At 28.5% G+C, this 144,179-nt stretch overlaps 5 protein-coding genes and 1 long non-coding RNA gene across 6 annotated transcripts; 1 reads left to right on the top strand and 5 right to left on the bottom strand.

Annotated features, from left to right (window-relative positions):
• Positions 1–21,455: 21,455 nt before the first annotated feature.
• Positions 21,456–24,737, bottom strand: LOC107454219 (PR domain zinc finger protein 14-like). The gene is made up of 4 exons (XM_021147694.4): positions 24,651–24,737; positions 24,003–24,197; positions 23,593–23,845; positions 21,456–22,142 (listed from the first exon to the last, which is right to left on the bottom strand). The coding sequence occupies exons 1-4, from the start codon at positions 24,735–24,737 to the stop codon at positions 21,529–21,531; spliced, it is 1,149 nt and encodes a 382-aa protein (XP_021003353.3). The 3' UTR covers positions 21,456–21,528.
• Positions 24,738–27,961: 3,224 nt separating this feature from the next.
• Positions 27,962–41,644, bottom strand: LOC139425782 (uncharacterized). Its single transcript, XM_087160394.1, has 7 exons — positions 41,463–41,644; positions 39,640–39,747; positions 38,008–38,088; positions 37,858–37,901; positions 31,741–31,885; positions 29,442–29,531; positions 27,962–28,138 (listed from the first exon to the last, which is right to left on the bottom strand). The coding sequence occupies exons 1-7, from the start codon at positions 41,581–41,583 to the stop codon at positions 28,002–28,004; spliced, it is 726 nt and encodes a 241-aa protein (XP_087016520.1). The 5' UTR covers positions 41,584–41,644; the 3' UTR covers positions 27,962–28,001.
• Positions 41,645–52,775: 11,131 nt separating this feature from the next.
• LOC107440373 (histone-lysine N-methyltransferase PRDM9-like) lies at positions 52,776–82,468 on the bottom strand. Its single transcript, XM_087162295.1, has 6 exons — positions 82,336–82,468; positions 80,499–80,588; positions 79,195–79,271; positions 56,127–56,321; positions 55,648–55,900; positions 52,776–53,823 (listed from the first exon to the last, which is right to left on the bottom strand). The coding sequence occupies exons 1-6, from the start codon at positions 82,466–82,468 to the stop codon at positions 53,210–53,212; spliced, it is 1,362 nt and encodes a 453-aa protein (XP_087018421.1). The 3' UTR covers positions 52,776–53,209.
• Positions 57,120–62,049, bottom strand: LOC147812020 (uncharacterized). The gene is made up of 3 exons (XR_015432885.1): positions 61,968–62,049; positions 58,439–58,528; positions 57,120–57,198 (listed from the first exon to the last, which is right to left on the bottom strand). It is a non-coding gene; the product is annotated as an uncharacterized LOC147812020 (long non-coding RNA).
• On the bottom strand, positions 75,744–77,838 carry LOC122273179 (uncharacterized). The gene is made up of 3 exons (XM_087160424.1): positions 77,806–77,838; positions 77,298–77,550; positions 75,744–76,563 (listed from the first exon to the last, which is right to left on the bottom strand). Exons 1-3 carry the CDS (start codon positions 77,836–77,838, stop codon positions 75,950–75,952), a joined length of 900 nt encoding a protein of 299 aa, XP_087016550.1. The 3' UTR covers positions 75,744–75,949.
• Positions 82,469–127,151: 44,683 nt separating the features above from the next.
• Positions 127,152–128,009, top strand: LOC147812019 (uncharacterized). The gene has a single exon (XM_087162294.1). It carries the CDS (start codon positions 127,152–127,154, stop codon positions 128,007–128,009), a length of 858 nt encoding a protein of 285 aa, XP_087018420.1.
• Positions 128,010–144,179: the final 16,170 nt, after the last annotated feature.

Below are 144,179 nucleotides of genomic sequence, written 5' to 3'. Positions count from 1 at the left end.
CAGAATAAAGTACCGGCACTCAGGGTGCTGGTACGTTTTACCATAAAATCCATTTTACCGTATAATTTAAAACAAAATAATCTGATATATCATAATTTTTACAGCAATTTCAACTGTAAAATCGCTGAATCACGGTATTTAAGTGAATTTTACTGTGAAAATTACGGTACGATTTCTGCGTATATTTTTTACAGTGCGGTTTCTGTGTCTGTTTTCGTTGCAGAAACGTCTCGTTGAAATTTCAGCCCTGTTTTAAAAGTTTCATGAAAAAGATGTTTCTCATCTCCGTTATTCGTAAAGTCAGTTTTGACCTGAAATTCAGGCTTCCGTGAATAGGATTATAGTATTAACGTACAATAAAATGGTAAAAAACTGAAACCTAATTTTCTTTTCTCAAAAAGGAAATATTTTGTAGATTAGCACCCTTTATATCATTGAAGTGGTCTTTTGAAGGAGTTAAAATATCGATTGTTCTGCTTAATGTTGCAAAAGAAGGAGATAATGCTGATTTCCTCTCTTTTTTTTCCCCTGACTTTTCCCGAGAAGAATAAAACGAGATACATTAATCATTTTTACAAAAAAAAAAGATTAAGATTTATAAATCGATTTGCAAAAAAAATAGATCCATCGTAGTCATTCTCTGCATTAAGAACAACGTCAAAAGAAAAGAATATCGCTTGGTGTCATTTGAGCTACTATGTAATTCATTTGTTTCAAAAAAAGCTCATTTTTAGATGCTTCTAATGCAATGTTGGGATGTTGAGAATTTTAAGGGGGAAGCATTTCAATATGTAACGAAAAGTTGATAAACAAGTATTTTCTTCTTTTTTTAAATATCTGACAATGACAATTATGCCTATGCTTTTTTACATACAATAGGCTTGTGTATCTTTATTGAAGTTTTATATTTAAGAAAACCAAAAATAGGCACAAGCAATTTAAAAAGTAAACTAATATCTAAATATTTACTTATACTTATTTTTCGTTTACTTGACGTTGGGTTAACAGTCGGAGGTTTTCCTCTCATTAAAATGCAAATGAGAGTTAGCTATATTACTTAACGCTTAACTTAACATATTTTGTTAACTTATTTTTTCGCAATCTTAAAAATGAAATTACTACAATCAAATAATCAATGCATTAATCGATAGAATAAATCAACTACACTTTAACAATTTAATACACTTAATACATTCAAGTTGCTAAATGTTGCACTGAACGCATGGATATAAAATGCGAATTTGAAGAAATGTAGTTGATGAAATTTAGAAATGAATCATGTGATCTTGAAACCATTGATTCATCCAAAAAAAATAATTTCATTGTTTTTTTAACATTATGGATGTCTAATTGCACTAGTTCCATAGCAAACTAGATATATTTTCGCAATTTAAAAATTATAAATATAACTATTCAATTTGGTTAAAAGAAATTAAATAATCGATAGATGTTCAATAATATTTCTCTTAATTACTATTATTAATAACTAGTGGGCTACGCCCCCTGCTCGCTGACGCTCGCCAACCCCCGAAAATTGCTACGCAATCTTATATGGTTTGCTTCGCAAACCAAGCTCGCTTCGCTCGCTACTAACTTAGATACATTGAAAATTCACAAAATTCTTAGAATTCAAAACAATCATTCAAATCCATATAACGATTTTTTTTTTTAATTTACATCTTTTAAGTAAATACTAAGTCAGTAAAATAAATTTGAATTCAAATAAAGGACATGTAATTCGTTAAACCTATTAGTAATGTGCTATAGTATAAAATCTTAAGATAAAATTTCTAAAACTGATATCTCTTTAAAAAGGTTAAAATTTTGGTAATTAAGTCTATTAAAAGTTGAAATAAGTGAATTGCAATGGGAAAACCTGTAAAAACAAAACATTGAATTTCGAAAGAAATCACATTTGGTGAGAATGCTCTCTCTTGTCAAAAAATACAAAATAAACTGACCTCAAATAAAACTCAAAGGACTTCGAATCAAATAATTTAGGAAACTACTATCACGTTTAATACAAAAGGAAGATTTATTAACTAAACAATAAAATTACAGCATCGCAGTTCCAAAAAAAGAAATATCACACTCACTCAAAAAAAAAAAATAACAATTTACATTCTAAATAGTCACCATAGCAACCACAAAACTCTTCTCGTTACCATCTATAAACTGATATATAATAAATAAATTATTTAACAAAAAATACGATGCGCATAAGCACATAATATTTTACACTCTGGTTATTTCAGTTTCCGTTTTTAAAAGCGCTATATGTTGAGCCACCTCACCATGTGACATTCTTAGCCGCAATGATTGGTCGATTTTCTAGCGTTGCCATTCGGGGAGTTGTAATGAGGCCTTTTTTTATCGCCGTGTAAGAGAAATATATATATAGATAATAATAAGCTGCATTCTTTATCACTGAATTCATTAAAATCTATAATCCTCTTAATTTTTCTGCTCATAGATCTAGAGTTTTACGTAGAACAAAGCATTTTGAATCGTATGACACTCCTTTAAAGAAAGAGTTTACATCCATTGTAAATCTTTTAATTTTGTCGTCAAAGTTAAAACGATATTCCGCTGCGTAAGTGTTTTTAAAAGGATTTTTGCAGAATCTCTTATTTTCACTTACGTAAGTTTGATATTTTTTCACGGGCGCATGCGCATTTCTCCAAGACTGGCACAGGCGCATTTTAACAGAACTGACGCATCACTAGAAGTGCGCATGCGCAATTACTTGATATCTTACGTACTGGAGCGAACGGAAGCTAACTTAAATGTGCAAAATATTCCTAATCTCAACACCAAACGTGGTCGTAACTATACACCAAAATGTTTTACAGTGCAGGCAGTGTAAACTCAAATATACCGCTTCTTATCTGTCTATTTAGAACATATTATTTATTTTGAAGAATCTGTTTATTTCAATAAGAATAAGGCGTATGTGTCTCACAGTTATTCACTTGAATTTGTTAGGTTGTTTCGACATTGTGCCAACATAAGGATTACTTTTCCTTATTTATATAGATTATGGTTACACTAAAATTTATTTTAATTTACATTGTACTCTCTTTTATTTATATAACGCGATTGTAAATTACTTTTTCTATACATTACCTGTTTATTTTAATAATTGAAATAATTTTGCAAGTATTATTTGTTTGAATATATTTTATTAATACCACGATAATTTTAGTTGAAAAATAATCGCTTTCATAAATTGTAGTTTCTTTTATTACTTTTCTTATTATATTCTAGATTCAGCTTTTAAATTTAGTTTTTCGAGACAATAATGATAAAGTAAACAATTAACTGAAAATATTGACTGAACAAAATAGTTTTTCAAAACACTTCATGCATGTAAGGATAAGAACATGTTTTATTCCAGAAAGAATTGAGTGACAAAGTGAAATAAAATAAAAAAAGTAAATCAATATTTATTCCCGAAAGAAGACCTTATCAAATATATCAAAAGGGAATCGATTATTTATTTTAGCTTTATAAAATCCCTTTGGAAAACATGAAAGAAGAGATGAATTCATACTTTGTGGATTTGGGAAAAAAAAGTAAATATTTGCGTTTGCTTGAATTAAGGAATAAAAATGTTGCATATATTTAAAAAATATTAATATTCCAGAGTTTAACAAAGAATTTAATGGTATAGAATAGCGTGAATACTATTTTATAGCCGATTGTTTGAAAATGCAGTTATTTGGTATATTAAATGTATACGTTTTTTTCCTTACGAAAGAAGCATTTTCATTTATTTATTTCTAAATCCTTCAAATTTTCGTTAAAATAATTATCTAGTTGGAATGTACAGTATGTAAAAAAGTGAAAGTACTGAACAACTTTTGATCGAATGAACAGATGTTCACATACTAATTTTCAATTCTACTGGCTGGATGGCCTACTCTTAAATAAGCTATTTAGCCTGAAGAAGTGATATTCAACGCTTCGAAATCAAACACAAAGTTGGAAAGGTGAAGTCGTTTAGGGGAAAATTCGATTATTTTTTTTACATTTTTATTTTATTCATTTTTTTTTCATTATTGAGGAATCAAGCGGAGACTAATATTCCAAGAATTATAGTTGCAATAGTTGATTAAGTTAAGTAGTTAATTAAGTTTGCTAATAGTTGATAAAAATTAAGTACGAAATGTAAGTTTTTCAGTAGTAAAACAGTAGAAAAGATTTTTTTTGAGAAATAATGAAATTTAATTTCAAACCATTTGCTAACAATTAATATCAGGATGATGATAATCCTAAATCAGCAGTTATTAGAGATATATGTAATACACTGGTGCTGGAAATTGTCACTGATATATTCACCCGGTACCCTAAAAAAAATAGTGCGTGGAGTCCCTCCGCGCGTAAGAAATGAAACTTCGTAATGCGGAAATGAAAATAGAAAGGGGTAGAAATAGATTTTTAGTGAAATCATATTGTCGAGTGGAGAAATATCCAAATCTATAACATTTACAATGGGATTATGATAACTAAAGTAAGATACGAAATGTTTGAGTTCTATTTTTTCAATATTTCTTGGAAAAATTGCATCAATGGTAGTTACCCCTTTGTTTGTTGGATCATTCCTACCATTGATCATCTCCAATCCAAATTTGTCTTTAAGGAAGGTTAATAATGTTTCAGCTTCAGGTAACGAGAAATTCACATTAAAATCTCCTGCAAGGATCACAGGCCGCTCACAATAATCAATTTCTTCACCAGTAACGTCTGCCAGAGCTTGTGAACCTGCAGTGGATAGTGGCAATAAAGATTTTGCAATAAATAATTTAATATCCCTCATGGCTGCATTTGGTGAAATATAAATGGCAATTAGAAAAAAGAAAACCTAACAATCAATTGATATTCACAAGAGACGTACCTTGACATAACCTTAAATTCTTCGCATTGTCTAGAGCCCATTGTGCAGCTCTAGTGCGACGTAAATTAACAACAACAACAACCGTCGCAGTGTCCGTGGGATTGTTTTCACTCATTTTTTACAATTGTTATCCACTAAATTTGAAAATAAAAAATACTATCCTATTAAATTATATGTGTATCAAATCAAACTTAAAAAAATATTTATAGAAAAATAATACTTTTATTATTTTTATGCTAGTGAGATCCAAAACAATATGGAAATGAATGAGGGAAAACTGGATCCTACCACGTGATTTCCCGGCCAATAAAAATGTATCGTTAAATGTATTGCCAGTAAAAATTTATCGATCACTTCAAAAATCAAACCGGAAGTCTTACAGCCCTGCTATGAAGTAATAGCAGATCAGATTAGGATAAAATACTTTCGTTTTATACAGCGGAAGTTATAAACGCCTCTTATTATTCTGTGATATAATGATATTTGAGAAAACCACTGTCAGGAATAAAGTGAATACTGAGTAGTAATAATTCAATTGTGAGTTTAATTTTCATTGAAAAAATTGTTTGAAACTAATTAGGCAGAGCTTGTAAAATCTTAGTCACATATTTTAAATATTTCAAATAAATATTTACGATTACGGACTTGTTGTTGCAGTTGTAGTTCATTTACGTCGCACTAGAGCTGCACAATGGGCTATTGGCGACGGTTTGGGAAGCATCCCTGAGGATGATCCGAAGACATGCCATCACAATTTTGATCCTCTGCAGAGGGGATGGAACTCCCGCTTCGGTAGCCCAACGATCTGCACGCGAAGTCGAGCACTTTACGGTAGCCCAGTTTAACGAGGACCAATACCGCACACCCTCGGTCCCTACGCAGACTGATCCAAGTGGTCACCCACCCACACACTTACCGCAGCCAGTGATGCTTGACTTCGGTGATCTGCTGGGAGCCGTGTCTTAACGATCAATCCACTGCGGGACAAGTACGGACTTAAAAATCACTTTATTATATTAGATATGAAAGGAATAATTAATTTACTTAAAAAGTTAAAAATTAAAATATATAAATATATATATAAAAATCATTAAATTTTAGATGTAATCTAAAATTATGGGAAAAGCTTAAAAAGCATATTAACGCAATTGTATTTGCATGGGCATTTTAAACATACTTGGCCGATAATTTTACAAAGTTAGTTTTTTTCAAAACCGGTAAATTCATTAGCAGATAAAAATTTTAGAAAAAGCCTCATTTACCATATTAGCAAATTGGGATAGAATCCCTTTGCCGTCAGGCTAACCGTGGAAGATTTTCGTGGTATATCTCTTCATGTAACGCAAATGCTGGTTCTTGCATCATAAGGTCCTCACCGAAAGGAAATTTGCTCCAAGTATTGATCCAGGAGTTCCCTTGTCTTTAAGATTGGGTTCAAAATTATATGGCTACGAAGTTGAACATTTGGTCGTCGTAAACCCAAAATCGGGTTGGCTGTACGACGAAAGTTATAAATTAAAGTAAGAGCAAGTGGCAATCATCAGTATTTAATAGTTAAATAATATTTTTTTATGAACATAAAGTTTTTCTTTCTTACCTATTGAGTAAAATTTCATTTTTAACCAGGAGAACAACATGTTTGAGGCAATATCAGAATGCAATTGAGATAATTTCAATATAATATGTAAATAATATATTTGCAATTTTAATATAATATTTAAATAATATATTTTTTAAATAATATGTTTGCAATTGAGATAAGTTTTATTCATCGTAATTCATATTCATAAGAAAACAAACTGTCAAACTATGAATTTCAATGAACAAGGTTCGAGTAAAAGTCAGAGATCACGAGTTCGAAAAACCTCTGAAAGAGGGAGTTCGAACATTTAAAAATAGTTTAAGGACAGAATTTGCATAGTATTAATTTTGAGTTTGTAAGTACCCTCATTATGTAACTGTTATTTTGTATATATGTAACAAATCAAGATTGGATTTGGAGTTTGTTTCTTTTGATTTTCATGACTGTATGTATTGAATTCGTTACCTCATGTTATGGAGAGGATTGTTTTTATTTTATGATGTTTAAGTTTAGTTATGATTTTTCTTGCTTAATAAAAGTTCTGATTAGTTCAAAGATGACTTTTTCATTATGCTTGCTAAGCATTTTCAACAACGCACTGCACAAACAGTACTGCATATACTGTTACTAGGCGAATCCAGTGTATTGTTATACTGAAGAGAAATATCAATATTTTCACACTATAAAAAATATATGATAAATTTACAGGAAAAAAAAGCTGTCAGTTAATGTTCCAATATAAAACGATTTTATTTCATAGGAAAATACTGTTACTTAAGACAAACACATGTTTTTTTTAAGAAGATAAGTGCCGTTATTAAAACAAAATAACTCAGTTACTTAAAAAAAAAAATTTCGGTGATTTTAACGAAAAATTCTATAAAATAATGACGTCAGCATTACGCTTGGTGTGAGAGTAGAAATCGCAAGACCATTCGACGCTGGGATTCTAAACTGGCTCAACTCACAGTGAAGCAAGGGCTCTGTCAACTGACTTAGAGAATTTTCTGTGTCTCGCTATAAAAAGAAATCTTAAAATGCTTTTATCTCTAAAATCTTAACTAATTTAAGTAAGATTTTAAAGTACTTCCTCCGTTTAAACGAGTCTGGCAACTTAACTTACCAAAATATTATATCTAAAGAAATACAACAATGAGGTAGAGTACTAATTTGACAATAAATTCGAATAATAGTTTCAAACCATAAAATGCTTGCTGAAAAAAAAAGAAGTTCAGAAAATAAAAGTAAAATGATTTAAAGAAAAGGAAAAGAAACGTAGATTTATAGTACGGTAACAAAACTGCATGGCAAAAACAGGAATTGGTTTTTATCCGTCCATGATTAGGATGAGATACAGAAGAAAACCTATTTGCCAAAAAACAAAAAAGGAATGAAAAAAAGCATCTCTGAATCATCAAATGTACAGAAAAAGTATGCAAAAAGAACAGAAAAGTTTGACAGTGCGTGGATATGGAATAGAAAAAATCGGTATATATATATTTTTAAGCAGTTTTTTTTTATTTTGTTGCTGTAATTTTTTTTTCTGTAGAATTTACAGTTAATTTTTTACAGTGCATTAACTATTGTGTATATTGCTGCTTTCACGAACTCAGGACCTTCAAGTATGCTATCCGAGTAAAGTGGAAATTCCAAGTAAGATTTATCCATGCGCAGGCATCTATCCTAACTATACTTAACTGGAACAATTAACGACGATATTCTCTGGTGTTATAATAAAACAGAAACTTCGAATGGATCGCTCCAGGGTTTGACAAACAATAACGAGAAAGGGACAGCAAACCCTTAATAAAATATATGTTTAGATATATAAGAAAGTGAACGCATTCTAATTTAAATAATATTTTGTATGAGATATTTGCAGACTAAAGCGGACAATATAATGTTCTCCAGCTAAAATTTACTTCTTGTTCAGTTGCGTGACAGCCTTGCGGAGGCCTTGACCTTCCTCAGAAATCTTTTACAACCGTTTGGTGACTGTCCTCCAGTTTTTGATTTTCAGAACATCCATGCCTTTTTCAAGACATTCGATCCCTCTAAAACAAGGACTGTCTCTTCTCTTATTCTAACTCCTTTAGGCTTGTCCAGAAATAATTTTTGGCAGTTTCAATCTTCTTGCATTTTAATCAGATTTGCATCCCAATTTATCCTTTGGATTTTCCAGCATTTTAGGTCATCAGTCTCTTTAAATATTTTATACAATTCCACACTTATTCGAAATCGCAGTTAAATTTTTAGTGTAAGATAAATGTTTAAAATTTTATTTCGTTCCAGATATTGTCGAGTAAAGAAACTTAAGTCTCCTGTATTTATATTTCCTTTATTTGTTTTGTTTCTTTTTTCAAAATTTAATCTGGCTTTGCACCAAAACAGTTCTAAAAAGTATGAAAAAAAAAACACACACGTCACTGCAATACGAGTACAATAAATTTAACTTTTTTCATTGAGAAATTCTTTGAGAAAAACGGAACTTTCTTAGCAGCAATTGTCGAACCAAAACTAAACTAATATTTTAAAGATAGTGTGAAATTCGCCGACAGCAATCCTAAATAAAAGGAATGGTTCTAATCTCGGCCCCCAAAAGGCTTATATTTTTGAACTGCCTGCTGAATTCACAATAAGAAAAATTGTTGTTCAGGAAAACAGTCGTATATCTCTAAAACGAATAGATTTCAACAATATATTTTGAAAACTTTTTTTTTGCGAATGAAAAACAATCTTTTGAAAGGAAACAACTGCAATGAACTGTAGAAGTTAAACTATATAGGTATAGTACTTTTGGTTTAAAAAGAAAAAGACTTCCTTTGTACTTTTTTTTACTATTGTAATAATTTTCGAATTCAGAAAACTTTTATCTATCACAATTAATTTCGAAACAAAATGGAAAGTCTTTTATATTATTATTTGCTACATAAATAATCAAGTAATAGTTTATTAAATGCTTGCTATTTCAAGGAATCTAACTAGTTTTTAAGAACAGAAAAAAATTGCGTCTTCTTACCTGTTACAGAATTTTTAATGTAGCTCTATAAATTTTTTTATATCGATTCTGCTGATATTAATATAACGGTTTCCTCTCTAAATCTTTTAAAAAATAAAACGAAGCAATTTACTTAATGATTAATGAACAATATATTAAGTAATGATTAAAAATGAAAAAACATTTCTGAAAATTTTGAAACGATATATACAAACTTGACTAAGCTATAATTATAGAGAAAAATTTAAAATAATACTAGCTTTATAAAAAATAAGGGTTATAGACCAGATTGCAAAATTTCAAAACTCATTTAATTAAGTTAAACTGAGCATAAGAGTTCTGAAAAATGTAATTAAATGGTTATATGCATTACAAAATGTACCTAAAATTAAATGCTTGTAATGAAATTTAATTATTTTTTCAATTGCCCAGCAGTATACACAAACCTCACAAAAGAGGGGAAAAAATAAGGTTTTCAATTTATTATCAAGCATTATATAACAACTTATCCGTCATTGTTTAATAAATTATCAATTATTACCGTACAAAGTATTTGTCATTTTGTTACTAAGTATCTATCAATATTCAGCAAGCTATCCTTTATCAATGCCTAATAATTAAAGTTTAAGGATGTATTAAATAACAATGCATAAAATTTATTTGTAACGAAGTATCAAATAATCAAAATATAGGAGGTATTGTACAACGAAGTATTACAAAGTGATAATCATGCAATGCATGAAATTTGTTTTCTAACATTTATTAATGAGTTTTCAATGTTTATACCCATAACTATTCCAAAATCTGAGTAACTAATGAAGGTATTGCATTCTGGCTCGTTTAAAAAAAAAAAAAAAAAAAAAAAAAAAAAAAAAAAAAAAAACTTTTAACTGAAGCTTACTTTTATCTCAGCTTTTAATCTTAGATAATTTCGATAACAATTTCTATATATACATAATTATATGAAGACATCTTCAATGTAATAAAATAAAAATGACAAATATACTTCTATTTATCAATACTTTAGAGACTTTTCAATTAATCAAATTGGACGAGGAACGTTTACGTTTCTTAAATTTTTCATATATTTAATAATTTGAGAAAAACAATTTCAAACATTAGAAGGATCAGAACAAGATTTGAAGTATTTTTTTATTTTTCCAAAACTCTTATTTCAGAACTGTTATTTTAATTCTTCTAAAGTAATTTATTTTTGACACATATTCATTGTCTTTAATGTCTTTTTTGAAATAATTATGATCACTTGATTCTTTCATATTTTATTTCATTAATTTATTGTTTATGTCTAATCATTAAAAAAATTAATCTTATTTCATATTTTCTGCCAATGAATTCCTTAAACTTTTTTCAAATGCCCTTGTTGAAGAGACATGAAAAAACGTTAATGTATTTGATGAAATATTAGCATCTTTTTATAGCAATAATAGTACTTTTATATCACATTAGAGACATAACTATAAAATAAACATCAAAAATGACACAGATGAGTTAGGTTGCAATTATTGAGATACGCTTGTACTATGAAAATGATTAAAATTTTTATCTCATAAAATAAATTGTTTACTGATGTTAAAAAATATTATCATCTTACCAGCACGCAATTAAAAGAAATAAATAATACGATTTGATTATTTCGGTGTGTTAAAATGCATTAAGGAAGATATAATGACAGTAATAAATACTTACGGCTTTTAATGCCGAAAGCATGAAATGCATAATAAAATTGCTAAAGAAAAAAAAATCAGCAAATAAATTCCGAAAAAAAAACATTTGTGGTGAAATTACCATACTTGTATGAAAATGGTTGTTCTGTTAAAAAAACTAATTTTGGAAATAAAACCAAAATCGTAAACCTTTCCCTTGGAATTTTTTCAGTTTAATGTAATTTAAGTCATGTAACTTTATTTTTGCCGGAAAGTAGAATTGATAGAAAACTATGACTGCAAGAAAGCGGCATTAAAAGTGAACATTGCTCTTAAGAATCTAAATATTTCTAACTTGTATTGCCATCAAGTGACATTGCTTTATCTAATTGGAAATATTAGGAAAATATGGCACTAAATTAGAGAATGCTGTTCTCTTATTGCTCAGAAGTCAGTTCTGAAAAAAATTAATATAAAATTTGTTTTCTGTTTGCTTAAATATTACTAAGAATAATTATAATTTTTTAAAATACAAGCAGAAAATATTTCACCTTCGTACTGAGCAGAAAAGTATGATCAAATATTGCAGAATATGTTAAAATTAATGTGCTTCTGTTTTCATTAGAACACCAAAAAGTAATTCTTATCAAAGTGCTTTGTTATTGATTTTGATGATGATAAAAATAAAATATGGCTTTATATTAAGTGATAAAATTTCTATAACAGTTGAATAGTTTTATCTTGATAACATAGAGCATGGTGTGAATTTCATTTACTTACATTGAATTTGCTGTGAAGTTCTGTATTTTTTTTAAAATATGTCGTAGCAAGAACTATAATTTTGAAAACCAGAATTTCCGGTAAGCCAATACCATTTGAATGGAAAAATTCGCAAATTTTTGGTTCAAAACAGTATATTTTTATGCGTTACCGGAATCATGTTTTTTTTAATCAAAAATGTTATTACTATACAGTACAAAATCTGAACAATAAACTGGTAATGAAGCCAAAATATTCGGTATTCAAACTATTAATTTGATGATTTCTCTATTCATCTGAATTGCTTTACCAGAAATCCTGATTTTCAAAGTTATAGTTCTTAGTACCATACATTTTGTAAAATGTACAAAACAGTAAGTTTATTCAATCGAATGAATAGTTTTTATGCTATAGTCTAAAATATCATGACAGAATTACCAAATTTGACCATATTTTATTGCACACTACGAGGGTTGCTATTCATATTTCTGGCCTAATGATGAAAAAACAAATATGTAGGATCAAAATTGGTTTTATTGTTTTTCAAAATATTTTCCATGATGATCAATACACTTTTGCATGCGTTTGAACCAATTTTCAAAGCACTTTTTCCAGTCCGATTGAGGTAACTCCAAAACATGCGTTTTGAATGCATCAACCGCTTCTTCGGGGGTCGAAAATCGTTGTCCACGTAATTTATTTTTGATGTGTGGGAATAAGAAGAAGTTATTGAGTGCCAAATCAGTGCTGTACGGCGGATGACCCATCAGTTCGATCTTTCGCTCCGTCAGAAATGCTTTTGTTTGAGTCGATGTGTGAGAGCTCGCATTGTCATGATGAAGAATGATTCGCCTTCGCCTGTTCTTCTGCTTTTTTCGAATTTCTCCGATGACTTCTGGCAAACAAATGGTCGTGTACCATTCAGAATTGACCGTCTTGCGTTGCTCTAACGCCACTGTTGCCACATGACCGTTAATGCCGAAGAAACAGGCAATCATTTGTTTCGATGTGCTTCTTCCTCGAACAACTTTTGTTGGTTTTGCCTCTTCTTGGAAGACCCATACAGTTGATTGCTGTTTTGTTTCCGGCTCATATGCATAGATCCATGATTCGTCACCTGTGTAGATGTTATACACAGCCTTTATGTACCTTAAACGTATTTTTCCAACATTTCTTTGCAGCAATCGACACGAGCCTTTTTTTGAGCGTTTGTCAGATTATGCGGAATCCAAAGCGAACAATTTTTTTTACGCTCAAATGTTCATGCAATATTTTATTGATGCTAGTCATACTAATGTCCAAAGACGCCTCTATCTCACGGTATGTCACATGACGATCTTGCTTTATCAGTTCACGCACAGCATCGATCTTTTCTGGCACAACAACGGATTTTGCACGGGATTCCCGACCTGCACGGGATTCGTCCTGGATCGAACATCGACCTCGATTAAATTCATTATACCAATTTTTTACAGTGCTGTAGGATTTCGCTTTATCGCTGAATAAAGAATTAAGTTCATCGAAGCACTCTTGTCTTGACAATCCAAGTCAAAGCTATGAAAAATAATGACACGAAAATGTTCACGATTCAATTCCATTTTTAGAAAGAGAAGAACTTTTCAATTTACTGTCAACAACACAAATGAAGCTATAATGGTAAATCGCCTGCTGAATTTATGTTTAAAAATATCAAACTTTCAATTAAAATCGTCTGCGGTCGCCTAGCAACACTTACTGTTGTCAAGGCCAGAAATATAAATAGATTAATAATTATATCGATACACTTACCTTCGATACTATACCTCGAATAATTATATTTTATAGTTTTTTTGTAACAATTTTTTTAACAAAATCAATATTAAAGAGCTTCGGTAAAAATTATTGTGCTTTTTAAGTTACAGAAACAATACATTTTACCATATCCTAGAAGCTTTGACCATACTTATTTCTCAGTGCAAAATATCCCGTTATCTATCCCATAATATTATTTCTCACACTCTTTCCCAAAAAGGAAATTCCAAGGGTATAAAAATGCATTAGAAAACACTAAAGAATTTCAAAACATGAGAAACTTCTCAAAGTATCATCAGGAATTCAGATTGTTCATTTTTTTTCTACACCATTTTTCTCTCAGTTGATTCGGTGGATTTCAGTACAGATTATGTTTTTTTCTCCTCTTGCATAATAATTTGCAAGCCCTACTTCACTTTATTTTTGAATTCAATGATATTTTTAAAATGAATTTTAATAAATATCATGGGGTTTTTTGGAAAACAATGTTTATTTTTTGTTCTCTGGGTTACATTAAGTTTTCCGCTTTTTTTATCTTTTTGTTCCACAAAAAATACTTTTACTATACAAATAATCACTAAGCATTCGAAATAAGAGATATTTCGCTATTTTCTTAAAGACGCAGTTTTAAAGCTTGGCTTGGCTTCACTGAACTTTACAACACATTTTCAAAGCTAAATCTTACGGTAAAGGATTACATGTGACTAAAGCATCAGTTCCGAATAAGTGTTCTGAGAAACCCTAGGAATTCGTGGAAAAGTCACGTGAGTAAGGACAATTTGTTTAGGTATTTTAGATCAGTTTTCAGTTTTTTTAAGTTTCCTTTTTATTACGCCTGTTATAGGTTTGTATCCAACCGATAACTCATTATTTAATTGATAATGTTTTTTTTATGAAATTTTGCACGTAAAATTGCAACAAAATTAAAATAAAAAAATTGAAACGTAAATTTATTTTTCAATAACATTACGTTGAACAAATTGTTAAACGATAGGCATTTACGGATAATTGTATCCGTATTTCGCGTCGAACATTAAAATTCAAAATAAATTAACCAAATTCAAGAATAGCCAATTATTGTTTTCTGATACACTTTCGCCCAATTTATAACAGCTCTGGTATAACAGTGATACACTTTCTCCCAATTTATGCACTTTCTCAGAATTTATATTTCATATACATCTGATAAAATGGAATGGCTATCTCATTTTAGTTTCTTTACAAAAATAATTTTGGTGCTCTAAGCTATAATTTTTAGTCTTGCTGTGTACGTAGAACCATTAATTAACAGTTTTATTCAACTCTGAATCTAATTCGCTTAAACATCGCTCATCTCATTTAAACTTTTTTTTCTGCTTTTTATCCCATTTCGAAAGAAAGAAATTTATTTTTAGCCCAATTAATACCGAAACTGTAGTCCTAAAACACCTTGCAAACTAATGAGGTTATAAAAAAAACAAATTACGTCAAATATTTATAATGAAATACTACTATATTTTACGAACAAAATTCTAAAAGAACAATTTTAGCTTTTTATTTATTTAAAAATTTATTTATTTGAACAAGCGTATTCTATTTTATGCTGTTCACATTTCAAAACCAAAGAAAATACTCAATTACGATTATTACTGATTTAATAAAATTATCGAGTCATTATTCGTGTTTCTGCATATGTATTTTTGCATGAAAAAATAGTTTACTACACTCACGAAAAATGTCAATTTCAACGTTTAAGTAATAAGAATTTTTAACAAAATTTACGTACAAAAATTTTATCTCTTACATTATTGTGAATTAAAGCTGTATTTTTGTGATGATTTTTTATAATAAAATCTGCAATTTGATACACAATAAAATAAATTTATATTTATGCAAATATTTTCATTCTTACAATGCAGTAATTAATTAGTTAGTAATGGTTGATTAATTTCTTGAATGAGTGATTACATTACTAAAAATTAGGTAATAAGTTCTGATGAAAACTAGTACGTCAAATATATATTATGTTATAAAACTAAAAAGATAAATTTTTAACATAAAAACATACTACTTAGTTTAGTGTTATGGTGAGCAAGATTAATAGCCTTAATGGCTAATCAATACAAACCGTCAATCAAAACAATTACGGAAATTTTAATTAAAACTATTTATAAAAATTGGTATTTGGTATACTATAAAATTAATAAATACTTCTAAAAAAATTTTTTCAATAATATATATATCCACATTTTCGGCGAATTTCAATATCAGAATATAACCCTTTTTTATCCTCCATTTAAGTTTCACACAGACATTTTTAACCTTAAAAGCCATTCAAAAGCTTATTTCTTAAGCTTATTTAAATTATTCATAAAATATTCAAAGAAGAATGCTCACTGTCAGGGCGAGAAAAATAAAAGCACTACCACCGCACTTCCAAGCCTGTTTGGCGTCAATTTGAGCTTTACCGAATGGATATGAATATTCATACAGGGATCTTTGCCAGCCATCTTTAATTAGGTGTTTCCACTATTTCAATTTCTAAACACACTCTTTGGTTAGAGTACACACTCTCTCTTCCATTCTAAATTAACTGTCAAATTAACCCAAGCCCTAAGAGTTCCGATGCTTAAATTTAGCTCTTCAATTAGATATTCATGACCGGTGTAATAAGGTTCATTTTTGTGTACTTCTTGCAGTGTTCTTTAAAAAGGGAAGTAATTTTCGAAATTTAAATGCATTTATGTTATTTAGTTTTTCTAAATGAAAAATTTAGTTAAAAAATAAAAATAAATATTTAATATTCAGATATATATTTTTAATAGCCTAACAAAATATAATTGTGACAAGTATGGTGAAGAATGTGAAAATTTTTTTTTAAATAAATGAAATAAAACTTTTATTGGACAATCAAACTATTTTTGACTGTTTTTCATCCTACTTTCCTTAAGAGTGATGAGACAAATTCCAGAACCTTTATTTTTATCTGCTATAAATAACTTTTTGACAACTATGGTGACTTTTTGACAACTACTTTCTAACAAAGTTTCGAAAAATACATTAAGGGCGGTTATTATTGATAATCTTACACATTCTTACTCTTTTGTTTTTAACAATGGATCTTACCCCTTTTTTTCTCTATATTGTACAGGTAACATATATATGAGAACTGTTTTACGTGCTTACTAGTTCTTTATTCAGCAAGGCAATATTTGCGCAGATGTAACACTTGTAAGGTTATCCGTTGCTTGCAAATTCATCCTGGAAGTTAAATATATAGTTTGAAAAATCTTCTTTAAAGTTATTGTGGATTTTTAAATACGCAGTGAGCAAAATAAAAACAGGTGTACATCATGAATTACTTCAGATCAAATGAGTCCCGCAGTGGACTGATCGTTTAGACACGGTTCCCAGCAGATCACCGAAGTCAAGCATCACTGGCTGCAGTCAGTGTGCGGGCGGGTGACCACTTGGATCAGTCTGCGTAGGGACCGAGGGTGTGCAGTATTGGTCCTCGTTAAACTGTGCTACCGTAAAGTGCTCGACTTCACGCGCAGGTCGTCGGGCTGCCGAAGTGGGGGTGCCATCCCCTCTGCAGAGGATTAAAATTGTGATGGCATGCCTTCGGATCATCCTCAGGGATGTTTCCCAGACCGTCGTCAATAGCTCGTTGTGCAGCTCTAGTGCGACGTAAATGAACTACAACAACAACAATCAGATCAAATGAATGTATTTTTACACACTAGGTCGTTAGTGATTGAAAAGTGTAACCTTTAATATGTAAATTATTTAATGCTGATTCTATTTTAAGTGACGTAATTCGACACAAAAACGTAGGTTTTTTTTAATAACATTCCTTCTTTTCAAACTATTCGGGTTCTTTATTTAAAATATGGGAGTAGCCACAGTCCGGAAAATAAGCTCCCAATAGTTTTGTCAGTAGAACGAGTGCAAATGCTTACACCTTAACGCTAATATTTTACAAATGAACACTTTTACGTATTGCATCTTATTTTGAGAAGATTTAAAGTGAATCGGAAAAAATTTTCCATCAATTATGAAATTCTTTTATCTAATGATAAATTCAGACATGAAATAATGTATAATTTAGACTTCGTTTTATTATTTTATTTTATAATAGACGAAAAAATGTAACTGTAAAGTATGCAAGTTTGTACATCACTTTAAAACTTGTAAGTTTATGTGGCAAAATACAGAATTTGGAAGAAATCGGTGGAATAGTTCTTGAGAAATCAAATTTTAAACATAGGAATTAATAAATTTTAATAAATCAGAAACTGATGTACAGATGCACTCGAATTTTGCAAGTTGCAACCATTAAAATAAATAATTAATATTTTTTTCGTTGGAATTATCTTTGGTTAACCGAAGAAAATGTTCGAAATATAAATATCTTCAGTATTAAAGATGTGGCGAAATGCGAAAAAAATATATAATTATGGGATTTTAAAGATTATTTACGCTACAATTAAATATTTTGGGGAAAATAAACCATGCTACATTTTTTAAAAGTCGTACTTGGGACCAAAAATTAATTTCGCTTTAACTTCAACTGCAAGGTCATCACAATTGTATGATCAAATCACATCATATTTATTTGAAATTTTGAGAGCAATACGTTGAATGCTATTAGTGACAGTTGTATTACCCTTATACACTACCCTGATGTAAACACTGTCTCTTCCTTATACTTCTTACGCTTACTTATTCCATGTTAACGTAACCTGTAATCAATTAAAAGATTTCAGAAAGAAGAATTTTAAAAAATACAAAACAAATGAAAGTATTTTTTATTTCATTTACTAGAGCGACATTACTTAAGCAAAATTGTTCATTTTCTAAAACATGTTTTAACCCATGTAAATTTCAAATGCAGTTCTTAAAATATTAATGGAACTTATAATAACTAGAATTATTTTGGGTACTAGTATTTCCGTCTTCTTTTTAAAAAAAGTAAATATTCTATTTAAAATTCAAAAACTGTTTAAAATAATTAAACAATACCTACGTCAATAAATAAGTTTTTTGACTCAAATAACTATATGAAATGTAGAGAACTTTAAATCTATAATTGGCTTTTTCATCTTATAAATTTCCTTGAAGTATAACTGTGAAGTGGACAACTGCTGTAAAATTTTTTGAAACAGAAACTCGGTTCTATTAATCAAACTTATACTTATAACTAATCATATTTGGTGCTAAAAGTTCAGCTCAAAGTCTCAAAAGGCAGAGGCGTAAGCAATTTTATAAAAAAGAAATTACAAAGACCATGCGAGCTACACATACAGTCCCTGGTCAAATTAATAGACGCTTTATAAGATTCTATGTAGAATATTAATTATCAGGCAATACTATAAAGCTTTATTGTTTTAACGAGGCAGAAACCGGTTTGCACTTGTTTACGTTCGTGTATCAATTGGTTAAATTAGACAATCTATACATAATAATAAACGCGGCTGTGTGTGTGTGTGTCTGTAATCACAATATATCGCCCCTGAAGCCTCGCCCAGGCACGAAACTCGGCACATAATTGTGTTTTGACATAATGAAGAAGTATTTTTTTTCTTTTTCAAAAATTTGGATTAGTTTTTTAGTTATCAGTCATTTTGTAAGAAAATCTATGCTTTTTCGTCTTCAAAGAGCCATATTCAAGAAACTATTAAAAAATGCATATACTTTTCTCCACTCTTATAAATGTATGCTAATGCGAACCTTACAATTGAAATATTAATTTTCGACAACTTTAACCAATAATATACGAAGGAATTAATAATTAATTTTAAGGTTCGCATTAGTTTACATTTATCAAAGTGGATAAAACTTTAACTTTTGTACTAAAAATGTGGCAACATATTAGATACGTAAATAGAACGCTACGCTTTGATATATTTATCGCTGTTCATAATTGTTATAATAAGTTTTTCTTCTTCTTTCCACGCTCTTTTTTTTTTCTTAAGCGAAGACGATAAGGGAAAATTATACTTGAGGATGCCCCTTGGCGAAATTGGTGACTTATGTTTGGCGCTGTTCCTGTTTGCGCGGAACACCGTGGTAACAGAAATAACGGCCAAAATATAATGATATTTCAAAAAACATTGGAAAATTTCAACAAAACATCGGATAAAGCTTGCAATGAACCCAGTATAAGCAAAATTAATAAATCCAATAAAAAGGATTTTGAATCGAAGCAAAAATTAATGGAGTAGGTGCAGAAAGAAAAGGAAAAAAAACAACTCACTTCTTCATTAAACTTGAATATACTCAGATTTAGGCGCACAGAATTATCTAATAACAGTTAGTTACTGTCTAAATTTATCGTGAATAGAATCTGTGTACCTCCATCGTCACATAAATTCGGCGAAATATGAATCGAAAATGGCGTTTGTGGTACCGAACTGGTGATGACATTTTTTTATAAAGTCCCTTTTTATGACTGCCCACATACCTTCGATCTTATTGACCAGAAGTAAAAGTAACCTTACCAGCCGGTATCTACCGAAGAACTAATGGACCTCTGAAATTACGTATACCGTTGAACATTAATAACGCTAAAATCTAAACCGTTGAGAATCACGATTGGGTTTCAACATCGCCCAGCTTGGCGATCAACCGCGATCACAACTTGGCGAGAATCAAGGGGCACCCTCAAATATAGTCTACCCGACGTTAATTTTTGTAGCGATATAGAAATAGAAATTGATACCATAAAAAAATTATAGAGAAATAGATACCATAAAAAATTAATTCGTTTTCGTGTTCTTTTCATGTATTTAAAGCAACTTTTGTATGCTTTTACAATTTCTGAGGCCTTTTTTTAAGAAAAAAAAACAAGTCTCCACCTGATAGTTATATTATAGGTTAGGTTACCATAGCAAAGTTACATCTTCAAACATCCTCAAGAGCTATAACACATCTGCAGCAGAACTGGATATGAAGACAAAATTGTAGGACAGAAACACTTTAATTGTCCACTAATCCTCAGGTTTCCTGCTATGTTTTAAAAAACTTTATTTGTGGAAACCTTTAGCGTGGCGGACAGCTGGCCGCCTTAGGCGGCTAGTATATAATATAAATTCCACTTTTGGATAAATTAGACAATATATAGTATAAATAAAGAGTATTTATGATACCAGGTATTATATTAGTATATTATAATAATTAGACTAAATTATTAGACGCACTGTTGTTTTTCAATAATTACATGTTTTGCAAGAGTTTATATGCAATACTTTTATATTTAAACATGCATGTAATGGGTTTTTATTCTTCTTATTGGATTAGATTTTTTATTTACTGGGATAGGAGATCGTTTATATCCGTCATATTTTTATTTATTTTTAACAAATTGCATTACTCTGTTTACCAATTGATACACAAACGTCAACAAGTGCAAACCGGTTTCAGCCGCGTAAAAACAATAAAGCTGTAGAGTATGACCTGAGAATTAAGATTTTACGAAGAATCTTATAATGAGTCTAATCATTTGGCCAGGAACTGTACATCAATATAGATTTAAAAATTAAAATTAAGAATTATAATAAAAATGGATGAGTGGAAAGTGATGGTGAAAAAAAAACATTTATTTTTGTATGAGAAGTAAATAATATGAAGGAAAACAAAGTATCTGTCTCCAAATTTATTGTTGTTTTTTTAAGCTGACTCCCATAGATTTTGCCATCAGTGTATTTCAAATATTAAGAAAAATAGGCTCTAATTATAAATGTCCCTCTGCTATACTTTCTTCATACAATTTTTTATTCTAACTGCAAAAGGAGATTATCTAAATCTCTCATTCCTTATAAAGGTAATTTGACATTATGTGCAGTTCTTCATTTATTTACTTGTATTGAGGATGTATGCGGTCTATGTGTCGTTTAAGATGACTCGGTAGAAGAAAACCTCTTTCACACAGGTGACACTTATGGGGGAACTGTTTCGTGTGCCTTTGAATAATGTGTCTATTAAGATCTGAAGATGTGGTGGTCCTGTATTGGCAGACGGAGCACTTGTAGGGTTTCTGCAGTGTGTGAATTCTTATGTGAGCGTGAAGATCTGAAGATCGGGTGAAATCTCTTCCGCAGGTGGAACATCTGTAAGGTCTGATGCCGCTGTGACTTCTCACGTGACTCTCCAAGTGTCCTTTTTGATTAAAATCTCTTCCGCACACTCCACAAGAGAAGGGTCTCTCTCCACTGTGGACCTTCAGGTGTCTCCTGAGATTTTCTTCCAGAGTGAATGTCTTGTGGCAGTGGGGACATCCGTGTCTCCTCTCACCCGTGTGAGTAGTGAGGTGTTTCCGGAGATCACCTGATATGTTGGTGGAGTAGACACAGTGGGGACATCGGTGTTTTTTATCATGACCCTGATGGGGATGTTTCCTTCTGTGTCGCTCCATGGCATTCACGGATGTGAACAATGAACTGCAGACATCGCATGCCACACCTTTTACACCTATAAAATAAACTATTTTTAACTCGGATCTACCTGCTTGTTGTGGAAAAAACAAAATTAGCATTGTATGTAGCAACATGAATCACACATGCAGTATACTATTGGCAGCAATTTTTGATGAATATTTGTTGAAAAAAATATAACTATATATTACTTTTAATAAGAAAAGAAACATCTTTCTCATTTTTTATTCATAGGAAATTTTTAACTCTTTTAATGAGAAAAAAATTATATGATTCTGATAAATTGTGTAATTTTTATTAAATCCATTTTTATAGAAAATATTACTGATTAACATTCTTTATAAAAATAGTTTTAACAAAATGAAAAATTATGAATAATTTGACATTAATACGATTCAAAAGTTTTTTTGTAATGGAATCAAAAAAAAAGAGGAGAGTCGGAATAAGTCGAAATCGAAAGTAACTAGAGAGACATTAGCGATGACGCGCAATAAGCAAAAATCTAAATAATTTCTATTCTATGAAAAAAGTTAAACATATAATAGTTATAACTCTACGCATTAAAAACAGCCGCGACAGAATAATTACATACAGAATAAAAATACAGGACAACTTGATAATTATTGATTGAATGAAAAAATATTAATCTGTTAGGATGTAATCCTACAAGAGTTAACTGAAATACTCTCATCAATTTGTCCAAGCACGATGATTTTAAGCTATAAAGTCAATTACAAAAATTGTTTTCCATCTATAAACATACCCTATTAAATTAATTCAGATATTTTACCTTAATATGGGCTTAGATGCAATATGGAAAATATGATGCTAGTGCAATTTTGATGCAATACGGATGATATGATACTACTGATTCAGCAAGAAAAGACGTTAAAATTTGTTTCATCATAGTTAATGTTACTTTTCGCATATTTCTTTATTTTACTAAAACGATGCGGACATAATAGTTTATTTGCACATAAAAAATTCTAAAACTACTTGTTTTTCTTAAAAAAACCCACACAAAACATTTTTTTAGGATAATTGATAGACTTAATAAATCAATTATCCTAAATAAATATATTCATAAAAAAGAAATTATGTATATTTAATATGAAAAATATCTATTTATCGATTTACTTTATTTATCTTTTAACTAGCTGAACATACGTTGCTCGTGTCTGGTGAAAAAAAAAGAATAATATGGTAACATCAAAATCTTGTTAAATATAAAAAATATTAACGAAGCGTAAATCATAAATTAATCAGCACAATGGTATATGAATAAAACTTAAAACCAAAAATTCGTTAAGAAACAATGATAGTTTGACTTAAGATCGAAAACTTTATGGTATTATCAAAACACGGAAACACTTTAATTTTATCTCATCAAATACTTCGCCCAAACAAATTCTAAAATATAAAAATTTCTGCAAAACTACTATTTTTAATCATCTTAACTTATAAGACATAGATTTCATCAGTCATACTTAATTGATTGATTTCAATGTCCCTTTTCAAGCTGATTCCAAGATCAGCTGCATATTTTCCCCCATACCACACCAGAAGCTCTTGAAATGGTAACACTTCTCTGTAAGTCTTGTAATAGATCTGTTTCTTGTACTGGATTGCCACCAAATTTTGTTTCTCTTCCTTATCAGCACAATTCACGAATCTCAACCAGTTGGAAATATCCTTTTTGAACCCTTCAATATAATGATCCACTCTACCTCCCTTCCATACCTAAACAAAAATTAAATTAACATTATCAATTGAATATTATAACTTTCACTCATTAAATTTTAACTAGAAAAAATACGCTAAAATATATATTTAAAAAATTACAATCACAATTGCAAAAAGCATCTAATTTGAAAAATTAAAAAAAAAAAGTAACTACCATCCAAGAATAGCCAGATTTTTCTGCCTCTTTTCTCGTTCTAATAATTTTTCCCTTGTAAGGACCAAACACTGTTCCTATAGGCAATGGGATTTCTGTCCATATTCCGAGTCCTGCTTTACGAATGCTCGATATTCCAATCGACAGAAAACTTGGAATTGTCAGTTCAGCTCGGTCTGATGAACTTTTGGGAACCTACATAGCCATAAATTTTCCAAAGTCACAAAAACTATCTTAGGCAAAGAAAAAAATCTTGAATGACCTTCAATTTATTTTCTTTATAAAAGATGATACTTTTCTTAGATTTTACTTAAATTCATATGAAAGTACAAATTTCGAGAAACTGGAACTAGCAACGCCCCCTAGCGAGAAACTAGATAATAACTTAGAGACAGAGAGACAGTGAGAGAGTGTGAACGAACGGCAGAAAGCATGCAGAGCTCCTTATTTTTTGCTTCTTCATATGTGTTTTATATGTTATGTTTGTGAATGTGCTGAGTGCTAACTATAGTCACATTGTTTAAAATAAAATAAAAGTTAGCTAGCCGTTATGTTTTAATTCCCCCCTATGCACCACACATCACACGAAATGTTTTACTGAAACTTATCTTTTGTACTTCAAAACTTTTCCATATCCTATAGTTTCACCGCCTTTTCAAAATCAAACCGAACGCTGATACTACCCCTACAAAACTCAGGATATTTTTGGCCTAAGGAAATCGCATCTGTCGCCATTTTTATCTAACTCGAGATTCTTATATTTAAACATAAAAAAACATCAAGAATTATGCTTAAAAAACTATACGTTGTACTTTGAGAAAATATCTTTTGTCCTCAATTTTTAAAATTATTCTCTCTAAAGCTAGAAATGACCAAATATTGTCAGGTACTTAAGTTTTCGAAGATTTTTTTTTGCAAAAAGTTTCTTTTATCAAATAAGAATTAATATCATTTTAGAGAAAATTTACCACGTTACACGAGAAAATATAAATAAAAATATACAAATAAGAATATCAAACAGAATTCTGTGAAAATCCAATAAATTATTAAAGAAATGTTTGACAGAAAGGAAAAGATTTTGTACCAGTTATGACGAATCCCAAAAGTCTTTTAAGCTTGTATTATTTAACATTTATTAAAATTTGTACTACTATTAATACTACAATATTATTTAAATTAGTTATTTAAATGATGTACTTCCATTTTCTAAAAAAATTTTTGAAACGGAATTATTATGTTATTAAATATTTGAAATTAATCTTATTCAGCCTATAAATGAAAGCTAAAAAAGAAATATGAAAGTTTAAAAAAGAAATAAAATTCTTTCTAATGAACTTGTCCTTAGAATATAGTTTCTATGTGTCCACATTTAAATAGTTTTTCAGAAAAACTTACACAGCAATTTTAAAGCAGTATAAGAAATTTAAAATGAAAAGACATTCATTTATAATAGTTGTTGTCTGCTATAATTTTCAATTGACTATTTCTTTTAAAACCTTAAGTTAAAGAATATGCCCGGAAATGCTTAAATTTCTGGAGAATTTAAATAATGATTATGGCTTAGGGTATGTCACATTGTGATATAATTATGGTTTATGATACATAAACAAAACAAAATTCTCCGATTTGTCAATCGCTGATAAATAATAGTTTAAAGAAAACTGCAAATAGTTGATAGATTCACACTTTCTAGTCAACTTATTTATGACTTTTAATTAAACTAAGAGTCTTCGCATCCTGCTCGCTGGCGCTCGCCAACCCCCGGAACTGCTTTCGCAGTTTATTTCTGATTGCTTCGCAATCCAATGTTCGCTTTACTCGCTCATTGGATACGTTCTTAACGTCTAGCTTTTATATACTTTTTTGAATACTGAAGTTCCGAAAACTTTTCACTGTAGAAAATTCTAAACCCGTAGATTTCAATATTAATTTAAAATTGCAAACAGTTCACATATTTTGTTTAATCACACTATTCTAAATTTCAGTTGTTGAGTTTTTTTAGTTTTAAAGTCTAAGTTTAAGTTTTGTTTTAAAGTCTTTCCCACCAGAGGGCTAAAGCCATGTGTTGTAAAACAATATGAAATAGTAGTCTGCCACTGAACGCCGGATGTAAAGCTTCGGCTTCGATGAAGATAATTTTGTATTTTTAATTCTGTGAAGGGCGCCACCCTAATAATATGGAATTTGTAAATAAATGTATATATTTTTGATTGTAGTTCCATCGTCATGATCACTGCTCTGTCTTTCGCAGCGAGCTGATCGCTATAGATGCTGGATTGGGCGCTGTGCTTACTTTTCCTGGATCAAATGACATCTGGATTTTGAGCGATAGTAGGAGTGCAATCCAGCACCTTTCGGATTGGCATGGGGTGGGTGACAGTGATGGAGTTTCAATTTTAAACAAGCTGAAGACCCTTTCTTTCTCCCATAATATACACCTGCAATGGATCCCATCTCATGTCGATGTTGAGGGTAATGAGATTGCAGACTCCTTGGCTAAGAGCGGAATTGATCTGCCCCTGCATTCTTCGGCATCTCTAACTTTGTCGGAGCTCCACTCCCGTTTTAACAGGCTTCGTGATCCAGTGGCCCCTCCTGTTCATCATTGGTATCAGTGCAACCGCCCAGGTGGCAGCCTGACCCTTCAGTGCAGCAGGCGGGATCAGACGGTTATATCAAGATTTCGAAGCGGTCACCTAAGAACTATGTTGTACAGTAATGGTTCAAGAGTTTTCTCTGTTTGCACTAAGTGTAACGACCAACAAGCTACTCCTGAACATATACTTCAATGCCTAAATATCTCTAAAGTGGACCTCTTTTCAGATCCACTTTTTGTTACAGACTTGCTCAGAGTCTCTGGAGTCATGGACTTGGTTTAGCTCCGCTAACCGTGTGGGCCAGCAACAACAACAACATTTTTGATTGTTGATGAAGCCCATCATTTTGTGTTTTCATCAGTGTTCAGAAGCAGAACAATTATAAGTTTATTTTATCACAAAAATGAAAATGTATAAAAAACAAAGAAAAGAGTAAGAAAATTAATATAGTCATAGAAAAAGTTAAAATTATAATATAGTATTTGTCACTTAAAATAAAACTTTTTGTTTAAGTCATTGCTAACAATTCAAATTTCTCCGAGGCAATTCTAAACCTTAATTTTGTTCAAAATGTCAATAAAATTAAGGTAGTATTGTTAAGTTGAAACACAATATTTTTAGTTTTGATGTCAGCAATACAATTCAATTTTTCACAAAAACGATTGTTTTCGTTCTTCAATTCAGTGTCAGTAATTCAAATTTTTCTGAGGCAACTCCTCTAACCTCTAAATATTATTTTTTTTATGTACACATTTCTAAATGTCAGTATTCAACCACATAACAATTTAAAGTCCTCAAATTTAGCATGAAGTTGTAAAATGTAATGAAAGAGGGCCATAGCAATAATGTTAGTAGAAGTAAAGTCAGTACTGTAAAATTAAAACAATATTTTTAATCAATGAGCAAAATTCTTCAAGAAGCTGGATAGAAGTTTTTTTTATTTAAAACTTTTTATGGAATTTCTTTAAAAACACAATTGTTAATCTGGGCATTTGGCGATACAACACTTGTAGAATTGAAGGATTTGTTACGTCAAGCGCTCAGGTCTCATAATTTTGATCTAGTTGCGCTTCTATGTCATTTTGATTTATGTTGCTAAATTAAGTTTCAAAAAATTCTATGGCAGGCAGCAGCATTTATATTTTTTAAGTTGTTTGTCTTTATGTCTTTTAGAATTCGTTCTTTTTTTAGCAAAATGTTTTTTAACCTAACAGAATTCTTTGCCGACTGTTCTCTGTATATATGAAGAAAATAAAGTAAATATTTAAGTATTGTGAAAAGAATCTTATTTAGTTGTACAAAGTACTTCTTTAAAAATGAAAACTGTTGCCACCAGCGGAAAAGAAATACAGCCAAAATTTGGGAGCCACGTAAGAGAATTATATATATTAGATTATTACTTTTAACCTATAACTATCAAATCAGCATTTATTAATTCACTATTAAGGAATTTAATACTTACTCTTCTATCACATACCCAAAGCATAGGGCCATGTTTTGGACACGCACCTTTGTAGTCACAGTCGCAAAAATCACAATCTGCTCATAGAAGAAACATATCCACCAACATTTAAAATGTACATAAACATGATACTGATATAATTATATATACTCTGAATTTATAAGAATTAAAAATAAACTAATATTTTTGAAATTATTATGTTATATAGTTTTGTCCATTAAATGAGTCAATAGAGTTTTTTTATGTAAATTAAGCATTTAAAATTTTGTGTTTTAAATTTGATAATTTGGTAATTTTGGTAATATTGTAACGGTTTAACTAAAATTCCGGTCTTCAAGATTATAGATCTTTTTTTACACTTTTAGTAAAAACTTAAAAACTGAAAAATAGATTTAATCGAATAAATATTTTTTATGCTATACTCTGTCAAGATAAATGGATTTAATCGAAATTTTATCACATACGTATTATGAAACCATATTTTATTGTTAGTCATTGCTAAATTCATTGCAAAATCTCTTCGCTAAAAGTTACCAAGCTTTGAGATGTTCCTAATAGAGGTAAAAACATAGTAAATTATATCATATTCTGAGCATTCTATTTTATCATATTTTTTCTCAGTTGTATTATTATTGTTATTATTATTGCTATTTTATTTTAATTTTTGAACTGTATCTTTGTTTTTAATTCGAGAAATAATTTATTAAATAAATAAAATAAAATACTATAACGTTCAAATAAAAAAGGAATAATAACGTGACAAAGAGAAAAGCAAGCATTTATATTTTGACTCTTGTTTGACATTTTGCATGTTATCAATATTTTCTTAAACATTGAAACCACAACATGCATAGTACGACGAGATTAACTTGATTAATTTTGAAAATATAAATTTTTCATTAGAGTAAATAAATTTTAAAATATAAATTCAATTTTGAAAATATAAATTTTTCATTAGAGTAAATAAATTTTAATTACAAAGCATGATTTCGCAGTATGAATCCGTTTAAATGCTCGAAGTATTGAATGCGTTTGTCAAAATAATTATATTATTTTCTTCAAAATTTTTTAATCTCAGTTTAAAAAATTTAACGTTCTTGAAATACGGCAGGTAGTAGCAGAATAAAAAGTATTTTAACTTTCTTTTAAAGTAAGGCTTCATCTCTTAATATTTCATGTTTTAGATTGATTAAGCCTTTAAAGATAAAAGAGGGTTAAACAAACAATTAAGATCTAAATATTTTTATTACAGTCTTCAATAATTTTAAGAAAGCAAGCAGCTTAATAAAATAAAACAAATTTAACTCCCAAAATAATATTCATGTATAATATATCATAATTTATCATGTTTTAAAAATAATAGATAAGTATTTTATTTACACAAGAACTCGTCCTCGCTAGAGACATCTTCTTCTTTATAAGATTTTTGCTTGATTTTCCTTTTAGGATATCGACTTGGAATTTCAAGCTCTAAGAAAAAGTAAACTCAACTCTTAATCATATGTTTATTAGTATTTTGTTGTTGTTTATAAATGGCTAGCATTGAAAATATTATCAAATAAAAGTTTATATAAGAGGTAAAAAAAGTCATTAAATTAAATTAAATACTTTTATTTTTTCTAACTCAATCAAAAATGTCCATGATATATTTCAAAATTAAAATCAGTTGTAACTTTCTCTACTTATAATATTGTTCAGAATTTTTTGGATAGCGCTCTGTACACCCTCCTTCGTGTTAATTTCAGTTTTTTAGAATATTTGCTTAAAAACTTACGTTGAGCAAACAATTTTGCGCTCAATTATAAAATACCCTTTCCAAAGAGAATTTTATGTAAAGAATTACTTTTTATGACTAATTTATATTTTAGAATCATTCTCCATGTCACATTTAAAAATTATCGAAAAAATCAGGAATTCAATGCTACATAAACTTTTATATCAGGTTTTGTGGACTATGTTATTAGTTCTTATTAGTGTTATGAGTCCCATTTAACCGAAAATTGCTGAAATCGAATAAAAAATACTGATTTGTTCATTTTTACGTAACTTTAAGTTCTTTAAATAATTCGTTATTTAATTAATAATTTAATAATTTAATAATTTTTAATAATTTAATAATTTTTAATAATTTTTAATAATTTAATAATTTTGATTAATTTAATTAATTAATAAATAATTCGCTAATACTTTCAGTAACACACAATTTTATTCGCTAAATTTATGATATTAACGCAATTGGCAAGTTGGTGAATGCTTAAGGTGAGCCCTGAATGTAGCAAAATAAAAATGAATTCACAGATGTTTGTATCTTACGGCACGTCGCTCAAAATCCAGTTCCTCGGTCACTAAATATGAAAGTAGGTAAAAGTTGTAAATGATTCTAAATGTAGTGGTTAAATGCTTCAAAATGTGGAACAAAATGTGGGATACATCAATGTGGAATTCAATGGGATTCAAATGTGGAATACATCAAAATTTAACAAGTTATTTCGAAGCTGTGACTTGATTTTATGTATACAATATTTTAAGCTTCTTTTATAACTAACCTAGTTTTGACGCAAACTGTTTATGAGCTTAAACTTATGTTTCACAACGTCAAAATATATTTTCGTTGAAATTTGAATAACATTTGGCCATTTACCCAAAACTCTCCCATATGTATATATATATATATCTATAAGTAGTGTGGAATTAGAACAATGATTGTCAATGAATTTTTGTCAAATAATTGTCAATGATGCTTATCAATGAAGTAGTCGGCATAATAATGTATCTATTATTTATTAAGTGATGTTTTTTCGACCTAATGGCCTTAAGTTTTCAATTCTTTCAAGAGAAAACTTTGAAAAAATTATTTTTAAAAATAAAAAAGACACAGCTCTATAGATGAAACATCGTTGAAATTTTCGTAATAACAATCAACTATCCAAGCCTACCTTCTTAAATAAACGAGCTCTTAAAGAAATTTAAAACGAATGAAGAATTGCTGTTATCACTGTAACCTCATGCACTTTTTAAAAAAAATTCTGAATCAAATAACAGTCAAAGTACTTACACTCGGGATGCCTGTACATTTTACTGTAAAATTCATTTTTACTGGAGCATGATACAAAACAAAACATCTGGTATACAGTAATTTTCACATCAATAATTACTGCTAATTCACTGAATCACTCAAATTTAATAATTATTACTGCAAAAATTACTGTAAAAATGGTTCTTAAGATAAAATGGATGATGCAGCATTTTTGTACTTTAATTATATCCGAAAATGTTTACTGTTGGCTTCTTTAGAGATTTATTCCATGGCCATATTTTGTATGAAATATTTGCTGTTATATACTCTTATTTCAAATCAGAAACTATAAAGTATCTTTCATTACCACTTAGATTGGAAGGAGGGGAAGCGGATAAAATAACAGAATTTTATCAACATTTAGTTCACACTGTTACTAGTCCTTACATAAATCATTCATTTCATTATTTTATTGTAATATAACTTAATGATATTATGCGAAGATTTTATGTAAAGTCGAATAATTAGAAAAGAATCTTCTCCATAATGTAAAATACTATTAAAGGAATAATGGTGCAAAATTATGATGGGTATTTAATATGTTCTAGCATTTCTTATAAAATAAGCACGTTCGCATTTTAAAATTAAGTTGAATCATTTTACCTTTTTCTATTTCGTCATCAATGACCTGGTCATCTTCAGGTAAAAAGGGCTCCAAATCTTTAAAATGACGCTGAGCTCTCTCCAACAAACTCTTTGCAAACTTCTTTAATCCAATTTCTCTTGGATGAATCTTTATCTCTTGTTCCTTGTGAAATACAATGAATTTATTCATAAATAGGAAATTTTCTTTAACATAAATTAACTTTTAAATGATTCATTATTACTAAATAGATTAAAAAGAGCAATTGTATGTAAAATAAATTGTTCTGCTTCGGAACACAAAATACGGCTTTGAAATAGAAGTGAAATATGACATCGAGTACGTCTTTCAGATGGCCTCGATTTAAATTCAATAAATATGCAAACATAGCAAACAGACGCCATCTAAGAAACCAATATTTTAAAATGATTCGGAATTAAAACACCATTTAAAATTTCTAACAAGTAATAATTGAATAGCTTAACAAAACTATTATGGAACAAAAAATAAAAAGTAACAAATGTTTGGATAACTGTAGTTTTATTTTGTTTCGTGGCTTTTCAACACATAGTCAGTAATAGTTGAGTCATTAATGTAAAGAAGATTTTATTCCATAATCAAACGGATATAAGGACAATTCTCCAATTTAAAACTTAAGAATAAATAGAATAATAAAACGAAATGTTTTAATTTCTGCTTAGAAAATTTTATTTCTATAAATGTACTTAAAAACAGTCAGTGCTCGGCATTCACATAATTGAACATGTATAGCCATGTACAGTCCGCAAAAAAAAAAAAACGAATCACCCTGAATAACTTTCGTTCTAATGATCGGATTTTCACGAACTAAGTGTTAATCTTAATGGTTCCGGGGGGTGACCTCAAATATGCTAATTAATTAGTGCTAACTATTAATTAAGTTACGAAATCAGACACAAAAACGTACTTTCTCTGAATAAACATATATTTTTTTTTACATATTTGGATTACTAACCTTCAAAATATAGGGGGTAGCCGCAATCTGGGAAATATGGTTCCCATAGTTTGGTCAGGAGAGCGATCCAAAGTTCGTACCCCTTAATGTTAATTTCACTTTTTACGATTTTAGTCATATTTTTAAAACTATTAAAGCAATTCAAAGAAAATTGCACCCACTCATAAAACTCGATTACCCAAAGATAATTTCATGAAAAAAATAATTTTTAATAATTATTAATTATTTTTTATTATTTAATTAAATTGAGGATGAAAAAATTTTGAATTATAAGGTATGAATTTTTTTATACCATATTAATCTACATGTTTTTCAATTGAAAAATCTAAAGTTTCAACCGTTTTTATTTATTAGAAGCTGAAAAAAATTAAAACTAATTATTTTTAAAAAAATAATTTGGCGACAGTAAGGAAATAATTAAATGGGGCGATTAATATTAAAATGTGATAAACTTGCGAGGAACTTGACTTCGCGCGCGTAGCGTAAAATTTCATTCATATTTTTCTCGCTAATAATCGTTTGCTAATCTTTTTATTTTTATTTCTTTCAAACTATAAAATAGGATATTTCTTTTTTAGTCGTTTAATATTTTATTTTTCTATTTAGTCAAGAAATTTGAATAAAAAACACTTTATTCAACGAATGTCTAGTTTTATAAAAGCGTGCTTCTGATAGAATATGATTATACACCAGATTGTGCTAATTTAATGTGATTATTTTTTATTTTTTAATTTTGTTTTTCAATAACTGATACAATTTCAATAATATACATACGTATGCCAAGATTTGGAGTAATAGATTTATCAATTTTTTGAATATATATTTCATAAATATTAATAAAAATACGTAGTCAACATTTTTTAGCATCTCTCACAACACAACATCGCAAATTTCTCAACATCTTATAGGGTAAACTAACCAATGAAGAAACACTTAAGCTTAGCTTGCCTTTAAAAAAAATCATAAAAATTTCTAAATTTGTTATTAAATGCAATTGTTTTAAGCTTTTGGTGGTTTAAATAATAAGTAGTAAGAAAACCAAGTGAAGGAACAGTTCTTACCAGTGAATAAACACTAAATTTTCAAGTGAATGAATACTTAATTTTGAGAATGTTTGATGCTCGTTAGGAATCCATAGGCCACACAAATGTCTAAAAACAAGATTTTTCTTGGAATTGCAACATTTAACCACAGTTAACTTGGAAAATGTTACTTTTTTTCAGTCATGGAATGGAAAGTAAAATATGTTTGAATACATAATTAAAAAAAAATTTTTTTCTTATTTTTTTCCTCACAGTTTAATAGTCAATTCTAAATTATGAATGTTTATTATTGTGTAACCCGATAAAGCTTTTATTATTATTATAATTAGATCACTTTTTTGTTTACTCCTTTCCCCATATTTTTTGAACTTCTTTTTTATCTTAAGAATTTTTTTTCTCTTCCTCATACTTTCTGCTTTAACTTTTTTTCAGCTCTTTCAATCTCTTTAAATTTTCGTTCTTTTTCTGAAGTTAATGCAAAAAAGTAATTTATTTATTTTTCTTTTGATTTACCCTTCCTCTTTTTTCCAAATTTTTGGCCACTGTAAATGTGTCTTCCAAATTTCTTTTGATTTTCCAGTACCATTTCTAGAATTTCTCACTGGATAATAAATTAGAAAAAGGAGTTTCGAAGTTTGTGTAAAATACATCTCTCATTGACTTATATCTAGTGGGTCATCAGCAGTACTTACCATTTACTTGTGGAACCGATTGTTTTTGCAAACTAACAATGCCTCAAGAGGACTTATCTCAAAATCAATTTTCAAGATACTTTCATTATCAATGTTAGTTGTCTCAGCTTCAGTGCCAAAATTTGATTAACCAAATGTTCTTTTAGAAATAAATTCTTCAATATTGAGAAAAGCACAAGCTATTGGATATTTGGGAGATCAAACTTTTCTGTCAGTGTTCCTTTAAAAATTTGCCACATAACTTGTGAGATTTCCATCTCAAGCTTCTGAAGAAATAGTGCATCGTTACTCTCGAAGCATGTGTTTTGTTGATAAGCTGTCTCGCTCATTAACTCTTGGTGTCTGTTTTGCATGCATTCGTTAAACTCAACGTTTTCTACATCAAATGGAAAAATATCACATTTCATAAAAGCATTTTAACTTCATCAGTTGATGCCTCAAAATCTTATTTAAAAATGGATGTAAAAATTTTCTCAACATATTGTTTTACAATTCTTTTGTTTTCAAGATCTAACGGGAGATTTCAATGAATTAGGTAGAAAATTGAACCAGAAAATTTGTTTTGATAAACAAAACTTGCTCAGTTTCAAATTGATGTGAGATTTATACCTATCCAGAACAAGCGAAATAGGGAATTTGATAGCATTTTTAATTAGCCATGAGTAGAAGCATTTACAATATATTTGTAAAATGTTGCTGCCGTCATCGTTTCATTTCATGAATCGCTTTTTCCAATGAAATATATAGCAGGGACTGATTCTGTAATATCTCAAAGAATTCTTCAGTAAGGAAGAACTACCAAGGGAGGTACTTTTTCTTTTCTGGGTACTTTAGAATATAAATCCTTATAATTTTTAGGGCCAAAAATTTTTCCCGTTTAAGGGCAGAATTCAACTCTTACTTCGTCCGCATTGTAAATGCAATCACTTTCTAAAAGAATGCCAGGGCTACTTCCCTCCTAAAGATTCTTCTAAAGTTCTTAAAATCAGTATTTCGAATATTATTCTCTAAGGGAAGTTTTGCTTTTTGAAATTATCTTCGCATTGCACTGAGTCATCGGTGGATGTCGCCTTAAAAGCCCTTTACCTGGATGATTGTCTTTAAATGGATTTTTCCTACCAGTTCCCGTTTGGACATTAAAGACCGCAATAAGATAAAAATTTGGCTAATTATTGGCACAAAAACATGCAAAGAAATTTTCCATTCAAGCTTTTATTATTATTTTTAGTCAGTAAACATAGTTTATTAAGGTGTCTAAGGTATGATGTAATAATTATGCACTACATTTACAAAGATAATAAATAATATAAAGATAAATTTCAATTTTAAACGGAATTTTTTGATGTCCTTAAATTAAAATGTTAAGGCTTGTAGCAATAAAAAAAAAATACTGCATTGATTTTTTTTACAAAGTAGTGAATTGTTATTTTTTCCATCTAAGAACCTGTGTCTCTAACTTATTTTAAACTTATTTTAATATAGAGTGAAATAATTTAATATGTTGTGTAACTAAATGGATAATCCCAAGAAACGGAATCGAAAATATAATAACGTCATTGCTTTAAAAAAATAATGGATGATAATAAAAATAGGCATGTTTTGAGCGTCCAATAATAAAAGTCACAAGTTATTCAAGTCTGACAAGTCTTGAGTATGGGCGATTATATTTGAACGCTCGAAACATGTTGACTTTTGCTTCCCTCTTCATATGTTTTGAAGCCAGTTGAGTTTTTATCGACAATTATACTGTTTTACATTTGGGTCTTGATCATTATTTTGATAAGGATTTTACACTCGTTAAAGTAAGCATATGCATTTTAATATTTTAACAGGATTTATGTGGTCTTAAAAATGTAAGAGCATCAATATTGTAAAAGTTATATTTAACTTTAAAAGTTAAAATTTTGAGACCAGATATTTTGAGTTAATGAAATTAAATATTTTATCTTTTAAGTTTTTGTGCCCCCATTTCAGTATCTTGTACGAGCTCTGTTTAAAAAGAAAGTATCAGATATATGTAAGAAAACAAATTAATCATAGTAGCAGTATTTGGTGGTAAATGTAGCGTATCGTAATTGAAGAATATGCTGTGCGACATTTTATGGTGAATTTGCGAACGTAAGTTTCAGAATGTATCGAAACGTAAGGATGCTATTTGCTAATCATTTTTATCCAAAGAAAACCATGTAAACTAAATATCTAGCAGAATGAAGCGATTTTTTAAAAAATGAATCATACAATGTGCAACATATTATTTCAATATCTTATTCTTAAACATAATGTATTTCAATGTTTTTAAAATGGCACTAAACATTCAGCAATTCCTTGAGTTATAGAAAAAGGAAACATCGTAAATTATAGAAAACCTTGTAAATATGCATTAGAATTACTATACAATCTTTAATTTTATTTTTCAAGTACTTTTTTTTCTTCAAACTTTCTTGCTTAGAAGACTCGATTAAAGCTGTAAAAATGATTATCCCTAAAATTTTGTATTCAGCTATAATAAGTTATGTTAATTTAATTTTAGTATGAAATCCTCGAATAAATATAGCAAAAACAGCATAATCTAATATCAGATAAAAAGTTCATGTATTTAAATTCTAAAAACTTAGAAAATCATAAATAATTTATAAATCGATAAAAATTTTCTTTTCAAAGGGGATTAAAATATATTTTTTTTTTTTGCTTTTTGGACAGAAATCAGCTTAAAAATTGTCTATTGCCTAGAAATAATTAAACCTCTCCCATCAGTCACAAACATTATTTCAATTTTTTTTACAGTCAGAGCGTGGTTGCCTAGCAACCTAGTAAAATTACGCATTCCTCTTTTGAATTAGTCAATGGGTTATCTTAATATATTCATTTGCTCAGGCGACTTTTTTTGGCGCTTTTCTGGACTATCGCCAAATATATAAACCTTTATTGCAACCCAATTTACCACCCAATTTTTTTAAAATTTTGTCTACCCCCCCTAATTCAAGTGTCTAGATTCCAAATATGTAAAAAAAAATATATGTTTATTCAGAGAAAGTACGTTTTTGTGTCTGATTTCGTAACTTAATTAATAGTTAGCACTAATTAATTAGCATATTTGAGGTCACCCCCAAGAAGCATTAAGATTGACACTTAGTTCGTGAAAATCCGATCATTAGAACGAAAGTTATTCAGGGTGATTCGTTTTTTTTTTTTTTGCGGACTGTACAATGCTCTAAAACTATGAACACCCTGAATAGCCTTTGGGAGATTCACTTTGAATATACTAAATAATTGGTGCTAAATAATATTCCCAAAAACAAAAATTATTTTGCAAAATTTAAAAATATTTTTGTAATAAAGTATCTGATATTTGTGCTAATTGTTACAGAAATGTTTGCTAAAAATTCCTATTAGAATTTCAAAACTTACATTTTCATCTTGTCTTAACTTTTTACGACGTTTCTTTATAATTTCTGAAAGGAAAAATATATTTTCAAGTAACTTTTGCACAATAGTTCTATTATACTTAATATTGAAATTTTTTCTAAAGCAAAATAGTGAAACAATTATTATTCTTACTCTTTTGACAAATCTTTTCCTTTCTCTTTTGAGATTCAGGCACAGCAAATAACTTGAAATTCGTTTTCTCGAAGTCTTTGACTATCAGAAAAAGTAAAGAATTTGACCCATTAAAATATTCAACTTTGCTATAAAGTAATAATATTAAACAAAAGAACAAATCTAATTTGAATTGCAGAAATGTACTAAAAAAATAATGAAAATGCAGTTAATGTAGATAAATCCCTAAATTCTTGAAAACATATGAAATTCCGAAAGATTTTGTATCTAGTGCTAATAATACTACTAATGATGAATGTGGCTTTTAAAATTCTAAGTCACTTTACCAATTATAGAAAAAATAGATAATTTGGCGGATCACTCCTCTTTTTATGTAACATCACTAGATAAAATTTAAATTCTCAATACTTTATAAATTAAGTATTGAAAGAATATAATAAAAAAATAATAATTGAAACAAAATTTTATTATCATTTAAAATAAGTTGATGAAGGTTTTTTTTTGCTGACAAATTTATTGTTTCTTGTATTTGAAACTTAAAACTATTGCTTTTAAACAGTCAACCGTAGTTTTGAAAAAGTTTTTACTGATTATTTATTAACAATTTCTTCGATTGTTAATCTTTTCGCGGATATTGAAATTTTTTATTGCTAATAAAAGTTTTAATGAATGTCATACGACGAAAATTAAAAGCAGAAATTAAAAAATTTAATTTCATGATAAAAACTACACAGGGCATTAAAAATGTATAAGTCAGTCCGGGTGCAAAGTCATTTAATGGTTGCGCACTATTCGTAAAGAAAATGAATTTCTCTTTTGAAAATTCACAATGATAGCTTCATATGTTAAATTTTCTATCATGCAATAAATGAATGAATCATTCTTAGAATAAGTAAAATAATTATACTTTACTCTAAAATCTGTATTTTACTAATTTCGCTGAGCAAAAATTTAAGAACATTCAAAATTCGCCTGTAGTTTTTCGTGAGCATAGAAAAAGGTATCAAGTATTACTAATATTTTTTTTATCTTCAAACCCCTTATCTCCTCCAAAAAAAGGGAAATACTCATCATTCTGTACCTCTTCATTACTGAAGTATAAAGGAATATTGCAAAAATTATATTACAATATCGAATTTCCATTTTACTGTCTCAAGTCATAATATGATTAAAAAAAAAGATGAATTGTCGTTGAATGAATATGAAACATGAATTGTAAAATAATATAAATATTATAAATGTTAAGTTTCACCTTAAGAAAGAATAAACATGTAGGTTGTTATATTATGCCCAATTTAATTACGATAATGAATAAATTTTAAAATTATTTCGAAAGAAAATTAAAAATACGCTTTATCTAAATACAATGCAATGCTACATTAACTCTCAGTTTCAAAATTATTCTAGTTATTCGAGAGGAGCAAAATAAATAATTATTTAAACCAATAATCAAAATAAATGATAATATCTAACATTAATTATAAAAATATTGAATTCTCGAAGATAAGATTTCAAAGTTATGTAGAATAAAAAGCACAATTTTTTTTAATAAACATAGCTTAAAGGTAACAAAACTAGCATTTAAAATTATAAAATTATGGCAGCTTAATGGTGATTAGTTCAACAACTTACCATTTTGTTGTTTTTTAGGAATAAATTGCTGATTTCTTGGAAATTTTTTCACTTTTGAAGGATCTTTTACCTTTGACTCCAGAAATTTAGGAAGTTTCGAAGCAACCCCTAAATTAAGTTTATTCAGAATAACAAAATTAATAAAACAAGAGTTGCATTCTCTTCATGCCGCATTACGTTAGCAGAATTGTAATGAAAGAATAAGAGTGTAAAGAATAAGAGTGTAAAGAATAAGAGTTGTAATGAAAGAATAAGAATGTAAATAATTATTTTCGTTTCAATCCCACCACAAAATTTTAGTTTACTATAATTATATGTTTTTAGATATTTGGAACATAGAGACAATAAAATCACATATGCCCCTTTCATAATCTTATGACTGTAAAAATTTAGAAAGAATGTAATACCTTAATGTAATATTTGATAAAATTGTTTTGTTTTTTTTTTAATTTCAATGCCCAGCAAATTTCTTCTATAACTTTTAGGAGTAAATGTGCAAGGTAGTTCGTTTTAAAATTTTTCTCTGCCAGTGAGGTTCAGAAAATTATTCTAAATTAAGTTCCAATTTAACTAAAAGTTTTTAAAAAATCCTTATTTCTCATACATATTTTACTATTTGACGTAAAGAAAACTATTTAGGGCTGTATTTATGATAAAATCAGAAATAATGTATGTTTGTGAATAAGGTAAATTAATAATTTACATACTTTTTATGAAATATTTTCGTTTTTTCTAGGTATTTACTTATTCTTCATATCAGACTAATGCAGGTTAAAATTTTGAAAAAAAAAGAATATTTGAAATAATTTCCTGCTGAAATAAATACAAATAAATATTATTATTATTTAGAGTATAAAAATGTCTAACTCAATAAAAAAAAAACTAAATTCCTATAATAATATTTCTCTGAATTATTTTAATGATTGACCTGTCACGTTTTAAATGGACTTAAGAACCGTTCATGTTCTGGATTCCACAAAAGATCACATATTTTTTTCTCCTTAAAATATAAATATAAATAGCTGCTAGCATTATTAAGTTCCATTTTTTTGTATCAGGTATTATATTAATATATTATAATAATTAGACCAAATACTAGACTCACTATGCTTTTTTAATAATTGCATGTTTTGTACGAGTACATATGAAATACTTTTATATTTAAACATACATGTAATGGGTTTTTATATACTTCTGATTTTTATTTATTTTTAACGCATTGCATTACAATGTTAGCCAATTGATACACGAAAGTATACAAGTGGAAACTATTTTCAGTCTCGCAAAAACACTGAAGCTGTATAGTATCAAATAATTATTAAGATTTTACATAGGATCTTATGGAACCTTATAGTGCGTTGAATAATTTGGACAGGTACTGTACTATATTTAACCTCTATAAAGTAAGCATAATCATTTATAGCAAAGCATAATCATCCATGAACTTTTTTATTTAAAAAAGCATTTGATTTTATTTTGATTAATTTCAGGCTTAATTTTTCTACTCAGAAAACAAATAAAATTAAATTTTAAAAAACTAATAAATTTATATTACATATGAAATAACAAAACGTTAATATAAATTCTTATTACATTTGCAGATGAATAAAACAATTTAAGCATTCTTTTTTTAGTCTTAAATTAATAATCATTTGAAAGTAAATTTATGATTAACATTAAATAATGCTTAAAAAATTACTGAAATTATTCATTGTTACTGTGTAAAATTTATTTAAATCTGAAAGACAATTATGCCTACATTAACATCTTTATGGAACATCTTATCTGAAATCAAAAAGAAATTTCTAGAAAATAAAACATACCTAAAGATTTTAGAACTTCCCAGTTTCTAATTACATTTGTATACCTCTTTCGTTCGTACTCACTTAAAGATTCCCAATTACTGGTACAAGGCAATTTATTTATTTCACAAGTTCCATTCATTTTTCACGTGAATACAACACACCAAACATCGACATTTAGAACAACTTTATACTATGAAATATCACTTGCTTTCGGACGAGATTAATTTCTCCATGGCAGACGATTAAACAATATTTAGAAAGATACAAATTTAGCATTATTATTATATTTTAAAAATACTGTTTGCAGTTGAATTAGAAATTTTAATAAAATTTTATTTTGTAAGTTTTAGAGATAATTTAATTTTTATAAATTATAATAAACAAATAAAAATTGAAGCAGCATTTTTGGATAAGAAATAATGTTTTCAAATGTCTTTTTCTTTTGAATTAACTTTGGAAAATGAAAATAATCGTTTGAGCTTATTTTTATTCAGAAATATAACTTAAAAGTAAAGCAGACGATAATCTTTCATCAAAATAGTTTTATGGTGTGGTATTTTTTTAAACTTATATTTGGAATACAAATAAATAAAAAGTAGAAGAAAAAATTTAAAAATAAAGGAAAAAAGCATATAAATAAATGTTACAATGCTGAATTTTATAAAATTTACTTAGTTTTCAGTCACGTATAATAAGCAGAATTAGTGATGAAACTTAATATTAGAAATTAAACGCCAACAGATATTCTTCTAAAATACTTGTTTAGGGAATGATAAAAACTTTGTATTCTAATCAATGAAAGAGTTTAGAGTGCCACATTGTAACAAGAACAATATTTTCGTTGTCTGAATGATTCAAAATTGAATAACAATTTTGTTTAAAAAAAACTGTAATGTTTAAAAGCAGTATGATTAGAACACGTACAATTCTCGTTCATATCTTCTTCAAACATTTTAATGAAGAATTTTTACACACAAAAAATAGTGTTTCGATGTGCAGGATAATATCAAAATTTTAAATTATAAGATGCTCATGTTGAAAATAAAATTTGAATAAACTTATAAATAAACTTTTAACTTTAAAATTTAAATAGAACGAATTGCTGTTTTAATTTCCAAAAAAGTTATTTTTTTGAAAAGTCATTTATATGAAAAGTGTATAATGATGTTATATACTCCATGGAGATAAATTAATGAAGGTATAGATAATTAATGAAGGTATAAGGCTGATAATATAAGACATAAACATAAATTGAAGAAAACTTGGAATCATAGAAATAATAAATATTCACACTAAATAAAATTGTTAAAAACATTTCAACGTGATGTTCTTTAATAATCCCTTAATTCATTGCTTTAGAACCATTATCAAAACTTAAGAACGACAAATGTATGTGTTAAAGGTATAATTTGTTTTGAGAAAAACAAACCATCATCCAAATTTGACTATTGTTAAGAAAAATTATTTCATGTGAAATATCAAAGTAATAAAAAATTACTTTATATTTTGGATTAAAGTGAGAAAATTTTATTTTCCTTAAGACCATTTCCTCTCCGTTATATAAACTGGTTTTTTGATTACGATATTTCACCCTTAAACTAATTAATGTCTGAAAATGTTTAGTCAGTGTTTCATTATCATTGAACCAATTTCCGTTTGCACTATTCTTATTGGGCAATTCATATTCTTATCCTAATAAAAACATATTCCTATTGGTTGGATGTATAATTGATTGATTTCTATTGGAAAGGTAAGTGACATCAGCTTAGGCATTTGTACACCACAAACAAAACGTAGTGAGACCCATAAAAAATCAGGTTAACTAAATATTTACATAAAAGCAGCACTAGATCAAATTTAAAAAAAAAAAAAAAAAAAAAAAGCAGGTGCTTATTTTGGAATTTTATGGAGTAGATTGTTTTCCAGACTGAGTTTTTTTTTTCATTCTCATCAGCATGCATTTAAAATATTTTTTGTTCTTTTTATCATTTACTTATTCATAATTATACTATCTTGACATGATTTTAATATTAGTACAAATACAAACAAGGAAGTGAGCTTTGGGCCATTTTAAGAAACGTATATTGGCAGGAATCGAAAATCAATCCAACTCATGGACGACAACAGGACTAACATCAATTGAGTATTTGCCCACCAAGAAGAAGAAGACAGCCAATACCCACACATGGAGCCGCGATGGCTCAGGAGATAGAGCATCCGCCTTTCAATGCGGATGAACCGGGTTCGAATCTCAGTCGATACAAACCCCGCATCCGGCTTGCACCGACCACTATGCGGACGTGAAATATCGTCAGTGTTAGACGGATCATAGGTTAGAGTCCCCTTGCCTTCATTATAACCTTGGGACGTTCTCGTGTTCTTCCTCCCCACGTAACGCATACGCGGGTTAGTTCCATCATAAAGTCATCCGCGAAGGCAAATTTCTCCCAATACTCGATCCAGGAGTTTCCTTGTCTTCTGGATTGTGCTTTGTGTAAATATATAGTGGTTGAATTGAAATATTTGTGAAAAAATCTTTGTAAGAAAATCTTCGTAAAAGAATATGGGCTGTGATTGTGTGAGAATTGATGTTTGCCAGGATAGGTTTACTCGAAATGGAATGGAAATAATAGTAGAAAAATTTTTGTTCAGGAAAACAGTCATATGTCCTAAAACGAGAGAATTTCAACAATATATTTTGGTAAAGTTTTTTTTTTTCTTTACGTACAAAAAAATTTTTTTTAAAGGAAACAACTGCAATGAACTATAGAAGTTAAACTATATAGATAAAGTACTCTTCCCTTAAAAGGAAAAATCACTCCTTTGTACTTTTTTTGGCATTGCAATAATTTTCGGGATTCGAAAACTTTTATCGGTCACTATTAATTTTAAAACATAATAGGTAATAATGAAGATTAATATTCACTGAGCGAATAATCAATAATAATAGTTTATTCAATGCTTTACTACTTTAAGGATGCTAACTAGATTTGAAAAATGGAAAAAATTACGTGTCCATTTTTTTTACAGAATTAATGTAGCTCTAGAAATTTTTCGATAATTATTCTGCTATTATATTATTAAAACACTTTTATTTCAAAACCTTTTAGAAAATAAAACGAACAGGTTACTTCATGATAAATGAACAATATATTAAGCAATGATGAAACAAAGAAAATATTTCTGCAGGTTTTGGAAAAATGTTAAACAAACTTGACTAAAATATATAAAGAAACAAATCTAATTAATACTGGTTTAATAAAATAATAAAGTTTATAGACCAGCATGCAAAATTTGAAAACTGATTTAGTTAAGTAGAATTGATCATAAGCGTGTGGAAAGATGTAATTAAATGCTCATATACATTGCATTTTAGAATATACCTAAAATTATTTGATAGAAGTGAAATTTATATATTTTCTTTGTTAAACTTGCGTGCTTTTTAAATATGTAATTTCAAAATCATTGAAATTAATTTATAATTAAAAAATTTCACTACGGTGAAAAAATATTTAACTCTCTTAAAAACGTCTTACTTCTTTCGGCTTTCAATATTATTTATGGTAAATTATACGTATCAAAGGTAATTTAATACAATAAAAACAATTTTGATATTTTTTCTGTAAATTAGCTCATTAATATTTTGTACATATTGTGCTAACTACTAACAGACTATATCATCCAATATGAGTATTTAACACAAAGTATGAGTCATTCCGTAAATGCTGATCAATTACTGTATAACAACTTTTCTATCTTTATAAAACAGCTGATTAATCATTGTATAACACATTAACGATCGCTGTATAATAAAATATTAATTATCGTGTATATTCAATTATTACATTAAAATATAGACCATAATGTAATTTTTATTTTTTTTTATTTTAGCAGCTTATAAAAAAAATCTGTAATGATGTTTATTCAAACTTAGCATTTAATCTGTTGTCTAATGAAGTTATTACAAGCAAAATGATGAAAATAAGTAAATATAAATTAATTTTAGAATCCCTTAGAGGCTTAATGCAGGTGTCATAAAACCGGTGTTTTTACTTTTTTCTCAACAACTTTGGAAAAGAAAAATTGTTTTTTCAAAATGATTGTAGGGATAAATTATAAATGCTACACCACACGAAAAAAATATTAACATTTAAATTATTAGGTTAAATGAAAGTTGTGGAAGGTGTTTAAATACCTTAAAATTTGTATTGTAATCAGCCACGGAGATCCAGTAGAGATATCAGCGATTTAGCTAATCAGGTGGTGATCGTACTTTTATTTGACAGATTTGATCATCACAAACACGAAAACGTGGTATCAAAAACAAACTAATATGAGTTCTAAAGAAATAATATCATCCTTCAATAAATAAAAGCAATTAACTACTTCAAATTACTTATTGCCATAATCTTCTTGTTCAGAAGTCAGTTCTGATTTAAAATTTGTTTTTGGTTTGATTAAACATTATTAAAATTAATTACAATTATTTGAACTACAAACAGTAAATATATCACCTTCGATCTAACAAAAAAAATTTAACCTTTAATTAGATAAGAATTTAGTTTATCTTTAAACTATTTAACTAAATTCTTGTGTAGATTGATGAACTGGTACGTCATAAACGTATAACAAATGATTTTGGAGCATTGTTAGAAGTTAAAGGTGAATAATTATAGAAAAAAAATGCGAATATAACGAAGTAGGTGTCAAACATCTTTAATGATATATAAAAAATATTGATTGTACAACAAGTAATTTCAATCTTTCTGAAGGATTGATTTGACAAACTACACATAAAAACTGCTATAACATGCAGGTACAGTTTTAGTTTTAAATTGACGATGTTTATGTTCTCATAAGATTTTACTTAATCTTTCAATTGTATGAAAAATTTTCATAACATTTAACTACTACTCACTTTGGATTTGTTCGAATTTATTTTAATATTCCGTCTGTGATGTGTGTATGTTTGATTGAAAACTAATTTACTTTACTTTAAAAAATATATATATGAATCCTAAATTTATGATTCTTGCCCTCAGTTGCATCGGGAAAAGTAACCTTATTTATTCCTATGAGTATCATATCTTACTGAAAATAGAAAATAATAAATATGGTGGTGGCTCTTTAAACCAAATAGCGTAAAATGATATTCTATCACTACATCATATATGCGGAACAGTTTCACTACATCAGGAACAGTCCTTGGTTTTGGTGTAGGGGAACACTTAGTGAAACGCCAATTTCGTGCGAAGCATTTGCCATCATTTTAGATGTTCACCATTTTAGAAAATATATTACAGCATATTTTTTACATTATGCAAAATTAAATCAAAATAATCCAGGAACCAAAAAGTATTAAAAAAAATCAGGAAATGCATGATGACATTAATAAATTCGACAAGCTTAAGCAATCGATTTTAGAAATTTCATAACTCAAATCTAAAATGAAACAGTCGCATAGCCTATTCAGCCCTCTAAATTACATATTTTCATGTACAGAGATTGCATATTTGCTCTTATTTCTATTCTTTTGGGAAAAAATTATTTCATTTATTAATTATGTTAATACAGTTGTATAGCTGCATATATTCAGTTTAATATGAATACTGAGTTAAAAAAATATACATAAACAAGATTTACACTGTTTTACTGTGTACTGTTAAATATAATCACATAAAAACAGGAGAGCGATAGAAAATTTCGTGTCATAAAGCGCAAATAATTTATCTCAAAACGTAAACTTTTCTTTAAAATGTTTAAAGGTAAAAAAATATGGGTTAATTAAAAAACTTTCTTAAAGATTCCTCAAATTTGTATGTTAACGAGATTTAAAATATTTTAACATTGGTAAGCTCATTTAATAAGCTATTAAAAGCTCATTTAATAAGCTATTAAAAGTTCATTTTATAATTTATATTCTCTGTTTCCTGATTCATTAACATTTTATTAAATATTTTTATAATTCTAATTTAATAATTTTATAGTAAAATAGTAATATAATTAATAATTAATATAATTAATAACTTTATAAATAAATTTCGACGAATGTTAAGCCAATTTATATTTTTCTTGCTCTACTTAACTAGGAATAAAATAACTAAAATAAAAATTAAAAGTGTGCATATCCTCTATTAATAAAATCGCCTTTTAAGTGCTTAAAATTTTCTTGACTGAAACACCTTTAAAAATTTGACAAAAATCTTATTTAAATATTCAAAACAAATCTGAGCTTTAAATTTAGATTCGAAAATTTAATGCATGAAACCATGAAATTTAAAAGTTATTAGGAACCCTTACTTCTTATAAGGAATTCTATTCTCTTCCAATCAACATTTATATGTCAACTAAAATCTAAGAATTACCATTCAACATTAATCTGAATTAATAAACATAAAAACTATGCCTCTTTTTTCAGTAAAAAAAACAATCATGCAGCGAATTCAAAACTTCGCATAATTGATTCTATATTTATAAAATTAATCCCATCCAAATATGTTAAAATCCAGCAAGGAAGTTTTACGGGGAAGCTAAGCAATTGCCGAAACCTAATACTCTTCAATTAAATCTTCTCTAGTAAATAACTATACACTTCCCCTCTAGTTATAGAATTCTATGTCAGTGGATTCTAGACTTTGTCGAATGAAATGAATTATCAGACTTCAAACATCGTTTCACTCATTCTGTGAATTTTCTGAAAATCACTATAATAATGAAAGGTTACTACTGCTACGGATTGACAGAGTTTAATTTAGGAAGAGCTAATATAGGAAATGGCAATCGAATATCTTTTCTGAGATTCCAAATTATAACGAATCTGTATTTAACTACCAAAGAACTCAAATTTCACACAAATCTCTATTTTAAATGTATTTGAAATGGTAAATATTTGTATATGTATACAAGACGTGTTTAGTTCCAGTAACCGTAATGCTTTGAAATTACGTTTCAATTCTGCATTGAATTATAGTAAGTATGCCTCATTGCAAAAAATAAATATCAAAGCCACCTGATCGTTAATTAACTGTTATTTACGATAAAGGGTACAGACAGTATCCTAAGCCATTAGAAAAAGGTTCAATTTTGGAACTTTCCTTCTAGTTGTTTTCCGAATTCTCGCATCTTTCAGAGGTTTCTACTAAAAGTCTAATTTTAAGAATACTAAATTAGCGCTTCTGGATCATTAGTTTAACGGTCATTTTAACGTTGAAAAATTTTTGAATTTTCTTTTCTTTGAATTTGGATTCTTACAACTTTTAAATGATGTTGTGTTTCTACTAAAAGTCTAGTTTTAATGTTATTTAACAGCCAATTTTGAAAAAATTTACGTTTTTAAAACGTGACGTTAGATTGACGTGTTTTTAACGCAGAAAAATTTTTTGCATTTTTTTTCCTCAATGATAGAACGATGGGTTATGACAGAATTCAATGAAAAAATCTAGTGTAACTTCCATAAACAATTTCGAACATAAGTTTTTAAATTTCTTGAAATAAATATTTCAATGTCAACCTTGATTTTTTTTTCAGAAACTTAAATATGAATCAGGGTGCAAAAAATTCTAAATAATAAAATTATATACAAACAATTTTTTTAAATTATATTTTTTGTTTCATAAATTGTTTACGAGATGATATCAGAGAATTATACAATATAGAAATCTAAGCTAACGTCACTTCCCTTTACTTTAAAATTATGGTGAAACAGCAGGTGATAGTTTGTCCATCAAATTAACTATACAATTTACGGTAAAGAACATGTTTTACCTTTACGGATTAACCGTTTACTACTAGTATGGTTAAGAAACCATGAATACTAAACTATGCAAATTTTCAACCATTTACAACTCTCATGGTTTCAAATCTGTCAAAAATAAATTTAACTGGATATTGGAGATAGTTTAGCAGACTTAGGAGTCTGACTAAGTAATAAGAATTATTAACAAAATTTATCTAGAAATATTTTGTGTTTTATACTCTTGTGCATAGCATCATTATTTTTGTAATGATTGTCTATAATAAAAAGTACAATTTGATACACAATAAAATGAATTTATATTTATGCAAATATATTTATTCTTACAATGCAGTAATTAATTAGTTGGTAATGGTTGATTAATTTCTTGAAGGGGTAGTTATATTGCAAAAATTCTTTCAAAAAAATAGGTTATAAGTTCTGATAAAAACTGACTACATAAAATATACTATGATTATAAAACTAGAAGGATAAAATATTAAGGAACTCAATATGCATAGGAACATCCTATTTAGTTAAGTGTTATATTAAGCAAGATTAATAGAGTGAATTGTTGAGCAATACAAACAGTCAATCAAAACAATTACGCAAATTGTGATTAAAAATATTTTTAAAACTGGTTTTTGCTGTATTATAAAGTTGATAAATATTCATAGAAATTATTTTCAATAACCTATCTAACCATATTTTCGGTCAATTTCAACATCAGTATATAATCCTTTTTTTATCCTCCATTTAAATTTCGCACTGACATTTACATCATAAAAAGCAATTCTACAGCTTATTTCGTAAATTTACTTAAATTATTCATAGAATATTAAAAAAATAATGCTCAATGTCAGAAAAAGAAAGACAAAAGCACTACCCACGCACTTCAAAGCCTCTCTGGTGGAGCTTTATCGCTTGGATATATGAATATTCATAAAAGGAACTTTGCCAGCCATCCTAATTAGGTGTTTCCACTATTTCAATTTCTGAACACAGTCTTTGGTTAGAGTACACACTCTCTCTTCTATTCCAAATTAACTGTCAAATTAACCAAGCCTTAAGAGCTCCGATGCTAAAATTTAGCTCTTCACTTAGATATTCATGACCGGCGTAATAAGGATTCATTTCAGTGAAATTCCTGCAGTGTTCTTTTAAAAGGGAAGTAATTTTCGAAATTTAAATGCATTTATGTTATTTAATTTTTCTAAATGAATATCTTAGCCAGAAAAAAAATTTAATACTTAATAATCAGACATATGTTTTAATAGCAACACAAAATATAATAGTTTTATGTCCTTATTTGTGAAGTAAAATTTTCAATCATATGCTAAGGGGGGAAAACAAAAAACAATTATTTGACAATCAAACTGTTTTTGATTTTTTTTCATCCTACCTTTCTCAAGAATGATGAGATAGATTCCTGTTCCGTTATTTTTATCTGTTTGAAATAATTTTTGACAACCATGGTGCCTACCATCTGACAAAGTTTCGAAAAATATATTAAGGGTGATTATTATTGTAAATCTTGTACACTCTTATTTCCTTATTGTTTTTTTTTCAATGCCCACCTGTGTTAACATCCGTCAATGCAGGCATATAGAGGGCGATTTTGCTGGCCTCTTTTTCAGGGGCACCATATTAGGCGGGCCAACGTCGTTCCCACAGTGAGGACAGATAGTACAGAGAAGGAAAGAACATCCATGACTTGCCCGGGATTTGAACTCAGAACCTTTCTGATGCAAGGACAGTTCCCTGTGCACTACACAGACTGCTCGGCTTATTCCCTTATTGTTTAGGATGGATCTTACATTACAGTCGCTCTATATTGCACAGGTGACAAATATACCAGTATTCTTTTACATACCAACTAATTCTTTAATCATCAAAGCAAACTTTGCGCAGATATAACGCTTGCAAGGCTATCCATTGCGTGCCACCCTGAAAGTTAAACATATTGTTTGAAATATCTTCAGTAAAGTTATTGTGGGTAAATACGCAAGTCACAAAATTAAAAAAAATGTGAACAACATAAATAACTTTAGATCAAATGATTGAATTTTTTCGTCCTAGGACTCAATCTTAGGTTCAATGGTTTAACCTTAAATTTACAACATATTTCGTTTAGACGATATTTTAAGTGACGAAGCTCAGCACAACGTATTATCACTGAATTAAATGCTTTCTTTTCGACATATTCGGGATCTTGATCATCAAAATATGATCCCGCAATTTGTAAATTGTGCTCCCAGAAATAATATTTAATTATTATTTATATTTTTTCATTATTTAATTTTGTAGCAGTCGAAAAAGTTAAACTGTAAAGTATGCAAGTTTGTGCATCATTTGAAGAAAGGTAATTTTAAATTGCAATTAAAAATTTAGAAGAAATCGATAGAGAAATCACATTTTAAACATAGGAATTATTAAATTTTAATAAAATCAGAAACTAATGTTTAGATGCACTCAAATTATTGTATGTTGCTATAACTAAAGTAAATAATTAATATTTCTTTTCGATGGACTTATCTTTGGTTAACTGAAAAAAATCACAAATTTATATATAATAATAGTTAAAGAAATCTTGATGATTAATTTTGATCAAGAAACGAAGAGGAAATTGCAAAGGATTGTTGATCATAACATAAAATCTAGAGAAATGCTGAATTGGAAGGGAAAAAAACTAATTCTGAGTGCAGCCCATTGAAACTGCTATCAGTTCAAAATTTCTAAATATTGTGTTTTTCAGTTGCATTTAAACCTACGTAGCAAAAAAAAATTCTTTAAAAATATATTCTAATCTAAATAAATGAAGATACAGATTTGTACTTTGAATGACACTTTTCATAAAACAGAATTTATTTAAATATAAATTAGTATTTTGTTTGTATTTTAAGATTTAATTAGCAACGTTTTAATCTTTTTATAAAGATTCTTTTTGTTGCAATTGTATATTTTTTGGAGAAAAAAAATCATGCAACATTTTTTTACAAATCATATTTGGGACGAAAATTAAATTTAGCTTCAACTTTAATTGTAATTTCATCACAAATATAAGATCAAACCCAATCGTGATTATTTGGGGACATACATTTGCCTGATCCTTATACACTATCACAATGCACACTCTATTTCCTTCTAAGCAGCTAACGTTTATTGCTTCCATCTAAACTTAATCCGAGAGCTATTAAGAGATTTGAGAAAAAAAGAGTTTTAAAAAATATAAAACAAAATAATGTATTTTTTTATTTCCTTCACTATTACTTCAGCAAAATTGCTCATTTTTTAAACCACGCAAATTTCAAATGTAGTTTTTATAATATTACTACAACTTTTAATAACTAAAACGTTTACTTATCTTCCTATGGAAGGAAAAATATTCTGCTTAAAATTAAAAACTGTTTAAAATAATTTAGCAATATCTATGTCAATAAATAAGACCTTTGACTCAAATAACCATATGAAATATGGAGGACTTTAAATCGCTTATTGACTTTTTTCATCGTATGAATTTACTTGAAGTATAACTGTAAAATGGACAACTGCTATAAAATTTTTTGAAACAAAAACTCATTTATATTAACCAAACATATACTTTAGTAAATACTAAGTTTATTTGTAGCTAAAAGTTAATTTTAAAACAACGCAGAGTCATACATAATTTTATAAAAAAGAAAACACGAAAACCATGCCAACTACACATATAACAATATCGATTTAAAAATTAAAATCAAGAATTATAATAAAAGTGAATGAGGAAAAAAAACCAAACATTTATTTTTGTATTAGAAATAAATAATATAAAGGAAAATAAAATCCCCGTCTCCTAATTTATTGTACTTTTTTAAGCTAATCCCATAGTTTTCGCCATCAATGTATTTCAAACATAAGTAAAAATAGGCGTTTATTGTAAAAGTCCTTACTATACTTTCTTCGTGCAAATTTTTATTCAAAGTGTACGTTGTAATCAATTTTATCTCTCATTTTTATGACGGTAAGTTTACATTATGTGCAGTTCCTTATTTATTTACTTGTATTGAGGATGTATGCGGTCTTTGTGTTGTTTAAGATGACTCGGTACAAGAAAACCTCTTTCACACAGGTCACACTTATGGGGGAACTTTCTTGTGTGTTTATGAATAACGTGACTATTGAGACTGGAAGATGTGGTGGCCCTGTATTGGCAGGTGGAGCACTTGTAGGGTCTCTGCAGTGAGTGGATTCTTATGTGTTTGAGAAGGATTGGTAATTCAGTGAAATCTCTTCCGCAGGTGGAACATCGGTAAGGTCTGATGCCGCTGTGTCTTCGCTTATGACGCTCAAAGTGTTCTTTTCTATTAAAATCTCTTCCGCACTCTCCACAAGAGAAGGGTCTCTCTCCACTGTGGACCTTCAGGTGTCTCCTGAGATTTTCTTCTAGAGTGAATGTCTTGTGGCAGTGGGGACATCCGTGTCTCCTCTCACCCGTGTGAGTAGCGAGGTGACCCCGGAGATGATGTGAGTAGTTGGTGGAGTAGACACAGTGGGGACATCTGTGTCTTCGATCGTGCCCCTGATTGGGATGTTTCTTTCTGTGTCGCTCCATGGCATCTACGGATGTGAACAATGCCTGACACATATCACATGCAACACCTTTTACATCTATAAAATGAACTATTTTTAGAGTAAATCTAGATACAAAACATGGCAAAAATGAAAAAAAAACACGATTATATAGTGGTTAAAACAAAATAAGTGAACGCGGTTTCTTTTTCGCTTATTGATTGCTTCATGTAATATATATATATATATATATATATATATATATATATATATATATATATATATATATATATATATATATATATATATATATATATATATATATATATATATATATATATATATATATATATATATATATATATATATATATATATATATATATATATATATATATATATATATATATATATATATATATATAAATAACAAACAACAGCTTAAAAAAAGCGGATATAATCGTGTGGGCTGATGAAAAGATTATATCTTTTTTTCCGGTTTTTTAAATAAAATTTCATCCCATTTTTTTAAGCTCTTATTTGTTATTTTTTTACTTATTATTTCCCCCTTTTTCATATTTCTTTAATTTTTCTTTCGTTTATTCTTCATTTTGAACGTATCTAATGGGTTCTGTTTATTTGCAGCTTAAGCGCAATAAATGAAACTTATTGTTTTTCTTAACTTTCTTCGTGTTTTCTTGTATTTATTTATTTATTATGTATATATATATATATATATATATATATATATATATATATATATATATATATATATATATATATATATATATATATATATATATATATATATATATATATATATATATATATATATATATATATATATATATATATATATATAATTTTTGATAAAACCATAAGTATAACAAAATATGACTGTTTGTTTTTGAGAAAGAAAAAGACTGCGATTGATACAAAACTTTTCTTTAATCGAATGAAAAAGTATTTAAGATAAGTAGAGTTTCATTTGCTATGATGAGCAATGTGCAAACTTCTGATTAATTTCAATTCTATGAAAAAAGGGAAATGTATCATAATTATAAAACTACACAATATCGAACCCCGGGAATGAAAATACATAAAAATTTACAGCTTTAGTTCAAATGATAAGATTAAAATCAACCAAGATGTAATCCTAATAGGTCAAGAGTTATAAGGAACCCTATAATTATTTTGTGCTAGTGAGATTTTGAGTTATGAAGTGAATCACAGAAAATAGTCTTGTTTGTATAAACACACCCTATTAAATTAGTTCAAATAACGTAACTTAATATGAGAGTAGATGCAATACGGAAAATATGGTCCTAATAATTTGGCAAGAAATTACGTCGAAATTTTTTTCATCTCACTTAATTTTACTTTTCGCATATGCCTTTATTTTACCGGATTGATGCTTGAATCATATTTTTTTACCCGGAAAAAAAACACAATTTTTTAATATAGCTTCTTTTTCAAAAGAAAATTCCACGCAGAAGAAAAATTTAGGGGAATTTATCTATATTTAATATAAAAATATATAAGTATAATTTAATATGAAAAATATCCATTTATCGATTTTTTAATTCATCATTAACTAGTTGAAAATCCGTTCTTTTGTAAATGTGGAAAAATAATAATTCGACAACTTAAAAACTTTGTTAAGCACGAAACATATTAACGAAATATAAATCATTAAACCGCACAACGGTATATGAATAAAACTTGAAATGAAAAATTAATTTAAAAATTTTGATGATTTAAGTTAAGGTAGAAAACTTTATTGCATAATGGAAAAAGGAAATACTTTTAAAATTTTATCTTGTCAAATACTTTGCCCAAGCGAATTTTGAGACTTAAAAATTTTCAGCAAAACTACTATTTTTAATCATCTTAACTTATAAGACATAGATTTCATCATTCATACTTAATTGGTTGGTTTCAATGTCCCTTTTCAAGCTGATACCAAGATCAGAAGCATATTTTCCCCCATACCACACCAGAAGCTCTTGAAATGGCAACACTTCTCTGTAAGTCTTGTAATAGATTTGTTTCTTGTACTGGATTGCCACCAAATTTTGTTTCTCTTCCTTGTCAGCACAATTCACGAATCTCAACCAGTTGGAAATATCCTTTTTGAATCCTTCAATATAATGATCCACTCTTCCTCCCTTCCATATCTAAAGAGAAATTAAATTAACATTATCAATTGAATTTAATGATATTATTTACCATTTAAGCATTAAATTTTAAATGAAATTGATAATTAGTAGTTTAATTAGCATAAATATACCAAAATATATACTTCAAAATATTATAATCATAATTAAAAGAAGCATTTAATTTGAAAAATTTAAAAAAGACATAAGTAAAAAACACATAACAATAAGTAATCAAAGTACACACCGTCCAAGCATAACCACTATTTTCTGCCTCTTTTCTTGTTCTAATAATCTTTCCCTTGTAAGGACCAAACACTGTTCCTATAGGCAATGGGATTTCTGTCCATATTCCGAGTCCTGCTTTAGGAATGCTCGATATTCCAATTGAGAGAAAACTTGGAATCGTCAGCTCAGCTCGGTCTGATGAGTTTTTTGGAACCTATAAAGCCATGAATTTTCCAAAGTCACAAAAACTATCTTAAGAAACAAATCTTGAATCACTCTCATTTTTTTTCCTTTAAAAAGATTATTCATTTTTTCGATTTTTATTTAATTTTAGAACAAAATATAAAACATTTAACTAAAACTAATTTTAAAGCTTTTCCAATGGTATCACAATCTTTTCTGTGTCGATCCAAATACTGATACTAGATTTACAACACTCAGGATATTTTCGGCTTAAAAAAACCACAACTACCGCTATCTTTGTCTAAGGCGAATTTATTATATTTAGTTCCTTTACAAAGATGAAAAATTGCGCTTAAAATTATACGTTTTAACTTGAGAAATTATTCTCTTTCTTAAATTTTAAAAATTATACACTCTAAATCTAGAAATAAAAAAATATTGCCAGGCACTTCAAGTTTTGAATATCAAGATTTGAAAGTACGGAATCTTCTTTAAAAAATAAAGAATGAATATCATTCTAGAGAAAACTTACAACTTACGACTAACACAAAAAAATACAACTAAAAATATGCACATAAGAATATTAAAGAGAATTCAGTGAATATCTGATAAAATATTAAAAAAATGATTAACAGAAAGGAAAAGATTATGACTTTAATTATTACTTTTAATTAAAATATTACTTTTAATTAAAATATTACTTTTAATTAAAATATTACTTTTAATTAAAATATTACTTTTAATTAAAATATTACTTTTAATTTAACCTATAACTGTCAAATCAACATAAATCAACTTTCATTAATTCACTATTAAGAATTTAATACTTACCTTTCGATCACATACCCAAATCATAGGGCCATGTTTTGGACAAGCACCTTTGTAGTCGCCGTCACAAAAATCGCAATCTTCTCATAGAAGAAACAAATCCTCAATATATAAAATATACATAAACATGATGCAGATACAAATAAATATGCATTGAACTTCGTAGAATTAAAAAATAACTTATATTTATTAAATTATTATGTTTTATAGTTTTGTCGATGGAGATTTTTTTTTATTTAATTTGTGCATATTAAATTATGTACTCTTAATTTGGCAATATTAGTAATATGATAACAGAGCATAACGGAAATTCTGGTTTTTAAAATTATAGTTCTTTAACACTTTTAGTAAAAATTAAATTTGAAGAATAAATTTAATCAAATAAATTGTTTTTATACCATGCTCCATCATGAGAAAATTACCAAATTTTATCAGATATTATAAAACCATATTTTATTGTTAATTTTACCAAAATCCTTGCCAAATCGCTTCGGTAAAAATTACCGAGCTTTTTGATGTTCCCCAAAGCCAAAAACATAGTAAATTTTATCATATTCCAAGCATTCCATTTGATCATATTTTTCTCGGTGTGTTATTATTATTATTACTGTTATTTTATTTTCCCTTTGAAAATTATCTTTCTTTTTGATTTGAGAAATAGTTCAATAAGTAAACAAAATAAAATGCTAAAACATTCAAATAAAAAATAAATAATAACGTAAGAAAGAGAAAAACAAGCATTTATAATTCGATTTTGTGTTCAACATTTTGTCTAATAGAATATAGAAATATAAATTATTTTTAATTAAGTTTCTTTTTGCTTTATAAGTATTTTTCTAAAATAATGATGCCAAATATTTAGTAAGAAGCTGTTAACGAAATAAATTTTTAAAAAAAATAAAGTTTTCATTAGTTTAAATAATTACGAAACGGGATTTCGCAGTATATATCCGTTTTAACGTAGACGAAGTGTTGAATACTTTTTTCAAACTAATTATCTTTCCTTCGTCACAATTTTTCAGTCTCAGTTTGGATAATTTCATGGTTTTAAAAAATGCCGAAAAATAAGAAGTATTTTAACTTTCCTTCAAGGTAAAACTTCATCTTTAATATTTCAAGCTTTAGATTGGTTAAGCCTTTAATGATAAAAAAAGTGTTAAGCGAATGATTAAAATTGATACAATTTAATATAGTTTCGAATAATTTTAGAAAGCAAGCAGCTTAAGAAAGTAAAACAAATAAAACCTCTAAAATAATGCTCATATATAACATGTAATAGTTTATCATAGTTTAAAAATAATAGATAAGTATCATATTTACAAAGGAACTCGTCATCGCTAGAGACATCTTCTTCTTTATAAGATTTTTGCTTGATTTTCCTTTTAGGATATCGACTTGGAGTTCTAAGCTCTAAGAAAGAATAAACTCAACTCTTAATTACATGTTTATTGGAATTTGTGTTGTTGTTTATAAATGACTAACATTGACAATATTTATAAATAAAAGCTCATATTAGATTTAAAAAAGAGTCATTAAATTCAATAAAATCCTCCTTTTTTCTAACTTCGCCATAAAACTTAATTTTTCTAACTTCATCAAAAATGTTTATGATATGTTTCGAAATTTGCTATTATATGATGCTATTTATAAATAAAAGCTCATATTAGATTTAAAAAAGAGTCATTAAATTCAATAAAATCCTCCTTTTTTTCTAACTTCGCCATAAAACTTAATTTTTCTAACTTCATCAAAAATGTTTATGATATGTTTCGAAATTTGAATCATTTGTAACATTCTCTACTGAATTTTTGGAATAGCGTTCTGTTCACCAACCTTAATGCTAATTTCGGTTTTCGAGTTTTTAGCTCTAGAACTTACGTTGGTCAAAAAATTTTACGCCCAATTATGAAATACACTTACCAAAGAAACTTTTACATATAAAAAAATTATTCATTATTAATTTATATGTAGAATAAATTTTCTTACTATTTCATTTAAAAATTATCGAAAAAATTTGGAATTTCAAGTTTTACTAACTTTTATATCAGTTTGTGAAAGCTATCTAATTAATTTTTTATGACAAAATAAAACATTTTGAAGTAATCAGATAAATATGTCTTGTATAATAAGATTTAAAAAATAAAAAATTTTAATTTTTTTTTCTTTTTAACACTAGATTGCCTAAGGAAGTCATTTTGACTGCTTTAAATTTCAATTAGAAAAACAATGATGCATATATAATGACACAATTTCTTAGAATTTTGTACAACATATAATTTTTTTAGTGTTAATATTTACTAATAACTTACTATGTAACTGTAAATAATGCAAAAAATGCTAAAAATTAATTTTAAACAAATTTCTTTACACATTATTTATTCTTTTGCAATCCAGTCTTTTTGACTGCTATTAGACAATATAGGTATACAGAAAGTTTCCGTCTTTCTAGTGTTAAGCAATATTTTAATGCCTCTGCTCACATTTTGGACTTCATTTACAAGTATATATCAGCCATATTAAAATAATATAAAATAATGATTAATTAGAAATATTTTCATTATTCTTATATAAACTGATTTTATAATTGTGAACCAGATTTATTGATTCGTTTAAAAAGTTCGTATGATATGGCGAAAAACGCACATAGGAAGATTAAGATAGAGGAGCGCAATCAATTGCCCGCTCTCTTGCTGAACTATTTGAACCCTATTTGGTATGAACAAATAAGTACTGCACTGTTTTCGTATAAAATATTTTTGATATAAAGAGCATTTTTTTGTATCTGATTTTTAATGGGTTATACAGGGCTCGTGCTATGCATTTAAAATTATTAGCCAGAAAATTAGCCAAATAACAAAATTATTCGCCAATTATAAACTGTTTTAGCCAAATGCAAATTTAACAGTTCCTTGTGATTAATTTTTTTCCCATGGAAAACTATTTTAGAGTATTTTGTTTCAGGGTTATATTATTTGGACTCAATTCTAACTGGTTATGCAGTGCATCAACAGAAAATTGCGGTAATCGAATTAAATATACTTATTTGTTCAGAAAAATTCATTTTCACGTAACTTAAATTCCCTTCTAGTGGAAAAAATCATCCGCCACTACTTTTGAAATACACAATTTTATTCGCCAAATTTACGATTTCATCGCATTTGGCGGGGTGGGGAATGCTTAGCGCGGCCCTAGAGTGGAGAATGATTTCACAGGGTATATAGTGATTTATTCAGCTTATGTATATTACGGCTCTTCACTCATAAATCAGTTCCAGGGTCGTTAAATATTGAAGTAAGAGAAAGGTGTAAATGATTCTTAATATAGTGGTTAATTACCTCAAAACGTGGAACCGCAATACATCAAAATTTAACAAGTTACTTTAAAGCTGTGACTTGATTTTATTTATGCTATATATAAAGCATTTTTTCTAAATGACCTAGTCTTGGTGCAAACTGTTTTATGACCTTGAAACTCATGTAAAATTTCATCTTCAAAAAGTCATGTTCGTTAAACAAATTCGACAGAGATCCACATATTCTACAAAACGGAACAATTAAAGACAACATTTGACTTTCCAACCCCACTCTCTTCATAGAAATATATTTATAAAAGAATAATGATGTAAAATAATGATTGGTTTTCTATATATTCTAGCATTTCCTATAAAAAAAAACACGTATGCATTTTTAAAGTAAATTGAATCGTCCTAGCTTTGTCTATTTCATCTTCAATAACATGGTCATCTTCATGTGACAACGGGTTCCAAATCATTAAAATGACGCTGAGCTCTCTCCATCAAACTTTTTGCAAGCTTCGTTAAGCCTATCTCTCTTGGCTGAATCTTTACCTCTGTTTCCTTGGGAAATGCAATGAATTTATTAATGAATAAGAAATTTTCATCGATATAAATTATCGTTTAAAAGATTCATTATTACTAAATAAATTAAAAGACAGAAAAAGTATTGGAAATAAATTGTTCTCTTTGGGAATGAAGAATATGTCTTTGAAATAGATGCGCGATATAAGATCGAATTTAATTCTCAGAATACCTAAGGTTAAATTCTATAAATATACAAATATAGTTATAATATACATGATCTAAGAAACCAAAATTTTAAAATTATGTTCTAAAATATAACACCAATTAAAAGTTTTAAGTAATAACTCTTAAATCGCTTAACAAAACTATTATCAAACAAACCAAAGAAAAAAACAAAGAAAAAAGAAAGTAACGAATGTTTATACAACTGTAGTTTTATTTTGTTTTGCGGCTTTTCAACCCATATTCAGTAATACAAGTGTTATTATTATAAAAATGATTTTGTCTGTGTCAATACGGATGGAAAAAAAATTTCTTAACTTAAAACGTATGAAATAATCGAAGAACAAAAAGAAATATTTCAAAAAAATTTTCGAAAATTTTATCGTAATAAATGTACTTAACAAACTGTCAGTGCTTCTTATTGACATAAGTTAATATGTCGGGCTATGTAAAATGCATAAGAAAAATGAACACCCTGTATAACTTTTTAGGGACTCAATTTCAATATGCTAAATAATTAATACTAAATAATAATCTGAAAATCAAAAATTGTTTTATTTAATTTAAGGACATTTTTATAATAAAGGCAACGTATCCGGTATTTTTATCACTTTTTGATGATAATTTTGCTAAAAATTCCTTTCAGAAATTCCCATCTTACATTTTCATCTTGCCTTAACTTTTTACGAAGATTCTTTATAATTTTTAAAAGAAAAACATACAATTTCAAGTAACTTTTGAACAATAGTTCTATGATACTTAAAATTGTATGTTTTACAAAAAAAACGAAACAATTATAATTCTTACTCTTTCGACGAAGCTTTCCTTTTCTCTTTTGTGATTCAGATACAGCAAATAACTTGAAATTCGTTTTCTCAAAGTCTTTGACTATCAAAAAGAAGTAAAGAATTTGAACCATTAAAGTACTTAAATTTGATAAAAAGTAATAAGATTAACCAAACGAACGCTTCTAATTTGAATTACAGAATAATGCAAAAAATTGATGAATATACAGTTTGTGCAGATAAATAAAGTTCTGAAAATATATGAAATTCCGATAGATTTCGTACCTAGTACTACTCCTATTACTATTTACAACTACTTTTGAATACTACTTTTTTAAATTCTGAGTCACTTACCCAATTACAAAAAGAATAGGTAATTCGTCGGATCACTTACGCCAGAGCTTCCCGCGATAAAATTTAAATTCTCAGTACTGAAAGATGATCAGTACGATCAAGTACTGAAAGAAATCAATAAAAATTAATTATTGAAATTAAATTTTATCATCATTTAAAAGAAGTTCATGATTTTTTTACAAGTTTACTGTTCTTCGTATATGAAGCTTAAAACTATTATTTTCAAACAGTCAATCACAGGTTTAAAATAGTTTTTACTGATTATTTATAAGCAATTTCATCAATTGTCAATATTTTTCTGAGATATAAAGGTTTTTTATTGCTAATAAGAGTTTTAATGAATGTCAGCGTTGCATACGACGAAAATTAAAGACAGAAATAAAAAATTTCTAATTTTGTGATTAAAACTACACAGGACATTCAAAATGTATTAATTGGCTAATGGCTATGCACTATTTGTAAGGAGAGTGAATAATATTCTCTCTTTTGCAAATTCATAATGTTTACTCCAGACATTAAATTTTCTACTATGCAATAAATAAATGAATCATGCTCAGAATAAATAAAATAACATCACCTTGCTCTAAAATCTGTTTGCTACTAATTTTGCCAAGCAAAAAATTAAGAACATTGCTTACAATTTTTCGTAAATTCAGTAAAATATATTACTAATAATATATTACTTATATATTTTTTTCTTAATCTTCTAAACATTTATTTCCACCTAAAAATAATATCACCAATAGAAATATTCACCATTCTGTACCTCCTCATTACTGAAGTATAAAGGAATATTGCAAGAAATATTTTAAAATTTTAAATTTCTATTTTACTATCTCAAGTTATAATAAGATTCAAAAAATATGAATTTACAGCCAGAGGCTAGAAATTTTATGTACATAAATGTATTTCAACTAAGTGAAAGAATATAATTATTTTAAAGCAAGAACAAACAGACGCATTGTTATATTATGCCCAGTTTAATTACGATAAGGAATAAATTTAATGAGTTTTTAGAAAGCAAGTTAAATTTTAAAAATACGAAGTTTTATATAAGTACTGTGCAATACTGCATTAATTTGCACAAAATTGGTGTAGTTATGAAAAACATCCAACATAAGTTATTATTGTAAAGAATCTAACATTAATTATAAAAAATGACTAATTGTTGGTGTAAAATTTAAAAAAAAAAGCTACCAGTTAGAGTGATTAAATATATGTATGTACTGTAACGGAAAACAATTATATAAAATAAACATGATAATATTAGTAAACAGACATAAAATTTATGTCCATAAATGCTTAGGTAGCGAAGAAGTTAACTAATGTGTAAATTTAAAGTTGCAATTCGCAATTAATGCTAAAAACTCAAATTTAAATTTAGATTCAATTATGAAAAACAATAATACAACACAGAAAATGAAAAATTTATATAAATGGCAAACATATCCAAGTGAGTCGCATTTATAGTATTTTTTATCAATTTATAAGTTTAAACAGTAAGAAAAACGGTAAGAAAAACGGTTTAATTTGTGATTTTTAATTTTAAAAACAAATGCCCGCTAATGGTAAAAATTATGTATTTGGCATGTTATTACAATTATGCACTTCTTTTATCAATAAGAAACATTTTTAGATATTCAGAATATACGTATCATTTTTTAGGCACTTGTGTTTCTGGTATGAAAGTAACATGTCAACAAATGAAGTCTTATAAATTATGAACTAGATTAAGATGCTTTAAAATTTATGCATATTTAAATTCATGTTTAGATTTAATTTTAATCTTCTTGATTTTTAAAGACATCTAATATTACATTTTTTTAATAAACATAGTAACCATTATTTTATAATTTTAAATGATACTTTTGTTACTTGTAAGCTATGTTTATGAAAAAACAAGTGCTTAGTGGTAATCAGTTCTTACCAATTTGTTGACTTTCAGGAATACTTTGCTGATTTATTGGAAATTTGTTTACTCTTGAAGAAGCTTTTTCCTCGGACTCCAGAGATTTAGAACGCTTCGAAACAACCCCTAAAATTAAACAAAAATTAAACAAAACTAATAAGCAAGAATTACGTCATATTTATGTTCTATTACATTAACAACATTTTCTGCATGTAAACAATTATTTTCATTACAATTCCGTCGCAAAATTTTAGTTCTATGTCTAAATTTATGTCCATATCGACTAAATATTCGGAACATAAAGACAATAAAAAGTACATAGACCTCTTTTCGACATCTTATGACTGCAAAAATTTTGTTTTATTCATATTATCTTAAAAATGCAATATTTTATGAAATTGTTTTCTTTTTTCTTAATTCAAAAGCGCAGCAAATGTCCTGTATACCTTTTAAGAGTAAAGTTTCAAGATTGTTCATTTAAAAATTTTCTCTGCCTAGTGATTATTTGAAATTTATTTTACATTTGCTCCAGTTTGACAAAATGTTTTAGAAAAAGTATTATTTCTGACATATTTAACTATTTAATGAGAAGAAAATTATTAAGTATGATTTTCATGAATAAAGCTAATGTAATGAATATTTGCAAATAAGATGAATTAGCAATGTAAATACTTTTATAAAATATTTATTCTTTTTTTCCAGAATTTTTTTTATTTTCCATTTCAGACTGATGTAAGTTGGATATCTTGAAAAAAAGGAAAGTTTAAAATGGTTTTCTATTTCTAACTAATTAAAGTTAATTTAATTATTATTTAAAGTATACAAATGTGTAACTCTATAAAATTACCAAATTCTTCGAATAAATTTTTTCTGAATTATTTTAATGATTAAAATACCTCGCTATCAATAAATTAATGCAAAATTCATGTTCTGCATTCCACAAAAGATCACAATATTTTGTTTTCCATCATATAACCATAAATAGCTACTAGTTTTATTAGATTAAAAATACAGCCTTGTAAAATAATTACAAATTATTGCTATGTTCTTATAAGAAAATACTTTAGAAGGTAAAGCAGTAGAATTCAAAAATTTTCTTGGTAATAAAATCATTTTGAAATAAAAATGACGTTAATTATTTGGAATCAAAAAATAAATTTTGAAATTCAAATGTCACCTACGAGCTGTGATAAGTGATTCTTTCATAGGATTAGAAATACTGGTGCAAAATGTTAACAGAAATTACAAGCAAAACTATTCAATCGTAACCCAAGTTTAAACCAACCCCATCTCCCTTTACCGAAAGAATAATTTGAAAATATTTCAATTAAATTCTTATTCTATTATTCTATTTTTTGTTAAAACTATTAATGTAGCTCTTAATTTTTAATACATTACCTATAAAAACAGAATTTTCAAAGACCTAAATATTTAACATATGCTGCATTTAATCCCTATTGCGTAAACATAATCATCTATAACACAGTATAATCATTTGTAACTGCTTTGACTTAATAAAGTATGTGATTTTATTTCTGTTAATCACAGGATTAATTTGTCTACAGAGACAACAAAAAAATTAAAACAATTAATAAATTTAATTTACAAATGGAATAACAATATATTAATATAAAATCATATTAAAATTATAGATGAATAAAAAGTTTCAAGCATTGTCTTTTAGAATTGGATTGAAACCCATTTGAAAGTAACTAATGATCTATATTAACAATGCTGAAAAATATTACTGTAATTACTCATTGTTGCTGTGTAAAAATTAGTGAAATCTGAAAGACAATTATGGAACACATAAACATCTTTATGGAACATCTTATTTAAAATCCAAATGTAGTCTCAAGGAAATAAAACATACCTAAAGATTTTAGAACTTCCCACCTTCTAATTACATTTGAATATCGCTTTCGTTCGTACTCAGTTAGAGATTCCCAGCTACTGTTACAAGGCAATTTATTTATTTCACAAGTTCCATTCATTTTTCACGTGAATACAACAAACCCACTATCGACATTTAGAACAACTTTATATTATGAAATATCGCTTGCTTTCTGACGAGATAAATTTCTGTATGGCAGACGATTAAAAAACATTTGGAATGATACATTTAAGTATTATTATTATATTTTAAAAATATTAATTACAATTGAATTAGAAATTTTGGCAAAGTTTTGTTTCATAAGTCTTATAAGTAATTTAATTTTTATATATTGAAATAAATAAAAAAAATTATGCAACACTTTTCGAATAAAATAATATTGTTAAATGCCGTTTTCTTTTTTAATCAACTTTGAATAAAAAATCGTTTGAGTTTAATTTTATTTTGAAAATTTTTAAGATGTAAAGCAGACGATAATCTTTCAGCAAATCATATCAACTCAAAAACACGATAAAACAAATATATTATTTAAATTTCAAGTATAATTCGTGAACGCAACGACCTTTAGGTGTCGCTGTTATTTTAGACGAATTCCTGCTAGCAGCTATTTGAAAAAAATATTGTAATTCGAGGTAAAGCCCAGTGCCTGAGAAATCGTTCTACTAAATTTAATAATCTAGTGTGAAATGCCTATTTAAATTTCCCATTACATACTTTTCTGCATCATATTACTTCAAACATTAAAATCATGCAAAAAGTGTATAGAAACACATAGTGTTATACCATTTAATTTTGCAAAAAAAGATTTTTTCAACAATTTTTATCGAAAATGTTAAGATTTCAATAGAAAATCATTATTTATAAACTTAAAATGGTAAAATAAAAAATGCTTACTGTAAAGAAAAACAATCAAAAAATTCCTCATATTGAGATAAAAAAGCTTCCATATTGTTTCTTTTTTCTTGTCTAAAAGTTTTTAGTCAGGCGTAGAAAACCATTCTGTAGAGAATTATCATCAAATTCGAAAAAAAAAAATTTTACAAGTAAATTTTTTTTTATTAAAATCATAACACTTACTTGCTTTATAAATCCGAAGAATTCCACAACAAAATTTTATAGTTGTTATAATTGTAAGATCTCGATATCAATTTTAATATGTAACTTCAGAATAGCTAAATTCTAGGTGAAATTATTCATTCAAAGTTAAGAAACACTTACCGAGTAAACGATAAAAAATTATTAATTATCAATACAAATGATACCATTTTCAAGTGATTCGGATGATTCTTTATTGGTGTTTTCGGAAAAATATAGATTCAGAAATATATACTATTCTATAAAGAAAAAGAATATTCCATAACTATTACAGTTCTGCACATTCTAAAATCACATTTATTCAAGTAAACAATGTTGACTTCACTTTAATTTGTAATGAATTGAAGCAACAAAAAAAATATTTTATTGAAATACACACATCTATAACAGTATGCGATCATGAAATCGGAAGTTATCGATGGCAAGTTCGCTAATAATAAAAAGATAAAAATTATTGAGAAATAGTTCTTCAAATGTTGGGCGCGTTCTGTTTCAGAAAGATTTGCAAATGTTCTGGGCCGTTTTTTCAAGAGCTTCTGCCTCTTCTTTAGGGAAATTTTGCTTCTTATTTGCTGCAAAAAAGGCGTTCTACTCTACCAATATTTCTGATAGAACTAAATGAAAATTTAATAAATAAAAGCCCGAAAATTTACTACCAGCTAGAGGGCGTGATCAAATGTTGAGATCGTGAATTGCCAAAAGTATGCCATAAAGAATAATTTTATAATTAAGTTTTTTTTCATACTTATATTTGAAAGATAAATAGATAAGAAATAAAAGTAAAGTTTGAAAAATAAAAATTAAGAAGCATATAAATAAACGTTGCATTGTTGAATTTTTTAAAAATTACTTTGTCTTCATCCAGATATAATAAACAGAAATAGGGACCTAACTTAATGTTAGGTATTAAACGCCGACAGATATACTTCCAAAGTACGTGTTTAGGTAATGATAAAAAATTTGTATTGGACATTTCCTCTTCATAAAATAGGCTGGTTTTTGTTTATGCTATTTCACTCTTGATCTAGTTAATGTCTGAAAATGTTTAGTAACATTTTTTTTCCTTTTTCTTTCTAGTTCAATAATGGCTGTAGTTTTATGGTTTTCATGTCCATTATCGCTTTGCCATTAGATCAACTTCATCGACTAGATCAACTCCAACAGAGATATCCAATTCAGAGGCTGAACTAGATCAGTGTTTCATTGAATGAACTTCCTTTTTCTCTATTCTTATTGGACAATTCGTATTCTTATCCGAGTAGACACATATTCTCATGGGTTGGATCTAGAATTGATTGATTTGTATTAGAAAGGTACAGATAGAGGTGACATCAGCTTAAACTTCTGTGCACCACAAACAAAGCGTAGTGAGACTCATAAGAAATCAGGCTAAATAAACATTTACATAAAAGCAGCACACGATCAAATTTTAAAGAAAAAACAGGTGATCATTTTGGAATTTCTTGGAGTCGATTGTTTTCCAAACTGAGTTTTTCTTCTCATATTCATCAGCATGCATTTAAAGTATTTTTTGTTTGTTCTTTTTATCATTTAGGATTATTCTTTTTATCAACTAGGAATAAAATGAGTAAAATAAAAATTATTATTGTACATTTCTAGTTGTATTAAAATCATATTTTAATGGTTGAAGAATTTTGTTGACTGCAATACATTTTAATATTTGACGGAAATCATATTTAATTCTTCAAAACTAATCTGAGCTTTAAATTTAGAATAGAAAAATAAATGCTCGATTCCACTAAATTTCAAAGTTATTAAGATCCATTAAATCTTTTATAGAATTTTGATTCTATTTGATTTAACGACATGTGTTAACTAATATCTAAGAGTTAATATTCAACATACAAACGTGATATTCAACATACAGAAAAAGACAACGCGAAAACTATGCATCTTTTTCCAGTAAAAAATAATATTTTAGTCGATTCAGAACTTTGCATAATAGATTCTGTATGTAGACTTATAAAACAAAATATTATAAGTCAAGCACGGAAGTTTTGCCGGGAAGCTAAGCAATTGCCGAAACCTAACGCTCTTCAATTAAATCTTCTCTAATAAATAACTATACACTTGCCCACTAGGTATAGAATTCTATGTCAGTGAGTACTAAACTTTGTCTAATGAAGCGAATTATCAGACTTCAAAGATTGTTTCACTCATATGGTAAATTTTCTGAAAATCACTATAATAATGAAGGATTGCGCTGTTACGAATTGACAGATTTTAATATAGGAAAAGCTAATATAGGAAACGGCAATCGAATATCTTTTCTGAGGTACAAAATTAATTTCGTAAATTACAGCGAATCTGTTTTCGACTACAAAAGAACTCAAGTTTCAGACAAATCTCTATTTTGAATCTCTATTTGAAATGGTAAATATTTGTATATGTATACAAGACGCGTTTTGTTCCAGTAACCGTAATACGTTGAAATTACGTTTCGATTCTGCATTGAATTGTCGCAAGTATGCCTCATTGCAAAAACTAAATATCAAAGCCATCTAATCATTATTTAACTGTTATTTACAATAAGGGGTACAGGCAGTATCATAAGCCTTTAAATAAATTCAATTTTGAGATTTTCATTCTAGTTATTTTACGAATTCTAACAACTTCCAGAGGTTTCTACGAAAATTCTAATTTTGAGGATACTAAATCAACGCTTCTGGATCATTAGATTAACGGGATTTATACAATAGAGAAATCTAAGCTGACGTCACTTCACTTTACTCTAAAATGATGGTAAAACAGCCGATAACAATCAGTCCATCCAATTAACAATAAAATTTACGGTAAAGAGCATTTTTTACCTTTACGGCCTTGAAACCGTTTACAACTAGCATGGTTAAGAAACCATGAATACTAAACTATGCTGGTTTTTAACTCCCATGGTTTCAAATATGTCAAATAGAAATTTAACTGGACATTAGAGATATTTTAGCAGATTTAAGGGGCTGCCATCTATGGGTGAATGAGAGTATCGTATTCTAATAAACCGGGGTCTCAAACGGAGTAGCGCAGGAGAATGGAAACTCTTCTTGTATCGAAGGGAAAAGTGGAAATATTGTGGTGACATCACAGTGACTCGAACCCTATTCTATCAGTCATGAGATTGACAGATTAACCCTCTCGGCTACAATATGTACTGATCTACAAGGAACTAAGTGGTTTCATTAGGTGGGCCTAGATGGTGCTATAAAATTCTTGTTGTTTAATAATATTAGTTGAAGCCAGTTAATAAACGTTTTTTCTTGCAATCAACAGTGTTAATTACATCTTATTTATGGTTATTTGACTGTTTTGTTTGAATATTGTAAAATTACAAAGAAAACAATTGATATTTAATCATTTTTGAAGAGAAATTTCTAACAGTGTGGTAATAATCGTTACACGCCAACTTGACAAATAGGTTTATGTAATGTCATCAACTTTCAAGGGAAAGTGGATTTTACTTGATTATAAATGGATTGGATATTTATTGTTTATTAACGCAAATGCAAAGATAAATAAAATCACATTATTATAATTAATTGAAAAAAATGAGTTATTTTGCAATTAACTGCAATTTTAAAATATAATGAAATATAAATTTTTAATGAATCAGAATTTAAATTGCTTACTAGTGTTTTTTCATTCATGGATAAAATTGAAAATTTGCTTTATTTCTATCTATTCACAGGCGAAATTTTGTTGTACTTATTGTTCTTTTAAACTTCTCGGCTGATTACTGTAAATAAGTGATTATTACTGTGAAGCTTAAATTAAGATTTGCTGCTTTTTTTTATCTGATAAAGCAAAATAGCTATCTCATTTTAATTTGCTTAAAAAATTAATTTTAGTGCTCTAAGCTAAACTTTTCGTAATACTTTTTAATCATGTTGTGTGAGTAGAACCATAAATTAACAGTTTTATTCACCTCTGGATTTAATTCGCTTAAACATAGTTCATCACATTTGAAGTTTTTTTTACCTATTTTTAACGCAATTGAATTATTTTTAGTCAAATTATTACTAACGCTGTAGTACTGAAATACCCTGCTAACTAATGAGATTATAAAAAAACCAAATTGCATGAAATATTTATAATTAAATACTGATATGTTTTACGAATACAATTCTAAACAACAATTTGAGCGTTTTACTTATTTATTTGAATAACAAGTGTATTCTGTTTCATGCTGTTAACATTTCAAAACTGAAGAAAGCTTTCGATTGCGTTTATTACTAATTAATAAAATAATCGTGTCATAATTCGTGTTTCTGCATAATATGCAACTTTGTATGAAAAAAATAGTTTACTACACTCACTAAAAATGCCAATTTTGACGTTTAAGTAATTAAAATTTGTAACGAAACTTACCTATAAATATGTCGTCTCTTTTATTCTAGTGAATTTAAGCTGTATTTTTGTAATGATTGTTGAATGCCCAATAAAATAAATTTATATTTATGCAATTACAATGCAGTAATGGTGTTGGTAATAGCTGATTAATTTCTTGACGAAGTAATTATATTAATGAAAATATTGCTAAAAATTAAGTTTTAAGTTCCGAAAACAACTGAATTTTTATACTAAAAATATATACTATGATTATAAAATTTGAAAGATAAAATTTTAAGTAACTTAATTTGCATAGATTTAGTTAAGTGTTATCGTAGGCAATATTAATAGCCTTGTTAATCTAAACATTTATTTAAAACTACGTAAATTTTGAAGAAAAAAATTAATAAAATTGGTATTTGGTATATTACGAAACTGATAAATATTTATAAAAATTATTTGCTATAGCTTTTACATAAAAAATTTTTTGATGGAGTTCAATATCAGAATATAATTCTTTTTTAATCCTCCATTTAAGTTTAGCATCGACATTTTAATCATAAAAAAAAATTCTATAGCTTATATCTGAAATTTACTTAAATTATTCATGGAATATTCGAAGAAGAATGCTCAATGTCCGGGTAAGAAAAATAAAAGCACTACCAACGCACTTCCAAGCCTTTCTGGAGCCAATTTGAGCTTTTCAGAATGTATATGAATATTCATAAAAGGAACTTCGCCAGCCATCTTAATTAGGTGTTTCCACTATTTCAATTTCTAAACACAGTCTTCGGTTATAGTACACACTCTCTTCCATTCTAAATTAACTGTCAAATTAACCCAAGCCATAAGAGCTTCGATGCTAAAATTTAACGCTTTACTTAGATATTCATGACCGGCGTAATAAGGATTCATATCAGTGAACTTCTTGCAGTGTTCTTTTAAACGGGAAGTAATTTTTGAAATTTAAATGCATTTATGTTATTTAATTCTTCAAAACTAAAAACTTAGTTAAAAAATAAAAAAGAATTATTTAATATACAGATATAGATTTTTAATAGTCACTCAAAATATAATATTTTTACGTCCTTATGAAAAGTATGGTGAATAAAGCTAAGTAAAGTTAGCAATGAATAATATGCTGAGAGGGGCAAGGCGAAAAAAAAAGTTTTATTGGACAATCTAACTGGTTTTGAATGTTTTTAATACTACCTCCCTCAAGAGTTACAGCACAGATTCAAATACCTATATTATCATCTATAATTAATTTTTGACAACAATGGTGCAACTTTCTGGAAAATTTGGAAAAATACATTAAGGCTGGTAATTTTTGAAAATCTTGTACATTCTTATTACCTTATTGTTAATGCTGGATCTTACCTTACTGTCACTCTATATTGCACAGGTAACATGTACAATAACTGTTTTACATGCCTAGTAATTCTTTATTCAGCAAAGCAAACGATACACAGATATAGCACACTTAAAAGGATATCCGTTGCGTGCCAATTCTTCCCGGAAGTTATGAGTATTCTTTGAAATTATCTTCTTTAGAGTTACTCAGGAGTTTTAAACATTCAGTACTCAAAATGAGAAAAAGTGAACACCGTGAATAATTTTAGATCAAAAGATTGGAATTTTACGTCCTAGGACTCAATTTTAGTGATTCGAAGGTTTAACCTTAAATATGCAAATTATTTAGAGCAGACGTTATTTTAAGTGACGAAATTAGACACAATAATGTATTTTCTCTTAATAACATACCTTCTTTTCGACCTATTCGGGTTCTTGATCCTCAAAATATGGGAGTAGTCGCAATCCAGAAAATATGCTCTCTATAGTTTTGTCCGGAGAACGATTGTAAATTTTAACCCCTTAGCACTAATTATTACGTATTGCATCATGTTTTGAAAAAAATTTAGTAAATCAAGGCATTTTTACCAACAATTACAAAATTTACTTATCTAATGATAAATTCACGCAAGAAATAATGTTTAATTATTATTCATACTTTTTTTACTATTTTACATTATAATAGTCAAAACAAATTGAACTGCAAAGTAGACAAATTTGAATGTCATTTTAAATTATGTAATTTTAAATGGCAAAATACAAAATTTGAAAGAAATCGGTTGAATGTTTCTCGAGAAATCAGATTTTAAACATAGTATTTATTAGATTTTGATAAATCGAATTTTTTCATGTTGCTCATATTGAAATCAACAATTGTTATATTTTTTCATTGAAATGGAATTATTTTTGGTTTTACAGATGAGTCGAAATGCCCAAAGAATATTAAATTATAGGAATCTAAAACTAAAAGGAATCTTGAAACGAAACTCAAATTGCAGAGGATTGTTGATTAAAGCTTAAAATCTTGAAAAATGCTGAATTGGAAGGAAAAAAAATTATTTCATGTGTTGTTCATTAAAACTTCGACCAGTTCTAAATTTTCAAATATTGTGTTTTTCAGCGGCATTTAAACCTTCGCAAAAAAATTATCTTTATAACAATATAGATTTGTATATAGCTTGTGAAATACAGATTAGTACTTTTAATGATAATATTTGGAAAACAGAATTTTTTTTAAATTTAAATTACCATTTTTTCTGTATTTTAAGATTTAACTAGCAATGTTAATAATTAATATTAATAATAATTAATAACACTGTTAATATAAAGATTCTTTACGCTGTATATGCATATTTTTCGGGAAAATAAATCATGCAACATTTTTTTAAATTCGTTTTTGCGGCAGAAATGAAATTTAGTTTAAACTTCAACTGTGAGTGTAAGTTCATCGCAACTGTAAAATCAAGCCGTATCGTGATTATTTGACATCTTGCATGAAATTGATTGCATGCTATCAGTGTCCATTTGCCATTTATTTATACATTACCCTGATACACACACTATTTCTTTCTATTCTGCTTACGTTTATTTCTTCCATATAAACTTAACCTGAAAGCAATTAAAGGATTTAAGAAAAAACTTATCAATTGATATAAAAGAAGATAACGTATTTTATTTTTATTTCAATTACTAGTGCGACATTACCTAAGAAAAACTGTTCATTTTTTAAATCATAGTGTTTTAACCCATGTGAATTTCAAATTTAAGCTTTATAATATTAATAGAACTTTTAATAACGAAAACGTTTATTGTGCACTAGTATTTCCATCTTCTTTTAGAAGGGTAAATATTCTGCTAAAAATTAAAAACTACTTAAAATAATTAAGCAATACCTATGTCATTAAATAAGTTTTTTGTCTCAAATTGCCAATTGGCTTTTTCATCTTATGAAGTTACTTAAAGTATAACTGTAAAATGGTTGATTGCTGTAAAATGTTTTGAAACAAAAATTCGTTTCTATTAACCAAACTTATACTTTAGGAAATACTAAACATATTTGTAGCTAAGAGTTTATTTCAAAGTCTCAAAAGACAGAGGTATAAGTGATTTTATTAAAAAGAAAATACAAACACCATGTCGGCTACACATTCAGTCCCTGGCCAAATGATTAGACGCATTATAAGATTCTATGTAGAATCTTAATTATCAGGCGATACTATACAGATTTATTGTTTTTACGAGACTGAAACCGGTTTGCACTTGTTTAAGTTCGTGTATTAATAGGAAAAATTGGACGATAAATAATGTAAATTAGACTATTGGATAAATTAGATTATATATTATATAAATATAGAATATTTATTATATCAGGTATTATATTAGTATATTATAATAATTGAACCAAATTACAATACTCACGGTAGTTTTTAATAATTACTTATATTGCACGAGTTTATATGCAATACTTTTATATATAAACATACATATAATGGGTTTTAAATGTTATTGGATTAGATTTCTTATTTAGTGGGATAGGAGATTTTTAATATTTTCCTATTTGTATTTATTTTTAACATATTGCATTACAATGTTAACCAATTGAAACACGAGCGTCAACAAGTGCAAACTGGTTTCAACAGCGTAAAAACAATAAAGCTGTATAGTATCACCTGAAAATTAGGATTTTACATAGAATCTTATAATGCGTCTAATCAATTGGCCAGGGACTGTACAACTATATCGATTTAAAAATTAAAACTAAGATTTATAATAAAAGTGAATGGGGAAAAAACTCCCAAACAATTATTTTTGTATGAGAAATAAATAATATAAAGGAAAATAAAGTCCCCGCCTCGAAATTTACTGCTCTTCTATTAAGCTGACTTCAATAGTTTTCGTCATCAATGTATTTCAAATGTAAGGAAAAATAGACGTTTATTGTAAATGTTCCTACTATACTTTCTTCATACAAATTTTTATTCAAACTGTAAGTAGAGATCAATTTTATCTCTCATTCTTTATGACAGTATATTGACATTATGTGCATTTCTTTATTTATTTACTTGTATTGAGGATGCATGCGGTCTTTGTGTCGTTTAAGATCACTCGGTTGAGCAAAACCTCTTTCACACAGGTGACACTTGTGGGGGAACTGTTTTGTGTGTTTCAGAATAACGTGTCTATTAAGAGTGGAAGAGTCTGTGGCCCTGTATTGGCAGGTGGAGCACTTGTAGGGTCTCTGCAGTGTGTGGATTCTTATGTGTCTGTGAAGAGCTGATGAATGGGTGAAATCTCTTCCGTAGGTGGAACATCGGTAAGGTCTGATGCCGCTGTGACTTCTCACGTGTATCTCCATGTCTCCTTTTTGAGTGAAGTCTCTTCCGCACTCTCCACAAGAGAAGGGTCTCTCTCCACTGTGGATCCTCAGGTGTGCCTTGAGACTTCCTTCTAGAGTGAATGTATTGTGGCAGTGTGGACATCCGTGTCTCCTCTCATCCGTGTGAGTAGTGAGGTGATTGCGGAGATGATCTGACCTGTTGGTGGAGTAGATGCAGTGGGGACATCGGTGCCTTCGATCGTGTCCCTGATGAGGATGTGTCCTCCTGTGTCGCTCCATGGCATCCACGGATGTGAACAATGAACCGCAGACATCGCATGCAACACCTTTTACGCCTATAAAATAAACATAAAATAAACTATGTTTAACTCGAATCTAACTGCAAGTTGTTGCAAGAATAAAAATAGCATTGAATGTAGACACATGAACCACACATGCAATATACTCTCGGAAGCAATTTTTGATACATATTTTTATGCTTTTCTCTAAAAAAATCATAAGAAAATATCAAATTTAATAAAAAATAACAATTTTTCGTACTTTCTATTTCTTTTTTCCTTCTTTTTCATTTATTGATTGCTTTTTGAAATATATATATATTCTGAAGAAAAACACTTTTAATGAGAAAAAAATCTAATCTTATGATATTGTTAAATTGTATAATTTTTGCAAAAACTGTAATTATAAAAAATATAACTGTTTTATTTTTTTAAAAAAGACGATAATATGATAGACACAAATGCTTTTTTCTTTTCTAATCGAACGAAAAAATATTTAAATTAAATACAATGTCATTAGTTATGACGCGTATGAATTATATAATAAGAATAACAATTTAGCATGAAAACCTTGCTAAGTTCGAAAAATATTAACGACATGTAAGTCACAGATTAAACTTCCTCAATGGTACATAAATAAAACTTAAAATGAAAATTTTTTTTAAAATAATTATAGTTTAATTTAGGATACAAAACTTTACTGTATAATCAAAAAACAGAAGCACTTTTAAAATTTTATCTGCTAATTTTAATTATCTTAACTTATTAGACATAGATTTCATCATTCGTACTTAATTGATTAGCTTCGATGTCCCTTTTCAAGCTGATTCCAAGATCAGCAGCATATTTTCCTCCATACCACACCAGAAGCTCTTGAAATGGTAACACTTCTCTGTAAGTCTTGTAATAGATTTGTTTCTTGTACTGTATTGCCACTAAATTTTGTTTCTCTTCTTTATCAGCACAATTGACGAATCTCAACCAGTTGGAAATATCCTTTTTGAACCCTTCAATATAATGATCCACTCTACCTCCCTTCCATACCTAAACAAAAATTAAATTAACATTATCAATTGAACTTAAAAGCTTTTAAGCATTAAATTTTAAATGAAACAATTAATTAATAGTCAAACTAGAAAAAATATGCTAAAATATATATTTCTAAAATTATAATCATAATTTAAAAAAGCATCTAATTTGAAAAATTGAAAAAAAAAATAAGTAACTACCATCCAAGAATAGCCAGATTTTTCTGCCTCTTTTCTTGTTCTAATAATCTTTCCCTTGTAAGGACCGAACACTGTTCCTATAGGCAATGGGATTTCTGTCCATATTCAAGTCCTGCTTTTGGAATGCTCGATATTCCAATAGAGAGAAAACTTGGAATTGTAAGCTCAGCTCGTTCTGATGAGTTTTTGGGAACCTATAAAGCCAAAAATTCTCAAAAACGATCTCATGCAAAGAAACAAATCTTGAATCACTTTTTTCTTTTCAAAAGATGATACTTTTAAAAGATTTTTATTTAAATTTAGATGATGATATAAAACGTTCAACTAAAACTAATCTTTTGTATTTTAAAAATTTTCCATATCCAATAGTTTCACCGCCTTTTCAGAATCAAACCGAAAAATGATACTACCCCTACCAAACCCTGGAAACATTTTTGGCCCAAGAAAATTGCAACTACTGTTTTTTTTTATCCAACACGAGTTTCTCATATTTAAACCTATAAAAATATCAAAAAATTTACTTAAAGATTATGCTTTGTACAGTGAGTTTGTACTTTAAACTATAACTTTAAACTTTTAAGCAATATTATGTAGCATTTATTAAAATGTATACTACTGTTGGTAAATGCAATATTATTTATATCAGTTAAATAAGAAGCCTGCGGATCGCACACATTCAATCGTTTACTTTAGATAATTCAAAAACAATTAATTAGTGTTTTTTTATTATATAATTTTTTTATACATCATTTTTTAATAAAGTAATTTAATGTTGAAAATTTCAATTTAAAATTACTATTTGTCTTGTAAAATATGATAAAAACATGTATCTATCTTGTTTGTCTTTCATTGGTGAACTTATAATTATCTGTTTTTATTTTATTTGTTTGTATGGTTATGTAAGAAAAATAAGAATAATTAATTCTGGGGAAAGTAATAATTCAAATAAGCTTTAAAAAAGAAATTTTATGGTCTTAAGAAAGAAGGAATTCTTTCTAAAGTTGTCTTTAGAATATAGTTTCCGTGTGCCCGAAATTTAAATTTATTTTAGAAAATATCGTGTAACAAATTTAAATCAGTTATAGGAATTTAAAAAAAAAACATTCATTTATAATATTTGTAGTCTGGTATACTTTTCAAAAGGCTGATGCAAACCTTGATCTTAAATCCAAGAACTATTTTTAAATTCAAATCCACTTGGAAACGCTTGAATATCTGTAGATATCGAATAAAGACTATGACTTAGGGCATGTCATTTTGTGATATAATGATATATCACTTAAACAAAATTCTCAATTTGTCATTCTCTGATAAAAAATAATTCAAAGAAAACTGCAAATAGTTGATAGATTCATACTTTCTGATCAACCTAATTTTTACTTTTATTTAAATTATTACTTTTAACCTATAACTATCAAATCAACATTTATTAATTCACTATTAAGAATTTACTACTTACTTTTCGATCACATACCCAAAGCATAGGGCCATGTTTTGGACAAGCACCTTTGTAGTCGCAGTCACAAAAATCACAATCTGCTCGTAGAAGAAACAAACCCCCAATATTCAAAATATACATTAAAAAAAATGACAATATAAATAAATATAAACTGAATTTTGCTGAATTAAAAAACTAATATTTTTGAAATTATTATGTTATATAGTTTTGACGATTAACAGAGCCAATAGAGATTTTGTTTTGTGAAAATTATGCATCTTAAATTACGAATTTGAAATTTGGTATTTTTTTAAAAAATATGGTAATTGTTTAACAGAAATTCTGGCTTTTAAAATCTTAGTTCTTTTAAACATTTTAGTAAGTACTTTGAATAAATTGCCGTTTTCTTTCTCTGCCACTATAATTGCCAAATTTTATCACATATTATAGAATCATATTTTAATGTTAGTTTTACCAAAATCATTGCCGAATCGTTTCGATTAAAATTACCGAGCTTTTAATGTACCCATAGAAACACGGTAAATTAAATCATATTCAAAGCATTCCATTTAATCATATTTTTTCTCAGAGTATTAATGTTATTATTGTTGTTATTTTATTTTATATTTTGAAATTTAACTTTGTTTTTAATTTGAGAAATAATTCATTAAATAAATGAAATTGAACACTATAAGATTCAAATAATAAAGTAAGATAGATAAAAGGAAACATTTATATTTCCATATTTGTATTACAATATGCTTGTTGGAATACGAAAATTTAAATTATTTTAACTTAAGTTTGTGTGATAGTTCTTTATCAATATTTTCTGAATGTATTGAAACATTAGCATGTATAGTAAGACGTGGTAAACTAAATAAATGTTAAAAAAAATAAGTTTTGCATTAGTGTAAATAAATTTTTATTTCAAGCATGATTTCGCAGTTTCAATCCGTTTAAATGCAAGAAAGTACGCTTTCGTCGAAATATTTATAGTATTATCATCACAATTTTTTAGTCACTGTTTTGATAACTTCACATTTTTTAAGAAACACCCTACAGTTTCAGAATAAAAAGCATTTTGACTTTCTTTTAAACTAGGACTTCATCTCTAAATACTTCAAGTTTCAAATTGATTAAACCTTTGATGGTAAAACAGGGTTAAACAAACGATTGAAATCAAAACAGTTTGTTATAATTTTAATTAACTTAAAGAAAGCAAGAAACTTAAAAAAGCCAACAAATAAAACTAAAAAATTAATATTCACATGTAATATGTCATCATCTATCATGTTTTAAAAATAATAGATAAGTTTTATATTTACACAAGAACTCGTCCTCGCTAGAGACATCTTCTTCTTCGTAAGATTTTTGCTTGATGTTCCTTTTAGGATAGCGACTTGGAATTTCAAGTTCTAAGAAAGAATAAACTGAACTCTTAGTCTTATATTTATTAATATTTTTGTTGTTGTTGTTTATAAATGATTAACATTGGCAATATTTTGAAATAGAAGCTCATGTCAGAATTAAAAAAGAGTCATTAAATAAGATAAAAACTTTTATCTTTCCTGAAATCGATAAAAAAAATGTTATTGCCTCAGTCAATTAAAAATGTCCATGATATATAATAGAAATTGAAATCACTTGTAACATTCTCTTGTTATAATATTAACATGAACTTTCGGAATAGTGTTCTATTCGCTCTCCTTTAAGTTTATTTCAGTTTATGCAATTTTAGCTTGAGAACTTCCGTTGGTCAAATAATTTTAGCACTATTATAAAATACACTTAATAAAGAGAATTCAATTTATAAAATAATTATTTATTATTATTCTGGATGTAGAATCTAGTTTCTTACTATTTCATCTAAAAATAATCTAAATATTTTGAATTCCAAGTTGTACAAACTTTCATTTCAGTTTTTGATACAGAATTTTCCAAAAGTACATGAACGCTAAACGTATATGTTACACCGATCTATAGAATATTTTTTGGTTATTTATCACTAGTACGCATTCACTGAGATCTATATATTTCGGGTTAATTTTTGTTACAAGAATATTTTGACTAAGTAAAAATGTATTTTTAGTGTAATTTTGAATACCCATTGACCATTGTACCAAAACTCTAATATTAGTATTTACATATAAGTATATATACCTATAAGTAGTGTGGAATTAGTAGAACACAACATAATTTTTAATGCTCAAGTTGACGCTTGGCATATTAATGTATCTATTATATATTAAGTGATGCGTTTGTGACCTAATGGCCTTAAATGTTTAATTCTTTCAAAACAAACTAGAAAAAAAAACCTATTTTTAAAAATAAAAAGACACAGTTCTAATAATTTGACATAGAGGACATATCATTAAAATTTTAGTAACAACGCTCAACTATCCAAGTCTGCCTTCTCAAACGAATGAACTCTTAGGGAAATTCGAAACGAATGAAGAATTGCCGTTATCTCAGTAGCTTCATGCACTTTAAGAAAATTCTAGATTAAATTACCTTAAAAAGTACCATCACTCATGCTGTCAGTACTTTTTACCTTAAATACATTTTTACTGGAATATATTACGAAACAAAACATCTGATATACCGTAGAATCACTCAAATTCAATAATTATAACTGCTAACATTACGGTATCATATTTTGCGGTGAAAATGAATTTTAAGATAAAATTAATTTTGCGGATGATGCAGCAACTTTGTACCTTAATTTAAACCAGACATTTTTAGAGTTAACTTGTTTATATGCTTGTTGTATGTCAAGATTTTGTACAATATGAATGAAAAAATGTTTGTTGCAATATACACGTATTTTCAAATTGAAAATATAATGTGTCATTGATTACCACTTGAATTCGAAGGAGGAGAGGTGGATATAATAACAGAATTTTATCAAGATTTAGTTCACATTGTTATTTATTCTTACATATATTAGTTATTTCATTATTTTACTGTAATATACTTTATTACGCGACGATTTTATACAAAGTCGAAAAATTAAAAAGAACATCCGATTTCCCAACTCCGTTCTCTATAATGTAAAATACTTATAAAGGAGTAATGATGTAAAATTATGATGGGTTTCTATATATTCTAGCATTTCCTATAAAAAAACACGTTTGCATTTTTAAATTAAATGAATCATTTTACCTTTGTCTATTTCGTATTCAGTGACCTGGTCATCTTCAGGTAAAAAGGGTTCCAAGTCTTTAAAATGACGCTGAGCTCTCTTCAGCAAACTCTTTGCAAGCTTCTTTAAGCCAAATTCTTTTGGATGAATCATTATCTCTGGTTCCTTGTGAAATGCAATGAATTTATTGATAAATAAGAAATATTATTCGATGTAAGTTATCTTTTACATAATTCATTATAACTAAATAAAGCAAATACAGCAAATGTATTTAAAATAAATTTTTCTCCTTGGAAACACAAAATACATCTTTGAACTAGAAGTGCAAAATGACATCGAGTATACTTTTCATTATGCCTTGAGTTTAATTCGATAAATATGCAAATATAGTGAACAGACGCCATCTAAAAAACCAATATTTTAAAATGGTAGTTCAAAAATAGAACACCATTTAAAATTTTTAAATAGCAATACTTGAATAGATTAACAAAACTCTTATCGAACATAAAATAAAAAAGGTAACAAATGTTTAAAGAACTGTAGTTTTATTTTTTTTATGACTTTTCAGCACATACTCAAGTAATAGATGCGTCATTAATATAAAAATAAATTTTTTCCGTGCCTATACGGATTAAAAGAAAATTCCTCAATTTTAATCGTAGGAAATTATAGAATAAGAAAAGGAAATATTTTAAACTCTGTTTAGAAAATTTTATCATAATAAATGTATTTAACAAACTGCCAGTGCTTGGTATTGACATAAATTAAAATGCATCGTCATGTACAATACGCAAGAAAAATGAACACCTTGAATAACCTTTGAGAGACTCCCTTTAAATATACAAAATAATTGTCTCCAAATAATAATCCTAAATCGCAATTTATTTTAAAAAATTTAGCAGTATTTCAATAATAAAGTGTCTGGAATTTGTGTAAATTTTTACAGGAAATTTTGCTAAAAATTCATTTTAGAATTTCACAACTTACATTTTCATCTTGTCTTAACTTTTTACGACGTTTCTTTATAATTTCTGAAAGAAAAAATATACTTTCATGTACCTTTTGTACAACAGCTCTATCATAAGTAAAATTGCATTTTTTTTAAAAAACAAGATAAACAATTATAACTCTTACTCTTTTGGCAAAGCTTTTCTTTTCTCTTTTGAGATTCAGATACAGCAAATAACTTGAAATTCGTTTTCTCGAAGTCTTTGACTATAAAAAAAAGTTAAGAATTTGGTTCATTAAAATATTTAATTGTACTATAAAGTAATAAGATTAAAAAAGTGAACGAAATCAATTTGAATTGCAGAATAATGCTAAAAACTTATGAAAGAGCAGTTTGTGCAGATAAATAAAGTCTTGGAAGCATATAAAATTCCAAAATATTTTATACTATTACTACTGTTACTAGAAGAAAATAGGTAATTTGTATAGAAGAAATCCTACTAGAATAAAATAGTAATTAGATATAGAGAAAATAGGCAATTCGTCGGATCACTTATTTTTTTATGTAACACGTCAGAGATCCACTGGATAAAATTTAAACTCTCAATACTTTATAAATTAAGTATTGAAAGAAAATAATAATTAAACAAAATTTTGTTATCATTTGAAAGAAATTCATGAATCTTTTTTTTTTACAAATGTACTGTTTCTCGTGCGCAAAACTTAAAACTATTGTTTTCAAGCAGTCAACCATAGGTTTAAAACAGTTTTTACTGATTATTTATTAAAAATTTTAACAATTGTTAATCCCTTCTCATATATTAAGGTTTTCTATAGCTAATAAAAATTTTAAGGAATGTCAACTTTGCATACGACTAAAATTAAAGACAGAAATTAAAAATTTGTACTTTCATGATAAAAACTACACTGGACATTCAAAATGCATGACTCTTTTTAAGGAAAGTTAAGAAAGTTACTAACATTTTCTCTTTTGAAAATTCAATTACTTCAGGTATTAAATCTTCTATTATGCAATAAATAACTGAATCATTCTAAAATTAAATAAAGTAATATCACTTTGCTTTAAAATCTGTTAGTTACTAATTTGGCTGAGCAAAAAATTAAGACTATTGAAAATTCGGTTGTAATTTTTTGTGAGCTCAAAAACGCTTATAATATATTGCTGATATTTTTTCTATCTTCTAACCACTTATCTCCTCCAAAAAGTCGGAAATACGCATCATTCTGTACCTCTTTATTACTGAAGTATTAAATAATATTGCAAGAAATGTTTTACAATTTCGAATTTCTGTTTTACTGTATAATAAGATTTAAAAAAAAGTAAGAATTGCTTATGAGTAAATATGAAATATGAATTGTAAAAGAATTTTTATATTTTAAATGTTAATTTGCTCCTGAAACAAGAACAAACATGCACAATGTTATTTTATAGTCCAATTTGGTTACGATAATGAATAAAACTAATATTTTTTTAAAAAACAAATTGAATTTTAAAATATGACGTTTCATCTAAATACAGTGCAATACTGCATTAAATTGCAGTTTCAAAATTGCTTTTATGCAAAATTTCGTTATGCATAATAAAACACACATACGCTTACGTGCATGTTCTTGACTATATTAATTTTGAATATCAAGTAAATATAAATTTAAAATCTTCATAAAGATCACATAACTAATAAGTCTAAAGTAAAAAAAAGTAAAAAATTGCTTCTGTTTATCCGGAAATTTACCCAAATAAATTACATGTTCTGGCATCTATTGTAATCACCAAAAATTTTAAGGGTCCGCGAATGTTTCAGTGAGGGTAGAACTATACATTTTCCTTAGGGCGGTTTTAGAAGCTGAGAACCAAGATCCGCGCATGTGGACCGAAGTAATGAAGAACTTAACTACTGTGTAAATTTAAAGTTGGAATTCAAAATTAATGATAAAAATTCAAATTAGACTTTAATTTTAATTCTAAATAAACAACAATACGTCATTGAAAATAAAAAAAAAATATATAAACGGCAAACAAATCCAAGTGAATTGCACATAAAGTATTTTTTTTTCAATTTATAAGTTTGAAAGGTAAGAAAAAAATGCATTCTTAAAATTTAAAAGTCAATAACAGTTAAAAGCAAAAACTAACTATTTGGAATATTATTTCAATTACATACTTCTTTTATTTAAAAAAAAATATTTTACATTTTCAGCATATATTATTTTCGCATGTTTCAAGTATGACAGTAACATGACAATAAATGAAATTTTATGACTTATAAATTACATTAGGATGATATTTTAATTCATCTTTTCTTCTATTTTTATCAAGATACCTAATGTTACATTTCTTTTAATCAAACATAGTTTATAATAGCGAAACTAGCATTTAAAATTGTAAAATAATGAATGATGAATAATATTTTGTTCAACGCCTTACCCTTTTGTTGTCTTTTAGGAATACTCAGTTTATTTCTTGGAAATTTGTTTATTTTTGAAGGAGCTTTTTCCGCAGGTTCCAGAAATTTAGGAAGTTTCGAAGCAACCCCTAAAATTAAGTTTATTCAGAACAACAAAATTAATAAAACAAGAGTTGCATCATTTTTATGCCTTATTACGTTAGCAACATTTTCTGCACGTAATCAATTATTTTTATCACAATACCATCACAAAATTTTAGTTGATTATGTCTTTATGTACTAAAAATTTGGAACATAATGACAATAAAAAACACTTAGATACTTTTCAATGTTTCATGCCAGTAAAAATTTTGTTTTATTCCTATTACCTTAAAAAAATGCAATAATTGGTTAAATTGTGTTTTTTCAGTTTAAATGCTCAGAGTATTTCTTGTATAACTTTCAAGAGTAAAGGTACATGATAGTTTTGTTTAAAAAAATTTCTCTTATCAGTGATTTTTTGAAATATATAAGACATTTTGCTTTAATTTAACAAAAAGTAAAAAAAAGCATTATTTCTTACAAATTTTACCATTTAATGTAAAGAAAACAATTTATTTGATGTGAATTTAATGACTAAAGTACATGTATTTTATATTTGCAAAAAAAATGAATTAGTAATTTATGTACTTTGTATGAAATATATTTGATCATTTAACGGAAATTTTCTTGCTCTTCTTTTTAGACTAATTAAGTTGAATATCTAGAAGAAAAAAAATATTTAAAATAATTTTCTACTTCTAACAAATGCAAATAAACTTAATTATTATATAGAGTATCAAAATATATAATTCTATAGGATAGCTAAATTCCAATAATAAGATTTCTCTGAATTATTTTAATGATTAACCTATCACTTTTTAAATAGACTAAAGTACCGTTCATGTCCTGGATTCCACAAGAGAACGCAATATTATTCCTATTATCATGTAAATATAAGTAGCTGCTATCATTATTACATTAACGATATAACATTGTAAACTAATTACATATTACTACTATATTCTTATAGAAAAATACCTTAGAAGGTAAAGTAAAATAATGGAATTCCAAAATATACTTAGTAATAAAATCATTTTTAGACAAAATTATTTTGAATCAAGATGAATTTTTTAAAAAAAATGGCACCCATCAGCTGAGACATGTGATTTCTATGAAAGGTTTTTGAGGTACTGGCGCAACATCTTCAAGAAAAAACAAATAAATTGTTTAACCGTGTGACCATGGTCCAACCTACCCCACAGCCTTTTTCCAAAAGAATAATTTAAAAATATATCAATAAAATTCATATTCCAATTTTTTTTTGCTAAAACTATTAATGTAGCCCCTAATTTTTAATGCATTACAGGTGAAAATAAAATTTCAAAAGACATAAATGTTTAGCATATACTGTATTCAATAATCATATAGTTAAGCATAATCCTCTATAACTGGTTTGATTAATAAAGTATGAGAAGTTTTTCTGTTAATCGCAAGCTTAATTTGTCTACACAGACCGCACAAAAAAATTCAAAGAAAATAACTAATAAATTTATTTTACATGTGGAATAATAATATATTGAAATAAATTCCTATTAGACTTGTAGGTGAATAAATTTAAAACATTCTATTTTGGAATTGGATTACAAATCATTTGAAAATAACTAAAGATCTACATTAACTAATGCTTAAAAAATTGCTGTAATTATTCAATGTTACTGTATAAAGATTATTTACATCTGAAAGACAAATATGTCCACATTAATATCATTATGGAACATCCTATCAAAAATCCAAAAGAATTCTCAAGAAAATAAAACATACCTAAGGATTTTAGAACTTCCCAGTTTCTAATTACATTTGAATACCGCTTTCTTTCGTACTCACTTAGAGATTCCCAGTTACTTCTACAAGGCAATTTATTTATTTCACAAGTTTCACTCATTTTTCACGTGAATACAACACACCAAACATCGACATTTAGAACAACTTTATACTATGAAATATCACTTGCTTCCTGACGAGATTAATTTCTTTACGCAGACGATAAAAAAGCATTTAGAAAGAAAAGTTTGAGTATTATTATTATATTTTAAAAATATGGATTGCAATTCGAGGGGAAATTTTAACAAATTTTATTTTATAAGTTTAGAATTAATTTAATTCTTATAAATTGTAATAAATAAATAAAAACAATTATAGTGACATTTTTTGGATAAAAAATAATATTATAAACTGTTCTTCTCTTCTCAACTAACTCTGGAAAAAGAAAAAAAATCGTTTGAGCTTATTTTTATTTAGAAATGCAATTTTTTAAGAAGTGGGCAGACGATAATCCTTCATCAAATCATGTGAAATAATTTCAAGTAGAATCACGTAAAGTATGCTAGAAATCCATAGGAATATTTTTATAAAGAAGTTTTTCATTTTTTTCATACTTATATTGAAAGATAATAAAATAAAAAGTGAGAGCAATGTTTTAAAAATAAAGGTAAGAAGCATATAAGTAAATGAAACAATGCTGAATTTTATAAAAATAACTTAGTCTTCATCCCGATTTAATGAACAGAATTAGTGATAAATCTCAATGTTAGGTATCAAACGTATCATTTCAAGTGTAGTTACTAATGAAATCAAAAATTTTTAAACTTTGGACTGAAGTGAGAAAAATTTATTTTCTTAAGAACATTTCCTCTTCATAAAATATGCTGGATTTTGATTACGGTTCCGAAATTTTTTTTTCTTTTTTTTAAATTTTGTTTCTTCATGTACGCTTGCTTTAGCAGTAGATCAACTTCATCGATTAGATTAACTCCAACAGAGATGTCCGAGTCAGAGGCTGAACTGGATCAGTGTTTCACTATCATTGAATGACTGTCTTCACAGATTTCAGTTTGCACTATTTTCATTGGACAATTCGCATTCTTATCCTAATAGAAACATTATTGCATCTCTAATAAATTGATTTCAAGTGGAAAAGTAAGTGAAGTGACGTCAACACCACAAACAAAAAGTAGTAAGAACATTTACAGAAAAGCTGCACAAATAAAAATAAAACCTGATGATAATTTTGGAACTTCTGGGCTTTGAAGTTAGAGTTTTTTCTTCTCATTTTCGTCAGCGTGCATTCAAAGTATTTTTTAGTTTTTTTATAACTTGATCATAGTTTGGCGAGGATTTTAATATAAATATAAATACTAACAATGAAAAAGAATTTTGGGCCATTTTAAAAAACATATATTGGCTGGAAGTAAAAATCAATCCAGCCAACTGAACGGTAAAAGGACAAACATCAATTGAAGCAGTTTTTACAGCTAATTTTTTAAAATGATGTAGCGTTTATCAAAGTCTATGCAGAAAAAAAGACTATCAAGTCTATCCATACCTCTAGGTAATAAGTGTCACAGTTAAGCAATCACAATTTTCTCACTATTGTAACTAATTCTCATCATATTTTAATTAATTTTTTTCTTAGCGAATAATTTTCAGTTTTGTTGCTAATAATGTAGTAAATTACAAATGTACAGAAATTTGCAACTTAGTTTTTGACAAGGTTTTATTAAAATATGTAGTAAGAGTAATAAAAGCAGTGTGCGGGTTAAAGCTTTCAATTTATCTTAATGGATTGCGAGGACCTTAGAGTGTGACCAAAGAGTCAGAGAAACAAAAAGCTGCTACAGACTTTTTAATTAATAATTAATTTTATGTTTACGCATTATTCGCTAATTTTGGGCCCCTTATTTCTTTTTACACCTTGAATATCAACAACGGATATAATGATACCGCTGAAAATTTGCAAGCAGATGTTGATTCACTACTGCAAATCAGCAGTTAGCCAGAAAGTTTTCTTGAAATATTTTTCTTATTCTCACAATTAAACTAAACTCTTTCCAGGTCTCCATGCTTACTTTGCTAATCAGTACTGAATTGTGTTATAAGAATATGCCGCTAAAGCTTAGTTGTTCGATTCTATTTTACTCTTAAGCAAATTATGTATCTATCCTTATAATATCATCATTCCACTGTCCTAGACATATTTAGTCTATCCGTTCAAAAAAGGCAAGAAAAGAGAGCAACGTCTAAACCAGAATTTATTTAAAACACGTTAGCCATGGTCATAACTCGGTAGTTACAAGTAACATTCCTTAATAATTCCCGCCTGGCTATTATCAAAAGACATTAAGGTTATATTTTATTCATGTATTGTTTTGTTTTTTCAGTTTTACATTTTTAGTAACCAGTTACGCTTGTATAAATAATTTAGAAAACTACATATCTCTACACTGAGAAAAAAAATATGGTCAAACTGCAAAAATATGGTACATTTTGTTGTGTTTCTGTCTCTGGCAACATCAGAAAGCACAGTAATTTTTAACGAAGCGCTTTGGTAATTATTGGGGCAAAATTAACAATAAAATATTGTTTTATAATATGTCATCAAATTTGGTAAATTCTATAAAGTTTGGCGATTCTATCATAATACCTTAAAGCAGGGCATGAAAGCCATTTTTAGGTTAAATTTATTTTTCAATTCTGCATTTTTACTAAATGTGTGGCTATAAGATCTTTAATTTTGGAAGCTATAATTTCGTGTAAATTATTACAAAATGAATAAAAAGTGACTAAATAAGCGGTTTAAATACCGTATTTTTTTTTTACTAACCATGATTATTTTTCGTTTTTTTTTTTTTTTTTTGCCAAAAATATCAATACCATAAAGCACGATAATTTTAACAGATTTAATACTTACGATTGCACGATATTTTTAACAGATAATTATTTTTATTCTATAATACCTAATAATCTGATGTTTGAGTAACTTTTATAAGGTGTGGAGAAGTTAAAGTTGAAATTGATTCGCATTACTTAACATCTGGACTAAATGTTTAAGAAAGAAAAAAGAAAGAAAAGTTAAGAAAGAAAAATAGATAATAGAATCTAAAAAAGAACATATGATGTACGCCATTCAATGACATTTTACACACCAGTAAAATTTTTGTAACTAGCACCCACTATAGTTGCATGACCTTAGAGTTTAGATTAAAATGGCAGCTTTTACATTTAGTTTTGGATGAATTTAAGAAGTTTAAATCATTTCAATCCACTTAATATATATAGACCATATGTTCAAGATGGAGGAAAGAGAGTTAGAGCTGACGCCAAGGGTCTATTTAAAACATTTCGTGATGTGAATAATAGCTATGTAAATCGATTCACCTCATCAGAATTTGAAAGTCAGTATCTAGTAAAGATGAGAGGACAGATGGTCCCAACAAGATCGGTTGAAAAATCGTTTTACTTTGAGAACGAATGTTAAGTAGTCAAACTTAGGTTCAAAGTTGTTGAGTATATATTATTTGACCAGAATTATTGAAATCAAGTTTTTAAAAAATATTAAGAATATTTAAATTTTTCAGAATAATCATTAAAAAAGCTTTGCTAAATTTATTTTTTTAAAAAGTATTATTTATTACTCTGTTAATCAGAAACCATTTTTTTAAATGTAAGCTAAAACATATCTGTTTGGATTTTTTTCCCTAAACTATTTTTATACTTAAAGTTTTTCAACTAAAAATGATTTATTCACTTTTTTTTTATTCAATTCGCTTGATTGAAGGAACTATAAAGGTTTTCCAAATAAAAGAAAAACACTTAAAACTGTTAGATATACAGATGTGACAGAACTTAAGAATTATGAATAAAGATATGAAGAGTGTACCACAGCTTGCAAATAACAGTTCGCATGAGAGCATTTAAAGTGAACCAAAAGTTACGCTAAAACTGATGCTCTTAGAGGGAAGTTTATGATAAAACGGATGCATTTTCGATGCTAGGTTATGTTAAAATGGATGCTCAATTACGCGATATTCAATGAAGGAAAATGTGGGCATTTATCATAAAATATTTGCTAGCTAAAACAAACACTCACTATCTAGGGCTAAAAAGGGGATAAAATATTCTCTACGAACATGATTCTATATCAAGTCCTTCAACTAATCAACTTGATCGTCTTTTTATTCTATTGCTGTTGTTGATAAAATGATTAGACAAAATCGAAGATTAGGGACTTTCAACATTTGTACAGTACTTTGCCAGACATAAGTAAAGGAATGGTGCAATTGTTTTATATTAAAAATCGCCTAGTAAAATCTCCAAATCATCTTCTAAATATAATCTGTTCTACACGCATACTTCTTACATAAACTTTACATATCCTATAAATGTTTTCATATAAACTGGTTAATCAGTTATTGCCAGAATATAGTGTACTACGCTTACCTTTCTTTCTAACCTTGAAGGGTGGTACTGCTATAATTATTGTATTTCGGACTTTCTCTCATTTTCATTTATTTATACACATATAACTAATAGGTTAAGCCATTAATATCACTACATTTCCAAATAAATTCTATATCAACGTAAACACAACTCTGCAATAAAGGGAGAGCCGCCTTCACGTTTTGACATTTTTGTAAATGTCTCAAGAAATACTCAGTGGATTGTTTTATAACTTTAGAGTTCTTTAGTTCACGCGATTTTTCAATATGGTTTAAAGCTTCCAGCCGTTTGAGGGGACGACAGTAAATTACGAAAGAAATCAAATATTTTTAAACAACGTATGTCAGAAGATCAAGCAATGAGCTTGTAACATGTATCCATTATTTTAATTGTTATTTGCGATAACTGCATAATTTTAGCATAAATATTTGGAAAGTTTCCAAAGCATGAAACGGATAGTTCCAGTTATTTCATCTAGGCAATTCCTATCCTGAGTTTTGAATAAATTGATTTGACTATCTGCAAATAGTATGATGTTATTAAGTGAAAAATCACCAAATACAATTCAATAGCAAAAGCTTCTGCCTGGTTGTTGGAACAGTTCGAATGTAGTTTGAATGACTTTTCGGCGATCAAGCTATATTTATAAAAAGCTAAGAAAGCAGAGATGCCATTTGCTCCAGACAGGGGCTAAATATTTTCGAGTGGTAGTCCTTTAATGCATGGTTCTTGGTTAAATAAATATGATTTATAGGGCTTTTACTCGCCACTACAACTAAGTAATTAGGAGCTTTACGAGATACGTAAAAAAGTTGGCAAAATTAACCGATAATCTGCAAATTTTAGTTTGTAGTTCTCTACCGTTTCTTTGAGAAAAAAACTTCAAATACAAAGCAGTAGGCATCTCTGCTATTTAATCATACAATCTCATATAATTTTACCAATTTGAAAGTTCCTATAAATTTGATTAAATTTAATTTTGAAGTTGTTTTAAAAACCATCATCCTTAACAAATTCTACTCTATCAGATTTTGCTAAAAATTTATGTCAAAGTACAATTTTTCCATATACATAACTTTTTTGTGCTACTTGGAGAATTTGTTCTAAGGTAGTTTTTACCCACAATACAGAGGATACCAATTTTTTCAAATGTTTAAACGTTTTAAAATTAAATATCAGTTACAAAACACATTACTAATCAGATTTTGAGCTTTGCTCAAAATTACATTTCCACAAAAAAAAAATTCCCCTCAAAATTCTCCATAAAGATTTTAATAATTTACAACATGACCAGCTCATATAATTAATACATTCTTGGAAGCTTCCTGAGCAGAGATCAGATTTAATCACCCTTTAATACATTTTAGGAATCAGAGAATTTAACATTCTCAGAAATTAATTATGATTCTGTATTTCAGATTAGACAATGTTATCATTTATCAAGAAGGGCTTTTGAATCCATGTTTGACAATTATCTCACCCCCCCCCCCTCAAACGTAGCTTAGGATCGCATTTGTGTTGCGTAAGCTGTAATCCAGATAAAAATAAATTAAAATCAAGACATGATTGTCATAATTTCCTTATTAATTAATTATATATGGTCAATGTGATTAAATAGTTCGTATAGCATTGGGACTTGGGTGTGCCTCTTTGTATATGTGTTACGGTTAAAGTGATAAATCCGGTTATTATTATAATACTAACCGGTCAAAAATAATAATAACCACTTCTTTTGGTCAAAGTGAGAAATAAAAAAAAAGGATTCACTTATCGTGATCTGTGGCAAAATTATCGCCAAGTATTGGCTACTTTGAGGCAGTGAAACTATAAAAAAACATCACTGAAGGGGACCAACTCGAAGGGTATAACTCGTAGTCACCCTCAGGCAAACATCTAAATGTTTTCTTTTTTTTTTAAATTTTCCAATTTAAAATCAATTTGGCGTCTTGGCGATTGTAGTTAGCTTTAAACATACATAAATTTGCCCGGGGCTGGATACGAGTTATACCCTTCTAGTTGGTTCCTTTCAATGATGTTTTTTTTCTTTCTTTAGTTTCTCTCGGGCCGCTGCCCGGAAGTTGCCAATGCTTCCACAGATCACGATACAAAAATCTTCCCTTTTTATCTCTCACTTGAACCGAAACAAGCAGTTATTATTAATTTTGACCAGTTAGTATTAAAAATAACCGACTATTCACATTGACACTGTAACATATATATATATATATATATATATATATATATATATATATATATATATATATATATATATATATATATATATATATATATATATATATATATATATATATATATATATATATATATATATATATATATATATATACAGTGAAACCTCCTGTTATGGACACTCCTGCAAAACGGACGCCTCTCAATACGGACATATTTTTAATTCCCCGGGAATCCTCTATGAATAAACCATAACGCAAAGCGGACACTCCCGTAACCGGACGCGGACAGTCATTTTGGTCCTGAAACGTTGTTTTTCATCTCTACAAACTGGACACTACTTTTTCTAAATAAATTGCAAGCTAAAAAAATTCAACTTTTCACATTTTTAAAGCATGTAAATAAAACTTTTTGCCTTATCCATAACTAAAAATATTGTTAAGCTATTTCACCAGCGAAAAATCAATCTTTCTCCTGTCATCTTGCCTTATCTTTGTAAAGAAAGGAGAGAAAATTGTACTGCACTCCTGAAATAATTCTGACATCGGCATCTTTTGATCTTTTCATCTGGACCACACAGGTTATGAGACCCCTCAAGTTGAAATTACTTTTCTCAATGCTTCTTCCCCATTGAAAATTTCTTTAATTTTCTTATCAATTTGAAGACTGTATTTAACACAACTGGGGTAAAAAAAAGAAAACAGAAGTATAATCTTTGAGATGTTTATATAAATGAAACATTTATTCAGACACTTGATAGCTGATCAATTGTGAATAATCATCTCCATAGGTCCTCATGACTTACAGGTATGCATTACTTTTTTTTCTGTGAGGTTTATTTTCCAAGAAGGTATTAACCATGTTCCCTATCAAATGATAAGTAGGTGTAAGGGGATGTGAGCCTAATAATTGAAACGGACTGAGGACAGTACGCTCCTATTTGGTATCATATGTCTAACTTGAGTATCTATGCTAATAGGAAAATTATATTTATTTATCTGTAGCTACATCCAGAATTATGTATTTATATCAAACTTCTTTATATATTCTTTTTTATCTTTCTTATTGTTTAAATAAATATTCTTGTAGATATTTACAGTATCCTTGTAGATATTATTTAATAATTTCTACATCTTTGAGAATATTCAAAAAACAATTTACTGTGTTAAATTTCGCTATTAGGGTACCCTTCCCGTAAACGGACAACTCTCATAAACGGACAAATTTTTTGGTCCCATGAATGTCCGCTTAACGGAGGTTTCACTGTATATATATATATATTTCGAAACAAAAAGTAAACAAAGAAAGAAAAATACCAAGTATAAGAAGAAAAAAAGGCATGAAATCAATGCAACATAAGTTAGAGATAGCTGCAGTAATAAAAGTTGCTGATACGTATAAAAGCAACGCAGAATTTATGGAACACTTTCATAACACGCATCATGAATTATGTATGTGATGCATGTAAAAGCTGGAAGCTGCCTTAGAAGTACACAATCACAGAAATGTCACACGTAAATGCCACAAGCGATGGCATAAAAAAAGAAGATCTACAATACTTAAGAAACAGCGCTCTTGTCGTAAGTACTCTCGCCGAAAGAATGAGATCTTGAGGTTTTATGTTACACGGAGAAATATTTGACACACATGGTTTTAACCCATATATGAAATAGATCGAAAAAAAAGTAAGACGGAATACGAACATTTTTGATCTTTATATGGAAATTTTTTCATTAATACATGGTTTTATTTACGTATTGTATCGGTGAAAGATTAGTATAACTAATTATGTATTATGACAATTTTTATGGGACTATTTAATAATGCAATAGATTCAGCATTTTATTATATAGGTATGAAAAATATGTCCAAATAAATATTGTGAAAAGTATTTTAAACGAAAATTTAATTAATGCATGGATGTAGTAACGCGTAATATCGATCGGAAATTAAATATTATGGAACTTATTTTATCAGGATATTTAAGTACTAAATGTTTATTGCAACGTATTAGATATAAATAAAGATATTTTTAATGATAATAATGATATTATTAATGATATTATGATTAATATAATATTATATTTTATTATATTATATTATATTATATTATATTATATTATATTATATTATATTATATTATATTATATTATATTATATTATATTATATTATATTATATTATATTATATTATATTATATTATATTATATTATATTATATTATATTATATTATGATTGATATTAATAATATTATTAAATAATAGTATAGATATAATTAATGCAATTTTAGAGCAACGCTACATTGATCGAAAATGGAAAGATCAATTAAATAGGTTTAGTAGAATATGATTGTGGCGGTTTGTGTTAAATTAGGATTGATGGGATTTAGATCGAATCAAAATCTCATGAAACAAATATTATAAAAATAAATTATCCAACTATAATTTGAAAAGAAATACCTTCTCTAACATCAAAAAAATATTTATTTTAAAAAATTTCACAACTGCTTTCTGTTTAAAAACTTTTCTATAAAAAAAATTTTGTATTCATTTAAAAGAAATTAGAGAACGTCTTACACTGTGTTATTTTTGAATCATTGGAATTTTGTTCAAAAAAAAAGTCTCAACATTCTTACATTAATTATCTTAATTAGTATCGACTGATGCCAAATCTTTAGGGAAAAGATATTCTGATGTCGCTTCAAATAGATATATTGGAATTTATATTTATAATTTTCTTTTGGCAGTTTTTTTTTTCAGGATGATTAATTATTACATTTCTACTCAAAAGAGCTCTCTTATAAGATATGAACTACGACAAGTTCATTAATCAAACTGTCATACTTTCAAAACAAAGAACATGACAAATAGCATGTTTTAACTTGTTTTTGTATTTAATAAAAATAAAGCTTTTCGGAATAACCATTTCAATAAGTTATTTCAAGTATATTAGCAATTCAACATCACTTATAGTTAACAGCTAGTTAGGGAAAACAAAGGAAGGGTGCACAAAGTGAACTAGAAGTCATTCGTAGATTCAGATTCAGGTTTAAAAAAATACTCGGTCATAGAATTGATTAACCTTTTGACTGCTTACTGCTCTAAGTTGAAGCGCTTCACGTGTGCGGCGTGTGGCCAACAGTAGCGTGTAGCCCTGAGGATTGAATATGGGTCTCATCAAGGCGTGTATTAACACATTATAATTATAATATAGTACATTATCCAATTTCTACTTTGTCGACTCCGAAACTGATTCTAACACTTTTTTTCTTCAAATATATATCATGAGCCGCCATTTTAGGGGATAGAGCATTCGCTTTCCAATGAGGTGAACCGGGTTCGAAACTCCAGAGGTGGCTGGTCAAAACGAATCCGCATCTGGCTTGCACCGACCACAGTGCTGACGTGAAATATCCTCAGTGGTAGACGGATCATGGGTTAGAGTCTCTTTGCCGACAGGCTAAACGTGGGAGGTTCTCGTGGTCTTCCTCTCCATGAAACGCAAATGCGGGTTAGTTCACTCAAAAAAGTCCTCCGCCAAGGCAAATTTCTACCACTACTTGATCCAGGAGTCCCCTTGTCTTCTGGATAGGATTCAAAATTGCAAGGCTACGGAGTTGAACATTAGTAGTCGTAAGTACAAAAATTTGGGTCAGCTGTTCAACGACTGTTATAAAATACAAAATAAAATATATATCATTTATTCATTAATAATTAGTTTACAAACACCATTATTAAATAGTTATAGTGCAAGTATGGAGAAATCGAAAATTGAACGCATAGAAAAAAAGTAACATTTATTTAAGTTAAGGAATATTCAAAGTCATTGACGTGTCTTGTAACAAGTTTTTGAAAACTACGACTCATTTTAAGATAACCAGCCTCCTGTGGCGATCAGTTTTATCACCTTTCGAAGTTATATTATACAACATATAAACTTAAATGTTAATCAAGCCAAATGCACAGCTGAACTATATTTAAATATTCCAATTCTTCAAACATAACATCTTGATAGTTTTTAAACAATATATTAACTAAATATTTTCCCCACCCGATTATTACTCGTGGCTTTGCCCGCATTGGAAATATTTTGAGTTCAAAAATAACTATTTCCACTATCGATATTTTCAAAGGTATTGAAATTTAGCAATAATTAAGAAACTGTTCGAAATCGCACAAGAATATATATATATATATATATATATATATATATATATATATATATATATATATATATATATATATATATATATATATATATATATATGATTAATGAAGAGATAACAGTAGGTCTATGTTGACGTATGCCTGTTTAGGCAGAGGGGGTGCAATTGTTCTTGTTTTCCAATGGTGCCAAGAATTCAACTTCTGCAACACCATACGGCACACCCGTTTATAGGGCGGACCCATTCATTCATCCACAGATCGTAATTTTGACCTGAATCAGAGAACGATCGATTTCCAATCCAGTACCCTCAGAGGTATTGATTTGTTAAACAGAATCTATTATCAAAAGTATAAGTGTCAATATATTGAAACAAGCAGTAAAAAGACAATTAATATGTGTTTTTCATTGGTCACAATGCAAAGGAATATTTCACTGGACTAAGTAAGATCTTGTTTAAATCATCAATATTGATCTGCTGTAACGTATTTAACATGGTAAAGTGAACTCCAAATTACACAAATAAAGGAAAATGTTAATTTTGCTGTTTAGTTTTCTTTCCAATAAAATTAGAACAATTAAAGTCAATTAACGTTAGGACAACTTAACGATAAATGAAATAATAACAGAATCTTTTAGTCAAAATAAAAGTATCAATATATCTGAGGGAGCAATTAAAAATCAATTGATCTGTTTTTCATTAGTTATGATGCAAAAATATTTTACTAAACTAAATAAGATACTGTTTAAATAATCAGTAAAGAGTTCTCCTACAGTAAGAATGTTTAACATGGTAAAGTAAACTCCAAATTACACAAACACAGGAAAATGTATTTTTTTCCACTCTAATGAAATGTTATAGAATAGCCTGAGGACAATTTAATGATAAATGAAGGATAACAGAATTTGTTAGCGAGGATATATGTATTTATGTCGAAGCTAGCAAACCCATTTAATCTTCATTATGTTTTTTTATTACTATTCTTTTTCCATTAGCAGAAAATACTACATCTTCATTTGCTTTAGGGAAAAATAAATTTATAAGAAGGAGAAAAGCTTTATTTTTAACATTAAAATGTGTATGGTATGGTTTTTCTTCTGATTACTGTTGATAAATAAAGAGGATGCATTAGTTTCAAATTAATCACTGAAGTATTGGTTTTATATTTATCTAGACTTAGATATTTTAAAGATAAACTACAAACTTTTTTTAGTAAAATGTACTGCATTAGTTTTTAATATTCCTCAAAATAACTTAAACAAACTAGTTATATACTAATATTTTTATTTTATAAATTTAAAATTCTTGTTATTAAATTAATTCTATTTTAATTTAAATAAAAATTAATGATACAAAATCAAGCAAACAACTAAAGAAATGAAAACTTATTTTCCTTTCTGCTCAAATAATGTAAATGGTATCCAATGAATTTTAATTTATCTTCTTCTTCTCATAGGTACGACAGCCCAGGATGGGCCCTTGCCTTCTCAACAAGTCAATGTCTCTCAATGCCAGGACATTCTTTCCTTAGCCAAGGTTCTCCAGTTTATTATCTTTAAAACTTGTAGGTCCTTTTCAAGGCAGTCTAAAAATCTTAGGTTTGGACGTCCTCTTTTTTTCTTGTACCTGTTGGCCTGGCACTGAAAACTTTTTTGGTTGACCTCCTATCCTCCATTCTCAATTTATTTAATTTATACATCATCTAAAATTAGATATAAAGCTATTAAAATCATTTATCCATCCTTTAAAAATATGAATTTGAAAGCTTTACTTAAAATTTCATGCAACATAATTTTTTTATTGCTCTGCGTAGTAAATTTATTTTCGGAGGATGCAAGCATACAAGCCTGAATCTGTTATTTCTTAACAAAAACAATTTAAATATTATTAATGATAGAAAATTAATCTCGTTATTTTTCACATTCAATTTGATTCCTAAAAGTTTTGCTTCAAAATTCGAAATTTAAAGTAAGATTACAAAAATTAGAAATTAAACTTTCGTTTCTGAAAGATTTTAAAACCGCCACAAACTTTTTAAGCAAGTTTTTTCTTGTAATGTAAATGTAGCAATAAGTTTTATATATTACAAAATATCACAGATTCATATAAATGAAAGTAACGGTTCTTAGATTAAACATGCTAAACATCTTAATAAAGATTTTATTATGCTAATTTGCCTTATCAAATTTTTAATGTTCAGGCTGTTTAAAATCTTACATTATGAAGTATAACTGCTAGTTTTTTTCTAGCTTAACTAAGTAATTTCTACTAAATAAATTAATATGTACGTTGCAACACACTGTAAGAAACTTCTCGGAAAGAAATGGTTAAATAAAAATTTATTTAATTGTTATTTTACCCTATTGAAGCAAAACAGTACTTTACGGTAGAACAGTTTAATGAGGACCAATACCACACACCCTCGGTCCCTATACAGGCTGATCTAATTGATCACCCACCTTATTACTGGCCGCAACCAGTAATACTCGACTACGGTGTTCTTCTGGAAACCGTGTCTTTTTGATCAGTCCCCTGCGGCACTACAAAATTTGAACAAAGTCGGTGGAATAGTTCCTGAAAAATCAAATTTTAATTATGTGACTCTTTCGAAGTTCAATTTCTGAGAAACAAGTTAACCGATTTTACTCAAAGTGTATGTTTTGCCTTGTAAAACTATATTTTTTAAAATAATGCAAGAAATTGTATATCTTACAATTCAAATTTTTTTCGACTATTAAATAAAATACTAAAAAATATTAAACATTTACCGAAAGTTAATTTTTGCATGTAATTATCTTTAAATAAACGAATTTTATAGCTGCCAGCAAAAAGTTTTGAATTCATTTAAAAAGCTCCACAGATATAGCGAAATACGTAAAAAGCAAATTTGGAGCGCTATGGGGACCAAATTTCCCCGTTTCCGACTAACCTCAATAACTTGGATTTCAAAAATCCAAATCCGTCGACTGAAAGTTATGCTTATTTAGAGAAATTATGTTCTTGTTTCTGATTACGTAACTTAAAATATCATCTGCACTAACTAATTAGCATATTTTGGATCACCCCCTCGAACAATTAAGATTGAGTCCTAGAACGTGAAGATCTGATCATTAGGTCGAAAGTTATTCAGAGTATTCCGGGTATTTTTTTTTGGTGCAGTGATAACAGATGTACGGTGATAACAGATAATAAATAAACATATATGAAACATATAAAAGCATATACATAACAAATAAACTACTAAATGAATAAAAGTAAACAAAATGGGGATATGCTTATAGTTTTAGAACATTTTTTACAAGCTCGTTTTTATCATATACCCATCTTAATATATTTGTTTCTGAAAAATAAAAGTAATTCTTTAATATCTAAGGTCTTAAAAATCAATTTTGTAGTATGAGATCATCACATATAAAACGAATGATGCGCTAAAGCTCTTTAAAAGAATTTGAATTCACATATTATCGTGATCAAATGTTTGGGCTCCTACAATAAAAGAAATTCCAGTTGCTGGAATGAATTCCGGGAAGCAATAATGGATATGTAAATCAAATCACCTCATTAGAATTTCGAAGATGGTGCGCAGTGGGGGTGACATGAGTTTCGAACAAGATCACTTTGTGGTTCGTCAATTTAAGAATGATGAGTAAAGAGTTTTGGAGAGAAGTTTTTAGAATATGCATTTTAAATCATTGTTTTGATTTAAATAGATAGACAAATTCTGAAATGGCTAGAATTTGTTGAAGAATATTTTAGAATGATTAGTTTGAAAAGATGCAGATCTATTCCTAAAAACCTTATTAGTTCCAGATAATTCGATAAATGATTTAGATATTGAGTGTTGCTATATTAAGAGATACTGATATTTGGAAATATTTTTTAATCTTAAATAACTATAATAAAGTAAGTCAATGTTCAAAATTATCATTCTTATAGTACTATATTATAAAAAAAATTCAAAAATAGCTTTTGAAGTTATTCTTATTGCACAATTAAATCACATCATCACAGGTTTGAGACTAGTCACAGAAAGCTAGATACTAAGAAAATAATATTATTATTTTTTCTTATTAATTTAGTAAACATGTAGCATTATATAAAATTAAGTTTTTTTGGTTTTGCGCTATATTCAAAGCCAAAACCTTTTTTTCAAATCAAGTGTTTTGCAATTGCTCCAGAAAAAAACGATCACTGATACCCAGACACGTGACCTGCGACCTCAGCGCCAGCTGATCACTTATAATCAAGAATCGAGAGACTAAAGTCGAGCTAAGTTTTCCCATATGAATTAAAATGTTAATTAACGTGAAAATGAAACTAACTTAATACAACGTCGTATCGCACATCGATTTTATTAAAATATGATTCTTTCCTGTCTTCCTCTTTTACTTAACTCAGATTTATTATTTGTTTATATTGTAACTGTTATATTTTCTTGTTTTGTGTAAATGGCAACTTCGATGCAAGATTGGTTTATTTTATGTTCGACGTGGCTTCGTCGCTGCCTTTGTGTTAAGTAAGAAATATATAGTGAAATGATTTTATGAAATAATATTTGTGAAGGAATACAGAATGTGTCACTTAAGAGAACTGATACTTGATGGTCTTGGTTTTCTTGAAATAGAATGGATAGAACAGTTGCTAACATAAAAAAATGCCAAATGTCAACTTCAATTAAGATCGAGATACATACTATACGTCACTTTCAAGTATAACATTGAGTGCATGCAACTTGAGTAGTCATGAAAAGATTGTGCTAACCATGTGATTTAAATCAGATTTAACTGGATATCTGTAAGTGACGTCACAAGTTTGCGTCCAATTTAATCTGTTTCTAACTGGACTAAGGCTCCTATACTATGATTCCTATTTAGGGGCTCTAAACTGGACAAATGTCATGATTTACGTGCGATGACGTCACTAGCAAACATCCAAATAATAAACCGTCAAAATTCGTTAGATTGCTTCTCTTCATGAAACAAAGTACATGACTTTTTTTTTAAAAAAAAACTTGTGTTTAAAGCGACAAATTCAATTATAATGCAATCAAAGTAGGTTATTAATGTTAGAAAGTACACTTGGACGTTATTGTTTTTTCCCGTGAACTTTTATCTTGTAGAACAAAGAGAAAAGTCATTCAAAACGTCGTTTAAAGTTATTATCGAAAATCGTCTTTCGATGAAAACTGAATTTTATGATTAAGTTTGTAAAAGTTGTTATACATACAAAACACTATTGCTTTAAAATTTGTTATTAAAAATACCCACTAAAATACATAAGAACATCGCAAATCTAATCGGACCTGTGAAATTGGCGAGCACTGCAAGTTAGAATCCAAATCATTGAATTACGGTGAAATAACTATTTCTGGATACCCTGGAATGCAATTTCAGATAATAATGAAAGAAAAGTAAAATTAGCATTTAATTAAGATAATTTATGGTAAATAAAGGTAACGTTTCAAATATGCATGACCAGTCGATTCAGGCTGGTTGTTGGATTAAAATTCTTCTCCCGGCTCGCTCCAACCATAGTACCCACCTAAAATTTATTCAATGGTAGATTATTGTACTCAGTGGTACTAAAATTTATTCAGTAGTGGTAAGTTAGTTTGTTTAGTTGTGATAAATTTCAAGATAGCCCCCAATCACAATTTCGGTTCGAAAAATTAGAAAAAAATACGTTATTCCTTTTTTATACTTTTTCTGTGATGTAACAACGAGTCTTTTATTTTGATGCATTTCGACGTTGATTTCAAGTGAAATTAAGATTTTTATGTAGATTTTAGATTAACCTAAATGTTAAATTTCATATGCAGTGCGCAAAATAAAAAACAGACCATCGGGAATAAATGAATAATTAAAAGTTATTCATGGTAGTTCGTCTACTTTATTACAATTGCTTAACTTTCTAAACTCCACATATTTTTTAGCCTGAAACCAAAGTTCATATTATATGTATGCTATAAAGCAAAGTTAGTTTTTCATTTTCAACCCCCAAAAAATTTAACTATAAAACCATTCCGAGTGGCTTAAATACTTTTCAATGAGACTAAAAAACTTTTTTAGTAATTACATAACATCAATTCAACCTTTTATTTTATTTTTAAACTCTAACCTAACATTCAATTTTAAACAACTTTTCAAATTCCTTAATGCAATGCAAACTGTTTTAATAATGAAAAGCAATCAATAAGTTTCTACTTAAACAAACTATCTCAGTCCTTTAATACAGCAACACTTCATATAAACTAAAACTTTAAATTATTCAGTAAACAATATTCCCTTCAAGAGATAAAACACCGTGAAGGGTACGAAAATTAACAGATTTAAAATTACGGTAGAGCGGATTTCAGTAAGTACTGATTAAAGCAGAAAAGGCTCCTTAATTAATGTTTAATGATACATTAATTAGAGGGACTTAATCCTATTTTGCTCTTCGTTTTGTAGATAATCAGTTTGTTGAATACTTTAAGAGCTTCATTGTAACAATTTTAATCTGCTCTCTCTATTATTTATGATCCCTCGGAAATAACTATATCTTATATAAAAGGATTTCTGAATTTTAAAATGGCAAGAAATAAATGTGATTTTAATCATATATTTATGTAGATAGGGAGGATATTCTTTCCGTTTAAAATAAATTAAGTGCATTTAGGAAATGTCTGGAGTATTATATCAAATTACTAATTATAAAAATTAGCTTTCCGAAATTAAAAGTCACTATATTATTTAAAATATCATAAAAATTTCATATATTATGTAACTGAGAAAAAAATGATTATATTATACAAAAGAAGGTAGCATATGGTAAACAGAGAAAAAATTTTCAGCCTCAAGTAACTGCCTGATATTTAGAATATAAGTTTTAGAATTCTGAAAAGTTTCGAAAAAAATTGAAGAGATAATTTTCTTCTAATTGAAGAGTATTAAGTAGAAAATAGGAAAAATTCCGAAAGAACCACCTCCACCCTTAAAAATATGTTATATAAGTTTTCCCATATAAGTTTTCCAATTCAAAGGGTTCTAGAATAAGTTATATCGGTGTGAAAGAGAAAAAAGTTTGAACAGCAGATCATTCAAATCATGTGCTTGTAGTTTCATAAACAAAACAGACAATTAATTCAAACATTCACGCAAAGATGGCACTTTAACACAAGGGAAATTTTTTGCTAATGTTGGAAATATAAAACTTGGCGTTACAGCACATGCCTATTAGTTATATTCTATGAAAAAATAAAATGTCGAATTCTCCACATTATTCTTACTTTGCAAGAAAACAATTAGTAAGGTAACTGTTAATAGTGTTTAACCGCCAAGCCAGCAAACTCTGAATAATGATTATGATGTGTTTAGAATAAACACGGTTCATTGAAAATACCTTTTAGTAACACAACAAATTTAATAAAACAAAAATGAATACAAAAGTAAACATCATGAATATTATTTTTCCTTGCGAGTATAATTTAAGCACCTCTCTGCCAATCTAAAAAGAATGTAAACCGTTTTTATCGGTTTTTCCTTCCAGGGGAAAAGTCTAATCGTTCTCCCTGTCACAAGCTTAATTTTTGCCTTTTGATAGCTCTGAATCTCACTCTCTGCAATAGCTGTAAAAGAATTCAGCATTCAGAACACTTGACTAAACATCATGGCGAATTACTAATCAGCGTAAGAGCTACTATTTTGTTATTTAACATTTATAAAGCATGTTGAATATTCTCTTATCGACTACAGAGCCACGCCACCTATCGGCGAAATTTTTTGCCAAAATTAATAATTTAATAAATTCTAGGGCATTGCTTTAATTTTCTGTAGTTTTAATTTCATCTCACATAGGTCCATATTAGAGACTTTTGAATTGAAGAATATATTTCATGCTAATATTGTTCCGATCTTAAAAAAGTCAGGCAAATTTACATCTTTTGTTTCGTAATCTTTACATGTTTTGTACATAATAGATATTATTATACAATAGATGTAATATTGTTTGTAGTAGATACTCATGTATTACATGTACAGTTTTGTACATAATAGATGTCATTTTAGAGACCTCTGAATCGGGAAACTTACTTCTCGCCAACACTGTTCCGATTGTTGCCAGAAAGTCAGACAAATTTACAATTCTTGTTTCGTAATTTCTGCGTGCTTCGAATATAACAGATGTATACTGACGAAAATATATTAATCCCTCAAAAACTTTTATACAGAAGTGACTATAGGAAAATTAAAGTTACGAAATAGTTGCTGAAAACTGTAATTAAAGTTCGTTTTCCAATTCACATTTCTAAAGAATCCAGAAAGTTCTTCATCACATTTAAGGAATACTGATACTGCCATTTACTTCAGAAATGTACTGCGAAACAATTAGGATCATTAAATTCAGTGATATGCTCGATGATCTTAAGCTTAGCAATGTGCGATGAATGTCATTATTTTGAAATCTCAGAAATTTACATTTGAAATAAAGAATTCATCACATCGGTTTATTTCAAAGTCTCTCTTAAATTTCGAATAACAATCACGAATTAATTAAAATGAAGTAATAAATACATTTTCAGGCATAGTTATTTGTTTGTCTAAATTATGAAGAAGCTCATGAGTTAAAACATATAGTTGTTAGTTTAAATGGCTTATGATGGAGATTATTTCAAAAATAGGAAAAAAATTTTCACCTAAATAGAACTGTTTCTTTTGCGTTAAAAATTTGCAGAAGGAATATTTATTTTTTAACCTATTTCTAAAGAGAAATTAAGCTACTGTGATCACGACGAATTCGCAAAATTTATAACGCCAAATTGACTGATTTTAGAAGAGCCTCTAGTCTCAGGCCCAGTATTTTGAACCGTCCACGAGTAACCCCAATATATTCTGACATTAAAACTGATTTTTTGGTTTATAAAAATTATTTTGTATTTATCTTTATTAAAATAGATTTTGTTTTCAGATGGTCTATTTTGAAAATCGGCGTCTAAAGTATAAAGAAGCTCACGAATTGAAATATATAGTTGTTAGTTCTATTGGTTTATGATGGCGACTATTGTGAAAATATGAACTTTTTTTTCAGCTAACTGGAACTGTTTCTTATTCAATAAAATGTCAGCAAGAATACTTGGTTATTGGCCTATTTTTAAAAATAAACGAAGCAAATGATGAATTCATGAGGAATTCACAAAACTTTATAGCCCCGCCCCGTTAAGACTAAATTTAGAAGGGAGCTGTAATTCCAACGGTCCACAATGAACCCTAATATTTTTTTAAGTAAATTTTTATTTATTTATTTTTACGTTATAAAAATACATTTCGATTTTAAAGGGTCTATTTTATAAATTAGAAATAGTCATAGTCGTGTTTAATTTCATGATTGCCTCGACGAGTTCGACGACTTTCCAAAAATCTATTTTTATTTATCATCTCCTTTTGTTTGAAAACAACGAACTTTATTCTACAACCATTTGGGAAAGAAATTTAAAAAATATAGTTGCTTTCAATGATAATAGAGGTCTACTGCTTTCTACTCTCCACCACTTGCAAACCACCAGGGCACGTGCTCCCTTCGTTTGCTTAGCAATATTCATTACACAGACCTAAACTGTATGCCATTTAAGCATTAATCAGAGGGAAAACTTATAAGTCTTAAATTATTGAAAGCACTTACACGTACAGTAGTTTAAGTAAATAATGATATTTCTCCTTGCATAAAAATATATGTACTTAAGTAACCAAATTTGTTTACTTAATCCTAAATGTTTGTCTTGTTATGGTAATGCTTGACATGCGTCTGTTGCATTCTGCAAATTGAGTACCTATTACAATCTGCGTATTACTTGTATTCAAAGTTAGCGTGCATGGTATAAAATCATATCATTATCTTTAAACGATTATAATTAAAATTGTGCTGTATTTTGTTATTGTTTTTCTGTTATTGCTCAGTAAGCTTCGATATTTATTTCAGATCAATTTGAAGTGAGCTGAACGGAAGAAATATATATATATATATAACATATAATCTGCATTGAATAGACGATGTTAATTTAATGCTACCGAAATTTAAACGCTCCCTTAAAATGTGAAATACCTTAATTCCCACCACTTTTTATAAATATTTTATTTTATCATTTGCGCATAATTTCATGTAATTTGTCTTTGATTACCGAAAAATTCAGAATCACAAATATTTAATCTTTTGTGATTTTTTATATCATTTTCTAATAAAATTGAAACGGTTCTTTCAGAACCCCGTTTTTATTAGCAGGGTTACAAATTAAGCCTTTTTTCAGGTTGCATTGGAAATTTATATCATATCTATGTTGCAAAAATTCGAAAAACAATTCTTTGTGAAAGTTTGAGAAGACAAGTTATTTTTTCAAAGGGATACTTCTTCCACTATCATTATCATTCTACATAAGCTTTTGTTTCTTGAAGGTTTCTAAAAATATTTGTTGGCACACTTTACACACGGAGCGGTTCTAAATTCCCAGCACATACAAATTAGCTCCAGAAAATGATAAGTAAATTACACATTTGATGTTTTTAAGTAAACTGCATCTGCAGCAATGCACTGAGTCAAAGTTACCAGAATATGATAAAATTTATCATATTTAAGGCTCTATGGGAGCATCGAAACGGTTAGTAATTTTTACCGAAGCGTTTTGGTATTTACTTTGGTAAAATTAACAATAAAATGTGATTTTATGATGTGTAAATTTGATTATTTTATCAAGATACCTTAGAACATGGTGTAAAAAGCATTTATTCGGTTAATTTTAATTTTCAGTTTGTATATTTAGCAAATGTACAGTAATAATAAACATAATTTTGAGAACCAGAATTTGAGATAAGCTATATTTCGGTATATACGGTATATTTCGGTTTTTATAACCAAAATTATGAATTTTTTACCAAAAATATCACTACTATACAGTAGGGGAATTTACCAGTTTTTTTTTCTCGGTATGCATTTCTGTATTTGGTTGGAAAAAATTCAAGAACTACTTAAAAAACCCTGTTTCCAAATGCTCTTCCATTCTGGCGTTTAAAACAAAAAATTCCTTATCCATCCTTAAATCTTATTTCGGCAAAAACATAACTGCAAGAAATTTGCCAGAAGAATATGGCGAGTGATTCAACTTCACAACCTCCAAAACCAAAGGATTTGCTAAATTAACAAGGTTTTTAGAAGTAGTAGTCATTAAAAAATTCCATTGTCAGAATTAAACTGAATTCCGATACTGAGAAAACTAAGATATCGTCAGAACTACCGGAATATAGTAAAATTTACCATGTTTCTGGCTCTGCGGAAACATTAAAATGCTCGGTAATTTTTCCGAATCGCTTTGGTAATTAGTTTGGAAAAATTAACAATAAAATATCGTTTTATAATATGTGATAAAATTTGGTAAAGGCTGCGGTATCATGACAATTTAAATCATGATATAAAAAGCATTTATTTAATTAAGTTTATTTTTTAGTTTTATATCTCTACTAAATATGCGGTAATAAGAAATCAAAGAATATACATAGGGTAAGAAATCTAGCTTCCATTAATATAAAGTAAACCAGTCCCCCTAGTTCAGGTATGGTCCCTGTGTAGAAAAGAGAAAACAACATTTAGGTCAAGAAGCAGAATTTTTTTTAACGGATTTACACCCTCCCCTCCTCTTAACCAATACTGGAGTTGGGGAAGTGTTAAAGGTGAAGAGGAAAAGTTTTCTCTTTTTATTTATAGTTGGTTTGTTCTGTATTTTTACACCATTTATAAACAGTATTGTACTATTAATTAAGATATTTCGTTGGGAATATATTTATATCATCCTTGTTAATCAAATCTGCTAATACATTTTAACATAGAAAAAAAGAATGAACTTGCAGAAAGCAACGTACTCAACCACACAAATAGTTTTGTTTCTTATGCGCATGCGCTGTATCTTGCGCTAGATGATCATGCGCAGGTTGAAATAACGCTTTGCTAAATCTGAGTATGTTACTCATCCCGTAAGTTGTTTTTCTGGTATAGCGTACAGCACCGAGCAGTTACCCGCGTTAGTTACGTATTCATAAAACTGGACTCTATTTTCCAAGTTCTTCGCAAGAATGTAATTTTAAAAACAAAATTTCCAAAAATCGTTGCCATAGGAACGGAATAATTACCAAATTAATAGTTTTAAGTACCGTATACTTCAGTTTCTTTAATTCGATTCGTGTTTTTTTAGTCAGAAATATCGTTACCATACATAACTGCAATTTAACCAGAATTTTCTTGTCCGTGGAAAAGGGTATTAAAAGCTGTTTTGGGAACTAACGCATCCAACTACAGCAGTAAATAATGTCAGGCAGAGGCTTCTCCAAAAGGTAATAAATAATTATGTAATCCGTATAATAATTCAAGCGGTAATTAAATCAGTCCTAAAAATCACGAGCCACGCCCTAGTGCAAAATGTTCCAAACAAAACATTACTTAAATGCTGCTATACTTTCGCATGTCTTTTATAAATAGATGAACCACTAAGTTGTTTTAGAATTCATTGCATGTACAAAACAACACTGTCTCAACTGATATATTACAATTTCAGCATTCAACTCGACAAAATGGAGGACTGAAACCAATGATTCATGATAGAAAATGTAGGAACTAAAAGTCATTTCTCTAACGGACACTGCGTCTTCTGATTGAGATTTCAGAACATTCCAACGACGATAAGATGGATGAGCATAGAAAATCAATCCAACCCCAATTTTCCTATTACCCCCGATTTCCTTCTTTTTTCCTGTTTTCCTTTGTCTTTTTTTGATGGGTGAAAGTGGTTTATGAACTTCCAGGTTTTCGTCTCATTTAACTCACATTTATCTCGACTTTGGTTGCATTAAGTACAAAATAGGAAGTTTAGAATGTAATTAAATAACATGCATCGATTAACGATTTTATCGGCATAAGTAATGAAGCAAGCGGAAGCAAATAAGGATAACAGAATCACATTAATGTTGATTGGTGATTATGTATTTAGAGTTCCAAGACAGACATAAAATTCGGAACATAAATTTTGCACACAGTTTAAAAATATAAATTATAAAAAATCACACGGAGCAAGTTATTCAGGTAAAATTACCGTATGGCAAAGACATTTCTGATTTAAAAAAGATAATTCTGGTAATAATACCAAAATATGAAAAATTTAAACCATCCTGTCAGGACTTACAATAATGAAATTTAGCGTGGTTGACAAAAGCAAGAAGAGTTATAAAATAATAGAATTTTCGTTTCATTTTGGAACGTGTGAATTTTCTTTTTTTTCAACTTATTTTAGAACAGAGCGATTCTAGCTTTTGTTTGAAGAAATAGAAATTGGTTGTAGATGCATTTCAAATGTGATTTAATAAATGAATATGTTTCTTTAATTGTCTTTTATTTTTCCCAAAGACTCCAAAAGTACCGTCAAAAAGTATTTTCAAAAGTTCTGGCCCCGTGAGTGCCGGTACTTTTTATCAAAATTTGATCTATAATTTTCTGCAGTGTAAGACCAGATTGCGTTTCTAAAATTCCCTAATAATCTGTTGTATTTTTACATTAAATTTTTACATTTTTACATTAAATTATTTTTACATTTTATTACTTAAATAATCTGTTAGATTTTTATATAGGTTTTTTTTCCTATTAAATGTTTATTAGTGATCCATAATATGTATCATTTCTTTATTATTTCGTATTTAAAGCGAATCATGAAAACAAAAATTACGTTTGGTCAATATGTAATATCCTAAATAACTGTTGCATTGCTGTTTCGAAATTTTGACTGTGATCAACCGATCAAACTTAATTCAGATATTAAATTTTTTTAACATATTGTGGAATAAAGAAACAGCATAATTTATGTAATACGTCCTAAGAGGCATCATTATGTTTGGCTTTAATTCAAAAATTTAAATACATAAAAATTTAACCAAAAGCCAAAGTTTATTCTGCAAATTAGATTATTTTGGGTTTAGGTAAATTAACGGTGTACTTAAAAGTGACAGAGACGTCTTTAGTTTTGGTTTTAGCTTTAAAAATATTATACATAAAAAATGTCAAGCTTTATTCAGAAATTTGCAATTTTTAACATGGTGCAATAAATTAATAATATTCTTAAATATTATTCCGGTAAGAGATGGACCATTAATTTCAGTTTTGGTATAAAAGAAGTAATACATAAAATAATTAATGAGTCAAAATTAATTCAGAAATTCACGTATTTTTAACATGGTCCAGTAAATGAAAAATACATTTAAATGCTCTATTTGCACTTATCGCCTTAGCCATCGCCGTTACTCATTTAGCACCACCCAGGAGGCACGTGTGATTTAAGGATATCACGGACCAGATATTAGAGATAATTTGATTTTTCTCGAGAATGCCAACAAAATTATTATGTTCCAGTGGATCCCTTCGCATGTAAGAATCAATGGCAATGAAAAGGCAGACCAACTAGCCAAGAAAGGGACACTCGAACCACAATGTAACAAACCGATTTCACCAGACTCCCTTAAAAAAACAATTTTCCGAGAAACTTAAGACCAACCTAAAGCTCAATCAAGCAGTAAATTCCACTGGAAAACCCTGGGCTAACATCCAAAACAGTTGGAAGAAATTTTGTCACAGTCCTCGTAAGAAGGCTGTGGCAAACTTCAGACTCTCAACAGGCCATGACTGCTTGGCAGAGCACCTCAACAGAATAGGTATCCTTCCATCTAGTGAGTGCCAAATCTGCAATTCGGGAACCATGAACTCAAACCACTTGCTTGCATGCCCTTTACTGGACAAACAATCCCAAGAACGGGGTGATCTGTGTAAACTTTACTGGGATGCTAGAGATCACATGAACTCTCTGTAAAGACTACTCCTCATTCTTCACTGTATATATATATATATATATATATATATATATATATATATATATTTCTTACTTTAATTTTTTTCTATGTGTTCTTTTTGTATTAATATGTGTTTGTCATGTGTTTTCTGTGTTTGCTATTGTAATTTTGTTCCTTTTTACTCCTTGTTTAAGTTCACTTAAAGTTGAACACTGTATATGGATTAATATTTCCAATAAAGCCATATGTAACAACATTTAAATGCTATATAGAAAAGGTGTCTTCAATTTTAGTTTAAAAAATAATGTATAAAAGGACTAATAGGTCCAAATTTATTCAGAAATTCATATTTTTTATCATGATACAATAAATTACCAATATATTTAGATGTCATCCGGTAGAAGAGGCGTCTTTAATTTTAGTTTTAAAAAATTATGCATAAGAAATTAATATTTCTAAATTTCTTCAAAAATTCAAGTATTTTAACATGACACAATAAATTAACAATATATTTACATCTTTTCAGATACAAGAAGCGCCCTTAATTCTGATTTCAGTTTAAAATATATGAGTACATAAAAAAAATTAATAGGTCAGAATTTATTCAGAAATTTACCTTTACTTAACATGGTACAATAAATTAACAATATATTCAATGTTATCCAGTAAAAAGAGGCGTCTCGTAAGATTTTAAATTAAACTAAATGTAAAGGCATGTAAAAAATTTATTCTGTAAAAAATACACAGGATTGTAATTAATAGTTCATGAATTACATCTCTCGAATTAAATCAAATAATAAATTATTCAAGCAATAAGGGAGAGAAAAAAAAACATCATCTTGCTTAAAAAATGTCCTTGCTCATTTTCAAATCAACGCTTTTAAAATTAATTCAATGTTCTTGATTCTTTAATGAAATGAATATATTTTATATTTAGAAAAACATGATTAGAAGATTAAACAGAAAAGCTACGAAAAGGGACGGAAAAAAAGCATTATTTCCATATTTAATTTCAAGAAGTCGATTTTGTACTTGAGTAATTAAAAAAGAAACTTTGAGTTTTTTCTTGATAAGAATTTTTTTTTAATTAAATGCTTTACGTTTTATTTTCCTTTCCAATCTCTAGAATTCTTTTATTAGTGAGGAAAAGGAGACAATTGGGTCCTCTTTCCCTGTCAGGTCTCTTGTTTCTCTTTGCGAAGATTATTTCTTAAGATGGGCTGTAATTATTATTAAAAGGAAAATTAATTAAGAATGAAAAGAGTTCCGAAAGAATACTCAATGTTTAAACATTCACGTAAAAATAGTAGCTAATTTTTTAATCAAGGGGTTGGTATGTATTAAATAAATTGAAATTGTGTATCCTAACCTAATTTCTTTTAAAGGAAAACAATACTATTATTTTAAATAAAGTTTATTTTTCCGCAAAGCTTCATTTATATCAACTTTAAATATAACAAAGGAGAAAAACGCGTAACCCAAACTTTATATTTTCATGCACGTTTAAAAAATAAAAATTAAGGAAACTCTTATCACGTATTTAGAAGATGTTTCAAACCTGTAGATTTCGGTTAACAACTGAGTAAAAGAAACTTCTGGTAAAGTTACCTTACTGTGTGGTAATTTTACCATGACATTTCTGTTTCTCCGGACATTTAAGGACATTTCTGGTAACTGAACACATAATTTTGGTTAATACAAGGTATTAAACCATTCATTCCGTTCATATGATAATGGTTAAGCAAAAATTCTGGTTTTCAAAATTATAGTTCTTATTACTCCACATTTAGTATATAATACAAAACTAAAAATAAAAAAAAAGAAGAAAGAAAAAATAATAATAAATTGTTTTATGCTATTTTATAAGAATTATGAGAAAAATTATCAACTTTTATGACATATTTTAAAACCATATTTAACTGTTAATCTTACCGAAGTGTTTCGGTAAAAATTACCAAACTTTTTAGTGTTCCCATGGAGCAGGAAGCAAGCTAAATTTCACCATAGTTTGTTAGTTTTGACCTTACTTTTATTCTCAGTGCAGTGTGATTGCTAATTAAAGAGCTGCAAATGAATGAAAAATTTAGTGTCATTTCGATGTATCTGTGTCAAATTTCCTTTTAAGTTCAAGTGATAAAAGTAAGAAAATAAGAAGTTTTAAGTACATAAAGTGAAGCATATTTAAAATAATTTGAATATTGTTTTATTATAATAATATTAAGCGCATTTATGACGTTACAGCCTCAAGATTTCTAATATAAAATCTCAAGAAAAAGATATAAAAAGATAAAAGGCTCTTAGTGGTATTTTGAAAAATACGGGTGAACTATTCATGATGTTTATAATGCGGAAATTGGAAATTAAGATTACGTCTTACCTTCTACTCTTAAAAGTAAACTTCACATAATTGGAAAAATCTATAAATCCCTAACACTGATTTAAAGTCGTTGTATAGCGTTCGCTCACTCAATGCTGTGACTTTCTGCCAAAAGTCAGGTTTCCTAAATCTGCTCGTTATCGGTTAGTTACCAACTGGAACTCCGTGTTTATTGCAGCTATTTCACTTTTGGAGTCTTGTTCTTAACATATGGTTAACCCATATTTTGTGCTTCAAAAATAAGGAACTAACGAATAAAAATATGTCTAACCATTGAGAATATTTTCTATCTGATTTTGTGATTTTTATTGGTGTCTTTACTAGTAAAAACTCCAAATTATGATGCAATTTACGTGCGTGCAACATTTGCACCGTAAATTAGAGATTTTTGAACTTAATAAATACAGTTTTACTATCAAGATATTTTTCAAGTAATAGATATTTTCTTTGTTGAAAAAAATAAGACATAATAAATAAGGGATTAAAGATTTTTAGCATAAAAAACAAAGCACAAAATTAAAAAAAAGGAGAAGAAAACACAAGAAACAAATGGTAAGAAACAAGGCATAAAGATTTTTACATTAAGAAATGGGGATGAAAAGAAAAAAAGACATTAGAGATTTTTATGATAACAAGCATGGTAATTTGTTGTATGGTCAGCATTTCCAAACAAAAAATTTTATGATTCACTTTAATATGTATCAGTATTTTTTCTCAAATATGATGAATGATAAATATCTGGTAAATTTTGCTGGTGCCTAAAGCGTATCTATATTATTTCTCTCTGATTTAATTTCTAAATCATCATTCGTTTATCGTCCACAACAATCGTGAAAGAGAAGATAAACGGTTTAAATTTTTAAATTTCTAAAAACTATTATTGAATATTTATGAATGAGGAATCAAATAATTGTGAAATTTTTATTAGTTTTTTAAATAAATAAATATATTTAATGTGTCTTTGACAGATAAAAAAAATTTAAATATGAACTGGAAGAATAAAAAAAGTCAAAATTTAAAGAAGGGTTACAAAAAGCAAGTCTGGAACTTATGGAAGTCAATAATTGAGCAAAGCTAGTTTTTCTTTGCATTTTCACCACAAAACATTCATAACAAATATTTATTCAGCAAATTTAAAGAAGTTTCATGTTCTTCTTGATTAAATGTTTCATAACTTCTTCTATTATGATCAATTGAATCTGAATTTTTTGCTGTCAGTGTTATAAACAATATTGAAACGAACAAGTTTACCTTTGGTGAATGTTTACACAATGCTTAAAGGTTACACAAAGGTTACATAAAGGTTACACAAAGGTTACATAAAGGTTACACAAAGGTTACATAAAGGTTACATTACACACAATGCATAAAGGTTAAATATGACGCGAATAGAATTTACAACTCACACAATATATGCACATTCATAAAACTTTTGCATTTTTATGTTTTAATTATTTATAAATGTTAAATAAATGAAAGACTCAATATCTCTTAGAAAGAAATAATAATGAAACTCTTGATCAAAAGCGATGCTAGGCAAATATAGAGATGGCCAGTTTTTCAAATCACCACCTACAGGATATGACTAGTTCTGCAACAAAGGGTAATTTTAAAATGCATATAAAATGTGGATTTGATCTAAATAATAATATCTTGTATCCAATTCATGGAAAAGTTTATTCAGGGTTATCAAAAACTAAAAGATAAAAACTCATTTTCAAAGTTTGAGAAAACTGGTTTTGCCACTGAGAAACACAATCTAAATATATTTATAACGAGGAAAAGAATTCTGGTAAGATTGTTCTGTTTGGTAATGACATTTCTGATAAAAAAAATTCTGGTAATAAAACCAAAATATACAGTATTTGAATCATTCATTTGGTAATTTTTCCGTTCCTTATTGTAAAGGTTTACCAGAAATTCCTGTTTTCAAAATAATAATTCTTATTACCATACATTTAGTAAGCAATGCAAAACTGAAAAGAAAATTTAATCCAATAAATGATTCTTATGCCATTCTCTAAGGCAGAGGTCGCCAAAGTGGTCTATATAGAACCCCAGGGGTCTATTTAACAAAAGCGGGGATCGATATGAGCCAGGGGGTCGAATGGGGGTCGATTCGAACCGAAAGGGTCGAGTGAGGGTCGAGGAAGAAACAGTTCTTAATACGTAAATCACACATACCTAATTGAGTATGTAAAATTTGAGAATTTTTTTATAATTGACTTAATAGCAGTTTCTTTATCGAACAGAAATTAATGAACGTTATATTTATTCGGGTGAAACAAGTATTTACGTACCAGAGCGCAGTGGCACGAACTCTGCACTTCTGGTTTATAAGTCATATGCATATGTGCGCTTGTCCAAATGTCACGTGTGACGAGCATTGACGTTACAAACCAAATATCATACGCACTTTCAGCTATCTTGATAAACTATGAACAGTGTTGAATATTTGCAGTGTCATTATTAAAATTCTATAGTTTTGGATAATTAGTTTTTGCTTCGATAAAACCAATCGTTTAGTTTAGATATTTATTTCAATTATCAATACATGTAAAAAAAAGTAGGCATTAGTAATATGGATTAGTACAACTATACCGCGACAAAACTATAGCACACTTTGTATTTTTTTATGAAAACTGCAAAATTTTTGAAAATATTATTTTAATCTGATGTACCTGCATGTCTTTAACTTTCACGTAAATTCACCTGAACTAAGAATAGAAATAAATTAAATATAAAGTTTCGAGGGGATTTAAGACTAAAATTGACCAATTTTGAACCCAATATAGCGAACTTTGTAAAAAAATACCAGGCACACCCATCTCATTGATTAAGAAGCAATAAATCTGTAGTTACTTTACTTATTATTTAATAAATATTAAAGCATTTAAATTTTAACATTAATATATTTTTCATAAAACTATTGTTACACAATGTACTATTACTCTAATAAATCTTTAAAATCATAAAATAAATGTTCAAACACAGTATCTAATAGAGTTTTTTTTTTAATTAACCGAAAATTACTTTTATGGGGGTCGATGGAAATTTCGAAAAATGACATAGGGGTCGATGATCAAAAAAGTTTGGCGACACATGCTCTAAGGTATGCTAAAATTATCAAATTTTATCACACATCATAAAACCATAATCCTATTGTTAATTTTGCAAAAAATAATTCAATATTACTTAGAACTACAAATTTAATTAAAGTTTTCAAATTTTATTTATCAAAACTAATTAATAGTTAATTTTAAATCTACAGTGTATCCAAAACAGGCCCCTTCACAATTACTTCTAATAATCAAGGTCCCATTGTACTAATTCTTTGTTCGCTTGATTATTTTAAAAATGTATAGGCATTATAATTAATTATATAATTATTTGTATAATTAATTGTTAATTTCTTACTTGTTAATTAATAATTTATTATATAATTAATTGTTTTTAAATAAATATACAAATTTTAAGAGCTAATTTTTATATTATCTTAATATTATTCTGACTTTTAAAAATATTTGTTTCCTGCCTTTGAAAATCCATTTCCGTCCACTACACTGTTCGAAAATGCAAATAAATAGGATTCGAACAAAACTATTGTCGTCATCATTCTTCGAGTATTCGGAAGCAGATAATGTCCCAAGTCTCTTCCTTCGAATCTTCACTTCAAACTTTCAAGGACTTGTAAATTTTGATAAAGCGATTTGATTTACATAACTATTATAAACTCTCGACAAAATTTCTCTGATGCATTATGCGTCTTAAATCTCTCATATTCTTAAAAATCATGCATTCCATCAGGGATGGCATTTAAATGGAAAAAGAAGTAAAAGCATCTACCGTATAATAATGTTTCTTGATAATTTAACAGCGATGCCCCATTCTCTAAATTGACTTCCGTTCAGAAGTGAAATATGATATGACAACCAAGAATAAAAGTTTGTGCTTAATAGTTTAAATATAGTTAAACCAATCAATAAAGAGTGGTCTATCTTGCTTAACTAAGAAAAAAAACTTAGTTGAGTACCCGTTTTTAGTACCAGAGTTGGACGACGATTACATTAATCGATTACAGCTGCAATTGATTACAGATAATTACTGTTACGTAAATTACTTATAATCTTGATTGCATGTAATTGGGAATTACAAGCAATCATGATTTCTATATACATCAGAGTCGGGCAAAAATTTAATCGATTACACATAATCATGATTTAAACATATCTTGATTTTGATTACTACTGTAATCGTGATAATAATAATCAATTACAGTAATCAATTACTTATGACGATGATTACTAGTTATCAAAATCTTAGAGATTGCGTGTAACCTTGCTTACATTTAATTATAATTAAAAATAATCAAAATATTCGATTTCAACTAAAGACGATTGTATACTATATGCTTGATTATATTATCTTGTACAGATAGTATATATTGTATAATGATACATATTGTGCATATTTACATACAACGTATGTACGTATGGATGTAACTGAAATGAAAATATAAAATGTACGTATGAATGTATCTAAATTAACTGTAAACCCTTTGTACCAGAGTTGGGTGCTGATTAAAATAATCGATTACAACTTCAATTTGCTACCGATGATTACTGCTATGCAATCAATTACTTGTAAAGGGGATTAGAGGTAATTACGATTACAAGAAATCATGATTTCTGCATACATCAGAGTCGGGAGGAAATGTAATCGATTACTCATAATCATAATTTTAACATATCTTATTAATTTATTACAACTGTCATCGTGATTATAATAATAAAGCACAGTGTTACGACAGCGAAACCGCACTTTTTAAAAAAATTATTCCTAAGCCCACAATGGTCAATCTCCGAAACCAATAATTTTAAAGTACTATTTTAACTTTTCTAAACATCACCAGATAGCAGCACTACACTTAGATTATATCTTCCTTTGAAAAAAATAAAAAGTTTTCAAGGCCAAAAAAAAATTTTAAGTATATCACTCAGATTTGTTGTTTATGAGCTCCTTTTGACACACAAATTTTCTCCTATGAAGATTCCTCAGAAAAGTATTTAATTTTTACCTTTATTTTTGCTGGTTTCAGAGTGATGCCACTGTGCCCCTAGAGCATTATATCCAACAACACGTGTCTTTATCCTTTTTCACCCTTCATTCACTTACATAGTGAAGTGGGTAAAAATTTATAAGGGTTTTTTCTTGCATGGGGCTTATAAATGGAGAGCAATGTGTCTCTTATCTATTTCTATTGAAAATAAAGTCTATTACCTCAAACTTCTTATCTGAAACAAATTTATTCTTCTCATTTAGGAATGCTGCAGTAAGATATTTACTTTTTATTACATTTTATTATAAATTTTATAATATATTTTATTTTTATTATTATATATTTCTGTACTATTTATTTCATCATAATATTGTATAATATATATTATATTTTACTTAGAACATTTTTTGTGTTTGAAATTCATACGTTTTATTTGCACTAATATATATTTTATAATATATTATACTATATTTTAGCCTTTTTTGGTTTTTAAAATTATATAAGTTATTTTAGTATTGAAGTTCATTGTTTGATTTCTGAAAAGTGAAAATTTATTGTAAAAAAAGTTAAAAAAGATAATATTTTTTTATCACATGAAAATGTTCTATATGGACACTGGTTAACCACGGAAATCACCCCCCCCCCTTTGTGGTACAATGAATCAAAAATTTTTTTTTAATGTAATTTTCCCATTCTTAGACCCTATGCATCATAATTAGTTTCTCAATTTTAAAAAAATATGAAAATTTATGTTCGCGTGCCTCAAAGAGTTAAAAGTTGAAAAAAGGGACATGCTCCAAAAATGGAATATTGGCTCTCTAACGTTTAATCAAAACTTACCACTTGTTTTTAACTTAAAATTAGTGGTTCAATCTTAAAATCATGTACAAATTCTGGTGCTGCAGTTGAAAATCATCATCAATTAGAGAAAATATGGAGAATGAGCTGTATAAGGAAAATAAAGTTTAAAACTGAACGACTCAATAAAATGAGAGACGAAACACATAAAATACATCAGTAGTTCCATCTAAAGACAAGATACTTTAATAGTATGGGGAAAAAAACAAAAATTAAGAATCTTAAGTTTTAGAAGCAAGCAGTGGTGTCTCCATCTGGTGTAAAAAGTTTTCATTCGCTCCTTTCTCTTGAATAGCAACATAATCGACACGAACGATACTGAACATATTTAATAGCAACAGTATCCAATTTGAAAAGGGATTTGCAGAATTTAAATAAGGGTTGACAAACTTAAAAGGTAGCGATATTGATACCAGATTTGTAAAGGCAGATAAGCGAAGGGTATCTGAACTGATCAACCAATACACATCAGAGAATTGAACGTGAATGTAAAGCTGCACTAAAGACTGATGCTCCCACACAGAACAGCGCAGAGTAGAACAGATTTCAGTGGGTGGAGATGATTGTACTGTTTTGTTGATTGATGTGCTATTTGTGCAATACGAAATCATTGTTTCAAAAATTTTAAATGTTTTAATATCGCTTTTTAATTTCAGAACATCAACCGGAAAGTTGTAGTGCTTAAATTTATTCCACTTCATTCGGAAAAGTTTTAAGTAGGTAAAAACTACTTTGATTATTTTAGTTCATAGGGTGCATGTCTCCGGTTGCTCTCGTTTCCCTTAGTTAAGCCTTAGGTGACCCGTTGACCACGCCGGTCAAATATTCCTATTAAATATTTATATTAATATCTATTTATAAAACGAATCTTTAATTTATATTTTAGAACCCTTTATTAAAGTAAAGTAAAAGAAAATAATGACTCGAGTTAACATTGAGGGGGTGGGGAGCACTTAACACGTTGAATGCCATGGGGGTCACCGGTGACCGGCACTGAGTTTGTTTAAAACTCCACGGGGGTAACAGGTGCCAAAATTATTAGAAACACATAATTTCAGTAAATTATAAAAAAAAATTATATTATTGTCGTTACTAAAATGGTTTGAGGAAATGTATGCAATATAGAACACACAAAAATAGTTTTACTTATATACACAGAGATGCCAACTTGCTCCGGACAACGAATAAATATTATCAAATGGTAGTTTATTAATCGTGATTTTTCGTTTAATAAATTCAATTTAGTAGATTTTTATCCACCACTATTTCTAAACAATTCGTTGACTTATATAATTCATCACTTCTTTTTATAGATATGTCTTGCTAAACCTTTTAAAAAACTAGCAAAATCTGTCAAATATTTCCAAATTTAGTTTCTAGTTATTTACCGTTTGGAAAGACGGGCAAGCCATGTAAAATTAGAATGTCATTCAACGTGTTAACATGATCTTATGGATCATTATCTGTGCTAATTTGGAATTCCTAATTTATTTACGATTTTACGGAGCTTCTAAAAATATATGTTTAAGCCAGATTTTGTAGAACAACCAGATTAAGTACTTATTGTGTAAAGTTATATAGCAAATCTTTGAAAATCATATTTCGTTTTGTTTTGCACTTTTAAAAACTAAAATTCTTTCTCTAACAATGGCTGTTAAGTTATATTTTAATTCTCATTTTTTTTGGTCCACCATTGTTATAACAGAGCTAATAGATATAGTTAAACAATTGGAATCAAAAGTAACAAATAATATTTGATGAAGTATTCATTGTTGAAAACTAATTTAAACGATATGTAAAAATCATTGTTGAATTCATTTTGTGTTTGGAATTCATGTCTGAAGGTCGCGTTTTAAAGATGAGTAAAAGTTGTTGTAGAAAGTTGAAAGAAAATAGTAAGTTTAAACATTACAAGTATTTATTTTATAAAATATAAAAGAATGAAAAAAGTACAGTTAGCAAATAGCTTAATGGTACTCAAAAATATTTTACATTCTTTTATAGCAATACATTTCAGTATCTTTGAAATTAAACTATTTGTGAGTTTGATATTTGAATTACCGCTTTCTAAGAATACAATCATTTTAACTAAAAGCCATTATATATTTTAAAAATACTATGAACATAAACTAAACGTAAGAAGTAAGAATTATAATGAAATGAAATAAATTTTTTCCCCATCAGTTTTGCTGACTGTACAAGCATTAAAAATCAGCCATTTTTAAGTTTTAGTTAAGTCTGTTGTTTTTTATGCTTTTTTGAGAAATATATGCTAATTTCATAACAGTTGTTGATTTGCAACAGTTATTCATGACTGTTTGATCAACCTACCTTTAGCCCAGCACTCTCTGTGCTTAATCTGAAAATGGCGCAAAGCGTCGATATGGAGAAAAGTCACTGTTTTGCTGTGAAAATGGAAAGCGTTTGTGGTTTAAATCTTTAACATTTAAAAACTTACTCCAATGTCGCATTATCTGGGCTCTTAAAAAATGACAAAATCTAAGAAAAAGACATTGATTTTGATACTTTTCATCTAGGGCGGGGGGGGGAATATCGGCAAATGGGCGATTTTTAAAGAAGTTAATAACCACCGTTGAACATTATTTACGTTATTTAAAATTATTACTTATTGTAAATTTCAAAAATAAATTTTGAAATTGATTATTATTTATTTAAAATTATTATTCTTATTATAAATTTTAAAAATAAATAGTAAAATTCATTATTACCTATGCAAAATAGAAAAAAAAATGTAGCCGTCGATTTCAGTGCCACAAGTTATATGGCATTAAAAACTTCCTTATTTAATTAGAAACTGAATAAGCCTGTAACTTCCTCGGTAGTTAAAAATTGTATCATTAAACTACAGGAAAACACTCTTCTATTTAAAATGAATATTGTACTATTTTAGATACAGGCTTCTATGAACATTCCGTACAAAATGAAAATTACAGCCGACTTCTCTGCTAAATAAAATTTAAAAGTGACATCTTATGTCATTCAAGCAATGAGCAAATTACATGGAAAATAGGAAACGCTGGTGGTAATATATTTCAGATTTAAATAGTTACTGGAATAAGTAAATCTATTCTCTTATTTAAATTATTCATCAATATCTAAGTTTTCTTGAGAAAAAAAGCAGTTCTATATAAATGCTAAAATTGTGAGTCCCGCAGTGAACTGATTGTAAAGACACGATTCCCAGCAGATCACCGAAGTCAAGCATCACCGGCTGCGGTCAGTGTGCGGGTGGGTGACAACTTGGATCAATCTGAGTAGGGACCGAGGGTGGGCGGTATTGGTCCTCGTTAAACTGTTCTATCGTAAAGTGCTCGACTTCGCGTGCAGATCGTTGGGCTACCGAAGCGGGGGTGCCTCTGCAGAGGATCAAAATTGCGACCGCATGTCTTCGGATCATCCTCAGGGATGCTTACCAGACCGTCGCCAATAGCCCACTGTGCAGCTCTAGTGCGACGTAAATGAACTACAACAACAGCTATAATAGTGAGAAAAAATCTTAGTTGTTACAGAAATTCTTATTTCTTTCGATAAAAGTGCTAAAATAAAATGTCTTTCGTGCCAGTTTTTTTTTTTTTTTTTTTTCTGTCTTGGTAAACATACGCTTTTAGCCCAGGCAAATCGGCCATTTCTGTCTGCCACGAATTTCAATGAAACATTCCTATATGAAAATTTAACTGAAATCAAAGACCAATAGCAGCATACTATTGTAGTAAATGTATTATGTTCTCGACATGAGCCGCGATGGCTCAGGGGATAGAGCGTTCGCCTTCCCATGCGGCGAACCGGGTTCGAATCCCAGTCGATACGAATTCCGCATATGGCTTGCACCGACCACAGTGCTGACGTGAAATATTCTCAGTGGTAGACGGATCATTGGTTAGAATCCCCTTGCCGTCAGTCTAACCGTGGGAGGTTCTCGTTGTTACGTTTTGAAATAAGAATTAGATGATTTTTGTATTATGGAGAATTAGGTAAAAGCGTTTTCTTATGTCCTCAATAACTTTCAACTTGTACAATAGAACTCTAGTTTAAGTTTAGAAATGTGTAGAACATTTTTTGTATTTCTTGTAAGAATTTGGCTAAATAAAATATAGGAGTGGAAGAAATAGGGTATATTTCTTGCCGTACGCAACATTTGTGGTGACCCCGGATGTGATAAAAGGCGATAGTAATTGGTTACTTACTGTAAATACGTTTGTTATGCGATTTATTTCATTGATCAAAATTAAAAGTTAAGTTTGATATCATAGTTAAGGATGGATGTAATATTAAGAAAACTCGGAGCAACTGGTGCTTCCTTTTTCAAAATGTTTAATACTTTATTCGAAGATTTAAATAAAGAATTATCAAATGGTAAAGTATTAAAAGTTAAAAGTGCCACGTTAGAATGACTGTATGGAATATTGAAAGAATTTGATTCAAGAGTACTAGAAAAAAAATGTGAAACTGATGAAGAATTTGAAATGGAACATACAAGTACAGAATAGTATAATGAAAAAATGGATCTCGCTCGTGTAGAAATTGCAGACTATTTCAATAAGAAAGTTGAACCTTCCTTAGCTTCTCTTAGTTCGTCGTCAAAGCTAAGCAGACGAAAATTAAAGTTATCCAAGATTGAATTGAAACAATTCGGAGGTGACATTAAGAATTGGCTTACATTCTGGAATCAGTTTAAGCGTATTCACGGCAGTAAAGATTGTCTTACGGCAGCCAAATTGGCTTACCATCAGAGGCAAGAACTAATTAAGAATAAGAAAGCTTGCCTTATATGCCTTAAGTTTGAACATAAAGCAAAATATTGTAAATCAAGTGTGAAATGTCTAATTTGTTCTAAGAGACATCGGTCGATCATGTGTGCAGAATTATCGCCAAACAAGCACGAAGTAAAAGATGAGAAAGTAATCGATTCGAGGGAGTGCCAAAATGTAATACTTGCGAATTCCTGCTGTTCTGGAGAGATATTCCTTCAAACATTAATGGTAAATATTGAGAGTAAAGAAGGAAAATGTACTATAAGAGCATTAATTGACACTGGTTCTCAACGCTCATATATTCTGAAGAGCACTGTTGAGGAACTGAAATTTCGCCAAATTGATACTCAAGCATTGATTCATAACTTATTTGCAAGGTCAAAATCATGCAGCAAAATTCATAATCTTTTTTCTATTAAAGTTACCGATTTGAAAAATAGTTACTTGAAGAATAGAAGTCCCTGAACAACTTAAAAGCAATAGTGCACATTACCTTCCTCACAGAGCAGTTTTTAAAAACAGCTTGACAACTCCGGTGAGACCCGCTTTTGATGCGTCTGCCAAACTGAAAGGATATTTTTCCTTAAATGTTTGCTTAGCCAAGGGGCCAAATTTGCTGGAACTGATACCCGTTATAATTCTAAAATTTAGAGAAAACAACATCGGGGTAATTTCCGATATAAAAGGTGCCTTTCTTCAAATTTCCGTAAATGATAAAGATCGTGACTACCTACGTTTCTTGTGGTGAAAGGATGATAATCAGACAGAAATAAAACTTTTCAGACATTGTCGTGTAGTGTTCGGAGTAAACTGTAGTCCGTTTCTGCTTGGAGCAGTTATCAAATTTCATTTGAGACAGTTTGACTCTGAAATTGCCGAGAAGTTATTATCTTCTTATTATATGGATAATTGTGTCTCTTCAGTGAATACTGAAGAGGAATTGCGGAACTTCATCAATAAATTGACCGAAATCATGGTGAAAGGAAAATTTGACTTAAGATGCTGGGAGCATACGAAAATATATAATGATGAAGATAAAGATAAAGCTGAAGTAACTAAAGTACTTGTATTACTATGGGACAAGCGAGAAGATTCCTTGTTTTGTGATGTACCAAAAATGAAGATGAACGATATGACAATCTCACGGCGTACAGTGTTATCTATAACTCAAAGAATAGTTGATCCAATTGGATTAAATTGTCCAGTCACATTGATACCAAAATTGATTCTGCAAAGAATTTTGCAAGAAAAAGTAAGTTGGGATACCGAATTAACAGAAGGTTTGAAAAAGGAATTCTTAGTTTGGCTTGAGGATTTACCTTTATTATCATCAGTAAGAATTCCTCGCCAAGCTGCAACAGTTAATAAAATTGCGTGTAGTTTACATGTTTTTGCTGACGCTTCAAGGAATTGGTACGCAACTGTCATTTTTCTTAGAAGTGAATCGCACGATGAAATTAAAGTTCAACTTTTACAGGCAAAGTCAAGAGTTTCTCCACTGCGAAAAATTACGATTCTAAGACTTAAATTATTAGCTTGTTATTTTGGCGCTAAGTTATCTGAATTCGTCACAAAAAGTTTAACTCTGGAAATAAATGAAACATATTATTGGACGGATTCAACAACTGCCTTGTTCTGGATTAAGAAGAAAGACCTTCCCTGGGGAACATTCGTTTGTAACAGAGTGAAGAAAATACGCGAATGTAGTGATCCCAAGAATTGGAGACATGTTCCTGGTATTATTTATCCTGCCATCTAGAGGATGCACTATTTCAAAGCTTCTAGAAACTAAATAGTGGGAGGGACCACTTTGGTTGTCCAAGTCTAAAAAACAGTGGCCTAATTCTAACCCAATAGAAAAAGAAGAGGAAATATACTTGGAGCAGAGAAAAACCGTTGTGGCAAATCTTATCTGCGAGAACACAGAAAATTCATGGTTACTAGCATATTTTTCGAGTTACATAAAAATCTTAAGAATGACGGCATGGATTCTAAGATTCCTTAAAAATGCTCAGAAAACAAGAACCAAACGATTGGTGAGCTGAAGTTATACGAATTGAATGAGGCTGAAAAAGTATTAATGAAGCTGATTCAGAAAAAGTCATTTAAAGACGAAGATAGTGCAAGGTTAAAATAATTATGCGTCTTTAAAGACGAAGAAGGTATCTTAAGAGAAAGCACCAAGTTAACTGAAAGAGAAGATTTTGAAAGCTTTATCAGTCCTATACTGCTTCCAAGCACACGTAAACTTGTGGAATTAATCATGCACGAAAGTATGTGCCATGCGGGGATTCAGATATTGATGTCTAAATTAAGAGAACGATTTTGGATTACAAGAGCTCGTAAGACGATTCGCAAAGTTTTAGCTCGTTGCGTGGGATGCAAAAGGCGCCAAACTACGAAGATCGAATGCAATCCAGGAGTGTTTCCTGAGAGTCAAAGATGCATTAGTGTTTGAAATAACAGGATTAGATTTGGCGGGACCTTTGATGCTTAGAGAAAAATGCAAAGCATGGATAATTATATTTACATGTGCTGTCTACAAAGCCATCCATTTGGAATTAATAACTTCTCAAGCGACACAAAGTTTTTTGCTTGGTTTACGACGATTTATAGCCATAAGAGGAAGACCAAAAGTTATTTATAGCGATAATGGCACCAATTTTACAGGAGCTAACAACCTATTTAAATCGTTAGATTGGAAAATGATCGAAATTGAAGCATCTGCGAATAGGATTCAATGGAACTTTAATGCTCCTGCTTCCCCATGGTGGGGAGGATTTTGGGAAAGAATGGTGCAAATGGTTAAGAAAAACTTCTTCGTAGAGTTTTAGGCCAATCAGTTTTAAATTATGAAGAAATCATGAGCGTCCTTTGTGATTGTGAGACAATAATAAATTCTAGACCTCTCACTTATGTATCGGAACTAGGGAGGGGAATGAACTCATTCCATTGTCGCCAGCTATGTTCTTGAAAGATATCGATGATGTCGGAGTGCCAGATTTGGATCAACTTAATCAAGCAAATTTGAATAAAAAATTAAGGTACCAGAAAATTTGCGCATTGGTTTAAGAGAAAGATTTAGAAGTGAATATCTCGGGCAATTATTGCAACGACCATCAAAGAGTAAACCGGCAGAACCTTCGAAAGTAGGAGATATTGTTTTAATCGAAACTGATGGTAAAAAAGAACTTTATGGCCAATGGCTAAAATAATTGATGTTTTTCCTGGTAAAGATGGGCAAGTACGAGTGGTTCGCCTTAAAACATCCTGTGAACTGGTCAGGCCTGCGCAGTAGTTTTCCCACTCGAAATTTACTCACAACTGAACCTAATATAATAAATAATGAAGCATGAAAGAATAAACCAGAGAATGACTTTCAGGCAGAGGAAGAACACGAGTGTTAAGTACGGCAAGAACGAGAAGTGGAAGACTTACTAAAGTGCCAATTAAATTTTTGAACTGAAACTTTGACTTTCGGAACAATAGTTTTTAACTTTATAATTTTCATTCATTTAATTTTTTCATTCATTTAATTCATAGAAATATAATTAGTTTTGATTAGTTAAGTAAACCACCAATCAAAACGGTGGGAGGCCTGTTACGTTATGAAATAAGAATTAGATAATTTTTGTATTGTGGAGAATTAGGTAAAAGCGTTTTCTTATGTCTTCAATAACTTTTAACTTGTACAATAGAACTCCAATTTAAGTTTAAAAATATGTAGAGCATTTTTTGTATTTCTTTTAAGAATTTGGCTAAATAAAATACAGGAGTGGGAGAAATAGGGTATATTTCTTGCCGTAATCAACAATTTCCTCTCCATGTAAAGCACGGGTCAGCTCCATCAAAAAGTCCTCCATGAAGGCAAATTTCTCCCAATACTCGATTCAGGAGCTCCCTCGTCTTCTGGATTGGGTTCTAAATTACAAGGCTATGGAATTGAACATTAGCAGTCGTAAACCCAAAAAACTGGGTCGGCTGTTCAACGACGGTTATAAAATATAAAATAAAAAGCACATGTCCTCTCTGGCCTTGTTTTCCTTTAGTTTAACCTTGGCAATCCATTGACCCGCTTGTCAATTTTTTTTTACTAGAGGGGAGTATAAAGGAGAGGAAGAGCTTTTGAAATATATATTATAGAGTAAATATATATTTTAAAAATCATGCCTGAAGTTAAACAGAAGAACAACTCAAATTAGGCTATAGGAGATAAAATAAAACGATTGTCTTATTTCACACTTTACAGATCATTAGTTATGTTAATTTGGAATTTTTGTATAAATGTTTACAGGGATCTGTTTGGGGCGGATTTTGCCAAAAACACTGATAAAATACTAATTGTGTCGACTTAAATATCAAATCTATATTAATTATGACTCCTTAAGTATTCGAAAAAGTAAATAAATTCCCTTTCCAACAATGGCTATTGAGTTGGTTTTTAATTTTTCTTTTTGTGTGCACCATTGTTACAACAAAGCTAAAAGATGTAGTTAAACAATTACAGCGAAAAGTAACAAATATTCTTAGCTATAAAAGTATCCATTGTTGCAAGCTAATTTGGACAATATATAAAAAGCATTATTGAGTTCATTTTACGTTTGGATTTTGTGCGTGAAGGTCATTTTTTGAGTGAGAGATGTTAAAGACTAACTGAAGAAGTAAAAAATGCCGTTGAGAGAAGAAAATGTAAAGGTTAGAAAGACGACTTAATTGTAAGTCACAGTATTTCATTAAATATTTATTTCATAAAATATAAAAGAAAAACAAAATAAAGTCAGCAAACGGTTTAATGGCATTCAAAAATAAATGATATTATTTCTTTAAAATGCATATAGCTAATTTTAAAATTAAACTACTTAAGCGTTTGCTTAGTGTTTTCTGTAATACAATAGAGTTTAATAAATATAATTCATATATGCGAAACTATAAAAATGACTTAAACGAGCGAAGCAGTAACCATAAAGAAATATAATGATTTTTTACCTTTTCGCTTAACTTGCAAGCATTCTTTACTTTTAATTAATGAGTGTCACTATAAATTATCGACAACTATTTCTGCTTAAGGTGACCAAATTTTATTTCTGCAATTATAATTCTTCATTTTTTTTTTGATAAAACTTTCCTACAGAGAGTAAAGAACTGGTAAAAATTTAACGGGAGACAAAAGTATTGCTGTAAAATGTTTTTATCAAATTCATATTTTAAGGATGACAGTAAACACATATTTTGAGTGTCAAAAAATAAAATCGCTTGTCCATTTAGAACAATTATATGTGTAGAATCAATAATATTTCATGAATTAGAAAATTAGCGTAATTAAGAAGCACCGTTTCATATATAATATTTGTAAATTAATATGTGATTTCCCGATTGCAAGGTCGAAAATTGAGACCGGTTAATTACCGGAATTAATTTTTATAGACAAGCATAATATGTAGAAGATTGATAAAATCGTCGACAATTTCAACTTCAATAATGTTTCTCAAAGGATTATTTTCATTAGTACCAGTAGCTACTGATTTTATGTGATCCCCTAACAAACATTATTTTTCTATTGCCATTTCACTATTTTCCAACCTGGGTTGAACAGTTTCTTGGTTTCAATATATATATTTAGTACCAGCCTGCATTAGTGCCAGCAGTTGCAGTAAATTATTGATTTTATGATCCTTAACAAACATTATTTTTCAATTGCCATTTCACTATTTTCCAACCTGGGTTGAACAGTTTCTTGGTTTCAATATATATATATTTAGTACCAGTCTGCATTAGTGCCAGCAGTTGCAGTAAATTATTGATTTTATAATCCTTAGCAAACATTATTTTTTAATTGCCATTTCACTATTTTCTAACCTGGGTTGAACGATTCCTAGATTTCAGTTTATAAATTTAGTACCAGTCTGCATTAGTGCCAGCAGTAGCAATAGGTTATTGATTTAATGATCCTTAACAAACATTATTTTTTAATTGCCATTTCACTATTTTCTAACCTAGGTTGAACAATTCCTAGGTTTCAGCTTATAAATTTAGTACCAGTCTGCATTAGTGCCAGCAGTTGCAGTAGAGTATTGATTTTATGATCCTTAGCATACATTATTTTTTAATTGCCATTTCACTATTTCCTAACCTGGGTTGAACAGTTCTTTGGCTTCAATATATATACTTAGTACCAGTCTGCATTAGTTCCATTAGTTGCAGTAGATTATTGATTTTATGATCCTTAGCATACATTATTTTTTAATTGCCACTTCACTATTTTCTAACCTAGGTTTCAGTTTATAAATTTAGAACCAGTCTGTATTAGTGCCAGAAGTTGTAGTGGATTATTGATTTTATGATCGCTAACAAACATTATTTTTCAATTGACATTTCACTAATTCTTACCTAGGTTGAACAATTCGTAGTTTTCAGTTTATAAATTTAGTACCAGTCTGCATTAGTATCAACATTTGCTGTAGCTACTGATTTTATGATCACTTACATACATTATTTTTAAATCACCATTTCAATATTTTCTAACCTAGGTTGAACATTTCTTTCGTATCAATTTACTGTTTTTCAAATTTATTTCTTTTTCTTTTTTCATTTCACCAGCTATTTTAGGTTATTTTTTTATAATCTAATTCACCTGTTTTGTACTTACAACGAGAATCGCCTTTATGTATACATATACTTCATTATATTACTTATTATATTATAATATATATACTTTTTTACCACTTTATTTTGCGTTGATACTTTCTATTGATGCCAACATTTACTTTAATTTACTTAATATGTAATCAACCTACTCAAAACGTGCTAATACTTACATTTGGCTACAACTTCCGAGGCTATGTGCTGGATTTGTTTCAGATGAAGATTTAGCAAAAGCCCATTCTCTAGTTAACGTGTTTGAATTTTGATTATTCTTGCAAAGTGATTCAATACTAGCACAAAATAAATCAATGATATCTCTTATCAATTGATATCTGAGTACAGATGTTGGCCGAAATCATTGAACAAATGCATCTTAACAAAACCCCATTTTGTGTTCTTCAAGCAATAAAAAAAATCACATAATCACATTTTTCATTAAACATTTTACTTCCATTTTGTTTTCTTCAAAAATCTTTCAGTCTCGAGTATATATTAATAAATTTCGTATTGGATATTTGTAGCCATCTAAGAAATATAAAATTTTTCTCTTCAAGTGGATGAATATTTTGCTATTAAAATTTTTTTTTGTTTAATTTCAAGAGCTTTAGATTAAAATAAGTTGAAAGGCAAATATTTTAAAGACTTTCGGAAATCTTAAATATTTGATATCAGTGTAATTTTAGAGTTTTAACTAAAAAGTAGAGTCAGAATTTATTTTTTTTACTCGGAAAAATATTTAGTAGGTAGGAACTTTAGGGAGAAAAATATTCTGGTTAATTTACCGTAGTCTATTCTAATTACTTATCTATTTTGAAAAATTAAACATAACGCTGATAATAAAAACCAAATATGCGTTTTTAAACCATTAATTTGGTCATTTTTTAGAACTGGTTAACCGGAAATTGTGGTTTTTAAAATTGTAGTTCTAATTACCACGCATTTTTAAAGTCTGCAGAACTGAAGAATAAATGATTTTAATGGATTTAATATTTAGGAGGTAAAAAGAGGGATTACCTTGTTTCAAATCTTACAGATCATTATCTATTTCGGTCACAACTATTTCTGCTTAAGATGAAATAGTTGTTTAATAAAGTGATAGTAGCTTTATTTTAATTCTGCGCTTACAATACTACTACTTGACTTTTTTCTCCGGACTTTGATGCCTGCAACCTAGATCGCTTTTTCTAACTTTATTTAGAGTCATATTTTAAGGACCCATATTAAGTAAATCCATATTTTGAGTGTCAAAAAATGAAAATCGCACGCCCATTTAGAACAATTACATATTTAGATAATTATAATGATATTTTCTGAATTATAACATTAGCATATTTAAGACGCACCGTTTCAATTTAATATGTGATTACCCGATTGTAAATTGGAAAATTGTGACGGGTTAATGGCAGGAATTAATTTTTTTGAGACAAGCATAATGGGTAGAAAATTGATAAAATTGTTGACAATTTTTAGGTTTCATTAATGTTTCTCAAAGGATTATTTTCATTAGTACCAGTAGCTACTGATTTTATGATCCCCTGACAAAACATTTTTCAATTGGCATTTAACTATTTTCTAACCTAGGTTGAACAATTTTTTGGTTTCAAATTATTATTCTTCAAACTCATTTTTTTTCACAATTCACCAGTAATTCAGGAGCTATTTTTAAAAAACCATTCACCATTTTTGTACTTATATGGAGAATATCGTCTTTATACAACACACATATACACTTTTACCACTTTATTTTGAATTGATACTTTCCATTAATGCTTACATTTACTTTAATTTACTTAATCTGTTACCGACCTAATCAAAACGGGCTTATATTTACATTCGACTTCAACTTCTGAAGCTACGTAACCATTTGGATTTGCTTCGGAGGTCAATTAAACAATGGCCATTCACCAGTTACCATGTTTGAAGTTAGTTTACCCTTAAAAAATGAATCAATGCTAGCACCCGTTTCTTTTAGAATTGAATTACGGCAAAAGTATCAAAAACAACTACTTTAAATAAACCCGTAACTGTTTCAGTAATAACATCAAGACTCGTTTCTGCTTTATACATTTCAGTTCGTTATTTCTAAATTTAGCGTTTTGAAATATCTGACACAGTTATGAATAGTCCTGTATTAAAATCAAACCATCATTACTATTTCATCATCACTTTTTTCATGATGCTATCTAACTTCAATTGTATTTTTTTTTCAAATTTCACAACACGTAAAAATACGTTATAACGAACGAATAAGAATTTCTTCAGCTTTTGAAGCAATCTAGAAAACAGAATTTTTCTTCTTTTGCTTTAGTGGGAGAAAATTTAGCTTTTCAAGAACTTCGGAATTTGTTTGCTGAAATTTAAGAAATTAATAATAAATACAAATTGCTTAAAGTTTTAGGTTTCCATTTGGCTAATAATATACAAGTTTAATCATCTGTTATGGTTTATGATGGTTACTATGGTTTTGTCATGGTTTCGTGATTAAAATTGTATCACTGGTCTTAATCATCTGTTACGGTTACTTTGGATAATTGATGCGGTTTTATGCTAAAGTTAAAGATGAATGGGAAAGGGGAAACACATAATTAGAGAAATTTTTTAATTTTTTTTTATATTATTATCGTTACTAAAGTGGTTTCGAGAAATTAATGCAATATAGAACACACAAAAATAGTTTTATTTATATGCACAGAGATGCTAACTTGCTCCGGACAGCTAATAAATATTTTCAAGTGGTAGCTTAGTAATTGTGATTCTTGATTTAATAAATTCAATTTAGTAGATTTTTATCCACCACTATTTTTAATTAATTCGTAGGCTTATATAATTCACAACTTTTTTCAGATATGTCATTGTATAGCTACCCCGATGTTGCTAAATTCAAAATGTTTCATCTCGAATATATATATATATATATATATATATATATATATATATATATATATATATATATATATATATATATATATATATATATATATATATATATATATATATATATATATATATATATATATATATTAAGCAGATTCTAAAAATACAAATTCTTAGAGAATCGTCTTGGACACTCAGATAAAATTTTAAATTTGCAAATATATCGAAATTTCGTTTTGTGCAGTTTCATATCATCTAGAAATGAAATAAACGCAGTCTCTAACAAAAGATATTTTAAGCTACTTTTTAATTGTTATTTACCTGTGTACACCATTGTTGCAAGAGAGCTATTAGTTGTAATTAAACAATCATTGCCATTAAATAATATTTTATGTAAAAATGACCATTGTTGCAAACTAATTTTAACAATAAGTAAAAAACATTATAAGAATCATTTTGTATTTTGAATTCTTGGTTGAAGGTCGTGTTTTAAAGGTGAGTAAAAATTGTGAAAGCCTAAATGATGAAGCAAACAAAAGCTGTAGTCCGATGATTAAAAATTGTAAGTCGAAATATTTAATTTAATATTTAACTCATTGACATATCATTTTAAAATTTTAAACTGTGCGGAATTATTAATCTCTTGATATAGAAACGATCTTTGGTTGCACTGTAAACAACTCGAAACGGAATGTTAACTTACTTTACTTACTTTATTTATAAAAAATTGGGCACCTGGGCCGCGCAGCGGCCCCTATCCCATACATCTGGAAATTTACATAAGTTTAAAGTAATAACATTTTGAATTTAGCAGTCGATGTGGTAGCTAATACAAAATTACAAGCACTTTTCTTGAGTAAATAAACATTTGAATATCGAAACTAAATTTACACATATAAATAAAAACATAATTTGAAATATATATACATAGGCTGACATAGATAAATATAGTAGATATAACATTTGAATATCAAATCTAAATTGACACATATAAATATAAACATAATTTGAAAGGAACATATTAACATTGTGGTAGCCATAAAAAAATCAAGCAGTTTGCTTGTGAAATAATAAAACAATGAAATTTTCAATATGACAAATTGGCGTTTTTACATAACATTCGAAATTTTGATTCTAGACTTAAATTAAAAATAAAGATAAAACATGATTTGATATGTACAATAATTGATTTTTGAAAATGAAAGACGTAATTGATGAATATAGACAAATCATACCTTGATACATGATAAAATAACATATTTGGAGAAAATGCAGTAAATATATCGTATCAGAGAAATATTGCTCATTAAATGCAATAATAGAATTCGCAAAGAATTTAACGTGCATAAGTTGATAAATATATATGCAAGAATTGGCTATATTACCAGAAAATAAATTTTAATGTAATTTAATTTAACTTAACTAAAAGTCTGCTGTGAGAAGTTCAGTGAATTTAACTTGAGAGTCTTAAAAATAAAAATAGAACTCACTGGGATTGAGAAGTTTCCCCGATGATTCCCCGCAGAAGGCGGAGCACTTCTTCATTTTTGAGCAATTCTTGTAATTCGTTGATTAATGACACCAATCGATGAGCAGGTTTAAGCTTCAAATTTGAGGTTGCTCGAGGGCTCCTTCTGCTGGGTCGGATCTCGCACCCAGTAAAGTTGGCTGTGTGGTTTTTGTAACAATTACAGCATTTTGGAGTAGTTGTTCTGTCTTTGTTGCATTCATGAGACCTGTGGTTTTCAGCGCATTTTACACACCTTGCAGGTGCATTGCAGTGGCTTTGCGTATGTCCATAATTTTGGCAGTTGTAACATTGTATTGGTCCTCGACCTCCTCGAAATCGCTCGATTTTTATCGGGATCTGCTGTATGTTGTTGACTTCGAAAACTCTATGGTGATTCGCCGTTGATGTTAGGATTATGAGAAAAAGCGGGAGGAGTCGATAGGCCTCTCCCATTCTCTTCTTAAACTGCACTATTTTAAAGGTTTCAATATTGTTTTTCTGTAATTCTGTATTAATGGCATCTGTATCAAAGTCCACAGGCAGGCCCCGGACCAAAACCTTAATAAATCTGGCTTGCGGTGTTATTTCAGGTTTGCTGGGTGGATCCCGTACTTTGTCGATATCCTCCTCAGGTTTTGTTGTCCGCAAGATAGTGGCGTCATCTGTTGAGTTATGTTGGCTAGAAGAAGGACAGCTGTTTGTAGACATGAGTGTAGAAATATCTTCAATTGTTTTGACTGCATTTTGCTTTTTCTTCTTCTTTTTTCTTTTCTTTGGAGGTGGTTCTGTATTATTGTTAATATTGACGTCCGTGTCAGCTCCTGTATTCGGTGTTGTAATCAAGTTTTCATCTTTATTTTCCATTGTTATGTCATCAGTGCTTGGATTAGTTTCAATCAATATTGATTCGACTTGAATGGATTTCTTATTCATATCCTTGTTTTCTTCTGCTTGAAAGTTTTTCCTCTTCCATCTGACGTGATAAGCTGCATTTGTCAGTTTTAGGAAGTATGAGTATTCATAGTCTCCAGGGTAACTTGATCTTATTTGAATGAGCAGTTTGCTTAGTAATTTGTCTAAACGAATCAGCTCCTCTGTATCAAACTGAGTGTAAAACTCTACAAGATCGTCAATATGTCTATGTTCAACTGATGGAAAATATCTTTTTGAGATCCCACAGGTAGCAATGATTTCTTCTAATGACGTGGATTCTTTGCAATGCGACGGTGAATTACGACCAGAAAGTGAAATCTTTCCACCACGAGCTGTTTTATGATACGGCATGACTTGAAAAAACAAAATGGCGGGCTCAAAATCCAGACAATCCTGGAATGTTAACAGAGATACCAACAGCTCCGGACACGACAAAATAATAAAAAAAAAACGGTAAATAACAGCAAACTAAATTTTGCAAATTTTTGGCTATTTTTGCTTGCTTTTTAAGAGGTATAGCATGAAATAACTACTATAAAGTGGTGAATTATACAAGCCTGCGAATTATTTTGAAATAGTGGTGGATGAAAATCTACTAAATTATTTATTAATTTATAAGCTACCACTTTAAAATATTTATTTGCTGTCCGGAGCAAGTTGGCATCTCTGTGTTGAAGACGTCTGAGACACGTCAATTATTGTTTTGACATAAGAAACAAATGACGTCTCCCAAACGTCTTCGTATGTCAAGGGGATAATGAAAAAGAAATACTATTTAAATACATACAGTTAATTACTACCGCATGCACTAAACTATCTAATACATATAATAATAACTAATACGTGCACTAAATACAAAGTTACAAATAACAATCTTTTGGCGCAGTGTTTTAACTATCATTAAATCTTGTAGAACTTTTAATCTATCGAATTATCCCATGGGAAAAATACAAAAATTGTAAATAAAATGAAATAATAAATTTTAATAATGAGAATAATAAGCAACATCCTTTCATAGCAGTATTTTTTTTAAATAATTTTGAAGTAATAAATAGTTTTTTATCTAACAAATTATTATATAAGAAAAATACAATATTTATAATTAAAATAAAGAAATAAAATATAAAAATGAGCTTAAAAAGTATTAGCATAAACTAAACGTACGAAGCTTAATCATAATAAAATTAAAAGTTACTATGAGAGTTAAACTGTAATTTATTATGAGTAACTCTATTGTTTGTTCCATAATTTCGTTAAATGTACAAACATTGTCATGAAACATTTTTTCGTTCGGAAGAGAAGGAAGAAAAAAGAAGATCCACCCCAAAGGAAAGAAAATTGACAAGCTTTCTGATGATGGAGAACATAGTCTTTTGAAGGTATATTAATATTTTTTATATATCTCGTTTTCCAAATCAGTTATTTCATCTTTGATCATTTTTAACGCCAAGCATGTTTTATTTTCTATTTCAAGGTTCAAAAGGGATATTTTTCTCCAATTAAGAAGGACTGTCATGGAACATTTTTTCGTTCGGAAGAGAAGAAAGAAAAAAGAAGATCCACCCAAAAGGAAAGAAAATTGACAAGCTTTCTGATGTTGGAGAACATACTCTTTTGAAGGTATGTTAATATTTTTTATATATCTTGTTTTCCAAATCAGTTATTTCATCTTTGATCATTTTTAACGCCAAGCAGGTTTTATTTTCTATTTCAAGGTTCAAAAGGGATATTTTTCTAAAATTAAGAAAGACTGTCATGGAACATTTTTTCGTTCGGAAGAGAAGAAAGAAAAAAGAAGATCCACCCAAAAGGAAGGAAAATTGACAAGCTTTCTGATGTTGGAGAACATACTCTTTTGAAGGTATGTTAATATTTTTTATATATCTTGTTTTCCAAATCAGTTATTTCATCTTAGATCATTTTTATCGCCAAGCATGTTTTATTTTCTATTTCAAGGTTCAAAAGGGATATTTTTCTCCAATTAAGAAAGACTGTCATGGAACATTTTTTCGTTCGAAAGAGAAGAAAGAAAAAAGAAGATCCACCCAAAAGGAAAGAAAATTGACAAGCTTTCTGATGTTGGAGAACATAGTCTTTTGAAGGTATATTAATATTTTTTATATATCTCGTTTTCCAAATCAGTTATTTCATCTTTGATCTTTTTTAACGCCAAGCATGTTTTATTTTCTATTTCAAGGTTCAAAAGGGATATTTTTCTCCAATTAAGAAGGACTGTCATGGAACATTTTTTCGTTCGGAAGAGAAGAAAAAAAAAGAAGATCCACTCCAAAGGAAAGAAAATTGACAAGCTTTCTGATGTTGGAGAACATACTCTTTTGAAGGTATGTTAATATTTTTTATATATCTGGTTTTCCAAATCAGTTTTTTCCTCTTTACACATTTTTAACGCCAAGTATGTTTTATTTTCTATTTCAAGGTTCAAAAGGGATATTTTTCTCCGATTAAGAAAGACTGTCATGGAACATTTTTTCGTTCGGAAGAGAAGAAAGAAAAAAGAAGATCCCCCCCAAAGGAAAGAAAATTGACAAGCTTTCTGATGTTGGAGAACATACTCTTTTGAAGGTATATTAATATTTTTCATATATCTCGTTTTCCAAATCAGTTATTTCATCTTAGATCATTTTTATCGCCAAGCATGTTTTATTTTCCATTTCAAGGTTCAAAAGGGATATTTTTCTCCAATTAAGAAAGACTGTCATGGAACATTTTTTCGTTCGGAAGAGAAGAAAAAAAAGAAGATCCACTCCAAAGGAAGGAAAATTGACTAGCTTTCTGATGTTGGAGAACATACTATTTTGAAGGTATATTAATATTTTTTATATATCTCGTTTTCCAAATCAGTTATTTCATCTTTGATCATTTTTAACGCCAAGCATGTTTTATTTTCTATTTCAAGTTACAAAAGGGATATTTTTTTCCAATTAAGAAAGACTGTCATGGAACATTTTTTCGTTCGGAAGAGAAGAAAGAAAAAAGAAGATCCACCCAAAAGGAAAGAAAATTGACAAGCTTTCTGATGTTGGAGAACATACTCTTTTGAAGGTATATTAATATTTTTTATATATCTTGTTTTCGAAATCAGTTATTTCATCTTTGATCATTTTTAACGCCAAGCATGTTTTATTTTCTATTTCAAGGTTCAAAAGGGATATTTTTCTCCAATTAAGAAAGACTGTCATGGAACATTTTTTCGTTCGGAAGAGAAGAAAAAAAAGAAGATCCACTCCAAAGGAAAGAAAATTGACAAGCTTTCTGATGTTGGAGAACATACTCTTTTGATGGTATGTTAATATTTTTTATATATCTGGTTTTCCAAATCAGTTTTTTCCTCTTAGATCATTTTTATCGCCAAGCATGTTTTATTTTCTATTTCAAGGTTCAAAAGGGATATTTTTCTCCAATTAAGGAAGACTGTCATGGAACATTTTTTCGTTCGAAAGAGAAGAAAGAAAAAAGAAGATCCACCCAAAAGGAAGGAAAATTGACAAGCTTTCTGATGTTGGAGAACATAGTCTTTTGAAGGTATATTAATATTTTTTATATATCTCGTTTTCCAAATCAGTTATTTCATCTTTGATCATTTTTTACGCCAAGCATGTTTTATTTTCTATTTCAAGGTTCAAAAGGGATATTTTTCTCCAATTAAGAAGGAGTGTCATGGAACATTTTTTCGTTCGGAAGAGAAGAAAAAAAAAGAAGATCCACTCCAAAGGAAAGAATATTGACAAGCTTTCTGATGTTGGAGAACATACTCTTTTGAAGGTATGTTAAAATTTTTTATATATCTGGTTTTCCAAATCAGTTTTTTCCTCTTTACACATTTTTAACGCCAAGCATGTTTTATTTTCTATTTCAAGGTTCAAAAGGGATATTTTTCTCCAATTAAGAAAGACTGTCATGGAACATTTTTTCGTTCGGAAGAGAAGAAAGAAAAAAGAAGATCCACCCAAAAGGAAAGAAAATTGACAAGCTTTCTGATGTTGGAGAACATACTCTTTTGAAGGTATGTTATTATTTTTTATATATCTTGTTTTCCAAATCAGTTATTTCATCTTAGATCATTTTTATCGCCAAGCATGTTTTATTTTCTATTTCAAGGTTCAAAAGGGATATTTTTCTCCAATTAAGAAAGACTGTCATGGAACATTTTTTCGTTCGAAAGAGAAGAAAGAAAAAAGAAGATCCACCCAAAAGGAAGGAAAATTGACAAGCTTTCTGATGTTGGAGAACATAGTCTTTTGAAGGTATATTAATATTTTTTATATATCTCGTTTTCCAAATCAGTTATTTCATCTTTGATCATTTTTTACGCCAAGCATGTTTTATTTTCTATTTCAAGGTTCAAAAGGGATATTTTTCTCCAATTAAGAAGGAGTGTCATGGAACATTTTTTCGTTCGGAAGAGAAGAAAAAAAAAGAAGATCCACTCCAAAGGAAAGAATATTGACAAGCTTTCTGATGTTGGAGAACATACTCTTTTGAAGGTATGTTAAAATTTTTTATATATCTGGTTTTCCAAATCAGTTTTTTCCTCTTTACACATTTTTAACGCCAAGCATGTTTTATTTTCTATTTCAAGGTTCAAAAGGGATATTTTTCTCCAATTAAGAAAGACTGTCATGGAACATTTTTTCGTTCGGAAGAGAAGAAAGAAAAAAGAAGATCCACCCAAAAGGAAAGAAAATTGACAAGCTTTCTGATGTTGGAGAACATACTCTTTTGAAGGTATGTTAATATTTTTTATATATCTTGTTTTCCAAATCAGTTATTTCATCTTTGATCATTTTTAACGCCAAGCATGTTTTATTTTCTATTTCAAGGTTCAAAAGGGATATTTTTCTCCAATTAAGAAAGACTGTCATGGAACATTTTTTCGTTCGGAAGAGAAGAAAGAAAAAAGAAGATCCACCCAAAAGGAAAGAAAATTGACAAGCTTTCTGATGTTGGAGAACATAGTCTTTTGAAGGTATATTAATATTTTTTATATATCTCTTTTTCCACATCAGTTATTTCATCTTTGATCATTTTTAACGCCAAGCATGTTTTATTTTCTATTTCAAGTTTCAAAAGGGATATTTTTCTCCAATTAAGAAAGACTGTCATGGAACATTTTTTCGTTCGGAAGAGAAGAAAGAAAAAAGAAGATCCACCCAAAAGGAAAGAAAATTGACTAGCTTTCTGATGTTGGAGAACATACTCTTTTGAAGGTATGTTAATATTTTTTATATATCTTGTTTTCCAAATCAGTTTTTTCCTCTTTGATCATTTTTAACGCCAAGCATGTTTTATTTTCTATTTCAAGGTTCAAAAGGGATATTTTTCCCCAATTAAGAAAGACTGTCATGGAACATTTTTTCGTTCGGAAGAGAAGAAAGAAAAAAGAAGATCCACCCAAAAGGAAAGAAAATTGACAAGCTTTCTGATGATGGAGAACATAATCTTTTGAAGGTATATTAATATTTTTTATATATGTCTTTTTCCACATCAGTTATTTCATCTTTGATCATTTTTAACGCCAAGCATGTTTTATTTTCTATTTCAAGGTTCAAAAGGGATATTTTTCTCCAATTAAGAAAGACTGTCATGGAACATTTTTTCGTTCGGAAGAGAAGAAAGAAAAAAGAAGATCCACCCAAAAGGAAAGAAAATTGACTAGCTTTCTGATGTTGGAGAACATACTCTTTTGAAGGTATGTTAATATTTTTTATATATCTTGTTTTCCAAATCAGTTATTTCATCTTTGATCATTTTTAACGCCAAGCATGTTTTATTTTCTATTTCAAGGTTCAAAAGGGATATTTTTCTCCAATTAAGAAAGACTGTCATGGAACATTTTTTCGTTCGGAAGAGAAGAAAGAAAAAAGAAGATCCACCCAAAAGGAAAGAAAATTGACAAGCTTTCTGATGTTGGAGAACATACTCTTTTGAAGGTATATTAATATTTTTTAT

This window comes from Parasteatoda tepidariorum, chromosome 4 (assembly GCF_982258835.1).
Source record: "Parasteatoda tepidariorum strain Cologne lab strain chromosome 4, Ptep-v5.0, whole genome shotgun sequence".
Lineage (NCBI taxonomy): Eukaryota > Metazoa > Arthropoda > Arachnida > Araneae > Theridiidae > Parasteatoda > Parasteatoda tepidariorum.
The sequence above is the reverse complement of the archived record's forward strand: the minus strand, read 5'-3'. Positions and strand labels throughout refer to the sequence as shown.

Bases quoted from the DNA above. Each gene is read 5' to 3' on its own strand.
- LOC122273179 (XM_087160424.1), bottom strand. From the start codon at position 77,838: ATGGACAGAAATCCCATTGCCTATAGGAACAGT. The intron at 77,551-77,805 runs GTTCGGTCCTTA...ATTTTTGTTTAG, and splicing joins CCATTGCCTATAGGAACAGT to GTATGGAAGGGAGGTAGAGT. The intron at 76,564-77,297 runs GTACGAATGATG...TTTATTTTATAG, and splicing joins CATCGAAGCTAATCAATTAA to GCGTAAAAGGTGTTGCATGC.
- LOC107440373 (XM_087162295.1), bottom strand. From the start codon at position 82,468: ATGATTCATCCAAAAGAATTTGGCTTAAAGAAGCTTGCAAAGAGTTTG. The intron at 80,589-82,335 runs GTAAAATGATTC...ATTCTTTCTTAG, and splicing joins TGAATACGAAATAGACAAAG to AACTTGAAATTCCAAGTCGC. The intron at 53,824-55,647 runs GTATGAATGATG...TTCATTTTATAG, and splicing joins CATTGAAACCAACCAATTAA to ATGTAAAAGGTGTTGCATGT.
- LOC139425782 (XM_087160394.1), bottom strand. From the start codon at position 41,583: ATGAATGGAACTTGTGAAATAAATAAATTGCCTTGTACCAGTAATTGG. The intron at 39,748-41,462 runs GTATGTTTTATT...AACTTAATTTAG, and splicing joins GGAAGTTCTAAAATCTTTAG to GGGTTGCTTCGAAACTTCCT. The intron at 31,886-37,857 runs GTAAGTTTTGAA...GTATTTCACAAG, and splicing joins AGTTAAGACAAGATGAAAAT to GAACAAGAGATAAAGATTCA.
- LOC107454219 (XM_021147694.4), bottom strand. From the start codon at position 24,737: ATGGCGACAGATGCGATTTCCTTAGGCCAAAAATATCCTGAGTTTTGT. The intron at 23,846-24,002 runs GTAGTTACTTTT...ATTTTTGTTTAG, and splicing joins AATCTGGCTATTCTTGGATG to GTATGGAAGGGAGGTAGAGT. The intron at 22,143-23,592 runs GTATGACTGATG...TTTATTTTATAG, and splicing joins CATTGAAATCAATCAATTAA to GTGTAAAAGGTGTGGCATGC.
- LOC147812019 (XM_087162294.1), top strand. From the start codon at position 127,152: ATGGATAATTGTGTCTCTTCAGTGAATACTGAAGAGGAATTGCGGAAC.